Below are 129,081 nucleotides of genomic sequence, written 5' to 3'. Positions count from 1 at the left end.
CCCCAAGAAATTAGGACCATCCACAATTTGCAGTTTTAGGCGCTCCCTCAAAACACATTTGTTCAGAGCGGCCTATCACGTCCACTAATCTAAGTAATTTTATGTTTGTGTGTGTGTGTGTAGCCCATTCACTACTTCCATCTATCCCCCATCCCCTGAAGATGGCTGGACCATCATTGTAAATACACACCTGTACTTTATCTCCCCCACCTCATTGTAGATTGTAAGCTCTCACGAGCAGGGTCATCTTATTTTACTTTAATGATTGTATTGTTAACGCTGTTACTTATGACTTGTGTTTGAAACTGTTAAACTGGAAAATGCTGTGGAATAAGTTGGCGCTCTATAAAATTAAAGATGATGATTATTATTCTGTATGGAGCATTATGTGAAGGTCATCCTGTATGGTGCAGTACTACAGGTACTGAAACCTGCGGACCCTCAATCACCTGAATCCCCTCTGCTGTATGGTATTGTAGAATTTACAATAGATATCACTCATGTAATGTAAGAAGTGAAATCTTTGGCTTTGTACTATATCTATATTTAATATCATGAATCGTGGAATGTGTTAAAGGGCCCACTGAAACTTTGCCCTGGGCCCATGAAAACCTTAATTCGGTCCTGTGTGTTGTCTGTGCATGTGTGTTTGTTTATGCATGTGTGTCTATGTACGTGTTTATGAATGTGTGTGTGTGTGTGCCTCTATGTGTGTATGGGGCCTCTCTGACCTTTCTTGGCGCCTGCGCACTGCAGTACTTTGCTCTGTCCTCAACAGGGCAGATAAGTACACCTGCGCAGGAGCGCAATGCCGAGCAGACTGTGTGGATGATGCAGAAACGCGTCATCCACATGAACCAAGAAGGAGAACGGCATCGCAAGAAGATGGGAGGCGCCAGACCAAGAAGAGCGACACCCCTCAGACCGCACCACCCCGCAGGTGAGTATAATAAGTTATTTTTCATTTCTAGGTCGGGTTGGGGACAGATATACAGCATTATAGAATGCTGTACATCAGCCCTGAAAGGTGGTGGCATTACCTCATATTAACCAAACATGGTGACAAGTTCCCTAAGTATTGCAATTGCAAGAGGAGTTTGATCTTAGCTCAAAAGACTTCTACAAATACCTCCAGTTACACCATGAGTTTAATATAGTTAATTAGTAAATTAAATAACTCATCTGGGGTAATATCTCTGCTATATAGATCTTTATTAACCTTAGTGATAAGTAAATATCTTGTACATAGTAAGGAGAGATGGGAGGCTGAGATTGGTCTAATAGAAGAAGGACAATGGATAGAGATATTGGAAAGTATCCCCCAGTTGTCTCATAGGGAAGAGCATAGACTAGAGCTACGTGGAAGATATCCAGACAACTGAGGTGGGTAAAGTAGCTATGGAGTGTGCTGTACTTATCGAGAAAATTAATAGCATAACATTGGTTGGATACTAAGAGCCCCACAAAAAAGGAATATATTAAAAAAAATAAACTGGTTTCTAAATATTGATAAAGAAGTATATAAGGAAAGAGGTGTCATTAATAAATTTGAACAACTTTGGGCACCGTAGATTGAAGAGTCAGGGCTAGCTTCTAGTGAGACAGACTGGGCTTGATCTAATAAGGAGGATCCCTTGAGATTGGATGCATATTTATCTCATGACCATGAGCAATAGAAAGGACTACTGTATACTGTCAGGACTTCCAAAGAGAGATGTTGTCTTTCCATGTACTATCATTAAGGTGATGACTGTCTGATTTTCCTTTTCTCTTCCCACCATTCCCCTCCCTTCTTTGTTTTTTTTTTAAAATCTATATCATTCTGATTACATATTATGCTTGATATCAAAATTTGTTGGAAAATTTCAATAAAGATACTTAATTTAAAAAAAACCTGTACATACGCTCACTAATCAGATTTTGATTTGGGCATCGTTAAAATGAAAAAAATATACTGGTCCTACCTACAGACAAGTTTATTTTACAGGTTTCTGGAGAAAGCTACAATGTCAGTCATTCAAGGGTTAATACTCTGGAATACAGAGGGACTGTCTAGCCAGAGAAGCATCAGAAATAAATAACTGTGGTAACTATAGCAACTGTGGTGATGTCATAAACACATACCTCTTCTGCACAAAAGATTCTAGAACCACAGATCATTCAGCCATAGGAGGCACCGTACTTGATGTGTCTGGAGACCTGGAGCTTCATCATTCCACAATGGGAGGAAGGGGACATCCACCTAGCCAGCCAGATCAGCCATACCACCTAGCCAGCCAGATCAGCCATACCGCTTAGCCAGCCAGATCAGCCTATCCATAGCGATCAATGGGGTGCCAGATGTTGCAGCCAGATCTCCCTCACGTCCGGTACTGGCCGCCTTCACCTTTCTGTGTACGGCCTGGAGAGGTCGCATTAGGCTTCTCCATACGGCGCTCACACAGGGCACCATCTTTGACCTCCATTACTATCGGTTTTCTGCTGATGTAATGTGTAACCTGTGTGACTATATGATGTCACTGCGATCATATCTATGGTGGATGTATATTATGTCTCACTGTAAATGTGATACAATGTACAAATTCTGGTACAATTTGCTGTTTCATGTTGGCAATATCCTTCTAAGCCCAAGGGAAGGGCAGTCCTCCAGCCATGGTTCCCTAGAGGTTTCCACCACAGGGGGTTTTTCCTCTCCTGAGTGCTGAAGGATGATTCTTCGTGAGTCGGAGGTTTTCCAGTGTTCAGTGTCTTTTCCATAATAATTGGCTGATTCTAAATTGCAAACACTGAATTAAATAATAATGTGATTTGTAATAAAATTCACATATTTAACATCCAATAAAGTGTTTTGTGCGTTTCTTTCACAATCTTGGCTTGGTGGGATTTTTTTGGGGAATCAGGATCTGACATCTATGCTCAAGCCATGAAGAAAGATATTGAGTCGGTGCATCTTTAACCCTGTGCTAGAAGACAGGGCGGAGCAGAGATGACAAGCATTACTGCAAAAGTCGCAGAAGTTCACACTCATCCTTAGGGTCAGATGATGGGAGAGATTTATGAATAGTGTTGGAAGGTGTATGAATGTAAAAATAAGCAGGCTATTGAAGTATACCAAAATAAAAAAAAATGTTTAAAAATATAAAAGTTCAAATCGCCCCCCTTTTTGTCCCAATCAAAACAAAACAATAAAAAAAACCCCTACACATATTTGGTATTCAGAATCACCCAATCAATAAAAAAAAGAATTAACCTGATCGCTAAACAGCGTAGCGAGAAAAAAAATCAAAATGCCAAAATTACGTTTTTTTGGTCATCGCAATAACGGGTGGTCAAAAGAACATATCTGCACAAAAGTGGTATAATTAAATTAAAAACGACAGCTCGGATCGCAAAAAATAAGCCCTCATCCGACCCCATATCACGAAAAATGGAGACACTACCAGTATCGTAAAATTGCGCAATTTATTATTTTTTTTAGAAAACTTTGGAAATTTTTTTTTACCACTTCGATAAAAGAGAACCTAGACATGGTGTCTATGAACTCCTAATGACCTGGAGAATCATAATGGCAGGTCAATTTTAGCATTTAGTGAACCTAGCAAAAAAGCCAAACAAAAAACAAGTGCAAGTGTGGGATTGCACTTTTTTGCAATTTCATCGCACTTGGAATTTTTTTTTCCTGATTTCTAGTACAGCACATGGTAAAACCAATGGTATCGTTCAAAAGTACAACTCGTCCCGCAAAAAATAAGCCCTCACATGGCCAAATTGACGGAAAAATAAAAAAGTTATGGCTCTGGAAAGAAGGGCAGCGAAAAACAAAAAAAAGCTCCGACGGTTAATCTCTCTCTTGAGGCCAGAGTGTTCTTAGCCTCCTGACAAGACAGAGACAACAGAAGATGAATTTATTTACAATACAGAGGAATGGCGATAACGTGAATAATCGATGACGGACCAACAGCTGGGACCTGCACGGATTGGCAGAGCGAGGAACTTTCATCTCCATTAGCATGGAATGGCAGTGAGCATTCTGGACCGCTGCTCCATTCATTAGCCGGACTTTTTCCAGCAGGCACATAGAGAATGAAAGAAGTGGTTGTCAGTAGTGAGGAGCGAGTATACTTGTTGCTTGGGTTTTCCCGAGCATGCTCCTATGGTCTCCGAGTATTTGTTTGTGCTCGGAGATTTAGTTTTTGTCAACGCAGCTGCATGATTTGCAGCTGCTAGACAGCTTGAATACATGTGGGGATTCCCTAGCAACAAGGCAACCCCACATGTACTTAGGCTGGCTCGCAGCCGTAAATCATGCAGCTGCCATCGACAAAAACTACAGTAAATCTCCGAACACTAACAAATACTTGGAGACCACCCAAGCATGCTCAGGAAAACCCGAGCAACGAGTATACTCGCTCATCGCTAGTTGTCAGAGATAAAAGTCCCCCCATTCTGCCAATCCGCTTTCCAGTACATTATATGAAATGGATGGTGTAATTCAAAAGTACAAGTTGTCCTGCAAAAAGCAAGTCCTCATATGTCTATGGTTATAAAAAATTAAAAAAATAAGTTCGGCTCTTGGAAGAAGGGGAGGAAAAAATTAAAAACGCAAAAAAGTAAAATTGTCCGATTAAAAAGGGGTTAATTATTCTTTTGTACAATGACGTGTGCATCAGGTCGTTGACTTGCTGCATGACCCACCTTCTCTTAAGGGTCAGTTCATGGACAGAAGTCCTGATATTTTCCTATAGAATTTGCTGGTATAATTCAGAATTCCTTGTTTCAATGAAGGCGGCCGTGCTGGCCCTCATGTGTCAGAACAGGCTCAGGACAGGATGTTGCCACCGCCCTGCTTCACAGATGGCAGGAGCTGTTAATTCTGTAATGCAGCATTTTCCTTTCTCCAAAAAACGCTAACAATTTAAACCAACAAATTCAATTTTGGTCTCATCTGTCCACAAAACATTGTCCCCAAGTCACATCTGAAGTCAGCCACAGTTTAGGAGATGCGGTCGGACCCCGAATGAAGTCTCCAATGTCCAGGGGCTGCCATATTTGAGGTGTGTAAGTGTCTTACTCACACTCATACACACAAGCAAATGAAAACTGCAGCCCCAGCCGCTATAGAAAAAATAAACTTTTAAACCATTGCATTTAATTTTGTATAAAAAAAATTGATTACATAATGCAAAAATATAGAATGCCGGTACCACCCTGATTTATAACTTCAGCAAAACAACAAATTGTACAGTTCAGCTACAAACGTCATTGTTATTATCAGTGTTGCCCGCTGGAGTAGGAGCAGAAATACCTACAGCTTGCCTGGCTTCTGCTGTGCAACAATTGTTCATGCTCTGATTTTGCTTTAAGGCTTTCACACAAAATTGCTTGCAGGATGCGTTTTTTCTCCATTGACTAACATTAGCGACGCTTTGCCACACGTCGCAACTGTCGTGCGACGGTTGCGTTGTGGCGGACCAATGGCAGCAAAAAACGTTACATGTAACGCTTTTTGCTGCGTTGTGTCCGCCATTTCCGACCGCGCATATGCGGCCGGAACTCCGCCCCACCTCCCCGCAACTCACAATGGGGCAGCGGATGCGCTGGAAAAATGCATCCGCTGCCCCCGTTGTGCGGCGCTTGCAAAGTATGCGTCGGTACGTCGGGCCGATACAGCACGACTGCCCCGTACCGACGCTAGTGTGAAAGTAGCCTAAGATGAACAGCCATGTTGCGACCTGTTGTGTGTTGCTTGTGATGTGCTTTGAATCCTTGGCAGGCGTGTTTGCTTGCAATTTGCTACAGAAAATCCAAAGCATTTGGAAACATCTATGACTCTGTGTCTTATGTTGCGACCTTATGACGCGTAGGGACTTCCGGGGCATGGATATGACCTGAAGTCCTGGGCTGTAATGAAGAGGACAGTGATGCTTACACTACAACGGAAAGAAGAGGCCCGGACAGTGTGGAAGGAGCAGCAGGGCAGCCAGAGAGATCGGTAATGAGGTGGTTGTTTTTTCTACTGACCTTGTTCTAACTTATGCAGAAAGTGTGTTGGCACATGTTCTACCACCATCGACGTGTGCCGTGTTGCGCTGCTTCGAGTACTCCATGAACATGGCAACGGCTGATGACGCCATCATCAGAGTTACTATATCGCTTCTATGCTTCCTTGAAAAAAAAAAAAAAAAGCTTCAGGCGGTAATGGATGAGGTGGTGGCACAGGAGGAAGAACAAGGACCACTCACACCATTATCAGGCCAGTTGTCCACACATGGCTCGGTGAGTGGGGTCCTGTACCGAACGCCGGGGGACAGTTTTGAGGATGATGAGGAAAGTGTTCACAGAAGGGTTGCACTCAAGGCAGCTCATGAGCATCACGATCGTGGCTGGTGGAATATGGAGGACCTAGGCCACCCCCCCCCTCCCATCGGGGACAGTTGGTCTTTGCCTCTGAGCAGCATGGCACACATGAGGCTGCGCTACAACTGCCGTGTTGCCCGGATTATTACCAGTGCTGATTATTGGGTAGCCACCCTGCTAAATCCCCACTACAAGGACAAGGTACCACCTTTACTTCTGTCACTGAAGCAGGATCATAAAATGTGGGAATAAAAGTGCATGTAGGTAGACGCAGTACTGATGGCTTTTGCACCTGACAGCGGGGGCTCAGTGGAAGCAGAGGAGGCACCACCTCGGAAGGGAGGGTTAGCACAGCCAAAATGTGGAAAACCTTCCTCAGCACACCACAACATCCGGCACCACCATCAAATACGGTCCGTATTAGCAGGACGCAACATTTCAACAACAGTGTGGAAGAGTATGTGTCCACACATCTCCATGTACTGAGTGATGAGTCTGCCCCATTTAACTTTTGGGTTTACAAATTGGACACATGGCCTAAGCTTGCCCTTTATGCCTTGGAGTTGCTGGCCTGCCCGGTGGCATGTGTGTTTAGCACAGCAGTGGGTGTGATCTCAGATAGACGCATTCACCTGTCCACAGCCAAGGGGGAAGTTAACATTCATTAAAATGAAGCAGGAGTGGATCCAACAGGACTTGTCCATACCTTTGACTGACTAGAGACGTAGACCAGCCACACCTAGCTGTTACTAGACTACATTGCACAGCTTGTTAATTCTATTTGCCATTCCCTATGTTTTATGGCCCCCACTACAAAAAAAAAAATCAAGGCAAAAGACAGGCTTAAATACCACATTCAACTTGAAAATGCAGTGCTGCAGTGTAAAGGATAGGGGAGGAACAAAGCCGCAGCCTGAGCCTCTGAACCGACTCAGACTCCCTGTACCCCAACGCAGCAGAGAGACTGAGCAGCCAACAGGGAAGAAACACACAACCGTGACATACGTGTGTGACCGTACAGCTCAACTTCCATTGTCGTGACGGCGTATTTCACCACTCTGGTAACACTTTACATTGATAAGATGAACAGTAGAAATTAAAAACACAGGAGCCATAACATTTTAATCATCTTATGTCAACTTACAAGCGTTTTTAGTTTCCTTTATTTTACAAAAATAAATATACAATCTGTCAGGATTTAATACATAGATGTACAAGACCATGATGTACTTGCAGTTCAATGAAACGCCCAGCTGTGGAGATGGAGAGAAACTATGTCCAACTCATATACCGAGATATAAAGCCAGTGTCTGCAGGACAGGTGATTTTTCACTTTCAGGGTCGTGAATTTACAAAGAGAGAATATGCTTTGTGGTTGTCCAAACTTAGTATTGTGCCAAAGATGAGGAGTCACTGCGAACCAAAAAAAAAAAAAAAAACAAGAAGCAGAAATGTGAGATACACAAGAGTGACTTACATAATCCTGGCCTGTGGTCACTTCTCTTATAAAATACAGCTCTGGCAAAAATTAAGAGACCACTGCAAAATGTTCAGTTTGTCTGATTTTTCGCTTTATAGGTATATTTTTGAGTAAATTGTTAATTTTTAATTTATTCTATAAACTTCTGACATGTCTCCGAATTTCCAAGCAATAAATTTTGCATTTTTCTCTGAAAAAGGGAAAAGGTCACAATTGTAAAAAAAACAAAAAAAAACAAAAACACATCCAGGGCTTTCAGACCTCAAATAATGCAAAGAAAACAAGTTCATAATACTTTAGAAACAACAATACTTATGTTTTAACTCAGGAAGAGTTCAGAGGTCAATATTTTGTGGAATAACCATGATTTTTAGTCACAGCTTTCATGCGTCTTGGCATGCTTTCCACACGTCTTTCACACCGCTTCTGGCACAAAAATGTAAGTAGTTCTTTTGTTTGATGGCTTGTGACTATCCATCATACTCTTGATTACATTCCAGAGGTTTTCAACGGGGTTCAGGTCTGGAGATTGGGCTGCCCATGACAGGGTTTTGATGTGGCGGTCTCTTAAATTTTGGCAGAGCTGTATATTCAAGGCATGGATTTTGGTGATCTCAGCATCAACAGAGTATCCCAAAGAATGACAAATTTTACAGGAGGTTGGTACAGTGTATACAATATTGTTTTAACCCTTTAAACATTTAACCATGGACCATAGCCAGGAACGAGTCTAGACCGGCTTTTCCCAGGGCCCAGATAAGGCCAGGAGACAGGGCTGGACTAGTCTGATCTCCAGCTACGGCAGGGGTGTCAAACTGCATTCCTCGAGGGCCGCAAACAGGTCATGTTTTCAGGATTTCCTTGTACTGCACAGGTGATAATTTAATCACCAACTCATTATTTGTGTAGGTGATTAAATTATCACCTGTGTAGTACAAGGAAATCCTGAAAACATGACCTGTTTGCGGCCCTCAAGGAATGCAGTTTGACACCCCTGAGCTACGGTATCCTTTCAAGAATATTATTTCTAAAATGCCAGAGTTTATTAGAAAATAATACATATGGCTGTAATTGGGCAACCAGGCTGCAATTCATGCCGTCCACTGTTCAGGCTTCATGTTTCAACTGACAGGATCCCTTTAATAATCACCAATATGCCCTCTTATTGTAGCTTTGACAGTAATGTCATTCGCGCATCATTAGGCCACGTTCCCCTGTAGAGAAAAATAAATAGTTTTTTTCCCCTCTGTATTTTTGTTCAGAAAATTTGCTGCATATAAAGAGGTTGTTCATACATGGGGAAATTGTTGACAAAAGCGGCAGTTTATAGGATCTTAAAGGGAACCTGTCACCCCGAAAATCGCGGGTGAGGTAAGCCCACCGGCATCAGGGGCTTATCTACAGCATTCTGTAATGCTGTAGATAAGCCCCTGATGTTACCTGAAAGAGGAGAAAAAGACGTTATATTATACTCACCCAGGGGCGGTCCCGCTGCGGTCTGGTCAGATGGGCGTCTCCGGTCCGCTGCGGCGCCTCCTATCTTCTTTCCATGACGTCCTCTTCTGATCTTCAGCCACGGCTCCGGCGCAGGCGTACTTTGCTCTGCCCTGTTGAGGGCAGAGGATAGTACTGCAGTGCGCAGGCGCCGGGCCTCTGACCTTTCCGGCGCCTGCGCACTGCAGTACTGTCCTCTGCCCTCAACAGGGCAGAGCAAAGTACGCCTGCGCCGGAGCCGTGGCTGAAGATCAGAAGAGGACGTCATGGAAAGAAGATAGGAGGCGCCGCAGCGGACCGGAGACGCCCATCTGACCAGACCGCAGCGGGACCGCCCCTGGGTGAGTATAATATAACGTCTTTTTCTCCTCTTTCAGGTAACATCAGGGGCTTATCTACAGCATTACAGAATGCTGTAGATAAGCCCCTGATGCTGGTGGGCTTACCTCACCCGCGATTTTCGGGGTGACAGGTTCCCTTTAATGCGGTGTAATGCACACACCATTAGGATTTGGCTCTGCTTGCCAATTTTGGCGGACTTCATATGACAGCAAGAATGCAATGTATAACATTCTAATGTGTTGTGGCAGAGATCCTGTGACGACTGCTGGAATCGGCGAGGAAAGCTGAATCTTAATGGTGTGTGAATTGCACACCGTTAGGATTCATAAAGCTGCAGCGTTTGCTGAAAATTTCAACAGGGACGGACAACACCAGTGTAATTACAGTTGATGAGTTTTCATTAAAACTCATACCTACCATGCTTTTAAAAGACACTGGTCAACTCTGTGTTATTTCTATATAGGCTTATCTGGGGGGAAAAAAGAACATTGCTTTTTTATGTGCAGAATCCCCGAGGTTCTGGACTAAAAAGATGCGGTGTCAAATCCTCAACAAAAATGCATAAAAAAAATATATGGAAAAACGTATCAAAACAATAGTCCGAGCAGATTACTAAAGGAGTATTCTGCTGCAACAGACAGGCAGAAAAAACGCAGAAATTTTACACATGGGAACATAATCTTACACCGTTCTTCCCATTGTAATGGCCCATAACTCTAATCTCAGCTATTCAACACCTTGATTGCTACTGTCAATGTCTTGATCGGTTCACAGGGCACTCTGAGGATGTAGTCTGGGAATAAGAAACGCCATATAATTTAGAAGGACCCAAGGACTGTCCTAACACATAGTGTGCCCTAGCAAGAGGCTGTTCCGAATGTCTGTTGTGCGATAATTCCCATTAAAAGTCATAGAAAGTGTAATTAACCATGCAATTAGTGCACATTAGCCAGAGTGAGAAGTCAGGCTCACTTTCTGTTAGATTAAGTGGGAAGCTGCGGCAAAGAATTGTTTCTTCTGCAGTTTCCACGCACATCTTTTACACTTTAACTTAAATGGGTGACATGTCATACTTCCTTTCTTATGTATTGGTCTCTATAGAGGAAATACTGATACTGTCTGCAGATCAAATGCATGTCAAACGTCATATAGGTATAATAGAGAAGCAAACGAAGTTCAGAGTAGGAAAGCCATTCCTGGCAGGCAAAATACATGCTTGCAAGTCATGGGTAGAAGTTCCAGCACCTGTAGTGCTGGCAGAATGCTGTTGAAGAGGAATGGCCAACTCAAAAAGAGTACATGGCAAGCTACATACCCTGTGACAGTAGCTTCGTGTATTAGGCTGAAATGTACACCAGAAGCAGTTTAAACTTCAGGCTGATCAAGGCAGAAACCAAGTTGGCTGCGTTCTGAAAGGGGTAGTCATTCATTTAGGGTACAGTGTGTTCTCCCATGGAACCAGGGCGTGGCGTACTAACCTCATACACAACGACTGTACACGGTGATCCACACCCAGTGGACATCCAGTTAGAATCCAGGATCCCATGCTATTTTTTGAGGTATGTTTTTTTCTTCAAAGCAAATGATTTCATCCCCAACTTTAATCTCCACGTCTTGATCCAGACTCAGACCACACTCCACCCCGGTTTTCACAGTCGGTACATCGTTCTTGTGGTGCTTCAGGGAAGTTAGTGATCCTGTAGAGGACAATATCACAGGAACAGTGGATCATTTACCATCTGGAGTAACGTAATGCACAAGCTGTGTAAGGCTACGTTCACAGTAGCGTTGTGCGGTGCAGCGTCGGCGACGCAACGCATAACGCATGCAAAAACGCATGCACAACGCAGTGTTTTGCGACGCATGCGTTCATTTTTGCATGATTTTTGGCGCAGAAAAAAACCTGCATCATGCAGCATCCTCTGCGCCGACAGTTGCGCCAAAATGACGCATGCGTCACAAAACGCAAGGCAACGCATGTCCATGCGCCCCCCATGTTAAATATAGGGGCGCATGACGCATGTGTCGCTGCGGCTGCGCCCGTCGCTGCGGCTGCGCCCGACGCTGTCCCGCACAACGCTAATGTGAACGTAGCCTAAGTCTCACCTTCCCAGAGAACAGAGCTGTTCCGGACTAACTTAAACTTCAGCTTCTTCTCTAGAAAGCCCTTCTGCACCCTGCAGCCGGCCACCTGGACCGTCTTCTTCCCTACAGTGACATCGAACAGAGCCAGAACAGAAGCCTCACCTGGAGGAGAAGAAAGACTCTAATGGCAGCATCAAGTAATAGAAAAAAACAAACCTTAGAACGTCATTTCTAATTTTATAGGGGTTGTCAACTTTTATCTTTATTTTAAAACATGTATTTGGGACATATTTTTTCCGGACTTAACTAATATACATGCTCTCCTGTTCTCAATATGGCTCCTGATAGAAGAGCATATGACCAGACCTGTCCATCAGTCCGCCAACCAAAAAATACCACACATGCGAAAGACTGGAGAAGACTGATGGACCGATCTGGCCACATACTTTTTGGGCTGTGCATGTTGTCTATACACAAGATGGGAGGAAAATTGGGGTACGTCTTATAGTCCGAATGTAGTTTACTTGGGGGGGGGGGGGGAGGGGGTAGTGGCAGCGGTGTACCAGGGTCACGGTCATCGTTGCAGGAATCCGGCAGCGGGGCGACGCTGTGAGCCCTAGGCTTGGAGGACGGGATGTCCCAGAAGTGTTTTTCAAGAAAATGTTAGCGGTGCCAGTCAGGAGCATAATCCCCACTTTGCACATTGCTTTCCTGGCGGAGAGCTTCAAGAAAATGGCCACCAGAGGTGGCACATGGGCAGATTTAGATCTCAATCTGGGCATGAGCACCCCATCTACCAAGCAGTATCGCCCCACTAGAGCCGCAGCCGGCTACCTGCAGCGACGACCCTGCCTCCTGTAACCCCGTGACACCGCTGACGCCCCCACCTCACGGGAAAGCTAAATTTGGACTTAAAGACGGACCCCCATTTGACAGATTAACTTTTTTTCCCAATTTTCCTCTTCAATATTTGGTCCGATGCACCTTATAGTCCGCAAAATATGGTCGCTTTCCATGGGCAGGTGCAAAACAGTCATTTCTGGGTCTTGCTCTGCCCAGTTTATTTTGAGGTCTGGATGCAAATGTTCAATGTCTTTTTACTTATCTAGGTCAGGAATGAATACTAGAGGGGGAACAAAAAATAAGGGCGCATGTGTGAATCCAAACCACATACCTTTTACGACCTCTTCTGACAATTCCGGTAATGTGTTACTGATTTCTTCTTTCAGATCATCAAAGAGGTGGTAGATGACCTTGTGAAGTCGGATGGAGACTTCACTCTTGGCTGCAATTTGCTGCACGGATTTATTGGCATTAACATTGAATCCATAAATAGAAGCTTGTGCCAAGGAGACATAATGGAATCAGTGAGTTTTGATCATTCACACAATAAGATTTATACAATAACTTATAGCTGCAATCCATAAAAAAACATGGATGCAGTAAGATCAGGTCTGAACAAAGTTTTCTTACCGTTGAAAGTTTCTGCAAGGGCAACGTCACTGTCACTGATGTCCCCAATGCCAAAATGGACCAAATCCAGCTCACATTCATCTGCATCATATGTGTCCAACACACCGAGTATAGCTTCAACTGACCCATCCACATCACCTGAACGGAAAAAAGTAATGAAGTAAATGAGGTTTGCGACTTCCCAACTGCTGAAAGACACCGTCATTCTAATTTGTATTTAATAAATCAGTAGTGCACAGGAAAATAAACTATGCAATGCATCATCACAGGAATCTGCTGCTTTCTCTGCCAGAACTGATCTTTCATTCCTAATTTACAGGTAAAATCTGTATTCAGTGAGGACAGACTTTTCCCATGATGGAGATGGCAGTTGGTGCCGATAAGATTCTATGTGGAGCAGAAGGCAGAGGGGGAGGGAGGAGCTAAAGGTAGAGCTCCTCCCTTTTCCTATTTACATAGAATCTTAGCAGTACCAGCTGCCATCTATCTCAGTAATGTGAAAAGTTGACTTCAATGAATACTGATTTTACCTGTGAAGTGATAATTTTGAGAATGAAAGCCATTTCTCTGATTAGATATATTACTAAGTTTCTCATTTTCATCTGTTCTATTGATTTATAAAATAAAGATTAAATATACAGTTACTCTTTAACCCCTTCACCCCCAAACCTGTTTTCACCTTCATGACCAGGCCAAATTTTACAATTCTGACCAGGGTCACTTTATGCGGTAATAACTCTGGAACGCTTCAACAGATCCCACCAATTCTGACACTGTTTTTGAAAGACATGTTGTACTTCATGACAGTGGTAACATTTGTTCAATACAACTTTCAGTTTATTTGTGAAAAAAAAGTGGAAATTTGGCGAAAATTTGGCACCGTTATACTGATTAAAATGACACCTGGGTGATCCAGGTAAGGTGTTTCTGTACCTGTGCTGCTGATGAAAATTCCAGGATATGGAGAAGTTCTTGAAGAGATTCGGAATCAGCAATTAAGCGAGTTCACTTCTAAGGTGTTCCTGGATTCCCAAAAAGGGACAACAATTTTTTTTCGGTCTATCTTGCAAATGTGCAACTACATCAGGTGAAAGTAATATTCCCTTATTTTGATCACATTTTGGTTTACTAGGTAAGGCTGGTTTCACATTGGCGTTTTTTGGGGTGCGTTTTTGCGGTAAAAAACGCAAAAAAAACGCATGTAAACGCTGCGTTTTTTTGACGCATGCGTTTTTGCATGTGGTGAAAAAAACGCGGCGTTTTGACGCGTTTACATGCATTTTTATATGCGTTTGCGTTTTTTAAATGCATGCTGAGAAATGTGTGACAGCTGCCAATCATCAAAAAAAAGTAAAAAACCCACTATAAACAGAAACAGTTAGGGTTAGGGGTAGGGTTAGGATACCTTAGGGTTAGGATCCCTTAGGGTTAGGGGTAGGGTTAGGGTTAGGTTCCCTTTATCACCTTTATGTTGGGGGGTGGCATATCAGTGTGTTTTCTGTTTTTTTTAATAAAAAAACGCATGCGTTTTTTACCGCAAAAACGCATGCACCAAAAAACGCATGCGTCCCCATTGACTCCAATGTATTTTTTGACCCCCCAAAAAACGCATGCGTTTTTTTTTGGTCCAAAAAACGCTTCTAAAAATACTACAAGTAGCATTTCAGAAAATGAACGCATGCAGTAAAAAAACGCATGCGTCAAAAAACGCGACCAAACGCGTACACAAAAAAACGCATGCGTTTTCAATGTTAAAGATAGGAAAAAAAAACGCATGCGTTTTTTTGAAAAAAAACGCTGCAGACAAAAACGCAAGTGTGAAACCACCCTTAGACCCCATTTTGCACTTTTTTAGGCTCCCCAGCATCTCGACTACATAAAATGATACATTTGTTGATGAAATAAATCTTGTGGTTCTTTAACACCTTTCTGACATGTGGTGTAATACTACACACGTTGGACTCCCCCTTTCCCCCATGCCGCAGCCCGCACCTTTCCGGGCACATGACAGCTGACATGTGCCCACAAGAGCTGCGGGTCAAATTGCGATCCACTTGCGGCTGTTAACTAGTTAAATGCTGTTGTCAATCTCTGACAGCGGCATTTAACTCGCCCTTACAGGAAGAGTGTCACTAATCCCGCCCATCGGTGAGGAAGCGTGTCACTAATCCCGTCCATCAGTGACCCAGTCACACGATGATAGGTCACGACTGGTCGGCATGACAACCAGAGGTCTGCAGCAAACCACTATGGGAAAATCCCTTATGGGAATTTATCTTCAAGTGTAGTGATTATTTTGACTCCATGGATGTTTTCCAGAAACAAGCAGTAGCGGATGTTGCTGAGTGAAAAACAGGATTTTTGGTTGCTTACCATAAAATCTATTTCTCGGAGCCTTCATTGGGGGACACAGGAACCATGGGGTGTATGCTGCTGCCACTAAAAGGCTGACACTATGCACAAAAAAAAAAGTTAGCTCCTCCTCTGCAGTGTACATCCCACCGACTGGCATTATGCACTTCAGTTAGTGAGAAAGCAGTAGGAGAAAAACAATAAGGTTGAAACATAACCACAAACATGAGAACTGTAAATGTGAGAACAGTCACAGAACACTAGACACTGAATAACATGGGAGATTGATGTGTCCCCCAATGAAGGCTCCGAGAAACAGATTTTACGGTAAGCAACCAAAAATCCTGTTTTCTCTATCGCCTCTCATTTGGGGACACAGGAACGTCCCAAAGCAGTCCCTGGGGTGCGAAAAACAGACTTCCACCACTGCCGCCTGCAAGATCCTTCGGCCTAGGCTGGCGTCCGCCGAAGCGTAGGTATCGACCTTGTAAAATTTGGTGAACGTGTGGATGGAAGACCATGTTGCCGCTTTGCAAAGCTGAAAGGCGGAAGCCCTGTGGTGCACCGCCCAGGAGGCGCCGACTGCCCGGGTAGAGTGAGCCTTGATCCCAGGAGGTGGCAATCTGTTCTTGACCCGGTAAGCCTCCGATCGAAATTGCCGTTCTGATCCAGTGAGCAATGGTCGCCTTGGAAGCCGGCAGGCCTCTACGAGTTCCTTCAGGAATGACGAAAAGGGAATGCGTCTTTCGGAAAACGGTCGTTCTAGCCAAGTGGATCCTCACCACCCTGACGAGGTCCAGCTTGTTCAACGATCGCTCCAGAGGATGAGTCGGAGCCGGACAAAAGGAAGGTAGTACGATGTCCTCGTTGAGGTGGAAGGTGGAAACCACCTTAGGAAGGAGAGAAGGCGGGGGCCGGAGGACCACCTTGTCCTGGTGGAGAACCAAGGAGGTCGGCAAGAAAGGGCCGCCAACTCGGAAACGCGGCGGATAGAAGTGATGGCCACAAGAAAGGCTACCTTCCAAGATAGAACTGACAGGGAAACCTCCCTGAGAGGCTCAAAGGGGGAACCCCTCAGAACCTCCAGCCCAAGATTCAAATCCCATGAATCCACAGGGGCCCTGTACGGAGGGATAGCATGGGCTACTCCCTGCAGGAAGGTCTGACCTGTGTCCGAGAAGATCTGAAAAGGATGGAGAGCGCAGAAACCTAGCCCTTTAGGGAACTAAGAGCAAGGCCCGAATCCAGTCCTGCCTGAAGGAAAGCCAGAATGGAAGGAACGGAAAAGGACATAGGAGAAATGTGGTTAGACTCGCACCAACGGAAAATAGAATTATTCTTACCGTTAATTCGGTTTCTAGGAACCTTCCACGACGGCATATGGAGGTTGTCTCTTTGCCCTAATGGGGAACAGGAAACACAAGAGAGGTTAAAAGCACCTCCCATTCACCAGTGACTTATAACAGAAACCATAGCACCGGTTTACCTTCTGAGTCCCAGAATTAATCCAGGAAATATAGAGGGTGGGAAATTAGTGCCGTCGTGGAAGGTTCCTAGAAACCGAATTAACGGTAAGAATAATTCTATTTTCTCTAGTCACCTTCCACGACGGCATATGGAGGAATACCAACTAATTGGCACTAGGGAGGGACAACGGCCTGAAGAACCTTGCGGCCGAAGACTAAATCTCTGTTGGATAATACATCCAACCTATAATGTTTGGAGAAGGTATGGAGTGACGACCACGTAGCTGCCCTGCAGATCTGCTCTGGAGATGCGCCTGCTCTCTCTGCCCAGGAGACCGACGTAGATCTAGTTGAATGGGCCTGATTCCTACTGGAGGTAGTTTATTTTGAGCAAGGTAAGCTTCTGTTATGGCTTTTTTAATCCATGTAGAGATGGTACTCTTGGCTACCTTCTTCCCCTTATTTTGTCCTGAAGAGTGGACAAAAAGGTTGTGATCAACTCTAAGAGCACTGGTTTGATCCAAATAATGTAGCAGGATACGTCTAACATCGAGAGTATTAAATTTTCTTTCCTCAGAGTTTGCAGGATTATTGCAAAAAGTTGGTAACACTATCTCTTGAGAACGATGAAATTCAGAGACCACTTTTGGGAGGAAAGAAGGATCAAGACGGAGTACTATTGAGTCCTCTCTAACCAGTAGATAAGGTTCTCTTATTGATAAGGCCTGTAATTCACCCACTCTTCTAGCTGAAGTTATAGCTACCAAGAAAACAGTCTTGTAGGCGAGATTTTGTGGGGAACAGGTAGACAAAGGTTCGAACGGTGGACCTGTAAGGCCTTGAAGCACAATATTGAGATCCCATGGAGGAACTATAACTTGCTTCCTAGGGTTCATTCTGTTTGCTGAGGTCATGAACCTTTTAATCCAGCGATGTCCTGCTAGATCTTGATCAAAGATGGAACTAAGCGCAGAGACCTGGACCTTCAGAGTACTGGGTTTCAGACCAATTTCTAGGCCTCTTTGTAAAAAGTCCAATATCTTAGGTATATCTGGCCTGAGAGGGTCTGGAGGGTTAGGCAGACAAAAAGATGAAAATTTTTTCCAGATTTTATTATAAATAGCATTTGTTACCGGTTTTCTGGATTTTTGTAGAGTAGCTATAACAGGGTTTGATAGCCCTTTCGCTCTCAGCACGCTTCAGAAACCACGCTGCTAAATTCCACCTCTGAGGATCCGAGTGAAGAACTGGGCCCTGGGAAAGGAGATTGGCCTTCATCGGTAACATTATTGGTCCGTCCACCTGAAGTTGAATAATCAGGTTGAACCAACTTCTCTTGGGCCAAAATGGAGCAACCAAAATAGTTGGAGTCTTTTCTATCCGAATCTTCCGTAGCACGTTTGCAAGAATCGGAATGGGCGGAAAAGCGTACACCAGATGAAATTGCCAATCTTGAACCAAGGCATCTATTGCTCTGGGATTTCCTCTTGGATCCAGGGAAAAAAATATTTCTACTTTCGCGTTCTGGTGAGAAGCAAAGAGGTCGACCTCCGGGAGACCCCATCTGTTTACCAGTAAGTTGAAAGTTTGCCGATCCAGACTCCATTCGCCTGGGTGAATATCCTGTCGGCTCAAATAATCTGCCTGAAAATTGGCAGTACCTTTTAGGTGAGTTGCCGTCAGGGACAGTAGGTGTTTCTCGGCCCAGGCAAAGATTCGAGCAGAGATATTTTTTAGACTGGTGAATCTTGTACTGTCCTGATGCCTGATGTGAGCCACCGTGGTCATGTTGTCCGAGTATATCTGGACATGTTGTCCAGAGAGTTGATGATTTGTTGCAAGGAGAGCTTCTTCCACAGCCTTGAGTTCTCAGAAGTTTGACGATCTCTCTCTGATTGACGGGTCCCAAAGACCCTGATAAGGAACATGATTTATCATGGCTCCCCAGCCTCTCTTGCTGGCATCTGTTTTGATCGTGGTTAACGGGAATTGAATCCAACTCACACCCTTGCGAAGGTTTTCGGACTTCATCCACCACGTTAAGGATGCTTTCACTCGACCTGGAGTGTGAATCCTCTTGTTTAAAGAGCCAGGACGACCATCCCAATTGTCTAGCAAATGAGTCTGGAGAATTCTTGAGTGGGCTTGAGCCCAAGCCACCGACTGAATGCAGGCTGTCATGGAGCCTAATAGCGACATTCCTTCCCAGAGTGTGGGAGATCTCATCTCCTTGTATTTCTTGACCTTTACTACTAATGGTAGTCTGTGGTCTTCTGGAAGGAAGGACATCTGTTTTTCCGAGTCCAGAATTACTCCCAAAAACTTTCTGGTTTTTGAGGGTTGAAGCTGGGATTTCTTTATGTTCGGTATCCAACCCAGAGACTTCAATATCTCTAATGTGGTTGATACATGAGATACCAGGGTCATTTTGGTGGCAGCCACTATCAGCAGATCGTCCAGATAAGGCACTATACAAACCCCTTGTCTCCGAATGAATGACACGGCTTCCGCCATTACTTTGGAGAACACTCTCGGAGCTGATGAGATGCCGAAGGGAAGGACTCCAAACTGATAGTGCTCCACCTGATGATTCCCCTGAATCGCAAACCTGAGATATTTTGTGCGTCTCGGGTGAATAGGGATATGAAAATACGCATCTTTCAGGTCGATTGTCGCCATAAAGGCATGCTGATGTATTAAAGGAATGGCTGATTTTACAGACTCCATCTTGAATCTTCGATATTTTACATGTTGATTCAGACCTTTTAGATTTATGATGATACGTACTTCCCCTGATGGTTTTGGTACCATGAAAAAACGGGAATAATGTCCCTGACCCCATTCTGACTGTGGAACTGGGGAGATCACATTTGATCTTAAAAGGTCTCTGAGACCCAGTGTTAGCAGTTTGTGATCCCTCATTGAGGGGGTGGTAATCTTTAGACCCTGAGGGGGGGGAGAAGTTAACTCGATCAATAGGCCCTCCTTGATAACATTGAGGACCCAGTGGGAGCTGGTGATGTTTTCCCACTGATCCACATAATTTGAGAGTCTTCCCCCCACCGGGTCGGAGTCATTGTTTATCTTGCTGAAATGACTGTTGCTGTTGTTGTTGAGGGACGAAGATATTTTTCCCTCTGCCTTTAGCATAGCTCCACCTGCCGGTCTTGCCTTTACCCCTCGGCTGAGAGGGCTGAGACAGTGGGGCACGAAAAAAACGTTTTCTTGGTTGTTTTTGCTCTGGGAGTGCCTTTTTCTTGTCGGTCGCTTTATCCAAAATGTCGTCTAAAGCTGGACCAAACACATAGTCTCCCTTAAAGGGGATGGCACATAACTTGGCCTTAGACGTGATGTCACCACTCCATAATTTAAGCCAGAGGGCTCTTCTGGCAGAGTTAGAGAGCACTAAAGATCTGGCAGCAATTCTAACGGATTCCAGAGAAGCATCCGCCAGAAACCCAGTAGCCTTATGTAAGATAGGGAGGGAATCCAACATCTCACTTCTGGAGGTACCCTGAGAAATGTGCGATTCTAATTTCTCCAGCCAGCAGGAAAGGGTCCTCGCTACACAGGTAGAGGCAATATTAGCCTTGAGAACAGAAGAAGAAGACTCCCAGGTTTTCTTCAGGAGACTCTCAATCTTCCTGTCCATAGGGTCTTTTAACTGAGACGCATCCTCAAAGGGGAGTGCTGTTCTTTTGGCGACTCTGGCCACCTGCACATCCACCTTGGGAATGTCAAGTTGAACAAGGTCGCCTTCTATAGGAAATCTATGTTTCAACTCGGAAGACATACTAAAGCGCTTCTCAGGGAGTTCCCACTCTTGCTCAATCATATTAAGCACATTTGCATGAACGGGGAATCCTGCCTTTTTCTCCGATCTGAGCCCACGAAACATATGATCCTGTATGGACTGTGGTACAGGTTCCTCTTCAAGCCCCATGGTGTTACGAACAGCAGACACACCAGGTCCTCAATATAATCCGAGGAGAAGAGGTATTTCCTGACCTCAGCCTTAGGGGATGCTGGATCTTCCCAGCCAGCAGATGAAGAAAAAGAGTGGTCTGAATCCGAATCCGATTCTACGACCTGAATCTTCCTCTTCTTAGCTGGGGAATGTGGTGGCGGAGGTGGGGGTGGAGGAGTGAAGGCTGCTAAGGAAGATTGTACCTCCTGTTTAACAAGAGAGCGTATCTCATCTAGAAGAGATGGTTGCTCTGCTTTATCTATCCTGTCAGTGCATGGCTGGCAGAGTTTTTTATCCCAGGTAGGAGGGAGCTTTGCAGAACAGACCGGACACTTCTTCCTAATAGTAGCTCTAGGGGCAGACTTTTCTCCCTGAAACAGAGAGGGAGAGAAGAATGAGGAGCTACCCCTAAGAAAAAACTACCTCCCGGATCCATACCCTGCATACTCACAGTAGCAGGGGCAGTGCTGGGCTCTGCAGATGCAGGGCACAAAGAACCATCCATACTGAAGAGATTATAGTCTTACCTCTGTGGTGGTTCAGCAGGCTTTTATGGAGTAACTCTCCTAGCATCTGCTTCCAGCGGTAGAATTTCCCCTCCTCCTCCTCCAGGGTCCACGTGTGGGACGCCATTGCACCGACACCGCCGCCGGCGAAACCCGGAAGAGCCGGCTTCAGGGTGATACGAAAACCGGAAGTGACGCGCGCGCGACCGCTGACGTCATTTCCGGAACGCCGACCAAGCAGCATGGAGGGAGGAAGCCGGGAAGCTACGGAGAGGATCCCGGCTGGGGATCCCGGCCTGCTTTACCCTCACGGGGGCGCAGGAAGGCCGGGAAGGGTCCCGAGGTACCTGCCAAGCAGAACGACGGGAGCAGCCCACGGAGAGGCACAATGCGACCCCAGCTGCCCGGCTGAAATACAGGTAAGACCTGGAAAAAATGACTGTAGCCACCGGCCACTACAGCATATGGAACCTCTCCCTGTCCCATGGGGAACAGGAAAGACACTGGTGAATGGGAGGTGGGAGGTGCTTTTAACCTCTCTTGTGTTTCCTGTTCCCCATTAGGGCAAAGAGACAACCTCCATATGCCGTCATGGAAGGTGACTAGAGAAATAAGCCTTCCAGGTACGATAATAGATCCTGGAAGACGAAGGCTTCCTAGCCTGGATCACAGTGTGAATCACCCGATCCGAAAGGCCGGACGCTCTTAGAACTGCGGTCTCAACAGCCACACCGTTAAACTGAGCGACCGAGAATTCGGGTGGCAGATCGGACCCTGAGACAGCAGATCGGGTCTGTCTGGAAGCCGCCAGGGGGCGTCTGCGAGAAAGTTGACGATCTCCGCCAACCAAGATCTCCTGGGCCAATCCGGGGCAATCAGAATGACCGCCACCCCTTCCGCCTTGATCTTTTTCAACTGCTTGGGAAGCAGGGGAAGGGGTGGAAATAGAAAGGGGAGCAGGAACTGCGACCAAGGAATGGCCAGAGCGTCGATGCCCAATGCGAGAGGATCGCGAGACCTGGAGACAAACCGAAGGACCCTTCTGTTGATTCGGGACGCCGTAAGATCCACATCCAGAGTCCCCCATCGAAGAAAAATCTAAAGGAAGACCTCCTGATGCAAGGACCATTCCCCTACCACGAGGCCCTCGTGGCTGAGAAAGTCGTCGGCCAAATTGTCCACGCCGGTGATATGCACCGCGGATATCACCGGAAACGTTGCCTCTGCCCATAGGAGGATCTTGGATACCTCGGCCAAGGGGCTCAGAGTTCCCCCTTGATAGTTGACATATGCCACCGCCGTGGCATTGTCCGTCTGGATTCGAATTGGCAGACCCCTGAGGATCCTTTCCCAGTGGAGAAGAGACAGAAAAATGGCCCGAATCTCGAGGACATTGATCGGCAGAGAGGACTCCTGCGCCGACCAACGACCCCAAACAGTCAATTGAAGAAACACCGCACCCCAGCCGAGCAGGCTGGCATCCGTCGCCACCACCCTCCAGGGAATGGAAGGAAGGACCTGCCCCGGGAGATGAGAGGGGACGCCAGCCACCAGCTGAGGGACCGTTTAACCCGGGGAGGAAGTCGAATCGGACGATCCAGGGAGAAGACAGACCTGTCCCACTGAGACAGGATGGCCTGCTGAAGAGGTTGAGAGTGAAATTGGGTGAAGGGAATCGCTTCTAATGTCACTACCATCCTCCCCAGAACCTTCATGGCCGATCGGAAGGAGGGAAGCCGAGGACCCTGGAGCAAGCGAACTTCCCGACGAAGGATGGATCTCTTATCTTCGGGAAGGAAGACTTTGGTCTGACGAGTGTCGAAGAGCATGCCCAGAAAAACGAGGAGCTGAGACGGAATGAGACAGGATTTTTTTTTTCCTGTTGACAATCCACCCGAAACGGGCTAGAGTGTCGAGCACGATGGACAGGCTCTCGTGGGCCTGAGAAAAGGACGGAGCCTTGATAAAAATGTCGTTGAGGTACAGAAAAAGGTACCAGGCCCCTGACCCTCAAGATGGCCATCAGCGCTGGCATGATCTTCGTGAAAACCCTGGGAGCGGTTGCGAGACCGAACGGCAGGGCGACAAACTGAAAATGGTCCTGATGTACTGCAAAAAAGCAGGAATCTGTGATGTCCTGGGAAAATCGGAACATGGAGGTAGGCGTCCTGGATGTCTATGGAGCACAGCAATTCCTGAGGCTCCATGGAAGCAATTACTGAAAGACGGGATTCCATCCTGAAGTGTCTCAGAAAAACTCTCTTGTTCAGCAATTTGAGATCCAGAATGGGACGAACTTTGCCGCCTTTTTTCGGTACCACAAAAAGATTTGAATAGAAACCTGTGAACTATTCTTGTTCTAGGACAGGAACGATTACTCCAGATTTGAGGAGAAAAGTGATGGCTGCGAAGAAACCCGGAACTAGAGCGGGGTCTCTTGGAGGTCAGGATTCGAAGAAACTATCCCAGAGTCGTGAATACAAACCTCCCTGACCCATGCGTCCTGTTATGATGAGATCCAGACGTCTCTGAACAGGAGACGGCCGCCCAGCCTGGGAAGTGGGCTGGGGTCTTGCCGTGAGTCATGCCGAGGTGGATCTTCCAGTCCTAGACCTGGAGGATCTACCTTGGGAGTAGCGAGAACGCCAGGAAGGAGTGGGTCTCAAGGATACCTTCTTCTCTTGATGTGCCGGGGGCCTCTGCTGTTGGGAAAAGGAATCTGATGCCGCGAAACGACCGAAAAAAAAAACCGGAATTGCCACCTAGGAGGAGGGCGGCGAGGTTTGGACTGGGGAAGAAGGGAACTTGTGACCCCGGAGGCGTCCTTAATGATTTGGTTCAGCTTCGAACCAAAAGAGACGTAAACCCTGAAAAGGCCAGCTGGTAAGCGACTTTTTGGAATACAAATCCGCCTGCCAGGCCTTGAGCCAAACGGTCCGACAGATGGGAACCGCATTGCTTGAAGCCTTAGCCGCACAAGACGCGGCATCCAGGGAAGCGGAGACCAGGTATTCACAAGACATGAACCATGCCGCATGAGAAATCTGGCTGGCAAGCTCAGCCAGCTGTCCGGGTGGAGCACCGCCCAGGATGCCCTGACAGAGCTGTTTGGCCCATTTGGATACTTCGCAAAGGATTCTATGATTATCATTAGAATCCTTCAGAGATGCCCCGCCAGATAGCGGAAGGACAGTGTAGGTGGACAGCCTGGAAACTGGAGGATCCACCGAGGGAGAAGCAATCCAATTAGCGGTGAGCTTCAGAGAAAAGGGATATAAAACGCCAAGACGCTTTCCTCTCTGAAAGCGTCTGGTCGGATTCTCTCTTTCTCTGGTCATGATTTCTTCCGCCTTGATCCTTTTCTACCAGGCCCCGGACCCTCTCTAATTCAGGGTGAGGAGCGAAAACCTTGGAAGGTGGTTTAGACCGTCTAAACTAAACCGCCTAGTCTGCGTAGCGGAATCGATGCCACAGGTCTGATATATCGCTCCAATGAGGTTCTGAACCATATCCCTCATCCTAGAGATTTGGTTCGAATCCAGCTCTGAAATATCCTCCGAAGGCGCATCAGAGAAAGCCTCGCCTGACTCAGGGGAGGACCGGGGGGAAGCCGCTCGCAGAGAAGGACCGTGGGCGAGATGGAACGGGAAGAGGACTCAGACCGGTGTTCCTGTCTGGACCTTTTGCGGCCTATAACAGAAGGCTCGGACGGAGCCTCCTGCGACCCGCTGACTACTGCGGGGGTCTGCAGGGGCAACCTATCAACCATGGACACAAGGATTTGAGACACCAGTGTCAGATCCGCTATGGATTGTGACAGAGAGGAAGCCCAGGCTGGAGTGGAGGCTTTGCTCTGTGGCGGAACAGCAGGAGGGTCCTGGGCGGTGGGCATAATGGGGTTGCTGCAGGTCTGACAGAGGGGAGAGGACTGACCTGAGGGAAGTCTGCAGTTCCAAGATGAACACGCAAAGTGTTTGACTAAGGCAGAAGAGGTAGAGGCAGAAGACAAGACTCTTCCCATGTTACCCCGCTAGCTTGAGAAGGACCCAGAGGAAGGGGAGTAGAAATACTCACCTAAACATTCCTCGCCGTCCGTTACTAACCTCAAACCGGTGAAGGTATCAGATGTCTAGGAAGCTGTGATGACGTCCTCGTCTCCTCCAACCGACAGGCTCTGGTGGGCGAGTGGGTGGGGGACGGAGCTAGGACCGGACTTCTGAGCACACTTGTGTGCTATGATCATGGTCCTGCTGAGGGATCTATGAGGATACCGGGTGGCAGTACACGCCATACTTATAGTCGGTATTGTGGGATTACAGGTGTGAATGTTCACCCTGTATCCCTCCAGAAGACCTGAAAGAAAACGACGCACATTGAGGCAGATAAGGGTCTAATGAAAGACCCATGTCCACCTCCTACTGACACTAAGCTAAACTGAAGCGTATAATGCCTGTCAGTAGGGTGTACACTGCAGAGGAGGAGCTAACTTTTTTTGTGCATAGTGTCAGCCTCCTAGTGGCAGCAGCATACACCCCATGGTTCCTGTGTCCCCCAATGAGAGGCCATAGAGAAATTGCAAATCTGCGATTGTAGTGACCAGTACATTGTGCCCAGCTCATGCTTCTGGAGACATGCACAATTAGGCGGGCTCTCATCACTACAGAAATGCCAAACATGTGAGCGCTATATGAGGTTTAGGCACACTGCGGGGCTCAGAAGAGAGGGGGGATTTTGGATTTGGCAGTGCAGAATTAGCTGGATTTCTTTGGGGAAGGGGGGATATATTGAGCCATTGTGCTTTTCCAGAGCCTTTGTAATAATAGTAACGTCCTATATTTCTGTTAACAGATGACAGGACCTGAGTGGGAACGTGCTATTTTTGTGGATTTGAAGCTTTTATTGGGAATATCTTTCATAACATTTGCAATCACATTTATCCTGCTCTATACGCTGAGCACTTCTAGTGGGTTTCCTATCTAAATCTCCAAAGTACGTGATTTAGATCAAACCCTCAAGGGATTCATTCACTAGAATGAGGCAGCAGAGTTACTCTGGACTCAGTCTGGCCTCTGTTCAGCAGTGTCCTTTTCATAGGTGCACAAAACTATGGCGGATGGCACTTTTTATGCACACCTAAAAAAGACGGACACTGTTGGACCATAGGCAAGACGGCGTCCACAGTGCTTCCATCTGCCTCATCACAGGGAATCTTCAGTCAATGATTCAGTCTGAATCATGTATTTCAGAGATTTACACAGAAACCGAGGTAGAAGAGCTCAGCGCAGGATAAATGTGCACCGAGCCTTACTGTGATCTTTGGAAGGCAGAATCAACAGCAGGTAAAGAATTGGTTTTATTTTGCTCGCCGTTCCTAAATGATTAGGTGACTTTATTCTTCAGGTCGGTGCAATTACAGCTATACCAGATGTATATTGGGTTTTTATGTTTGGCTGCTGTCACACACTAAAATACATTTTTTTCGGCAAAAACTAGTTTTTGCATCGCCGTGTTTAGAGAGCTATAAATTTTCCATATTTCTGCCAAAAGAGTCATGTGATGGCTTGTGTTTTTGTGGGATGAGTAGATGCTGTTATTGGTACCATTTTCAGGCACATACCGTTTTTTTGATCACTTTCTATTTCAATTTTTGGAAGGCAGAATGAACAAAAACCAGAAATTCAGGAATTGTTTTCCGTTTTTTTATACCATTCCGCTCGTGTTCATATCCCTTCATTGTAGGGCACATTCCATGTATATGTCAAACAGATGCTTCAATAAGGATGTCACCCGTCACTATAGAATCCATTGTATTAAAAAAAAAAAAAAAAAAAGTACATTTTTAACATTGACATTTTTTTGCTAGACTAAACTGCCATTTAGAGTAGCACAGTTTATTGGATTTTTTGAACTTTACTATCTAGTGAAAACATTTTCACAATGGATTTCTACGATGACGGATGCATTGTTTGTCATCAATATGAAGCATGCGCACCAGTGTATAAAGGTACCGTCACATTAAGCGACGCTGCAGCGATCTAGACAACGATGTCGATCGCTGCAGCGTCGCTCTTTGGTCGCTGGAGAGCTGTCACACAGACAGCTCTCCAGCTACCAAGAATGCCGAAGTCCCCGGGTAACCAGGGTAACCATCGGGTTACTAAGCGTAACCATCGGGCAGCACGGTGGCGCAGTGGTTAGCACAGCAGCCTTGCAGCGCTGGGGTCCTGGGTTCTAATCCCACCCAGGACAACATCTGCAAAGAGTTTGTATGTTCTCTCCGTGTTTGCGTGGGTTTCCCCCGGGTTCTCCGGTTTCCTCCCACATTCCAAAGACATACTGATAGGGATTCTAGATTGTGAGCCCCATCGGGAACAGCGATGATAATGTGTGCAAAACTGTAAAGCGCTGCGGAATATGTTAGCGCTATATAAAAATAAAGATTATTATTATTATTAGGCGCAGGGCCGCGCTTAGTAACCCAATGTTTACCCTGGTTACCATTGTAAATGTAAAAAAACAAACACTACATACTTACATTCCGGTGTCTGGTCACGTCCCTAGCCTTCAGCTTCCCGCACTGACTGAGCGCCGGCCGTAAAGCACAGCAGTGACGTCACCGCTGTGCTTTGCTTTACGGCCGGCCGGCGCTCACAGTCAGTGCGGGAAGCTGAAGGCGAGGGACGTGATCAGACACCGGAATGTAAGTATGTAGAGTTTGTTTTTTTTTTACATGTACAATGGTAACCAGGGTAAACATTGGGTTACTAAGCGCGGCCCTGCGCTTAGTAACCCGATGTTTGCCCTGGTTACCAGTGAAGACATCGCTGAATCGGCGTCACACACGCCGATTCAGCGATGTCAGCGGGAGATCCAGCGACGAAATAAAGTCCTGGACTTTCCCCAGCGACCAATGATCTCCCAGCAGGGGCCTGATCGTTGGTCGCTGTCACGCATAACGATTTAGTTAACGATATCGTTGCTACGTCACAAAAAGCAACGATATCGTTAACGATTATTAACCCCTTTACCCCCAAGGGTGGTTTGCACGTTAATGACCAGGCCAATTTTTACAATTCTGACCACTGTCCCTTTATGAGGTTATAACTCCGAAACGCTTCAACGGATCTTAGCGATTCTGAGACTGTTTTCTTGTAACATATTGTACTTCATGATTGTGCTAAAATTTCTTCGATATAACTTGCGTTTATTTGTGAAAAAAACGGAAATTTGGCGAAAATTTTGAAAATTTCACAATTTTCCAACTTTGAATTTTTATTCTGTTAAACCAGAGAGTTATGTGACACAATATAGTTAATAAATAACATTTCCCACATGTCTACTTTACATCAGCACAATTTTTGAAACAAACTTTTTTTTTTCAAGGAAGTTATAAGGGTTAAAATTTGACCAGCAATTTCTCATTTTTACAACCAAATTTACAAAACCATTTTTTTTAGGGACCACCTCACATTTGAAGTCATTTTGAAGGGTCTATATGGCAGAAAATACCCAAAAGCGACACCATTCTAAAAACTGCACCCCTCAAGGTGCTCAAAACCACATTCAAGAAGTTTATTAACCCTTCAGGTGATTCACAGCAGCAGAAGCAACATGGAAGGAAAAAATTAACATTTTACTTTTTAGTCACAAAAATGATCTTTCAGCAATAATCTTTTTAATTTCCCAAGGGTAAAAAGAGAAAATGGACCTCAAAAGTTGTTGTCCAATTTATCCTGAGTACGCTGATACCCCACATGTGAGGGGGAACCACTTTTTGGGCGCATGGCAGGGCTCAGAAGGAAAGGAGCGCCGTTTGACTTTTTCAAGCTAAATTTGGCTGGAATTGAGATCGGACGCCATGTCGCGTTTGGCGACCCCCTGATGTGCCTAAACAGTGGAAACCCCCCACAAATGACCCCATTTTGGAAACTAGACCCCCTAAGGAACTTATCTAGATGTGTCATGAGCACTTTTATCCCCCAAGTGCTTCACGAAAGTTTATAACGCCCGGGCGTGAAAAAAAAAAATCCTATTTTTTCCACAAACATGATCGTTTAGTCCCCAATTTTTTATTTTCTCAAGGGTAAAAGGAGAAATTGGACCCCAAAAGTTGTTGTCCAATTTGTCCTGAGTACGCTGATACCCCATATGTGGGGGGGGACCACTGTTTGGGCGCATGGCAGGGCTCAGAAGGAAAGGAGCGCCGTTTGACTTTTTCAAGCTAAATTTGGCTGGAATTGAGATCGGACGCCATGTCGCGTTTGGCGACCCCCTGATGTGCCTAAACAGTGGAAACCCCCCACAAATGACCCCATTTTGGAAACTAGACCCCCTAAGGAACTTATCTAGATGTGTCATGAGCACTTTTATCCCCCAAGTGCTTCACGAAAGTTTATAACGCCCGGGCGTGAAAAAAAAAATTCCTATTTTTTCCACAAACATGATCGTTTAGTCCCCAATTTTTTATTTTCTCAAGGGTAAAAGGAGAAATTGGACCCCAAAAGTTGTTGTCCAATTTGTCCTGAGTACGCTGATACCCCATATGTGGGGGGGGACCACTGTGTGGGCGCATGGCAGGGCTCAGAAGGAAAGGAGCGCCGTTTGACTTTTTCAAGCTAAATTTGGCTGGAATTGAGATCGGACGCCATGTCGCGTTTGGCGACCCCCTGATGTGCCTAAACAGTGGAAACCCCCCACAAATGACCCCATTTTGGAAACTAGACCCCCTAAGGAACTTATCTAGATGTGTCATGAGCACTTTTATCCCCCAAGTGCTTCACGAAAGTTTATAACGCCCGGGCGTGAAAAAAAAAAATCCTATTTTTTCCACAAACATGATCGTTTAGTCCCCAATTTTTTATTTTCTCAAGGGTAAAAGGAGAAATTGGACCCCAAAAGTTGTTGTCCAATTTGTCCTGAGTACGCTGATACCCCATATGTGGGGGGGGACCACTGTTTGGGCGCATGGCAGGGCTCAGAAGGAAAGGAGCGCCGTTTGACTTTTTCAAGCTAAATTTGGCTGGAATTGAGATCGGACGCCATGTCGCGTTTGGCGACCCCCTGATGTGCCTAAACAGTGGAAACCCCCCACAAATGACCCCATTTTGGAAACTAGACCCCCTAAGGAACTTATCTAGATGTGTCATGAGCACTTTTATCCCCCAAGTGCTTCACGAAAGTTTATAACGCCCGGGCGTGAAAAAAAAAATTCCTATTTTTTCCACAAACATGATCGTTTAGTCCCCAATTTTTTATTTTCTCAAGGGTAAAAGGAGAAATTGGACCCCAAAAGTTGTTGTCCAATTTGTCCTGAGTACGCTGATACCCCATATGTGGGGGGGACCACTGTTTGGGCGCATGGCAGGGCTCAGAAGGAAAGGAGCGCCGTTTGACTGTTTCAAGCTAACTTTGGCTGGAATTGAGATCGGACGCCATGTCGCGTTTGGCGACCCCCTGATGTGCCTAAACAGTGGAAACCCCCCACAAGTGACCCCATTTTGGAAACTAGACCCCCTAAGGAACTTATCTAGATGTGTCATGAGCACTTTTATCCCCCAAGTGCTTCACGAAAGTTTATAACGCCCTGGCGTGAAAAAAAAAATTCCTATTTTTTTCCACAAACATGATCGTTTAGTCCCCAATTTTTTATTTTCTCAAGGGTAAAAGGAGAAATTGGACCCCAAAAGTTGTTGTCCAATTTGTCCTGAGTACGCTGATACCCCATATGTGGGGGGGGACCACTGTTTGGGCGCATGGCAGGGCTCAGAAGGAAAGGAGCGCCGTTTGACTTTTTCAAGCTAACTTTGGCTGGAATTGAGATCGGACGCCATGTCGCGTTTGGCGACCCCCTGATGTGCCTAAACAGTGGAAACCCCCCACAAGTGACCCCATTTTGGAAACTAGACCCCCTAAGGAACTTATCTAGATGTGTCATGAGCACTTTTATCCCCCAAGTGCTTCACGAAAGTTTATAACGCCCTGGCGTGAAAAAAAAAATTCCTATTTTTTTCCACAAACATGATCGTTTAGTCCCCAATTTTTTATTTTCTCAAGGGTAAAAGGAGAAATTGGACCCCAAAAGTTGTTGTCCAGTTTGTCCTGAGTACGCTGATACCCCATATTTGGGGGGAACCACTGTTTGGGCGCATGGCAGGGCTCAGAAGGAAAGGAGCGCCGTTTGACTTTTTCAAGCTAACTTTGGCTGGAATTGAGATCGGACGCCATGTCGCGTTTGGAGAGCCCATGATGTGCCTAAACAGTGGAAACCCCCCACAAGTGACCCCATTTTGGAAACTAGACCCTCTAAGGAACTTATCTAGTTGTGTGGTGAGAATTTTGAACCCCCACGTGCTTCACTAAAGTATATAATGCCCAGGCGTGAAAATAAAAAATCCTATTTTTTCCTACAAAAATGATATTTTAGTCCCCAATTTTTAATTTTCCCAAGGGTACCAGGAGAAATTGGACCCCAAAAGTTGTTGTCCAATTTGTCCTGAGTACGCTGATACCCCATATGTGGGGAGGAACTACTGTTTGGGCACACGTTGGGGCTCGAAAGGGAAGTAGTGACGTTTTGGAATGCAGACTTTGATGGAATGTTCTGCTGGCATCATGTTCCATTTGCAGAGCCCCTGATGTGACTAAACAGTAGAAACCCCCCACAAGTGACCCCATTTTGGAAACTGTACCCCCTAAGGAACTTATCTAGTTGTGTGGTGAGAATTTTGAACCCCCACGTGCTTCACTAAACTTTATAATGCCCAGGTGTGAAAATAAAAAATCCTATTTTTTCCCACAAAAATGATATTTTAGTCCCCAATTTTTAATTTTCCCAAGGGTACCAGGAGAAATTGGACCCCCAAAGTTGTTGTCCAATTTGTCCTGAGTACGCTGATACCCCATATGTGGGGAGGAACTACTGTTTGGGCACACGTTGGGGCTCGAAAGGGAAGTAGTGACGTTTTGGAATGCAGACTTTGATGGAATGTTCTGCTGGCATCATGTTCCATTTGCAGAGCCCCTGATGTGACTAAACAGTAGAAACCCCCCACAAGTGACCCCATTTTGGAAACTGTACCCCCTAAGGAACTTATCTAGTTGTGTGGTGAGAAATTTGAACCCCCACGTGCTTCACTAAAGTTTATAATGCCCAGGCGTGAAAATAAAAAATCCTATTTTTTCCCACAAAAATGATATTTTAGTCCCCAATTTTTAATTTTCCCAAGGGTACCAGGAGAAATTGGACCCCCAAAGTTGTTGTCCAATTTGTCCTGAGTACGCTGATACCCCATATGTGGGGAGGAACTACTGTTTGGGCACACGTTGGGGCTCGAAAGGGAAGTAGTGACGTTTTGGAATGCAGACTTTGATGGAATGTTCTGCTGGCATCATGTTCCATTTGCAGAGCCCCTGATGTGACTAAACAGTAGAAACCCCCCACAAGTGACCCCATTTTGGAAACTGTACCCCCTAAGGAACTTATCTAGTTGTGTGGTGAGAAATTTGAACCCCCACGTGCTTCACTAAAGTTTATAATGCCCAGGCGTGAAAATAAAAAATCCTATTTTTTCCCACAAAAATGATATTTTAGTCCCCAATTTTTAATTTTCCCAAAGGTAACAGGAGAAATTGGACATCAAAAGTTGTTGTCCAAATTGTCCTGATTACGCTGGTACGCCATATGTGGGAAAAAACTGTTTAGGCACACGTTGGGGCTCGAAAGGGAAGTTGTGACGTTTTGGAATGCAGAAATTGTCTGCGGTCGTCATGTTCCGTTTGCAGAGCCCCTGATGTGCCTAAACAGTAAAAAAAACCCACAAGTGACATCATTTTGGAACCTAGACCCCCCCCAAGGAACTTATCTAGATGTGCCCCCTTTTTGGAACTAATGTACGCTTTCTTGTAAAGTAAATTAGTAGTGCATGGAGGTGTGGTACAATCTGAAGCAATCCTTCATACACAGGCCAGGTTTTTCGGGGCAGGTGTCGCATTGATAAATGGTGTCCTTGCGTATTCCCCTTTTGTAACACACTCGGCACCTTTTTTGCGGCTTACCTTTTCTGCCGGTTGGCGGGACCACCCCCGGAAAATGCTGGCCTGGTACGATACGAGCACCTTCAGTTCCGGAAGTACTGGGGCCCTCTCCTTCCGGAGTACCAAATATCAGGGCCTTAACCACTACCTCCTGGAACTGAAGGTACGACGTATCGGTGTGGCGTGCACATCGTAACAGCAGGAAAGCGTTGAGCATTGCCATTTGTACGATGTGGACGGCCAACTTTTTGTACCACACCTTGGCCTTTCTCAAAGCACTGTATGGTTGGAGGAGTTGATCAGAGAGATCAACCCCCCCCATGCTTTTGTTGTAGCCCAGTACACAGTCCGGTTTGCAGACCTGTGTAGAGGTACCCCGTACAGTGCTGAGGGCTCTGCCATCACCATGTATGGTGGTCAAGAGAAGGACATCCCTCTTGTCCTTGTACTTGACCACCAGCAGGTGGTCGCTACATTGGGCCTTGCTCTCACCTTTTCTGAGCATCTGCCGAAGTAGCGTCTTTGGGAGGCCTCTCTGATTTTTGCGCACAGTACCGCAGGCTGCGGTACCTCGCGCAGAGAGGGATTTGTAGAGTGGGATGCTGGTATAAAAGTTATCAGTATAGAGGTGATAACCTTTATCCAGCAGTGGGTGCACCAAATCCCACACGATCTTCCCACTCACTCCCAGGACAGGAGGACACTCAGGGGGTTCAATCCTGCTGTCCTTCCCTTCATACACTCTAAACCTGTGGATGTACCCTGAGGCACTCTCACACAGCTTGTAGAGTTTGATTCCGTACCTGGCCCTTTTGTTGGGCAGGTATTGACGGAATCCGAGCCGCCCCTTAAAATGGACCAAGGACTCATCCACGCAGATGTCCCTTTTGGGCACGTACACTTCAGAAAACTTTTTGTTGAAGTGTTCGATGACCGGCCGAACTTTGAACAGACGGTCAAAGTTGGGGTCATCTCGTGCGGGACACTGTGCATTATCGGAATAATGCAGGAATTTATGGATGGCCTCAAAACGTCTCCGAACCATGGCCATTCGGAATACTGGAGTGTTATATAAAACATCTACACTCCAATATTGCCGCATTTCTGGCTTCTTCACGATCCCCATGTGGAGGACCAGGCCCCAAAACTGCATCATTTCAACTGCGTCTACAGGAGACCAGTTGGAAAATGATGTACCGGGGTTTTGCTCCAAAAATTGACGAGCATACAAATTAGTTTGCTCCACCATGAGGTTAATAAAATCCTCAGAGAAAAAGACTTTGAAAAAGTCTGTTTCTGTGAGGCCCGTGGTGTCAAACTTGATTCCTGATTCTGCCACAAAATCAGGAATCAGTGGCTCGTAATTTTCGGGGGGCGAGGTCCATGTGGGTTCCGCAGTGGGGAGCGCTGGTTCAGGAGTGGTGGGGGCTGCCTCATCTTCTGTCCTGGGGCGTCTGCGTGGTGGTTCCGCAGGACCCGAGGAGGAAGAGGAGGAGGAGGAGGAAGAGGAGGAGGAGGAGGAAGAGGATGAAGAATCAGAAAAGTGAAGAAAAGTGGGATCCTCTCCCTCGCTATCAGTGTCGGAGGCAAGGAAAGCATATGCCTCCTCCAATGAATAGCGCTGTTGGGACGAACGGGACGAGCGGGACATTTTTGTGTGAATATGGTGATTGGGTGCACTTTATTGATAACTGTATGTGTATGTGTGGGGGGATAGTGATTTGTGCAAACTTATCTGAAAAGAAAATGCTAAAAGGAGAAGAAAAACCTGTAAAAAAAAAAAAAAAGGCAGGCACAAACTCTGATAAGAGAACTGCGTCACTTATCAAAGTTTGGCGGCTGCGGGATGTGTGTACGGAGGTTGCGCAAAAAGGCTGAAGGGAAAAAAGCGAGCGCGAGAGTTGATCGGTGAACTGCGTCACCAATCAACGCTCGGCGGCTGTTAAATGGGCGCACGGAAGGAGGTGCAAAGGGGGGTAAAAAGAGGGGGAAGGGAGATGGGGGTGGAAGTGGGGATTGGGCAGGGATCAGTGATCAAAACGTACGGTTGTAGTCAGGTGGCGCAAAAGGGGGGTGAAAAAAAAAAAAGGAAAACGGCAGGCACAAACTCTGATAAGTGAACTGCGTCACTTATCAAACTTTGGCGGCTGCGGAATGTGTGTACGGAGTTGGCGCAACGGGGGTGAGGGAAAAAAAGCGAGCGCGAGCGTTGATCGGTGAACTGCGTCACCAATCAACGTTCGGCGGCTGTTAAATGGGCGCACGGAAGGAGGTGCAAAGGGGGGTAAAAAGAGGGGGAAGGGAGATGGGGGTGGAAGTGGGGATTGGGCAGGGATCAGTGATCAAAACGTACGGTTGTAGTCAGGTGGCGCAAAAGGGGGGTGAAAAAAAAAAAAGGAAAACGGCAGGCACAAACTCTGATAAGTGAACTGCGTCACTTATCAAACTTTGGCGGCTGCGGAATGTGTGTACGGAGTTGGCGCAACGGGGGCGAGGGAAAAAAAGCGAGCGCGAGCGTTGATCGGTGAACTGCGTCACCAATCAACGCTCGGCGGCTACTAAATGTGCGCACGGAGGCGGCACAAATGGGGGTGGAGGGGGTAAAAAGAGGGGGAAGGGGGGATTGGGGTGGATGAACGGGGATTGGGGTGGATGAACGGGGATTGGGGTGGATGAACGGGGATTGGGCAGGGATCAGGGATAAAACTTACGTTTAGTTGTCTTCTTTCTTTAGCAGGGATTGTGGTGCTACAGGCTGCTGTGGCACCACAATACCCAGCACGGCAGGGAGATCCAGGCACAAAATCCAGCAGGGAGATCCAGCAGTATGACCGCTCTGTAGGAATCCTCAGCTAGAATGAGGACCCTGCAGAGCGGTCATACACAGGTCAGGCAGGTGACACAGACAGGTCACAGAGCGGTCATGCTGCTGCTGTGACCTGTCATTGGTGGGATCGACCATAACATCGATCCCACCAATCAGAGCTTTCCTGGTGACCTGGCTGTGACCTGCCTAGGATCGGATCTGTTCGCGCCATCCTAGGCAGGTCACAGCCAGGTCACCTGCAGGGCACAGAGCGGTCACAGAGTGATCGCCGCTGCGCCCTGTGATTGGCGCGATCGACGATGACATCGATCGCGCCAATCGGCTCCTGCAGGCCCTGCTGGGCCTGCACTGTGTCCTATCCTAGGATCGGTGCTATTAGAGCACCGATCCACGCAGGTTCCGGCAGGGCACAGCGCGGTAATACCGCGCGGTGCCCTGCGATTGGCGCGATCGATGCGATCGGCGATCGCGCCAATCCGGGCTGTTCTTGCCGGTGCCTGGCGTTGCCAGGCACCGGACCTAGGATCGAGTACATCGGTACTCGATCCTAGCCTGTGACCTCATTGTTTCAGCCGCTCCGATTGGCTGAAACAATGAGAATGGCTGTGATTGGCTGTTCAGAATTGAACAGCCAATCACAGCGATCGAGAGGGCGGGTGGGCGGCGACAATGCCCTGGATGCCGAGGCCATCTCCCCCCAGGTGAGATGGCGTCGGAATTTTAATGCGATCACCGCGACTTAAGTCGCGGTATCGCATTAAAGGGCAGGACGTACTATCCCGTCAAGGGTCAGATAGGCCCAGGGCACCTCGACGGGATAGTACGTCCAAGGTCACAGAGGGGTTAAGAGAGATGGTTGCCTAAAATGTGGCCTGATGCTGTGTAAAGGTAATTCCGATTCATAGGCTATGGAGGGAGAGCTGCAGAGCACTAACCTTTTATTATTATGGGGACTACTGGTCTGTCTCGTGTTGTCTTTTCTGCCGGTCTCTTGCCCATGAGCGATTTCTTTGCCCGATACAGCACAGCACTTTTCTGCTTCCAGGTCATGCCAATAAAAGTGTCCAGGTGCTTCCTGTGAGCTTCTCGGTGCTCCTTCTGTCTGACTTCAATCATTTCCAAATCCTTTTTCATTTTCTCCTGTTCCTCTATGTACGTTCTCCACTGTATGACCTCTTTGGCTCGTTGCTGGTAATTCACAAAACACAAGATTCCCATATAAAGTATTAAAATCAAGACTTCAAAGCGGCCACATTTATACAAATCTTCACCATTTCTACACATTTCTGGAGTCATTTGCTCCTTTTTTAGTAGTTTTAATATGTGCGCCTTATTCTTTGCATATTTTGCGCTACTTTTTAAGTTGTGTTTCTTTTTTAAATCTTTTCCTCGTCAACTTTTCTTATCCAGATGTTTTAGATAGATTCCTGAAATGCGACTTTTACCAAATTTTTTGGTGTATCTCACTCTAGTCCCTGGGTGGAGTAAGTTTTCTATAGCAGTTTTCTATTTGGCACATTTCTGTCACGCTTTAAAGGATTTACAACTTTAAGTGCTAAATAGTGAGGAGTGCAAAAGTGCAAGTTTGCCTAGGGTGCTCGGACAAGCTCCGCATGTTTTGTGGCTGTCACTTGAGCACCCAGGGCATGCATACTCGAGTAATGAGCACTTTCACTCATCACTAGTGCTAAAAAGTTGCAAAAACAAATTTAAAAAATATAATTTTTTATATTTTGCAACACATTTATTAACTGTATGTAACATTTTGAAATACTTGCTGCAAAAACCATCAAATACTATAAGATAAAAAAATAAAAAGTGACTTCAATTAATTGCAAATGATGAATTAATAATGCCTGTATGCAAGTGAGGAGGATATCGGGTAGATTTGGGGTGCAGCCTGTTAAGCAGGAGCCGCCTTTTATTCTTAGGTTGTAATTCTTAGTGTCAGCCTCCCAGTGGCAGCAGCGTACACCCATGGTTTCCTGTGTCCTCCAGTGAAGCCCCCGAGAAGCATCCAATCAGAGTACATTTCACTTATCAAGTGCCCTGTAAGGCTACGTTCACATTTGCGTTGTGCGCCGCTGCGTCGGCGACGCAACGCACATAAAAACACACCAAAACGCACGCAAAAACGCTGCGTTTTGCGACGCATGCGTCCTTTTTTGCCGAAATTTAGACGCAAAAAAAATGCAACTTGTTGCGTTTTCTGCGCCTGACGCTTGCGGCAAAAAAAACGCATGCGTCGCACAACGCAGCACAACGCATGTCCATGCGTCCCCCATGTTAAATATAGGGGCGCATGACGCATGCGTCGCCGCAGCGTTTCCCGACGCTGCGTCGGGAAACGCTAATGTGAACGTAGCCTTAGACATAAGACCTGTCCTGTGATTGGTAACTGCAGCTAACAAAGGCATTTTTTTCTTTTGCACACCTTCATAAATCTCATTCATTGAATAAAAGGTGTCAAACTATTGGGAATAAAATGCTTATATTAATGTGGTTCCAGTTTTGTCAAAAACAATTTTCAAACACCAGATTAATCTGATTGGCTAATTAATGAGGACTTTGAAAATTTAATAGTTCAGACAGTCTACAAAAAACCATCTACTGCTCAACAGGACCATTTATGGCCAGACAACTGATTTCCATGGGGACGGTGTAATGCGTTGTCTCTCCTGTGGGGGTGCTGCGGGAGAGTTTCTCACTTGCTGTCAGGTTCACTCTTGAACAGTGCAGGTATTCGGTTTAGAAAGGAAATCTAGATATAATTATGTCATTAAAGGGGTTGTCCATACCTAAACAGAGGACCTATCCATAGCATAGGTGACCAATATGAGATTGGTGAAGGTCGGACACTCATGAGTTGAAATCTATGAACCAATCAATTGAAAGAGCTAAACAGCAGTAGTCTGCAGCTGCCATAGAAATGTGCGGAGCAGCAATGTTCAGCCTTGTACATCGCTTATATCTGACCGCTAACTCCAGCTGATGGGTGGGACTGCAAAGTGTCGGACCGCCACTGATCCTACAGTACTGAGCAATCCCTTTATGGCTTCTGTCCATATCTATGGATCTCTGCGAACACGGCGAATTGTTGGTTACCTCCGACTCCACTTCCAAGATCTCATCTCCAGCTGACGGTAGCTCTTTCCAGCCCACTATTTCCACAGGCATGCTCGGTAGCACTTCACTCAGAGTCGTGTTGTTTTCATCTAGCATTAACCGGACTTTAGCCCAGGATTTTCCCGCCACCAATATGGCTGCTTTTTTAAGGGTTCCTCTCTGCACAATAGCTGTGGTCACCGGACTGTAAAAAAAAAAAAAAAAAAAAGAGAAAATTTAGGAATGCTACAAACGGTATTCACCAGCTGGGAGTGGGGTCTTATTGGGAATAGACGTTGGAAAAAACATGAAAATCAGTTCACTCCTGGAAGGAAAGGCAGCCACCTTGCAATGCAGCGAGGGTAGCTGCCCTGTAGGTCACTATCTGCCTCTTTATCAAGCCTTGTAACATGAGAGCCAGGTACTGATGTACAGGGTAGCTACCCCCACTAGGACGACACAGGGAGGTCTTCTTTCCTTCCAGGACAGAGCTGATGTCCAGAATATTAGATACAGTTAGGCTATGTTCATGTGCAGTGTTTTGCACATTTTTTGCAGCTTTTTTATGCAAATTAAATGTTGCTTTTTACGGTACCAGCAAAAAGGAGATTTTTGTGTACTCACCGTAAAATCCTTTTCCCCGAGCCAATCATTGGGGGACACAGGACCATGGGGTGTTATGCTGCTGCCACTAGGAGGACACTAAGTAAACACAGAAAGAATAGCTCCTCCCCTGCAGTATACACCCTCCTGCTGGCTCTCAGTGAACCAGTTCGGTAACAAAGCAGTAGGAGCTTAATAGTTAACAAGGATGAACTATGCCAAAACCAAGATAGGTCTGCCCGTTCTGGCGCCTCTGGATCCCGGCTGTCTTGGCCTGCCTCTCCATGAAGGGGAAGGCTTAAAAGAGGTCTGTGAACCTCTGTCTCCACGTTGTGCCCGGCCAGAACCGGGAGATGTGGAAGTAGAGGACCAGTTTGAGTTGTAACGAAAAAAATCGGGACCAAGCCTGTAGTTGCCGGTTCCAAAAAGGCCGAGAGGGTCTCTGTTGAGGAAGAAATTTACTCTTCCCTCCAGTGGTGTCAGAAATTAACTGGTTGAGCTTTTCGCCAAAAAGGCGACCGCTCTGATATGGGAGAGAAGTCAATGACTTTTTAGAAGTAGAATCCGCATGCCAGTCCCTGAGCCATAAGGACCTCCGGATGGTGATGGCATTGGCTGCTGCTTGAGAAGCGCAGTCAGCGGCATCCAGGGACGCGGTCACTACAAAATCTCCAGCTCTAGCTAACTGAGTAGTGAGGTCTGCTATCTCAGGGGGAAGATTGGTATCCAGTACTGCTGAAGACAAGACCTCAGCCCAGTGGGTCATAGCCTTAGCCACCCACGTAGCGACAAAAGATGGAAAGAGTGCGGCTGCTGAGGCTTCAAAGGCTGAACAAGCCATATTGTCGATCTGACGATCGGTTGGATTTTTAATAGAGGCGTCCTCCGAGGAGGATAAAACAGATTTCGTAGCCAGGCGCGATCCCGGAGGATCTATTGGGGGAGATTGTGACCAATCTTTTCTTAGATCCTGGGCAAAGGGATATTTGGACTCCATGGGCTTCTGCCCTGTGAATCGTTTATCTGGACGGATCCTGTGAGATTCAACAATTTGCTTAAACTCAGGATGATTGGCGAACACTCTGTGAGCCCGCTTGCTCCTCTTAAAGGACACAGTATGATCCGTTTTAGATAAAGGTTCCTCCTCAAGTCTCAAAGCCTTATTTACTGACTCAATTAGAGAGTCTCCTTATTGTGATGATATTCCTGATCTAGGGACGTGTCAGAATCGTCCTCTGAAACAGGTTCTCTACTAGCCCCAATGGAAGGGGAGCGAGAAATGGAGCTCTCAGAACCCGAAAACGGTTGATGGTCTGGGGATATGGCATGAGTCCTTTTCCTGGAAGAGTGAGAGCTCCTTGGCAAGGTACGACCCCTGGAGTACGAGGGGTTCTGACCATCGGAAGCGTCGTCCGTATTAGTGCCCTGGTTAGAGGAAGGGTCTCGGAACGAGTCTAATGCTTTTGCCAGGGATGTCATAGACCGGGAAAGGGAGGTAGCCCACTCAGGGGGACTAGGCTCACGGGGTTCAGTATCAGCAACAGGAGGTTCCTTAGCCGTCACCGGTTCACAAGCTGTGCATAATGCAGTATTGTGACCCCGGGGTAATGATACCTTACAGGAGGTACATGCAGCGAAAAATACAGTGTGGGTTTTCCCAGACTTTTTGTGAGGCTTTGGTTGAGATATAGTAAAGCCTGGAGGAAAGTGCTTACTAGCAGGGGAAGGGTAAAGCTATGCTTCTGGAGCTTACCTAGGTCCTGTGTCTCGAGTCCCCAGGGCAGGTCCGCAGTGTAGGCAGAGAAAAAACGCTAGTCCTGAAGGCTGTGATAGGAAACGCTGGAGCAGTGCTGCAGCATCAGGGCTGTGGGTGTGCCAAGATGGCCGCCGAGACCAGGAAGTGGGAGCTCATCACAGGGAACGAGAAGCGCCAGGAAAAGTGTGTGGGGCTAACTGCCGGTGGGCGTGGCCAAAACTCCAGCCTGTATTGAGGGAATTTTTTTTTTTTAACTTCTCTGCGGTTGCGGCCTGCAGCGGCCCGCTATTGGCGCCAACATTAGCTGCACTCCTTCGTGGGGTTGCCGCACTATGGACCACCCACGGACACAGGCTTAAGGTGCGGACCTCCCATACCCCGGGGACCAGGACCCCCCAGCGCCTCGGCCCCCGCAGTGTTCTCACAGTAGACGCGGTGGGCCGGTGCTCAATCCACCGTCACCATAGTCAGGGAGAGGGTGAAGAGCTTCTGCCGCCATGCATAATCCGCTATATCAGTGGTGATGCAGAGGGGGCCGCACGGACGCCATATATATCATGTCCGACTATGCACCTGGCTCCAGGAGAGGTAGATGGAGGGCTACTCCATGTGGTCGACTGCTATGGAGGGAGGAGATCGGAACGCGAAGGAACCGTCGCCCGTAAGGTGAGCTCAGGGCTGGCATCCAACGTTGCAGGAAAGGATACGGGAGGGACGCTCCACGTACTTGCCTGTTGATGGTTCGGGGGAGATCGGAACTTAGAAAGGATCAGTCGCCCCCATTCGCTCCGTTAAAGAAAAAATAGAATAAAAAGTAAAAAGCTAAAATAAAAACGGTGGGGTCTGAAAGCAAACCCAAGTGCCTCCTACAGACACTAAGCAAGAACTGGTTCACTGAGAGCCAGCAGGAGGGTGTATACTGCATGGGAGGAGCTATTCTTTCTGTGTTTACTTAGTGTCCTCCTAGTGGCAGCAGCATAACACCCATGGTCCTGTGTCCACCAATGAGGCGTAGGAGAAAGCTAGGAGATGTCAAATCTCAAGCACACGCTTTTTTCCCCCCGACTGAAATGGAAAACGGTTTAAAAATCTGCAGCATTCTGGTGAATAAAACTAATTTTATTATACGTGTACGGTTGATAAAGCACATATAATCTGCACCCAAAAAAAACTGCAGAAAAAAACCTGTCAAAAATGCATAACAAAATGTTGAAAAACCACGGTCCTGTGTCCCCCAATGTGGCGATGGAGAAACAGGAGTTTTGACCGCCAAGACAAAGCTTTGGCTGCAGAAAAAAGAAAAAGTCCTGCATGTGACATAGGCCTAGGAGGTTTATGAGATGGACACATTCAATGAGTTTGCCCAAGTACAAATTGCTTTAGGAAATTAGACTTTTTTGGACAGTTTTGAAGAGTTTTTTCCTGAAGTGTTTTTGCAGCATTTTGATTTGACAGTTCCTAGTTTGCAGGAGCTGCTTCAAAGAAGTGACATGAACTATTTTTTTTTTTTTAGACCAGACGTTATTCAAAACCTTAAAAAAAAATATAAAAAAAAACCTTTTTATATGCACAGCACGTGTGTGTGTGTGTGTGTATATGTGTGTTATATATATATATATGTGTGTGTGTATGTTAGGTGTGTTATGTGAGTATATGCTAATTATGGAAATTGTCTCTTCAAAGAGGAAGAGAGCTAGAACTCTAGTGCCACCTATTGGGAGGTAGCAACCCTACAAGTCAATGTTGACCCTTTAACGAGCCTTGTCACATGCCAAACCAGATCTCCACTTTGCACTGACGAGGGGCAGTACCCCAAAACACAGTGTCTGCAAATTGAGATTCTAGTTTGGCTATTATCCCAAGTCATGTGATAAGGCTCGTTAAAGGGTCAACATTGACTTGTAGGATTGCTACCTTCCAATAGGTGGCACTAGAGTTCTAGCTCTCTTCCTCTTTGAAGAGACAATTTGCATAATTAGCATATTACCCAGAGGAACATTGTGGCTTTAAGTCTCCTCATCTCAGCATGCTTAGCATGTCGATCTCCGCAAGGAGAAACAATACTTCTTGGATATGTGTGTATATAATATACACAGCAAGTCCGACGCAGGAAACATATCATATACAGACAGTGATGGTCATAAGTGGCGATATATACCCTTTCCCTTTGTCGGTGCGACATTCAATAACTGTCCCTTCCACCAAGCCCGTGGGATCAGCCTTTAACTCCAACATCTCAGATAAGGTGATTACCGCTTCAGACAGAGCCTGCAAGTTTTCTCCCTGCAAAAAGAAAAATGTACAAGTTGGATCCACTAATGTTCTGGTTCTTTCATTTTTACCATGATTCTGGGAAAGCAAATAATGAATCGCATTAAAACTATTGAGAATGGCGTTTTTTTTTTTAAATCAATTATATGTATAGTATCCACGGCAATTTTCATTTTACCCACTTATATGGCACCGTTATATCCACAGCAGGGCTTTAACGTGTACATGATAGCAAGAATGCACTTCTACCATCAGTACTGTTTTATATGTGACCAGGACACAATGTCCTGTAGGCTGCAGGTCATCACTTATCGTACTGATCACACTGGCAGCCTGCATGCCTGGCTCGTGATTCTTGGGCAGAACGTAGAACGGGGCTCAAATAGGTGCTGTGAGTACATTATAACCATAATGTATGAAGGAGAGTGTGTTTGTAAGTAAATACAAGTCTGATCCTGGAATACACCATTAAAGGGTTATCGGGCAGCACGGTGGCTCAGTGATTAGCACTGCAGCCTTGGAAACTGGAGTCCTGGGTTCAAATCCCACCACGGCCGACATCTGCCAGGAGTTTGTATGTTCTCCCCGTGTTTGCGTGGGTTTCCTCCAGGTTCTCCAGTTTCCTCCCACATTCCAAAGACATACTAATAGGGAATTTAGATTGTGGGCCCCACCCGGGACAGTGATGATAATGTATGCAAAACTGTAAAGCGCTGCGGAATATGTTGGTGCTATATAATTAACATGAATATTATTATCCTGATCTATAGAAGTTATTAATTTGACCTCGAGATTGCGGCTCTGCACAGTCTTTGTCTGAATACAACAGTGGCCAGACATATGCACCACCGTTCCACTCATTCTCTATGGGACTGCCATAGGTTCCAGGGCTTGGCAGTATCAAAGAATGAATAAAAAGGTGGTGCATTTACCCAACCATTAGTCAATTCAGACACAGCCCTGTTCTAGGGATCCATGGAGGTCCCGTCATACAGACACTCAACAATACAAAAGTTATCTCCTATCCTACAAAGAGGTGATAACGTCTAAAGATTAGAATCCTTTAAGGCCAATTAGTAAGATACTATTGAAGTACCACATATATGCGAATTTTTCAGCCCATTATTAGGCTGAAATTGCCCCTCTCGGCTTATACTTGAGTCATTGTCCCAGTGGTCAGCAGGGGAGGGAGTGCGGCGGCTGTCACATCATACTCACCTGCTCCAAGCATGGCCTCTGAACTTCCCTGCTTCTCAAATTGTCTCTGGCGCCGCAGCTCTTCCAGTGTTCAGTGGTCACTTGGTACCGCTCATTAAAGTAATGAATAAGGACGTGACTCCACTCCTATAGGCGTGAAGCGCATATTCATTACTTTAATGAGCGGTACCATGTGACTGGAAGGAGTTGCTACCCCGGGACAACGGTGAAGCAGGGAAGTGCAGAGACCGCGCCAGGAGGGTGAGTATGACGGGGGAGGGTGAGCCATGCAATATTCACCTGCCCCCGTTTCACCGCCGGGCTGTGTCTTCCGCGTCCTTTGGCTGTGACGTTCAGGTCAGAAGGCGCGATGATGTGGTTAGTGTGCGCCCTATTCCTGAACAGTCACTGCAGAGACGAAAGACACAGCGTCGCGCGGCGGTGGAACGGGGACAGGTGAATATCGCAAGTTCCGGGGGCCTGAGCCAGCAGCGACACTGGCACCTGGCCCCCATAGTGCAGCGACGAGAGGCGAGTATGTAATTTTTTTTTTTTTTTTTATTGCAGCAGCATATGGGGCATATTATTCTATGGAGCATCTCATGGGGCCATCAACCTTTATGGAGCATTATATGGGGCATATTATTCTGTAAACTTGATGTTCAATTTGTCCTGAGTACACTGATACCCCATATGTGGGGGGGGGGGGGGGGGGAGGGGTGGACAACCGTTAGGGCGCACGTCGGAGCTCGGAAGGGAAGGAAAACTGTTTGGAATGCAGACTTAGATGGAATGGTCGGCAGGCGTCACATTGCGTTTGCAGAGCCCCTGATGTACCTGAACTGTAGAAACCCCCAGAAGTGAGCCCATATTGGAAACTAAACCCCCAAGGAACATATCTAGATGTGTTGTGAGAACTTTGAACCCCCAAGTGTTTCACTACAGTTTTTAAAGCAGAGCCGTGAAAATAAAAAATCTTTTTCTTTTCCCACACAAATTATTTTTTAGCCCCCAGTTTTGTATTTTCCCAAGGGTAACCGAAGAAATTGGACCCCAAAAGTTGTTATCCAATTTGTCCTGAGTACGCTGATACCCCATATGTCAGCTGACACCGGCCACACTCCCCCCATGAGCGTGGCTGATCGCATTAGACGTACTATCCAGTCGGTGGTCATATGGGCCCATACCACTTCGACGGGATAGTATGTCAGAAAGTGGTTAAGGAGCATTATATGGGGTGTATTTTGTATGCAGCATTTTATGGGGCTCATCATGAACTTTATGGAGCATATTTTAATATGGAGCATCTTATGGGGCCATTATTAACCTTTATGCAGCATTATATGGGGCATATTTTTTGTATGGAGCATCTTATGGGGCCCATCATAAACTGTATGGAGCATTATATGGGGCTCCTGATTCAATATGGATATTCAAAAACACTTAACCTATTGATGTCTCAATTAATTTTTATTTTATTGGTATCTATTTTTATTTTTGAAATTTACCTTTGGCTGCTGCATTTCCCACCCTAGGCTTATACTCGAGTCATTAAGTTTTCCCAGTTTTTTGTGGCAAAATTAGGGGCCTTGGCCACTCAAATATATATGGTAGATAATGCTTGCATTTGTTGTAAAATAAGTGAAGCTACACATAAAGCCTCGTACTATTTAAATAGATTAATACGTATATGTAAGGTTTTGTACAGACATTACCTTTAATGCAGAAATGTTAATGGCTTGGACATCTCCCCCAAAATCTTCACATACTATATTATGAGACAGGAGCTCCATTTTTACCCTCTCTGGATCGGCATCCGCTTTGTCACATTTATTTATAGCCAGAATGATGGGGACTGTGGTATAGGTGAAGAAAGAAAAAAAAAAAAAAAAAGTCAAAAAATGAATAAGGCCTTAAAAATGATCATAGCATAAGTGAGTGTTGTCTGGCTTATTTTTTTATTCCATTGTCTTCTTCTGGATAAAAGAACAAATGCTTCTGTACTTATCCACTGTTGCTTTAGCACCAGCTCTACACTGCTGCCTCCAGTCTTTGTTGACATGGCTGCAGTGATGATATCATGTCAGCATCACGTGACTCCTGCAGCCTATCATTTGGCTCAGTGGTGATGCCAATGTAGACGCACCAGATCGCTGTGCCCAGTGATCTCCCAGAGAATCTGCCTCCAGAGATTATTTTACATGAAGGGGAAGTTACCATTGTGATGTCTAATGGCCGCTCTCTGCTCCTGATCTCACTGCAGAGCTGTGTGTGATTATACCTGACATCTGCAGGATCCTCTCAGCTTCAGCTTCCAGCTCACAGGCAGACAGGGTCACAATACAGCAGAGCTATATAAAAATGTGTCTGTAAGACGACAAAGATCAGTTCTCCTGTTCTGTGTTAGTTACTTGTCTCACACTGGTAACTCTCCCTTCATGTATAATAATACAGATTCTCATGCAAATCAATGTCTGGTCCATAGTCCTGGAACAGCTCATTTACATATTAAAAAAAAACATGGATTCTCTTGAAAAAGATATCAGGCAACATATCAAGGTATCATCATGCAGCCTCCTATGATCTACATGCCCATATAGACAGGTTCCCTTTGATTATAAGCCCCAACGTCTTTTTAATAAGAAAAGCACCAAGCGCTTTTTAATACTAATTTGGGGAGGGAAATTTTTTATTATTTTACAACTGGAACTTAACAAGTCTTTCCTATACTGATTTCTAAATCTCCTTTATGTTATCAATGTCCATTGGGTCTTTTAAAAGTTCATGGATAGAAAGAAGTTATGTAATTACATATAAATAAGATCAGAGTAAAAGGTGTCCCTGTTGCAAACTGAACCATCCTGATTTTTGTAGGCTTTCATTAGAGAGGCGCCATCCATTCTACTTTCAGGGGTTTTCTGTGATTTTAGTAAATGAATGCATGAAACACCAGACAATGTGATTACATAATAGAAATAACTATAGCTAATTTTTCGCTTTGGTGGTCCCTGCTGTGCGTGCAGCTGGTCAAGTGCTGGACATCATTCATGTGACTGATGCAGCCAATCATTGCCTGCAGCGGAGACACTAGCATTTACACCTTGTGGTACCCCTGAACAAGACACTCCGACACATCAATAAATGTACCTTTCTTCATTGCAACTAAGGAGGGTCATGGTCTTTCCTACGTTACAAGGATTTTACAAGGGATGATATGAAGTTGTGATCCTGAGTCTTGTATTGTTGTCCATACACTCTAGATCGCATTTGCTTATTCAGCAGCTGGTTGATATTGAGAATTGCTGTTGCTTACAGGTAACAAGAGCGGAATGGAGATAAATATGACATTCTCCAGCCAGAGCTTAAGAAACCGAGGTAAGAGGCTGAATCTTCACAACTTTATATTATGGCATGGGAATTAGTCATACAAGTTATACTGATTCACCTCTGGCATTCTTGGCATGTTGGATGGACTCGATGGTTTGCTTCATCACTCCATCGTCTGCTGCCACCACCAGTATAACAATATCAGTCACGTGAGCGCCTCTCTCCCGCATGGCTGAAAACGCTGCGTGTCCTGGAGTGTCCAGAAAAGTGATCCTGTCCCCTGAAGCCAAATTTACTAGCAAATAAAAATGGAAAATTAGTTACATACAAGTAAAAGAAACATTCAGCTATGTAAAAAGAGTATTTTTAAACTACCTATTCAGGCAATTCCCCAGGCACAGCCCCACTGTTATCCATAGGTGGCAACTTGTTCCTATTATAGGGGTTCCCTATACACAGGATAACAGGATTTTTGGTTGCTTACCGTAAAATCTGTTTCTCGGAGCCTTCATTGGGGGACACAGGAACCATGGGTGTATGCTGCTGCCACTAGGAGGCTGACACTATGCAAATAAAAAAAAGTTAGCTCCTCCTCTGCAGTGTACACCCTACCGTAGGATATTCAGTTAGTGAGAAAGCAGTAGGAGAAGCAACATGTAAAAGAGAAAGAATAATATAATAAGAATAATAAACTTTATCTATATAGCGCCAACAAATTCCACGGCGCTCCACAGATTAACAGTTTCAAACACTCAAAGAGTGTTCAAAGAACTCAAACGTAAACAGTAAACAGAGCTGATCAACTTGGGAGGGTGCTGTGTCCCCCAATGAAGGCTCCAAGAAACAGATTTTACGGTAAGCAACCAAAAATCCTGTTTTCTCTATCGCCTTTCATTGGGGGACACAGGAACCATGGGACGTCCCAAAGCAGTCCCTGGGGTGGGAAAAACAGACTTCCATCAGGTCCGAGGACTCACCACTGCCGCCTGCAGGATCCTTCTGCCCAGGCTGGAGTCCGCCGTAGTTCGGCGAAACGTGTGGATGGAAGACCAGGTTGCCGCTTTGCAAAGCCGTCGGCAAAAGCCCCGTGACGTACCGCACTGGAAGCGCCGACTGCCCGGGTAGAGTGAGCCTTATCTCAGGAGAGGGCACTCTTGTTCTTGACCCGGTAAGCTTCCAAAGTTGCCGTTCTGATAGAGCGAGCAATGGCCTCTACGCACGCCATCAGGGATGGCGAAAAGAGAATCCATCTTTCGGAAAGCGGCTGTGCTAGCCAGGGAGATCCTCACTGCCCTGACGAGGCCCAGCCTGTTCAACGATCACTCCAGAGGATGAGTTGGAGCTGGACAAAGGAAAGGTAGAACGATGTTCTCGTTGAGGTGGAAAGATGAAAACCACCTCAAGAAAGGAAGGAAGGCGGAGGCCTGGGACCACCTTGTCCTGGTGGAAAATCAAGAAAGGAGGTCGGCAAGAAATGGCCGCCAACTCGAAAACACGGCGGATCGAAGAGATGCACCTGAGAAAAGCCACCTTCCGAGATAGAACTGACAGGGAAAACTCCCTGAGAGGCTCAAAGGGGGAACCCCTAAGAACAAGCAACACAACCTTTAAATCCCATGAATCCACAGAGGCCCTGTACGGAGGGACAGTGTGGGCTACTCCTTGAAGGAAGGTCGTAACCCGTGGCTGAGAAGATAACGCCTTCTTAAAGGGAAGAAGAGCGCAGGAACCTGGCCCTTTAGGGAACTGAGAGCGAAGCCCGAATCCAGTCCTGCCTGAAGGAAAACCAAATGGAAGGCAGGGGAAAAGGACATAGGAGAAAAGCGGTTGGGCTCGCATCAACGAAAGTATGCCCTCCAGGTAGGATAGTAAATCCTGAAAGAAGACAAAGGCTTCCCAGCCTGGATTATAGAGTGGCTCATCTGGGCCGAAAGGCCGGACGCTCTTAGAACTGTGGAGTCCACAGCCACACCGTTAAAGTGAGCGACCGATAATTCGGGTGGCAGATCGGACCCTGAGACAGCAGATCGGGTCCGTTTGGAAGGCACCAGGGGTGTCCGCGAGAAGATTGACGATGTCTGCAGACCAAGACCTCCTGGGCCAATCCAGGACGATCAGAATGACCGGCACCCATCCCGCCTTGATCTTTTTCGACAGCTTGGAAAGCAAGGGAAGGCGTGGGAACCGATAGGGGAGCACGAACTGCGACCAAGGAATGGCCAGAGTGACAACACCACTGTGAGAGGATCACGGGACCCTGGGCCGACCCGAGGGACCTTCCTGTTCAATCGGGACGCCATGAGGTCCACCTCTGGAGTCCCCCATCGAAGGGCAATCTGATAGGAAACCTCCTGAAGTACCCTTCCCCTGCAGCGAGGCCCTCGCGGCCGAGGAAGTCAGCGGCCTAAAAGTCCATGCCGGGGACATGCACTGCGGAGCTCACCAGGACCGTTGCCTCTGTCCAAAGGAGGATCCTGGAATCTCGGCCGAGGCCAGGGAACGTGAGTCCACCCCTGGTGGTAGACATATGCCACTGCTGTGTCATTGTCTGTCTGGATTCGAATTGGCAGGCTGCTGAGAATCCTTACCCAGTGAAGGAAAGACAGAAAGATGATCCGGAACTCGAGGACATTGATCGGCCAAGAGGACTCCTGCGCCGACCAACAACCCTGAAAGAACAGGAAACAAAGCCCCGCGCCTCCGCCGAGCGGGCTGGCGTCCATCGTCACCACCTGCCAGGGAACTGGAAGGAAGGATATGCTGTGAAGGATCTACTCTGGGATAAGAGAAGTGACCTCGGCCACCAGTCGAGGAACCGTTTGACCCGGGAGAAAGCCGGATCGGACGATGCAGGGAAAAGACAGACCTGTCCCCCTGTGATAGAATAGCCTGCTGAAGAAGTCTTGAATGAAACGGGCGAAAGGAAAATTGCTTCCGATGTTGCAACCAACCTCCTTAGGGCCTTCAAGGCCCGTCGGAAAGGAGGGGAGCCGAAAACCCTGGAGCAAGCGAACTTCCTGACAAAGGAGGGATATCCTGTCTTCGGGAAGGAAGACTCTGGTCCGACAAGTATCGAAGAACATGCCCGGAGATACGAGGTGCTGAACAACATGGAACTTCTTCCTGTTGACGAGCCACCCGCAACAGCTAGAATGTCGGGAAAGATGGATAGACTTTCGGGAGCCTGAAACCGAAATTCCTGAGCCTCCATGGAAGCGATTACTGAACGAGGGAATATCATCCTGAAGTGTCTCCGACGAAACTTCCTGTTCAGCAGATTGAGATCCGGACTGGGACGAACCTTGTCGTCCTCTGTCAGTACAAAAAGATTCGAAGAGAAGCCTGTGAACCGTTGAACCGTTCCAGTTCTGGGACGGGAACGATTACCCCGGATTAAGGAGGGAAAAAAATGGCTGTAAAGAAACCCGGGACTAGAGAGGGGTCTCTTGGAGGTTGGGATTCGAAGAAAACGATCCCAGGACCGTGAAATGAAGATTTTGTATCTAGAGGATACAAGTGCCCTGGCCCATGCGTCCTCTACTGAGGAGACCCAGACGTCCCTGAGGAACAGGAGATGGTTGCCCAGCCTGAGAAACGGGCTGGGGTCTAGTCGTGGGTCATGCCTAGGTGGAACTTCCAGTCCTGGAACTGGATAATCCGCCTTAGGAGTAAAAGGCACGCCAGGAAAGAGTGAGACGAAGAATACCTTCTTCTCTTAACCTGCCTGTGGCCTCTGCTGTTGCGAAGAGAAATCTGATGCCGCGAAACTACGAAAAAGGTCGAAAAGACCGAAGTAGCCGCCTAAGGGGAAGTGGGCGAGGTCTGGAGAAGAGGACTGGTGCCGCCAGTGGCGTCCTTAATAATTTGGTCCAGCTTGGAACCGAAAGGACGTGAACCTTGAAAAGGCAGGCTCGTAAGGGACTTCTTTGATGACTCTTGAGCCAAACAGTGCGACGGCTGGCAACAACATCACTGGGCGCCTGTGCGGCAGAAGACGCGACGTCCAGGGAACAAATTATTCCCCTGCGTGAGTAATCTGGGTGGCAAGTTCCGCCAGCCGGCCTGAAGGAGCTCCAGCTTGAATGCCCCAACGGAGTTGTTTAGCCCCTCAGATACAGACTTTGAAACCCAAGTGGAAGCCAAAGTCGGGCATTGGGATGATGCGGCAGTTTCGAAAGCCGACTTCACGAAGGATTCCATAATCCAATCGATGGAATCTTTCATAGCCGCCCCACCGGACAGCATAAGGACTGTGTTGGTGGCAAGTCTAGCAGCAGACGGATCCACAGGGGGAGAGGTCGTTCTCTAACGCCTCTCAATCCGGTTGGCAATGAGATCCGGAGGAAAGAGATTATGAGACTCCAAGACGCTTGTCTCTTTGAGAACGTCTGGTCGAATTCGCTCTTTCTCTGGCCAGAAGCTCCTCGAATTCAGGATGAGGAGCCAATCCCTTGGGAGGAAGTTTAGACCGTCTAAACGAAACCGCCTGATCTGCGGGTTTCGTAGAGGAATCTTTGATGCCACAGGTCTGATTGGTCACTCCAATGAGGCTTTGAACCATATCCCTCATGTTAGCGATTTGGTTCGAATCCGGCTCCAAATTATCCTCCAAAGGCGCATCAGAGAAAGCCTCGCCTGACTCCGGGGGGAAAGGCCAGGGGGAAGTCGACCACAGAGAAGGACCGTGGGGCGAAGTGGACCGAGAAGAGAACTCAGACCAGCGTTCCTGTCTGGATCTTTCGCGGCCTGTATTAGAAGTCTCGGACGGAGCTTCTTGCGACCCGCTGGCTACTACGGAAGTCTGCAGGGGCAACCGATCTAGCACGGACACAAGGGTCTGGGACACCCGTGTGAGATCCGCTACTGATAGAGACAGAGAGGAAAAATTCAGAAGGGAAGAGTATCAGTCTGCGGTGCAGAGCTACTCACGGCAGACGCTGCGGTGGGCATAAGGCAACACGCAAAGTGTTAGACTAAGGCAGAAGAGGGAGGACAAAAGCGACTTCCCTTAAGATTAGACATGGCGATGAAGAAGCCAGAAGGTTAGTACTCAGGACAGGTGATGGATGGAAAGCTGCACCTCATGATGTGGATGGTCCTCAACGCAGGGGTGCAGGCAGACAGAGCAGACTTCTGGGACACTCTACTGTCCGGGACCGGCTGCAATGCTGAGCCGCAAGGGATGAGGACGCCAGGCTATGCGCTTTGAGGAGCCAGCGCAAAGCGGTCCTGGAGCCAAAAAACCACTTCAGGGGCGAAGAAAGTGGGCGGGGCTAACCACCAGGATGGCGCTGGTGGGCGGAGCTCACCGACTTGAACCAGTCGGGCGGGAGAAAAGCCCGCCTGATGTAAGGAGGAAGTGGCGGAGTCGCGGCCGGAAGTAGGCCCCGGGAGAAGCCGGGGCCTAAATTAGAGGCCGGCGTCCACCGGTGCAAGACCGTGGCGCCGGAGCTGTGCACCGCGGGTAGGAAGCGGCGCGGCAGCCTGGGACAAAGGCATCGCGGCCGGAGAAGCGCGGCTGCAGGGGCCCGAAGCGGCCTGCAAATGCCGCCGCACTGGCAAAGATGGCAGGGGAGCCGCCGCGCTGGCACAGATGGCGCTAAGGGCGGCCGGAATCGTACGGTCGCAGGGGCCAGAAGCGGCGCGGCGGCCTGCAAATGCCGCCGCGCTGGCACAGATGGCAGGGGAGCCGCCGCGCTGGCACAGCTGGCGCTAAGGGCGGCCGGAATCGTACGGTCGCAGGGGCCAGAACAGGAGGCAGAACGGCCGCAGCTATGGAAGCGGCGCGGCAGACAGAAAAGCACGGCCGCCGCGCGGTAAAGAGATCTGTATGGGGTGGGATGGAATGGGGAAAATACTCACCTTAAATATCCCACGTCGTTACTAACCTGAAGAGGAATGAGACGTCCAGGGAGCTGATGGACGTCCTCGTCTCCGCAACCGACAGGCTCTGGTGGGCGAGTGGGTGGGGGACGGAGCCAGGACCGGACTTCTGAGCACGCTTGTGTGCTAGGATCTTGGTCCTGGTGAGGGATCTATGAGGATACGGGGTGGCAGTACACGCCGTACTCATAGTCCGCACTGTGGGACTACAGGTGTGACTGTTCACCCTGTATCCCTCCGGAAAAACCTGAAAAGAAACGACGCACATTGAGGTAGATAAGGGTCTAATGAAAGACCCGTGTCCACCTCCTACTGACACTAAGCTAAACTGAATATCCTACTTCCTGTCGGTAGGGTGTACACTGCAGAGGAGGAGCTAACTTTTTTATTTGCATAGTGTCAGCAGCATACACCCATGGTTCCTGTGTCCCCCAATGAAAGGCGATAAGAGAAAAATGGTAAATTGGTAGGAGGGGGGTATGAGTGCTGGGACCCACACAGGTCAGAAGAAGAGGGCACTTTTATCCCCATTTGAATGAAGCGGAGGTACACATGACAGACTGAAGCCCCATTAATTCCCTATGGGTATGCCAAGCTCTGCCCTATAGACAATGGAGACGTAGTCCACTTCGAAACAGGATAAAAGTGCCTGGTCAGGAAATAAAAAGTCCCAGAGGTCAGACCCCCACAATCAATGACGTCTCACATTCTGCAGCACTATGATAATTTGTTTTACTCGGAGAACCCCTCACTTGGTTTTCCCCTAATAAACTAAGGCCACCACATTTAAATGAGCTGTCTGCTACCAGGACAACCATTCTTAAACTAAATGTTCAGACCCCGATAAAATAAAGCTTATACTCTCCTGCCGTGCCGGCGCCATTCCCGCAATGTCGGCACTCGCTCTCCCCGGGACTGTGATGCGATGTTGTAACACATGACACTGGCACCCAATGAGAACTAGGATCAATGTCCCCACCTTCATAAGGACTGAACATGAAGAGCAAGCCATGGATCAGCTGCAGCTCATCCCGGACTCCCTCTTCGTGTTCAGTTTGACCGAAGGTGGGGACAGTGACGCCAGAACTGATTGGGCGCAGGTCATGTGTCATTCCACCGCATCACAGCCCTAGAACAGTGGGTGCTGACACTGCTGGAATGGAGCCGGCACGGGCGGAGAGTATAAGTATTATTTTATTTGAGGCCTAACATTTTGTTTAAGAAGTTGTTGTCCTAGTAGTGGACAACCCATTTAACATCTCATTTATAGCAATCCAGCAACCTGTATATAAGTCTCCAATCCACTATGCATATCCAAAATAAATACCTTTTATAATCCCCCAAAAGGAACAGTCCATCTGGTGGTATCGCAGTTATTGCTTCAGCGCTTCCTCTATTCATGTGGATGATACGTCCTACGTCATCCACATAGCGCACGCAATCTCACTCCTGCCTTGGTGTACCGCGCTGTCTGTGTGAGTGCAGAGCAAAGTCCTGTGATGTGCATGTGCCAAGAGAGGACAGAGAGCACCGATGACCCGACAGAAAGACAGACACCTGCACAATACACACATTACAGTACTTGGCTCTGCCCTCAACAGAAGAGAGCCAAGTAGGCCGGCACAGGAGCGAGATTGGGGGGGGGGGGGGGGTCGCTGTGTGGACAACGGGGGGTGCGTCATCTACATGAAGGACGATGGCAATTGCAGGGATAGAGGAAATGCTGAAGCAAAACCAGCGGCACCCATCTGATTGGGCCATTCCTTATTGGAGGGGGTATTATAAAAGGTTTTTTTTAGGATATGCAGAGTGGGTTGGACTTGTTAAAGATGGTGGCCTTAGTTTATACTGGGAAAATGTGGTGACAGGTTCCTTGGAGTTTGTTTCTGTGATCAGCAGTGGTGCAGGCGGCTAGCCCTGCACTGATCACACACTGAAGAAACAGCTTTGATTTCTCATTGGTGGCAAAAACCATTTAGAATGAAACTCAGCCATAACAGGATTGGTATAGCTGCAGACTGCTGTCACTACCAGGCAGACCCTTGCTGTATATCTGGATTGCTGCCTACGCAGAGTGCTGCCTTCATGCTGTACAAGTATATAGTATCAGAGCAGTACATCAGGTGAAGTGGACTTACAGATGCAATGAAGCCAAATATATAGCAATGTTGGAGAATTCCAATATCTCAGAATATTGTTAATACTGGAATAAAATACTATGACGGCAGACTCTTTAGACCATAGGTTTGAGTGATTACAGCCTAGAAATAGATATTTAACTGAGGTGGAAACAACTCTCCAAGCACGTCTCACCACTGAATGCTCCAATGTGCTGGGTGATACCACCGGCCTCCATTGCTGCAATCTGGGATTTCCTCAGCTGGTCGAGCAATGTTGTTTTCCCATGATCTACATGTCCCATGATAGTAACTACAGGGTGTCTGGGCACCAGTAGAGAAGGGTCTGCAGGAGCTCTGGAAAGGGAACAAAAATATTAATAGGTCCGAGTGGTTCATTTCAATTGCGCCTTAGGGGTGTTTCACATTGCATTTAGTACACACTAGGTGGCCTTATCGGGCCTTGTGTCCGAACCCTCGGCAAAATGGGATTTGAACGCATGCACCAACAGAGCCATAGATTATAATGGTGCTGCCAGAGCAAACGTGCACTCTGCTGTGCATAATTTTCGGGCTACTGAAGGGCGAAACTCACACGCAGTCTACACATTGGGTATTGTGCAATATTTCATCACCTGTACTGTATAACTAAGCTTTGCCCGTTGTGCACTTATTTAGGGTGGACAGAGTCTGCTGTCGTTTTGGTTATATGGTGGTTTTATTACATCACTTTCTTCAATATAAATTATTTTGTATTATCCAGGGGTGCGCTTTACTAGTGTATTTCTGTTCTCATTTGGCAACTGTACAAGACACTAAAGAAAAGACTCCAGTTGATTACAAGAATACCTTTTCACTGCATCTTTATTTTCCACGACTTTCTCTACCTTCTCCTCCGTGTACATGTACTTCATACCAGACTTCTTTATGGCTGCCTTAATCATCTCTTCGCTTAGTGCAGATGATGGTTTTAAATTGTCTACATCAAAGTCTGAGAAAATCAGAGTTTCATAGATGTTATCTGAAATAACAAAAATATTGTGTTAGGAGGACCCATGACAAATTTTGCTCCCGTGTATTACCCAAAATCAACTTACTGTTCTGTTTATAACATGAGGAGACACATACAGGTACATAGATAGGGAGAGACCAGTCAATCTAGCAGAGAGAAGCTGGCTGTTCTCACCCACGATTTTCCGCTCTCTTCCCACCTCCTTTCTAAAGGGAATGTGTCAGTGGGCTCAACACTCCTAAGATGTCTACATGTGAGAATAGGTCAAATGCAAGAAGATGGATAAAGTGATACCTTGATATCTGTGATCTGATATCTTATTACAGAGAAATCCTCACTTTTCTTAATATGTAAATGAGCTGTTACGATCTATGGGCCGGAGATAGATCTCCCTGAGAATTTGCCTCTAGAGCTACTTTTAAATGAAAGGGCGCATTACTAGTTTTGAGACATGTAGATCAGGAGAGCAGACTGTCAGTCATTACATGTCTCACACTGGTAACTCCCACTTTCATTTAAAATTTGTTCTGGAGGCAGATTCTCAGACAGATCTATTTCCTACCCATAGATCTTAACAGCTCATTTACAGATTAAGAAAAGAGTGAATTTCTCTGGAATAAGACATTGGATCACAGACATCAAGGTGTCATTTTATTCAGCTTTCTATGATTTGCCTGCTCATATAGACGCTTTGGAGGGTTGCTCCTTTTGATAGATTTCTTCTAAACAAAGCTTTCACTATAATGCTACAGCAGTTCATAATAAATTTTATGCGCATGCCCCTCTTTTACACTGCTTATAATTTGGTCACAGTGAATCACTTGACAGGTTCCCAATAAATTAATCCTGCAACGCCAAAATCCCTCATGAACAAGAGCATTGTGGACGGTCCTATTCAATGATCTGCCCTGTCAAGTGGCCATCAATGTATTATCCTGGAAATCCCTTAAATAAGTATCTTTGTAATTCAGATTCTGTCTATTATGGTGATCACAATCATATCTGGATGCAGTTAATCCGCACTCCATCATCAGCTAAATGTATTTGTTGAAAAGTCAAGAGTTAAAAACAAAAAGGAGGCACTCACCGATATCTCTACCCATGGCTTTAGCCAATTCACAAACGGTCATGTTGTGCCACACTTCTACCAGCTGCTTCTGCTCTTTCACCTTGATTGGCTTTAACTTCTCTTTTTTCTGTAATTTCTCCTATCAAATAATAATAGAAGAAAAATCTGCGTTACTGTCAAATTCTGCGTATGGTAAAAAAAATAAGATTTCCTGACACTGTAGAAAGACCTCACAGACATTATGATAATGCCTCTGCTGATCAATAAAAAAGAAAAAAATGTCTTCAGTGAAACTCTTGGCCGTCTTTTTGCCAACAGTTATTAAAGGGAATCTGTCCCCCCAAAAAATGGCCTATAAACTAAAGGTACCTTTACACTAAACGACTTACAAACGATCACGACCAGCGATACGACTTGGCCGTGATCGTTGGTAAGTCGTTCTGTGGTCGCTGTGGAGCTGTCACACAGACAGCTCTCTCCAGCGACCAACGATCAGGGGAACGACTTTGGCATCGTTGAAACTGTCTTCAACGATGCCGAAGTCCCCGGGTAACCAGGGTAAACATTAGGTTACTAAGTTCAGGGCCGCGCTTAGTAACCCGATATTTACCCTGGTTACGATTGTAAAAGTAAAAAAAAAAACACTACATACTCACATTCCGATGTCTGTCACGTCCCCCGCCGTTAGCTTCCCTGCACTGTGTCAGCGCCGGCTGTAAAGCAGAGCGGTGACGTCACCGCTGTGCTCTGCTTTACGGCCGGCGCTGACACAGTGCAGGGAAGCTGACGGCGGGGGAAGTGACAGACATCGGAATGTGAGTATATACTGTTTTTTTGTTTTTTTTTTTTACTTTTACAATGGTAACCAGGGTAAATATCGGGTTACTAAGCGCGGCCCTGCACTTAGTAACCCGATGTTTACCCTGCTTACAGGTGAACACATCGCTAGATCGGCGTCACACACGCCGATCTAGCGATGACAGCGGGGTGATCAGCGACCAAAAAAAGGTCCTGATCATTCCCCACGACCAACGATCTCCCAGCAGGGGCCTGATCGTTGGTCGTTGTCACACAAAGATATCGTTAGCGGGATCGTTAAACTGTCACAAAAAGCGTGACGTTGCAACGATATCCTTAACGATATCGTTATGTGTGAAGGTACCTTAAGGCCACCGGCATCAGGGGCTTATCTACAGCATTCTGTAATGCTGAAGATAAGCCCTCCGATGTATCCTGAAAGATAAGAAAAACAGGTTATATTATACTCACCCAGGGGCGGTCCCGCTGCGGTCCGGTCTGATGGGCGTCCTCTTCTTTTCTTCCAGCTGCGGCTCCTGCGAAGGGGTACTTTATCTGTCCTGTTGAGGGCAGAGCAAAGTACTGCAGTGCGTAGGTGCCAGGCCTCTCTGACCTTTCCCTGCCCCTGCGCACTGCAGTACTTTGAGCTGCCCTCAACGGGGCAAATAAAATACACCTGCGCCGCAGCGTGAATACAAGAGGACGTCATCGTATGAAAATGGGAGGCCCCGGACCCGGTCACCCATCAGACCGGACCGCAGCGGGACCGCCACTGGGTGAGTATAATATAACCTGTTTTTCTTATCTTTCAGGATATATTGGGGGCTTATCTACAGCATTACAAAATGCTGCAGATAAGCCCCTGATGCCAGTGGCCTTAGTTTATAGGCCATTTTTGGGGTGACAGATTCCCTTTAACTAAAGGTACCTTCACACATAGCGACGCTGCAGCGATACCGACAACGATGTCGATCGCTGCAGCGTCGCTGTTTGGTCGCTGGAGAGCTGTCACACAGACAGCTCTCCAGCGACCAACGATGCCGGTAACCAGGGTAAACATCGGGTTACTAAGCGCAGGGTTGCGCTTAGTAACCCGATGTTTACCCTGGTTACCATCGTAAAAGTAAAAAAACCAAAACACTACATACTTACCTTCCGCTGTCTGTCCCCGGCGCTGTGCTTTCCTGCACTGACTGTGAGCACAGCGGCCGGAAAGCAGAGCGGTGACGTCACCGCTGTGCTTTCCGGCTGGCCGGCGCTCACAGCCAGTGCAAAGAAGCACGGCGCCGGGGACAGACAGCGGAAGGTAAGTATGTAGTGTTTTGGTTTTTTTAACTTTTACGCTGGTAACCAGGGTAAACATCGGGTTACTAAGCGCGGCCCTGCGCTTAGTAACCCGATGTTTATCCTGGTTACCAGTGAAGACATCGCTGAATCGGCGTCACACACGCCGATTCAGCGATGTCTGCAGGAGGTCCAGCGACAAAATAAAGCGCTGGACTTTCTGCAGCGACCAACGACATCACAGCAGGATCCTGATCGCTGCTGCCTGTCAAACTGAACGATATCGCTAGCCAGGACGCTGCAACGTCACGGATCGCTAGCGATATCGTTCAGTGTGACGGTACCTTTAGGCTGCAGTCACATCTCCCAGGTCAATTTCTTTCTTTTTTTTTTATCACAGCAAATGGACTCAGAGATTCATTGTGCCAAAAATATAAATGGATGTGTGTTCAGTCCGCGAAACTCTGTGCATGTCCTACGCTCCTCCATCTTGTGTATCAGACTTGGCCATTAAAGCCTATGGGGATCAGGATAAACTGCTAAAATACGGACAAAATACTTTGTATGGCTATGTGCACACACTGTCTTTTTCAGGCAGATAGCGCCTGAAAAAGCGCAGCAAAAACATCCTATAAAATGAACATACTGCACAGCTCGTGAAAACGACACTGCTGTGCACATGTTCTGACTTATATAACTTCTTTTATCCACTTTAAAGATCAGAAACCATGAAGCTGTTAAAAGAAGTGACACGCTCATTCTTCAGAGGGCTTCTGCTGTCTGTACGGTAAAAAGTAAAAAAAAAAACGCCAGAAAAAAAGTTGGCAAAACCACGGTGAAGTTGCTTCAAGAAAACAACCACCAGCGTTTAGCTGAGTAGCTTTGCCTGGGAAAATTCATCTAAGACATCGTGTGCACGTAGCCTTCAGTTTTCGATCCTAGTTTCATCTGTTTTCTTTTTTATGGATTCATTGTTAGGATCCTGAATAGAAGTTCAGACAATTGCCTCCTTCAGTTTTTAAAAACAGATGCAAAAATACCTCCAGTACTACAAAGCAATATGGATGACAAGAGATAAATTTTACATGGCTATAACAATAGATATGGACGTGTGAATGTAGGCTGAATTCTGGGCATTCGGGACTAGTGGAAATACTGTATGGGTCAGATATGAATAGACTCATCTATAGGAAAGCCTTTTGTACCATTCTTTGCACAGTACACGAGGACTTAGAATATGCAGAAATATCAAATCTATATTTCCATGTACTAATGCAGCTGATTTCGCTATTGAAAGCTCTAAAAACAGACTCCTTTACCTATCTGGTCCATTATAAAGCTATGGATCACGTAGGTTGTGCACAAGTCACATTGTAGTTCTGACCCAAATGTACAAAGATTTTTTTTTCTGGGATTTTACAAAATCAGCCCCAGTATAAGAAATGTGATCAAATACAAATTACTAGAAGCTGGGGCTGCATGGACACTGAAATGTATCTACACAAAAATCTGCCTTACTTATTAACCTCACGGCTCTGCTGCTGCAGCCAGATCAATCTCTGTACGTGAGATTTGTATGTATGGAACGTAACCGCTGAGGCCAGTGATTGGATGCAGCAGTGAGGTAGCGGACAGACATCATCACTGCAGGACCAGAGAGGACCCGTAAGGTGCTGCAATGATGGAGAATTCCACTGGCGAGTTATTGTTATTTGTATACATGGCAGTATCTGTAGCTGCAAAGGAAAAAAAACCTTCTACAGGGTGTACTCATTTATCTTTCCCCGCTGCAGGAATCAATCTAATGCTGGGATCAGTGCTCTATGCAGTGAGGGGGATTAGTACCTTCTTGGCGGATAAGAACCTGCATTGTGCTGTGGTCATCTTCAGAAGGGGGCCTGCTTCAGGAAAACAGCAAACGGCAGCCGATGACTGAGGAAGGAACAGCACAGGTCTCCATTGTCTGGTAGATAGATTTCTGAAGCACTGGAAATGGGACTGTCGGCACACACTGTGCATCTGGACAGCCTGTTCTATCCTCTGTAAGAGTTTCCTATTCATTTTCCTACATGGGACAAAATGAGCAGCAGAAATGCAATTAAAGAAGGGTCTGAATAGTCTTGTTTCATTCACCATATTTTTCAGACTATGAGTCACAATTCTTACAGCACCACTGCAGTGGTTATTTGTTTCTTTAAAGGCAAGGCCCCTGTTCGTATACTCATCTTCCGACGGCTTCACCCTTTACCGAAGTTAAACCATAAGAGCTCAGTGCAAGTCTATGAGAATCAGAACAAGGCTCTTATAGACTTGTATCTACTCTATTTGTGACCTCATTGCTTGCTCCATGAAACACTGGAGCTGCCGGCAAGTCACTCTTCACCGGAAACCGATGCTGGAAAAGTATGAAGGCGACAGCAGGCGAGTAGGAGACGAGGGGCAGGGTAATCTCATTTAAAGAACCACTCCAGTGGTCCACAAAAAGCCCTGCTGGAGTGGTGCTTTACCAAGATAAACTCTTGTTAAGAAATGCATGCGTCTTATAGTCTGGGAGCTGCTTCCTGTGATGGAGTAACATAGTAACATAGTTAGTAAGGCCGAAAAAAGACATTTGTCCATCCAGTTCAGCCTATATTCCATCATAATAAATCCCCAGATCTACGTCCTTCTACAGAACCTAATAATTGTATGATACAATATTGTTCTGCTCCAGGAAGACATCCAGGCCTCTCTTGAACCCCTCGACTGAGTTCGCCATCACCACCTCCTCAGGCAAGCAATTCCAGATTCTCACTGCCCTAACAGTAAAGAATCCTCTTCTATGTTGGTGGAAAAACCTTCTCTCCTCCAGACGCAAAGAATGCCCCCTTGTGCCCGTCACCTTCCTTGGTATAAACAAATCCTCAGCGAGATATTTGTATTGTCCCCTTATATACTTATACATGGTTATTAGATCGCCCCTCAGTCGTCTTTTTTCGAGACTAAATAATCCTAATTTCGCTAATCTATCTAGGTATTGTAGTTCTCCCATCCCCTTTATTAATTTTGTTGCCCTCCTTTGTACTCTCTCTAGTTCCATTATATCCTTCCTGAGCACCGGTGCCCAAAACTGGACACAGTGCTCCATGTGCGGTCTAACTAGGGATTTGTACAGAGGCAGTATAATGCTCTCATCATGTGTATCCAGACCTCTTTTAATGCACCCCATGATCCTGTTTGCCTTGGCAGCTGCTGCCTGGCACTGGCTGCTTCAGGTAAGTTTATCATTAACTAGGATCCCCAAGTCCTTCTCCCTGTCAGATTTACCCAGTGGTTTCCCGTTCAGTGTGTAATGGTGATATTGATTCCTTCTTCCCATGTGTATAACCTTACATTTATCATTGTTAAACCTCATCTGCCACCTTTCAGCCCAAGTTTCCAACTTATCCAGATCCATCTGTAGCAGAATACTATCTTCTCTTGTATTAACTGCTTTACATAGTTTTGTATCATCTGCAAATATCGATATTTTACTGTGTAAACCTTCTACCAGATCATTAATGAATATGTTGAAGAGAACAGGTCCCAATACTGACCCCTGCGGTACCCCACTGGTCACAGCGACCCAGTTAGAGACTATACCATTTATAACCACCCTCTGCTTTCTATCACTAAGCCAGTTACTAACCCATTTACACACATTTTCCCCCAGACCAAGCATTCTCATTTTGTGTACCAACCTCTTGTGCGGCACGGTATCAAACGCTTTGGAAAAATCGAGATATACCACGTCCAATGACTCACCGTGGTCCAGCCTATAGCTTACCTCTTCATAAAAACTGATTAGATTGGTTTGACAGGAGCGATTTCTCATAAACCCATGCTGATATGGAGTTAAACAGTTATTCTCATTGAGATAATCCAGAATAACATCCCTCAGAAACCCTTCAAATATTTTACCAACAATAGAGGTTAGACTTACTGGCCTATAATTTCCGGGTTCACTTTTAGAGCCCTTTTTGAATATTGGCACCACATTTGCTATGCGCCAGTCCTGCGGGACAGACCCTGTCGCTATAGAGTCCCTAAAAATAAGAAATAATGGTTTATCTATTACATTACTTAGTTCTCTTAGTACTCGTGGGTGTATGCCATCCGGACCCGGAGATTTATCTATTTTGATGTTATTTAGCCGGTTTCGCACCTCTTCTTGGGTTAGATTGGTGACCCTTAATATAGGGTTTTCATTGTTTCTTGGGATTTCACCTAGCATTTCATTTTCCGCCGTGAATACCGTGGAGAAGAAGGTGTTTAATATGTTAGCTTTTTCCTCGTCATCTACAACCATTCTTTCCTCACAATTTTTTAAGGGGCCTACATTTTCAGTTTTTATTCTTTTACTATTGATATAGTTGAAGAACAGTTTGGGATTAGTTTTACTCTCCTTAGCAATGTGCTTCTCTGTTTCCTTTTTGGCAGCTTTAATTAGTTTTTTAGATAAAGTATTTTTCTCCCTATAGTTTTTTAGAGCTTCAATGGTGCAATCCTGCTTTAGTAGTGCAAATGCTTTCTTTTTACTGTTAATTGCCTGTCTTACTTCTTTGTTTAGCCACATTGGGTTTTTCCTATTTCTTGTCCTTTTATTCCCACAAGGTATAAACCGCTTACACTGCCTATTTAGGATGTTCTTAAACATTTCCCATTTAATATCTGTATTCTTATTTCTGAGGATATTGTCCCAGTCTACCAGATTAAGGGCATCTCTAAGCTGGTCAAACTTTGCCTTCCTAAAGTTCAGTGTTTTTGTGACTCCCTGACAAGTCCCCCTAGTGAAAGACAGGTGAAACTGTACAATATTGTGGTCGCTATTTCCTAGATGCCCGACCACCTGCAGATTTGTTATTCTGTCAGGTCTATTAGATAGTATTAGGTCTAAAAGTGCTGCTCCTCTGGTTGGATTCTGCACCAATTGTGAAAGATAATTTTTCTTGGTTATTAGCAGAAACCTGTTACCTTTATGGGTTTCACAGGTTTCTGTTTCCCAGTTAATATCCGGGTAGTTAAAGTCCCCCATAACCAGGACCTCATTATGGGTTGCAGCTTCATCTATCTGCTTTAGAAGTAGACTTTCCATGATTTCTGTTATATTTGGGGGTTTGTAACAGACCCCAATGAGAATTTTGTTACCATTTTTCCCTCCATGAATTTCGACCCATATGGACTCGACATCCTCATTCCCTTCGCTAATATCCTCTCTTAAAGTGGACTTTAGACAAGACTTTACATAGAGACAAACCCCTCCTCCTCTCCGATTTTTACGATCCTTTCTAAACAGACTGTAACCCTGTAAGTTAACTGCCCAGTCATAGCTTTCATCTAACCATGTCTCGGTTATTCCCACTATGTCAAAGTTACCTGTAGATATTTCTGCTTCTAGTTCTTCCATCTTGTTTGTCAGGCTTCTGGCGTTTGCGAGCATGCAGTTTAGAGGATTTTGTTTTGTTCCAATCTCCTCGCTGTGGATTGTTTTAGAAATGTTCTTACCTCCCTTCTGAGTATGTTTTCCTTGGTCTTCTTTGTTCAAGTCTAATGTTTTTCTTCCCGTCCCCTCTTCTTCTAGTTTAACGCCCTCCTGACGAGCGTAGCAAGTCTTCTGGCGAATGTGTGTTTCCCAGGTTTGTTGAGGTGTAGTCCGTCTCTGGCGAGGAGTCCATCGTACAAGTAATTCACACTGTGGTCCAGGAATCCGAATCCTTGTTGTCTGCACCATCGTCTTAGCCAGTTCGCATCAAGGATCCTGTTCCATCTCCTGGTGCCATGCCCGTCTACTGGAAGGATAGAAGAAAAAACTACCTGTGCATCCAGTTCCTTTACTTTCTTCCCCAACTCTTCAAAGTCCTTGCAGATTGTCGGTAGGTCCTTCCTTGCCGTGTCATTGGTGCCAACATGTATCAGAAGAAATGGGTGGACGTCCTTGGAGCTGAAGAGCTTTGGTATCCTATCGGTCACATCCTTGATCATCGCACCTGGAAGGCAGCATACTTCTCTTGCGGTTATGTCCGGTCTGCAGATGGCTGCTTCTGTGCCTCTCAGTAGTGAGTCTCCCACCACCACCACTCTTCGTTGCTTCTTGGCTGTACTTTTTGCTGTCACTTGTTGCTGCGTGCCCTTTTCTTTTTTGCTTGCTGGTATTGCTTCATCCTTAGGGGTGCCATCTTCATCCTCTACAAAGATTTGATATCGGTTCTTCAGTTGTGTGGTTGGTGATTTCTCCATGGTCTTCTTGCTTCTTTTGGTCACATGCTTCCACTCATCTGCTTTTGGAGGTTCTGACACTTTTTTCACCTTCTGCGACCAGTAGAGATGCTTCTGTTCTGTCTAGGAAGTCTTCATTCTCTTTGATGAGTTTCAAAGTTGCTATTCTTTCTTCCAGACCCCGCACCTTTTCTTCTAAAAGGGCCACTAGTCTACACTTCTGACAGGTGAAATTGGATTCTTCTTCTGGTCGATCTGTGAACATGTAGCACATGCTGCAGCTCACCATGTAGGTTGTCACATCTGCCATGTTGCTCCTAGATCCTGCTGACTTGCTGTGTGTTTTCCTTCTTGTGTAATCTACTCAGCCAAGCTTTCTTGCAATAATGTCCTACAGGCAAAAATTCGGCGCGCGGTTTGGTGATGCTTTCCAAGCAGCTGGTCCCGGCTGTACCCAACGATCTTCTTGCTTAGGGAGACTCTTCGCTTTTCCCAGAAGGCACCTGGAATATGCAAATTATCCTCCTCAAGCTTGAATCCCTGGTTTGGTGATGCTTTCCAAGCAGCTGGTCCCGGCTGTACCCAACGATCTTCTTGCTTAGGGAGACTCTTCGCTTTTCCCAGAAGGCACCTGGAATATGCAAATTATCCTCCTCAAGCTTGAATCCCTGGTTTGGTGATGCTTTCCAAGCAGCTGGTCCCGGCTGTACCCAACGATCTTCTTGCTTAGGGAGACTCTTCGCTTTTCCCAGAAGGCACCTGGAATATGCAAATTATCCTCCTCAAGCTTGAATCCCTGGTTTGGTGATGCTTTCCAAGCAGCTGGTCCCGGCTGTACCCAACGATCTTCTTGCTTAGGGAGACTCTTCGCTTTTCCCAGAAGGCACCTGGAATATGCAAATTATCCTCCTCAAGCTTGAATCCCTGGTTTGGTGATGCTTTCCAAGCAGCTGGTCCCGGCTGTACCCAACGATCCTCTTGCTTAGGGAGACTCTTCGCTTTTCCCAGAAGGCACCTGGAATATGCAAATTATCCTCCTCAAGCTTGAATCCCTGGTTTGGTGATGCTTTCCAAGCAGCTGGTCCCGGCTGTACCCAACGATCTTCTTGCTTAGGGAGACTCTTCGCTTTTCCCAGAAGGCACCTGGAATATGCAAATTATCCTCCTCAAGCTTGAATCCCTGGTTTGGTGATGCTTTCCAAGCAGCTGGTCCCGGCTGTACCCAACAATCTTCTTGCTTAGGGAGACTCTTCGCTTTTCCCAGAAGGCACCTGGAATATGCAAATTATCCTCCTCAAGCTTGAATCCCTGGTTTGGTGATGCTTTCCAAGCAGCTGGTCCCGGCTGTACCCAACGATCTTCTTGCTTAGGGAGACTCTTCGCTTTTCCCAGAAGGCACCTGGAATATGCAAATTATCCTCCTCAAGCTTGAATCCCTGGTAGAGCACTAACACGGCATCTTTCCTGATCACAGAGAGAACTGCTCTCTCTCTTCCTGACAATTACTGACCTGCACAGAAGCTACACGAGCTGAAGGACCTTCCACACAAGTAATTAAAGGACCTTTCAAGTCATGTGACTGATCACATGACCTGAAAGGTCCTTGTGTTAATAGTGTGGAAGTTTCTTCAGCTGCACAGCTTGTGCAGGAACTGTGAGAAATAGGAATGTATAGTGTATGTAAATGGGCATAGGTAGCAGAGCTGTGCATCTAATACACACTGCAGATAGACACTAACAATACATGTATTATTCCCTATTCTACCCTAGCACATTAGTGATAACCCCTCCACTTTGTACCACCAGGGAAGTTTAAATAACAAAATGGTTTTCCCTATCTTTTGCTGTCTAAACCTGGGGTGCGTCTTATAAACTAAAAAAATTATAGTCTAAAACACAGGGTAGTTAAATGAGGAAATGCTGCCGCAGTTTTCAGGAAGGTCCCAGATCTTAAACCAGCTGAAGAGAGACCTGAATAGGGGACAATCACGTTCACAGCGGTATCACCATCTCATACAGCGCCATCACTTTTATGTTCCACTCTACAGTTGTGGACAGAAGTTTTCAGACTTTTTCTAGACATCTCCTCTTCGCCCTGGCAGCTGGATATCGGCTCCTGGACCAAACCCTGACTGATCAATGGACCCCCCATCAATATTATATGGTGACCCAAACATACATCTAATGTGAGCGTGCGCCTTATATTTCCTGTCATTGGTCCTCTGTGACCGTCATCACCCTGGACACAGCTATGGTCACATAATGCTGTTGTGAAAGGTCCAGAATGAGGACCAAGGATTAACCTGGACTCTTCCACTGCCCCCAAGGAGCCTGCACCCTTCATCCCCCCCCCCCCCCAAGGAGCCTGCGCCCTTCATTCCCCCTCCCCCCCAAGGAGCCTGCACCCTTCATCCCCCCCCAAGGAGCCTGCACCCTTCATTCCCCTCCCCCCCAAGGAGCCTGCACCCTTCATCCCCCCCCAAGGAGCCTGCACCCTTCATTTCCCCTCCCCCCCAAGGAGCCTGCACCCTTCATCCCCCCTCCCCCCCAAGGAGCCTGCACCCTTCATCCCCTCCCCCCCCCAGGACCCTGCACCCTTCATCCCCCCTCCCCCCCAAGGAGCCTGCACCCTTCATCCCCCCTCCCCCCCAAGGAGCCTGCACCCTTCATCCCCTCCCCCCCCAGGACCCTGCACCCTTCATCCCCCCAAGGAGCCTGCACCCTTCACCCCCCCCCCCAGGTCCCTGCACACACAGCCCACTCATACAGGGGCACTAGATTTCAGACCAGTCCTTTCCCACCATCAGTGCAAAGGTAAATACACGTGACAATTACTTTAGACACCCCCTACAACATGTGACACAAAGCTCAGCGGCCAAGGGGAACTACAAGGACCAGCACGTCACCCACGGTTGATCACAGCCAGCAATGGCTTGAAGCCGCAGTGACTAAACACTAAGGAGCCGCCGTCCCATATGAACACCCGGCAGGACAAGCGTTACCTCTGTGCGGCAGAGCAGCACGCCGACCTCTGCCGCTGATCACATGACATGCGCACAGGTTACGTCACGCCAGGAAATGTGACCACTAGAGGTAAAAATGTCCTCTGAGCCGCGCTCTGTGGTAGCGTCATAGCTCCGAGGAGACCGCTGACGTAACTGCACAGGACATGTGATGGCGACGTGTGTCTCCCACAGTAACGGCAGTGCCGGCGCTGCTCTATAGGAAGTCATATCATTTTTTGGTGTGTGTTTGTGGATTAGTGATGGGCAGTCCTAGTCTTGGACGTCGGCAAAATGGCGTCTGAAACAGGAAGGTGTTTATCATCCTAATGAGCTGAATGTCTGACCGCCATCTTTGTTTTGGGTAAGTAACAAAACTTGCTGAAAAGTCAAGAAATATTATTAGCATTCTGAAGTAAAAGCATGGGAAATGCAGCAATGTCCGCCCAATGAGCTATGAGGATGTGTATATGCGCATGCACGCTGACATAATCCGGAGGGCCTTCGCAGGCCTGTACCTGCGTTTTTTTACGTGCATTTTTCAAGCTCCCCATAGAACCCTGTACAGAAAAAAAAATCACCAAAACCGCCCAGTTCAGCAGTGTCTATAGATGACGGGGCGCAGTTTTCATGAAATTACATCCACTTTGCTGGGGACAGTCAAATGCAACAGAATTTCTGTGCAAAAAAAGAAAAAAGCAGCAGAAAAAAGCAACATTTAAGGTATGTTCTCACTGGCCGTTTTTGCTGCAGTAAAACCTGATTTCTTGGCAGGAAAGAAGCTGTGGCAAAAATGCAGGTTTAGGTGCGTTTTTGTTGTCGATGTGGGCTAACTTGTGTCTCTTTGTGCATGCTAATAAAGTTGAGTTGCTGTCCGTGACTTTTCTGCAGAAAAAAAAAGCTGCAAATAATGATATCTGCGTTTTTGCAGTGTTTTTTGATCACCTATTCAAGCCAATGGGTGAAAACAGCTGCAAAAACGCTGAAAGAAGTGACATGCTCCAAAAAACGCAGCAAAGCACAAAATCCTGATGACAAAAAAAAACCCAATGTGTGTGCATGAGATTTCTGAAATCTCATAGGCTTTGCTGGTACTGTAAAAAGCAGCTGAAAATTAGCATTTAAAAAACACAGCAAAAAAACGCCCAGTGTGAACATACCCTTACTTTACATGTGAACACGGCCTAAATCTAGCAAAAAGGATGTGATTTCAAAAGAACTCTGCCCCATTGTGCATTTAAAGACGCTGCTGAACTACACAGTTTTGGTTCTTTTTTTTCTCCATAGCCTATGTGGAGCCTGAAAAAATTACTCAGTTGTGTTTTTCTGTACTATAAAAATAAATAATTAAAAATGCTGCTTCAAATCTGCGCCAAATACTCATCAAAAGGAAAAAGCATAAAAAAAATTGGAGAAGATTGTTATTACAGACACCTGCAGATAAAAAGCAGCGATTATGCTAGGTATGAATTTGGCTTCAGTGTTACATTTTTAATCAATTTTTATCGGTTTAATGCAGAAAAGAAACAAACAATCCTGCCATCTTTGAATGCCATTTACCAATCACCATAAATAATGTGTTCACTGTACTGTAGCGGTTGTTACGATTACAAGGACACCAAATATGATGTTATTTGCTGAATTACGCTGTGTGCAGAATTATTAGGCAAGTTGTATTTTAGAGGATTATTTTTATTTTTGATCAACAACTATGTTCTCAATCAACCCAAAAGACTCAAATATCAAAGCTTAATATTTTTGGAAGTTTGAGTGTTTTTTTTTTTTTTAGATTTGACAATCTTAGGAGGATATCTGTTTGTGCAGGTAACTATTAATTCTGCACAGTATTAGGCAACTAAATAAAAACCAAATATATTCCCATCTCACTTGTTTATTTTCACCAGGTAAACCAATATCACTGCACAAAATTTAGAAATAAACATTTCTGACATGCAAAAACAAAACAAAACAAAAAAAATAGTGACCAATATAGCCACCTTTCTATATGATGACACTCAGCAGCCTTCCATAGATTCTGTCAGTTGCTTGACCTGTTTACGACCAACATTGCATGCAGCAGCCACCACAGCCTCCAGACACTGTTCCGAGAGGTGGACTGTTTTCCCTCCCTGTAGATCTCACATTTTATGAGGGACCACATGTTTTCTATGGGGCTCAGATCAGGTGAACAAGTGCGCCATGTCATTATTTTTTCTTCTTTGAGACCTCTACTGGCCAGTCACGCTGTGGAGTAGTTGGAGGCATGTGATGGAGCATTGTCCTGCATGAAAATCATGTTTTTCTAGAACGATACCGACTTCTTCCTGTACCACTGCTTGAAGAAGTTGTCTTTCAGAAACTGGCAGTAGTTCTGGGAGTTGAGCTTCACTCCATCCTCAACCCGAAAAGGTCCCACAAGTTCATCTTTGATGACACCAGCCCATACCAGTACCCCACCTCCACCTTGCTGGCGTCTGAGTCGGAGTGGAGCTCTCTGCCCGTTACTGATCCAGCCTCTGGCCCATCAAGAGTCGCTCTCATTTCATCAGTCCATAAAACCTTTGAAAAGTCAGTCTTAAGATATTTCTTGGCCCAGTCTTGACGTTTTATCTTATGTTTCTTGTTCAAAGGTGGTCGTTTTTCCACCTTCCTTACCTTGGCCATGTCCCTGAGTATCGCACACCTTGTGCTTTTTGATACTCCAGTAACGTTGCAGCTCTGAAATATGGCAAAACTGGTGGCAAATGGCATCTTGGCAGCTTCACGCTTGATTTTCCTCAATTCATGGGCAGTTATTTTGCGCCTTTTTTACCCAACACGCTTCTTGCGACCCTGTTGGCTATTTGCCATGAAACTCTTGATTGTTCGGTGATCACGCTTCAAAAGTTTGGCAATTTCAAGACTGCTGCATCCCTCTGCAACACATCTCACAATTTTGAACTTTTCAGAGCCCGTCAAATCTCTCTTCTGACCCATTTTGCCAAAGGAAAGAAAGTTGCCTAATAATTAAGCACACCTTATATAGGGTTTTGATGTCATTAGACAACACCCCTCCTCATTACAGAGGGGGTCTACCTGCTATTTGAACCCTGAGTCTCTGCCTTCCACTGCTAGTCAATTAGTTTTTGCTACGTGACTTGTGCTCTTGTCCTTGCTTGTGGTTGTGTCCTCCTGTTTTCTGACCTCGGTGTGAATTTGGACCATTCTCTTGTTTTACGATTCTGTTCCTGATGTGACCTCTTGGCTCTGACCCTGCTTGGCGACCTTTCCTGCCTCAGATTTGATTCTCAGGACAGCAGCGATTCTGTGGACTCTGTTGCAAGACCAGGTTTAGGAGCAGTGGCCAAGGTTCCTCTGGAATCTGATAGATGGAGTGGCTTGTGCCAAGTCTGTCCTAGGTAGCCTTTTTGTGTCTGTGGCCTCTGACAGTTGTGACAAATCTTACCGGTTTTGTAGTAATTCCTCATACCAGAAGTCAATCTTTGAAGCCAAATACAAACCGGCCTGGGCGTGCATTGGAGGCGTGGCGGTACACTGTATTTTATCAAGCTTCTTTAATCAACCCACCCCCAATACACTTTGTAACTAATTTGCATGTGGCTTCAAAGTTGTATTTCTCAGCGCTGGAACATCAGATTCCTATAAGTAAATATCATTTTTATTTTTGTATTAGGATTTATACAGCCATACCACTAATTTAACCTCCTGACTGGTTCCCTTGAAAACTTGACAAAGAAGGCAGTCATATCACAGAGGCCCATTATTGTTATTATTATTACTTGCTAGATATGTTGGTCATTTTCATTTATATGCCATCTTTTGGTTGGCTTACTGTAGACTAATAATTTGCACAACATTTTTACATGCCCTTTTCTTTAGGCCATGTGTAAGGAAGTAGACAAGATGATTATAGTTAGTGTCTGAGTATCAGCGGGCAAACACCATCATCTGCTGGTCAAAGGATACACCTAAATAAAATGGGAGTGGTTGGTGATATCAGCTTCCTGTTTGTGGCACATTAGTATATGGGAGGGGGAAAACTTTTCAAGATGGGTGGTGACCATTACGGCCATTTTGGATCCAATTTTATTTTTTTCAATGGGAAGAGGGTCATGTGACACATCAGACTTATTGAGAATTTCACAAGAAAAACAATGGTGTGCTTGGTTTTAACGTAACTTTATGCTTTCACGAGTTATTTACAAGTTTCTCTTTGCTTACAGCCATTGACATGTCGCAGAGGTTAACACGCGAGGAGCGGATAGAAATTGTGTTGATGTCTGGTGAACGCAGTATTCGGGTCATTGCAGCAGATTTCAATGCAAGACACCCTGTGCAAGAAAGCTGTCACCATTCCCATGTTATTTAGGTGTATCCATATAAATGTCCCACCCAAAAAAGTTTGCCTCATCACTGAACATAATGTTCCGTGTAAACTGAGGGTCCTGTTCCAATTTTTGTTTTGCCCATTCTGCAAATTCAGCGCACCAATCTGGGTCATCCATATTGAGATGTTGCAGCAGCTGGATTTTGTAAGGTGCCATTTGTGAGTAGCTAATATCCGCCGAAGGGATGTTCAACTGATGCCAGATCGGTGCACTGAATCTGCAGAATGGGCAAAACAAAAATGTGGGTCCAATAAAGTCCACTTATATTTTTGCTAAAACCTGGAGTGCTGCCTTACATTTTTTTGGTCCCTGTATATTTGGCAAGTATATGGATTAGTTGCTTGGAGGCCTGTACACCCATTTATTTGTATGTGCTGTTCCATTTTTTATATATATATATATATATATATATATATATATATATATATATATATATATATATATATATATATATATATATTTTTTTTTTTTTTCATTCTAGTGTTAGTTAAATAAACAGTGTTGGTTAAATACTACTGTCTCCTCATTGTCTGCGCTGTTGCATCCAAGTAACCTGCTTACATATACCTGTTTTTTTAGTAGATATTGAATCATGAATTGTTCATTTTAGTTTTGACTACTTATTCATGAGTTTGCCACTAGAGGGCACTGCCATTCTGTATTAAGCCCACTTAAGGTGAGACCATATGTGTTACTTGTGGGTTTCGTGTTTTCCAAGAATCAATAAGAAGGGTGGATCTTGCCTAAATTCCTGCAGACAGAGATCATATTTATAAAAAATAAAGCTGTGATTTTTTTTTTTTTTACTGACAGCAATTTTAGAAAATAGCTCAAATTGTTTGTGCAATTGCTAACTGTAATAAACTGGAATAAATTCACCTAACGGAGAACTGATAAAACACATCTGGACCATTTATGCCCTATTGAAAGCAGAAAAAAACCTTCCCATGTGATCTCATCCAGTGGTTTTTGGATTAGAGAGCGACGCACATTATTTTTTATTCAGTGCTCACTTTTAAAGGGATGGTCCTGGACTTTTATATTGATGGCCTAACCTTGGGATAGATAATTGATATCTGATCGGTGGGGGTGCGACACCAAATCAGATCAAATCGAATCAATAGGGGACGGATGTGCAATACCTGGCTGTGGCCGCTATGCGGCTACCAGAGCTGCCCGATCCTTCTCTCACCTGACAACTGATATCAGTGGAGAGCTTGGACGCTACAATATGCATTATTAGATTGTCAGCTGTTTGGAGAGTTCGTCTGATTGTCATCTAACGTGTATGGCCGCCGCTGGATCCATCTGTTGGTTGGAGATCTGTGCGTGTAAACTCAGCTATACCCAAAGTTACATCAGATCCTCTCCGTTTTTGGTGATTCATCCTGTTTTCTGGTCCATTTCCTATCAAAATCTGCTCTTTGAAAGAGATATCTAAAGCCCCTTTTATTCGTTCCCATTGATTGACAATCACCCGATGAAGGAGCAAAACGATTGTTAGAGTGGTGATGTTATTTTTATGCATAAAATCATTGTTATTGGTATCACATATTATTAAGAGATAAGCTGCCGATTAACATGACGCTGTATGGGGACAGGACAATCTCATTACCGATCATTGTGTCCCCATCATTCTTCTTCCTCCGGTAAATAGGTTATCAAACAATGTGTTTATTGTCGATGCGCCTTTGTTTCTGGCCTGAGATCGGCCAGTGTAATGGGGCCATAAATAATAATTCATAGAGAAGTAATCATTACCCGAGGTTCTTAGTCTGTAATGCCTTGGATTGGAGAGAAATGCCGTTTTAAACAGTTTTTCCTGCAGTGTTTCCAGGCTAATCTACAATCACGCCGAGGTGAGAGATCAGGATGGCTGGTAAGAAGCTCAGTGTGACACATGACGGTTGTACCGTACGTGCTAAATTTGCATCAAAGTATAAGTTAAGCAGGAAAAATGACTCTAGCTGTGTGTTTATTTGTAATTGTGCTGTTTATTAATTTTTTAATCATTTGTACTCTTCTTTTCCGTACAATATTGTCTATTAAACCCAGGTTTTCCTGGAGATGTGGATCATGGTGGCCATCGGCAGCCCTTGCTGAAATTACATTCTTCTTAAGGTGACAGTCTGGGTCACAAAAAAAACACAAAATCATAATAAATGCTCAATATTAAAATGAAATAATTGGGTTTTCCTTTTTAATTTTTCTTATCCAGTCCTCTGAATCCAAGTCCGTTGTTCATTTCTGTAAAATGGCTGTGAGTCGGCCCAAGAACAGGGGCCATGTCTCAGATTACCAAAGCATGCAATATAGAGAGTTTTCTGGAAGCTGGAAACTATTAACTCAATGAAGAGAAGTCTGTGACACATGGAAGCCACATAATAAAATAGTAAAAGGACGACATTGGGGGGTTTCCTTCTTGCATTGTGCGTTTCTTGTGAAAAGTGTACTGTGAGCCGCAAAGGTTCCCTTGAATAAATTTGTCTTATAAAACGGTGAGATTATGAAAGAAGACATTTAAAGAGATGGTGCACCATCAAAAAATTTTGCCCACATGTCCTGCCCATTTACATAGGGCACATCGTGATCTAAAGCATTTTATTCCAACATAGTGTTTAGGACCCCCTTCATCCCACCATTGTCTGCAGCATTGCCCAGGAATGAAAGGAGGTACAGGAATGGGGAGAGTGAGTTTATTTGGCTTTTCCAGGACTTCAAAAGAGCTCCCATTTTGTGGGGGTCTCATGGACATTCCTGGAGAGTTGTCAAACATGTGACAGTCAGAAAAAGCCAGATGCCTCACTAACACTAAGGCTGGGTTCATATTGCGTTAATAGCAGCACGTTAACAGGCTGCTGTTAACACAAGTGCCGTTATGGCAGCACGCTAGCGCAGATAGAGCATCTGCTAGCTCTATCTGTGCTAGCGGTGACGGACCCGGAAACGCTGCAGCCCGCGCCTCTGGGTCCGTCACTCAATGACGGCACATGGCTAGCGCACGGCCATTGTGGGCGTACGCTAGCGATGCGTCCGACATTGCATTCAATGGCGGCGTTAACGGACTACGTTACACCGCGTTATGCCGCGGTGTAACGTAGTCCGTCTAACGGACGCGCCCAACGCAATGTGAACCTAGCGTTAGTCAGGTGCAATCTGCAGCCATTGCCTTTCCCAGTAGTCAAAGACGCCAATCCCACTTGTACAATAGTCACAGCAGCCCCTGACACTCTTCGCTTCCATTCCAATTGTACTGTACATGCCCATTTTCAAGTTTATTACTAAAAGAGTTTTCCCAAGATTAAACGTTATCTCCTATCCATATAATATGGGAAAAGTTACCGATTACTTGGATTTCCCCTCTAGGACCCATATTAAACCCAGGATCAGGACTCTGCCGAATACAGCGACAGTCACACATCAGCACCTCTGCTCCATTCATTGGCTATGGGATTGCTGGATAAAGTCGAGTACAACGCTCAGCTACTTCCTACGGTTCCATAGACAATAAACAGAATGCAGGTGCGCATGGTCATCTATGGCTTTAGATTGGGCTCTGGAAAAACTTCCTTATTATAAATACAATTCTTGGTTGATGTAAAAATGTTTTATGTATTAGTATTTATTAATTTAGTATTTTACTGTATTTATTTATTGAATTTATTTTCTTCCTTCATGGTGTCCAGAACTTTTTTGTTAGGCGTCTCTGTGGCTGCAGGTTCTACAGTGACGCTGAATTGAACTCTTTTCACACTGCAGTGTATGATAGAGGACTCTGTGAAGACAATTTTACCACGAATGCTTTCAAATGTTATATGTCGACCCTATTACGCCACAATAAATATAAATAAAAATAACACTAGTGGCGTCACATGAAGCTCACGGGCCGCAATGCAAAAGCTCCAACAGGGCCCTCACTTATTGCAAGTCTTTAATAGCATTGGTCCTTTTATATAGGCTAAAGAGACGTTTGCCTCCCCTGCGCCCATTGTAGTTATGCCCCTGACAATATGTATCTACTTGAAAATCTGGAATATTGCAGCAGATTTTTCCATTCGGTAGTATAATAACCCAATAGAGACCGTAAGGATATTCTCTTGGCCTCCATCACATTTAGCAAATAAACTCTGCCCTCACCTCATTTTGACTTTTTTTTTTTTTACAGGATTCCTCGTGGGACTTTTCAACAGTACCATTTAGAAAACAAATGTCACAAAGTTGATTCTGTTTCTGGCCATAACTGTGTATTAGGCCAGTCTCACACGTCCAGATAATTCCGGTACCGGAAAAAATCGGTACCGGAATTATAAGTGTCCGTGTGCCCCTACGTTTCTGTGGCACATCAGTGTGGCACATGTGCGGCACACGTGTGCCGCCCATGTGCCCACTGAGTACCACAAGCACCGTGCTGGGTACCACACGTACCAGCATCTGGTGCTGAAGCCCCATTCATATCTTCCCTGCAGCAGCGTTTGCTGTAGAGAAGATATGAATAATTGTGTTTAAAATAAAGATCTATGTGCCCCCCGCCCTCCCACCCCCTGTGCGCCGCCTCCCCCCCCCCCCCGCTGTTCTGAAAATACTCACCCGGCTCGCTCCCTCGCCGGCGCTGCTTCCTGTTCTGGCCGCATCTTCTCCTGTATGCGGTCACGTGGGGCCGCTCATTTACAGTAATGAATATGCGGCTCCACCCCTATGGGAGATGGAGCCGCATATTCATGACTGTAATCGGCGGCACCACGTGATAGATCTTTATTTTAAACACAATTATTCATATCTTCTCTACAGCAAACGCTGCTGCAGGGAAGATATGAATGGCGGCTTCAGCACCAGTGGGGGGGCCAGCGCATAATGTAGCGCTGTCTCCTGCACGGCACACGGACTGCACACGGACAACGTCCGTGTGCGGTACGTGTTTTACATGGATCCATTGACTTTAATGGGTCCGTGTAATACGTGCTCTCCCATGAACAATGACATGTCTCCGTGTTTGGCACACGGAGACACGGTCCGCAAAAAATCAATGACATCTGAACAGATGCATTGATTTTAATGTGTCTACGTGTGTCAGTGGCTCCGGTACGTGAGGAAACTGTCACCTCACGTACCGGAGCCACTGACGTGTGAAACCGGCCTTAACTGGAGGAGTAATGTTTCTCCTTGCAGAGAGTGACATGTCAAGCCTGACATGCCGAGGTGAGGAGACTTTTAAGCCGCAATGCTCCTCTGGTAAATATGCAAACTATCTCTTCAGAGAGGAAGAGGACTAGAACTCTAGTGCAATCCTTTTAGGATTGCTACTTCCTATATGTGGCGCTAGAGTTCTAGTCCTCCTCTCTGAAGAGACAATTTGTATATTAGCTGACACATTAAACACCTAGTTGTGATCTGACTCTATACAAACTTTCAAAAATATTCTTAATTTCAGCATCTGTTTCACAGATTAATGTAAAACAGGTTGCATGGGGGCCGTTATTTCACAGAAATAGATTAATAAATATTTCTTTAAAAAAAATCCTGATAAATATAATCCAGATGGTTTCTCAGAAACATGGAATAGTTTTGCTCAGTCACTCGGCACTTTGTGTTCAGACAGCTTTTGTCCTGTTACGACCCTTGTTAGAAAGTGTTTTTAGTTCTTTTGGAAGTGTGGATTAGTTTAATTAACACTCTAATTTTCCTTAGTGGCCACTTTTCCTGTTAAAATGCTTGTCTGCGTCCACCCTGTTGGCCTAGTAGAGCAGTGCTCTAGATTTGTTCATGGCTTATAACTAGAGATGAGCGAATATTTCAATATTCGTTTCGGATTACGATCGCCGTATTTGCAATATTCGCCTAATGTAGCCGAACGCCATTGGAGTCAATGGGAGTAAAGATGAGCGAATATGTTCAGAAACGATCATCAAACATAAATTCGGCACAAATGGGTTTCAAATATGGCACATTTGGATTCGTCGATAGTTTTCCGAACACTTTCACTCATCTCTACTTATAACTTTTTGGAATTTTTATTTATTCCTGTTTATGGAAGTTCTCACTATATGGCTACTATAAGATAAAAAATGGACTAAGTGTCTCCTATAGTTTACAATAAGTTGTCCGTCCCTGTTCACTATTGTATTACAATACTGTATATATGGCGGAAATGATTACACCTGAAAATTATAGCTGTACATCTACTATATGATTGTCTAAGGGTCACTTCCGTCTGTCTGTCTTTCTTTCTGTCACGGATATTAATTGGTCATGGCCTCTGTCTGTCATGGAATCCAAGTCGCTGATTGGTCGTGGCAAAACGACCACGCCACGACCATTGCCTCGACCAATCAGCGACGGGTGCAGTCCGGCGGCAACATGGCCGCTCCTTCCTCCCCGCAGTCAGTGCCCGCTCCGTACTCCCCTCCAGTCAGCGCTCACACAGGGTTAATGGCAGCGCTAATGGACCGCGCCTATGCAGCCTCAATAGTAAAAAGCTCTAATGCTAAAATTAATAAAAAAAATAAAAAATCATCATATACTCACATTCCGGTACCTTTCCCGCTCCTCGCGACACTCCGGTAACCGCTCCATGCAAGCGGCAGGTTCCGGTGGCAAGGATGGTATGCGACAAGGACCTGCCATGACGTCACGGTCATGTGACCGCAACGTCATCACAGGTCCTGCGAGAAAGACCTGCCATGACGTCACGGTCATGTGACTGCGACGTCATCACAGGTCCTGCGCCCATACCAACCCTGGGAACAGCAGCTGCCGCGTGCACCGCACACAGGGCCAGGACTTCAACGGGGGGTGAGTATATGTTTATTTTTTATTTTAAGTCTGTATACTACATGGCTCTGTGCTGTATACTCCGTCACTGGGCAATATACTACGTGGCTGGGCAATATACTACGTGACTGGGCAATATACTATGTGGCTGGGCAATATACTACGTGACTGGGCAATATACTACGTGGCTGGGCAATATACTACGTGGCTGGGCAATATACTACGTGACTGGGCAATATACTACGTGACTGGGCAATATACTACAAGGGCTGTGCAATATACTACGTGACTGGGCAATATACTACGTGACTGGGCAATGTACTACGTGGCTGGGCAATATACTACATGACTGGCCAATATACTACGTGGCTGGGCAATATACTACGTGACTGGCCAATATACTACGTGACTGGGCAATATACTACAAGGGCTGTGCAATATACTACGTGACTGGGCAATATACTACGTGACTGGCCAATATACTACGTGACTGGGCAATATACTACATGACTGGCCAATATACTACGTGGCTGGGCAATATACTATGTGATTGGGCAATATACTACAAGGGCTGTGCAATATACTACGTGACTGGGCAATATACTACGTGACTGGCCAATATACTACGTGACTGGGCAATATACTACGTGGCTGGCCAATATACTACGTGACTGGGCAATATACTACGTGACTGGCCAATATACTACGTGACTGGGCAATATACTACGTGACTGGCCAATATACTACGTGACTGGGCAATATACTACGTGACTGGGCAATATACTACGTGGCTGGGCAATATACTACGTGGCTGGGCAATATACTACGTCGCTGGGCAATATACTACGTGGCTGGGCAATATACTACGTGACTGGGCAATATACTACGTGGCTGGGCATTATACTACGTGACTGGGCAATATACTACGTGGCTGGGCAATATACTACGTGGCTTGGTAATATACTTCGTGGCTGGGCAATATACTACGTGGCTGGGCAATATACTACGTGGACATGCATATTCTAGAATATCCGATGCGTTAGAATCGGGCCACCATCTAGTTATAGGCATAAAAAGGGCTTAAATTTCTTAAGATCATAACAGTGTTTTGATGTTCTAAAAATTAAAGATCTGCTTTAAAGTGTATCCGTCATTTTAATTTTTATTTCATAAATGAACAGTACATATAAGAAACTTTATGATATATCTTATCAGAGAAATTAGCTTTTTTTCCCTCCAACTGGATTTATTTTTTATTCACTATCAATGGGTAAAATCTGTATTCAGTGAAGACAGATTTTTCTATTATCTAGATAGGAGATAACAGTTGGTGATTATAAAAGTCTATGGAGAAGATGTAGGAGCTGGAGGCCGACACAGACATTCTACTGAAAGTTCTTTTGAAACGACAGGTCTAGTTCTCCATATAATCTTATGAGCACCAACTGTCATCTCCTATATCAGTAGTGGAAGGGACACATAAGACATAATTTACCTGTGAACTGAATATTTTGGGAAGGAATAATCAGTCCTGAAGTAAATAGAAGCGTATTTTTCTAACAAAATAAATTACAACATTTCTAATATTCACAAAAACTATTAATTTATGGAGAAAAAAAATCCCCAATAAAAAAATATAATCTCCTTAAGGATCACTGTAAATTATTAGCTGCAAAGGTTACATTTCGGTCTGGAGAGAACAGGAAGTAGAAAGACGAGCTTTACTCCCTGTTTCGTCCAGATTGACATGTGACCACTGTCAATCACTGTCAACACTGGCACATTTTGAGATTGCCTGTAGCGGTTACTTGCCTATCCTGACCAAACACTAAGACTGGCATGGGACTTGGACAGTTGGACGTTGGAACAAAAGTGATGAGGATGAGGTAGGTTGAGTATTATTTATTTAAAAGAAATGTTTTAACCTCGTAGTGACCAAGCTAATTTTGACCTTAATGACCAGGCCAAATTTTAGAAGTCTGACCAGGGTCACTTTATATGGTAGTAACTTTGGAACACTTCAATGAATCCCAGTTTTTTCGTGACATATTGTACTTCATGATAGTGTTTTAATTTGTGTTGTATAACTTGAGTTTATTTGTGAAAATATAACAATTTTGGCAAAAATGTTGAAAAAATCGCAATTTTCAAAATTTCAATCTTTATATCCTTAAGTTCTTCAGTGGTAGTTAGTCATGCTGTTCAAAATACCGTATTTTCCGGCGTATAAGATGACTTTTTAACCCCTGAAAATCATCTCAAAAGTTGGGGGTCATCTTATACGCCGGGTACGGCGTGTGCAGGGAGCGATCCTGGATGGTTCCCAGGGTCTGAAGAAGAGGAGACTCTGAAGAAGTGTGGACGAAACGCGCGTCGGGGTGGAGGGATCGGACACTCTTCATACTGCGCAGTAAGTTTAATCATTTTACGCTATGTCTCCCTTGTGGCTTCGGCTTGCAGCAAGCACCTTGTATAATTGATGGGAGTTATGCTATGAAGCTAATAGTGCGGCGGGAGCTCGGAGTTTTACTTCTATAAGTTTGAATACTAAGTTTACCAGCCTCTTTCACAGACTTAATGTCACTTGCGAGGCTTGTGGAAACTATTATAGGATTCAGCTGATGGTATTGAATGATTTATATTTATGTCCATTGCTATTTGCGCATCTATGTATTATTAGTATACTGTCTGTCCCTCACGTCTGAGATATTGAGGTTTTTGTATGTATTTTGTAGTTTTCTTTTTGTATTTAATAAAAGATTGATGTTATATGTCAATTTGTGCTTTCTGTGTTACTGCTCTTGTGAGCTTTGAGTGATACAGACGGATATATTGATATTTGGCAATTGCACAAGTATATAATTTTTGGATCATTGAGTTGATTTAAATGTTTAAATATTGTAAGAGAAAAAAAGTGCAAGAATCAGTCAGTAAATTCTCCATGAATGGCGACTTTTCTAAAGTAAATTATAAATGACAGAAAAACTCTAAATGAACATGAAGAAATACAGGTGCTTCTCACAAAATTAGAATAAATAATAATAATAATAATATCAAAAAGTTAATTTATTTCAGTTCTTCAATACAAAAAGTGAAACATATATAGAGACAAACAGAGTGATCTATTTCAAGTGTTTATTTCTGTTAATTCTGATGATTATGTCTAACAACTGCGAAACATGCGGGCGAGGGCTCGAGCATTTCACCTGCGATACTCTGTGCACATCCGAGCACCTGATGCAAACTCGAGTAGCAGGCACTTGCGTTCAACATGCATAGTCTTTAGGGTGTTATTAATTATAGTGGGACCCCACGTCATTTTTCTGGAGGGTCCCCCATTTTAATAGCCACTAAAGGCTAAGTATATAGCTGTGAGCTGATATTAATAGCCCGGGAAGCTCCATTAGTATTACACCCTTCCCAGGCTATAAACATCTGCCCCCAGCCATCGGCTTTCCCTCTGCTGGTTAAGAAAATTACCAGCCAACGCCATTTTTTTCAGAAAAATCTTGTAAGGCCTCTTTTCCACTTGCGAGAAAAACGGACGAGTGCAATCCGATAAAAAATCAGATTGTACTCGGACCAATGTTATTCAATAGGTGTCTTTTCATTTGCGATTTTTTTCTCAGCCGAAATCGGACTGAGAAAAAAATCGCAGCATGCTGCGTATTGCTGCGATTCTCAGATGAGACTCGCCAATGCAAGTCAATGGGTGCGAGAAAAAAAAACGCGCAGCACTCGCACCATGCGAGTGCTGTCCGATTTTTACGCACCGGTGTCCTTTGAAAAGCCGGCAGTTCAGCTCAGTGTATAGTAAAATCACACTGACAGGTTAGAATAGAATAGATATATACACATAGAATAGGTATATATACATATATATATATGTCAGTGAGACACCTATATATATTTATATTTAATGCAGCGCTAGATAGCTTAAAAGCTGGTAATTCAATTGCCGGCTTTTGCTATCTCCTTCACAAACCTGACAGGATATGAGACATGGTTTACATACAGTAAACCATCTCATATTCATTCTTTTATTACATATTCCTCTTTAGTAATGTAAGAAGTGTCTTTCAGTCAAATTTGGTGTTTCTAGCTATTAAATTAAAGGGTTAAATCCCGGAAAAAATTGGCGTGGGCTCCCGCGCAATTTTCTCCACCAGAGTGGTAAAGCCAGTGACTGAGGGCAGATATTAATAGCCTGGAGAGGGTCCATTGTTATTGCCCCCCCCCCCCCCCTGGCTAAAAACATCTGCCCCCAGCCACCCCAGAAAAGGCACATCTGGAAGATGCGCCTATTCTGGCACTTGGCCACTCTCTTCCCATTCCCGTGTAGCGGTGGGATATGGGGTAATGAAGGGTTAATGTCACCTTGCTATTGTAAGGTGACATTAAGCCAGGTAAATAATGGAACTGTACTAATTGTATTTGTATATATCTATCTATTCTATATGTATTTACAATATGTAATCCATCATAGAATACTATGCTGTCGGCTCCTGCTGTGATTTCACTGTACACAGCTGCTGAATTGCCAGTTTTTCTTCTATCTGTCTATGTAATATATACATACATATATGCGTGTGTCACTGACATCTATATATTTATGTATTCTATGTGTATATATCTATTCTATTCTAACCTGTCAGTGTGATTTTACTGTACATGGCAGCTAAATTGCTGGCTTTTCAAAGGATCTAGAGGTGTGGTTTCACAGGAAGTAGGTTTTTTTTTCTCTGGGGTTACTCAACTTTATTAGGATGCACAAAGAGACAAAAGATAGCCCCAAAAGCGCATTGAAAAAACGTACTAAAACCGCGAAACAAAAACACACCAAAACATGCATTTTTACCGCAGTTTCTTTTCTGCCAAGAAATCAGGTTTTGCTGAAGAAAAAAAAAACGCAACACCTAGTGTGAACTTATCCTATAGAAGTTTGATCTTTCATTGTAGTCTTGTCTGTGATGATAATGAGACTACTGAAAAGCCATGTGTACAGATCATGAAATGTCATTCTATATTAGTAGGATTAGTTGCCAAGGTGAAAAGCGACTACTGAGATAATTTCAGAATTACTTTTAAATATAGAAAGTAACTTCAAAAACATAGCGAGTTTTTCAAACATATACTTAATATTAAAACATGATGAAGCAATATGTCATTTTCTGACAATACATTTCCATTAAACAAAGCCTTGCACATATAGAGTGAAAGAAAAAGTTGTTTTCAGCATATAACGTCACCCGTCATAGACAGACAAGATAATAAAGGAAGATTGATGACTAATGGTGATATTAGGACAAAGGAAGGAAGGAGATTTCCAGATCTTCTCAGTGGATCTAATGGATAGAACGAAGAGTGCTATTTCTCACAACATAAGTAGTCAGAAGTAGTTTTGTTATATAATCAATGCATCCCTTCAGCGTTAACAAGTAGAGATGAAGTCTTGATTATAATGATCAGAAAGCCTCTCTGAGGCTGTTGCGACCATCTTGAAGACATAAAGCTCTTTTATAAGAAGCCAACATGAAAAGGCAAAAGCTCGAGACAGCTGCACAATCAAGAAAATGAGAGTGCGGTACAGGAATCAAAGTGTTGAAAATTACATAAGTAAACCAGAATGGAACGAATCTGATACGAGGTTAAGAGCAGGACATAAAAATTTTGATCTAGATTTTTTTTTATCTACTTAACAAAATGTTCATACATTTTCTTCATGGCCTGCAGACTGAGAAAGTATTTCCCCCTGAAATAAAAAAAAATGGAAATATAGAAGACTGAGTTGTAGTATTAATAGTTTTTCTCTCACTTTTATATAGAGCCTAAAATCCGTATATATCTGATTTGTTATTAAGACTTGCATCTTCCTTCCATCTCCCACTTCTTTGCTTGTGTTGGTGTAAATAACAAAAGACTGACTCTCACTTCCAAACAGAAAGTCCACCAGCCGACAATGATTTATGGGTACATAGGGACCTACCTACCCATAAATGTAGACTTCAGCCTAGGAGAGGATTCACATTAGGCAAGTTCCCAGCAACCAGAGATCGCCTTGTTGTTGGCTGCTGGGCACACATGAATTAGCCAAATTATGAACTAAGAATCTCCATTTTTTCTTATCTAGCACAGTATTGCAATTCAAATTTCATATATTTCATGTTTACATGCTATAGCTCTACAGAGTGCTACTTTGTGTTGGTGTAAACACTTAGTTTTAAATTCCTGGGCCACAATTTATAGACTTTCCATTGACCTTTACATCACTTTGCTAATCCTCCGAGGAGCAGCTCCTAAACGGTTTGTCTGGTCACAGCATGTTATTTATTATCTATCACTAACGGGTGGATTAAGGGTAGACAGGGTCCCGGGCTGTTAAGACACTGTGGGCCCCCCGGTCATGTTACGGGGTCATGTGATGGGGTCATATGACAGGGTCATGCAACGGGGTCATCATATACCTGAACCAGATTATTCCAGAAAAATAGTTGCTGTGTGAAACTATAACCTGTCAAACATCCATTGATCTAGTCAATTTACCCTTAAGTTAGGAAGGAAAAAAACAAAAAAAAAACAATACTATCATCATAAGTGCCAGTATTCACAGGAGATCTGTACTTAGTATGCAGTGTCTGTATAGAGGTTATACAGTGATCACCGGTGACATTATACACAGGACCTCTGTATATAATATACAGTGTATAGTGTCAGTGTATAGGTAACACTGACCAGTGACATCTCTAGGTGAAGTCCATCTTTCATCCAGCACAGACCGCCATCACTTCACTCAGCCAGGACTCGTCTCTGCAGGAAATAACACAGTTATCTCAAGCTCCGCTTGCAGAACACATTACTTATTTTTTCCCAACTTCTACATTACACCACATGAAGAAAGAGGCAGCATAGTGTCACTCTACACAGTAACAGGACCGCCCCCCATTTAAAACAGTGTCCTCAAAAAATAAAATAAATACATCACTGCAGTAATAATATTCCTTAATTAGCCCCTATGGTAATAATATTCCCCATCTGGCCCCCGTGTGTCTCATTCCTGGCTCCCGCCATATGTTCTCGCATCCTGCCCTCATGAGTATCCATTCTGCCCCCATGAGTATCCATCCTGCCCCATCAGTCTCCATCGTATCCATCCTGCCCCATGATCCTGCATGATCTGTCTCCAATCCTGCCCCATGTCTTTCATTCTGCACTGTGTCTCCAATCCTGCCCCATCTGTCTCCAGTCCTGCCCGCAGTGTGTCCAGCATCTCTGCCCCAGTGTCCAGCATCTCTGCCCCCAATGTCCAGCATCTCTGCCCCCAATGTGCCCAGCATCTCTGCCTCCAGTGTCCAGCATCTCTGCCCCAGTGTCCAGCATCTCTGGCCCTCAGTGTCCAGCATCTCTGCCCCCAATGTGCCCAGCATCTCTGCCTCCAGTGTCCAGCATCTCTGCCCCAGTGTCCAGCATCTCTGGCCCTCAGTGTCCAGCATCTCTGCCCCCAATGTGTTCAGCATCCTGCCCCGAGTGTATCCAGCATCTCTGCCCCCAATGTCCAGCATCTCTGCCCCCAATGTCCAGCATCTCTGCCCCAATGTATCCAGCATCCTACCCCCAGTGTGTCCAGTATCTCTGCCCTCAGTGTCCAGCATCTCTGCCCCCAATGTATCCAGCATCCTACCCCCAGTGTGTCCAGCATCTCTGCCCCCAGTGTCTCCAGCAATCTGCCCCAATGTCTCCAGCATATTGCCCCCAGTGTGTCCAGCATTCTGCCCCAGTGTGTCCAGCATATTGCCCCCAGTGTGTCCAGCATATTGCCCCCAGTGTGTCCAGCATATTGCCTCTAGTGTCCAGCATTCTGGCCCGGGCCCCCCGGATTGCTGTTCGCAATAAAAAACAAACAAACGAGTCCTCACCTGTCCGCGCTCCTTCGGCGATGCTCCCTCCAGCAGCGCGCACTCGCCGGCGACTGACAATGACATCAGACGCCGGCGACGTGCTCGCTGCGAGTGACGTCAGCTGCCAGCCTCCAATTGGCTGGCGGCTGTTAATTACCTAGCAGAGAGTTACAGAACTGCTGAATGGTTGGCAGAAGTCCATCATCATCTCCAGGAAACAGTCAGGAAGAGATTCAGCAAAAATGCTAAATTCATATGTCAACCCCTTCACGCCGCAGCCCTTTTTCATTTTTGCGTTTCTGTTCCCTTCTTTTCAGAACCATAACTTTTTTATTTTTCTGTCAATTTGGCCATGTGAGGACTTGTTTTTTGCGGGACCAGTTGTACTTTTAAACTACACTATTGGTTTTACCATATTTTGTACTGAAAATCGGGAAAAAAATTCCAAGTGAGGTGAAATTGCATAATAAATGCAATTCCACAACTGCTTTTTGGATTTTTTTTTTACCATGTTCACTAAATGCTAAAACTGATCTGCCATTATGATTCTCCAGGTCATTACGAGTTCATAGATGCCAAACATGGCTAAGTTCTTTTTTATTTAAGCGGTGAAAAAAAAAATCCAAACTTTGGTAAAAAAAAGCATAATTTTCCAAAACCCGTAGCGTATTCATTTTTCGTGACCTGGGGCTGGGCGAGGGCTTATTTTTCTCATGCCGAGTTGACGTTTTTAATTATACCATTTTGGTTTGGATACGATCTTTTAATTGCCTGTTATTGCATTTTAATGGTGCAACATTGCAATCCGGCAATGACAACCGTAGAGGTCTGTTGGAGACCTCTAGTTGTCATGCCGACCCATCAGTGACCCACGATCACGTAACCGGGGTCACCAATGGGCGGGATTTCCGATGTGCTTCCGGTAAGCGCGAGTTAAATGCCGCTGTCAGAGATTTACAGCAGCATTTAACAGGTTAACAGCCTCTGGTGGATCACGATTCCCCCCACGGCTGTTAGAGGCACATGTCAGCGATTCAAAACTAAATTCACATGGGAAACTATGGATTTCACTGGATAGTCCCTTTAAATATAATAAGGCTCATATAGACCAACCAGACCGTATTGACTAAACTGGTTTCTAAATTGTAACAATGTACAAATGGAGGATAATAGATAAAGAGGTTAGATTTCCTGCCAGTACTTACTTTTTGGCTGGAGACTGATGTACGTGGCAAAGCTTCCAGTTGAGTTATATCTGTAGGATCAATGCTCCAAAGGTCAATTTGATATCATAATGTCAGCCAGGAATGGTTAATTAGGGTTATAATGTTGAAATCATCTGCACTGTAGGGATGACAGAAAACAGCTGTCTGAAGTCAAGGCTTCTACACTGTGTTATTATGTCTTCCAATTACCGTATATTGAAGTCTGTTACATTCATTAATATTCATCCAACTAAAAAGTCACCAAGGCCAAGAGAGTTTGGTAATAAAGCAGAGGCTATTCGTTTCTAATTATGAGCTGACTTGGAAGGAAAATGAGATTCACATACCTGTAAGTCACAAAACAATATACTAATATTTCACTTTTTACTCCACTCACAGTAGACAGGTGTATTAAATGGAAGTAGCAATTAGGACTGTGCCAAGGTCGGCTTAAATGTGCTTCATATCGACATTTCTTATTATTTTGACATTTTACTTAGCATAATTAGCTGCAAGTTTTCTTTTGCTTCTAGAGTTGATAACAGAATAAATGAAAGTTATTTTGACTCAGCTTTTTTTTGCCATTTTTCCTCCCAATATTCACATTATAAACATGGCTTTAGTATTGTTGCCTTATGCTTTCCGCATGGATACATGATATTTTAATGATGTTCTCAGGTTTAAAGGAACACTTGACTGCGCAATAATAGGTAAAAATTTGAAGAGTGAACAAACACAGAATTAGTTTTATGCATGAGAAATTATTAATTATTCAAATTAGAGAAGTAAAATCTTAAAAGGATTTTCTACCATAGACTCTATTGGGAACCTGGGACATAATGTCATAATGAACCGGCAGAACGCAAAAGCTTTTATTATATGCTGATAATGGTGTCTTTCAACCCTGCTTCTCAGAATTAGCTTCTTATCTAAAATCATGAATTCCTTTTAATTGTCATCTGAAGTAGATATAAGGTATCTGTATTAGGCTGGGTTCTGACAAAGAAATTAAAAATTGTACATTTTTCATCCAGAGGCAAACGGATGATTTTTCACCTTTTTTAGTCTTTTTTTTTTAATGTCACCAGTATGTCCAATTTTCACATCTGTATGTGAATTGGATTCATGCATCAAAAATAAAAAAAATACAAGATCAAACACCATCAAAAATAAAAAAAATACAAGATCAAACACAGTTTCTTTTGTTATTAATTGCAGTGAATGCATTAAAAACTGAAGCGATGTGGTTGATGTTCGTATGGCATTCATTTTTATTCACCCATTGAGTTTAAATGAGTTCTATCTGAAAAATTGATCAGATTAGTCAGGGCCGGGACAAAATATTTTGCTGCTCTAGGCAGATGAAGCCAATCGCACCCCCCCACTGCAAAGCAAAGGGATGGGTCAGAGACTAAAGTAACAGGACCCCTGATGTACCTCCTTCTCCCACTTCGATGGGTTAGGTATCAAACTCTGATGACCACTTCCCCTAGAATTATTACTTTAGGGATGTGACTTAACACGGAGAGCAATTTCAAAGTTAGATACAGAATCAATCATTTTTTGCTGACCATTTACACAATACAGATTAAAAGGTAAAAAAAATTGTGATCTTCATCCCTGACGTCATATATTTTAAATGTAGAACCCAAGGATATTTCTGGAAACTGATAAAGCGTAACTATAATCGGGGTCATTTGGTTTAACCCCTTCCCGACCTTTGACGCATACGCTGCGTCATGAAAGTCGGTGCCATTCCGACCCATGACGCAGCATATGCGTCATGGAAAGATCGCGTCCCTGCAGGCCGGGTGAAAGGGTTAACTCCCATTTCACCCGATCTGCAGGGACAGGGGGAGTGGTAGTTTAGCCCAGGGGGGGTGGCTTCACCCCCTCGTGGCTACGATCGCTCTGATTGGCTGTTGAAAGTGAAACTGCCAATCAGAGCGATTTGTAATATTTCACCTAAAAAAATGGTGAAATATTACAATCCAGCCATGGCCGATGCTGCAATATCATCGGCCATGGCTGGAAACACTTATGTGCACCCACCCCACCCCTCCGATCGCCCCCCCAGCCCTCCGATCTGTGGTCCGCTCCCCTCCGTCCTGTGCTCCGCTCCCCCGTCCTCCTGTCCGCTTCCCCGTGCACCAATCACACCCCCCGCGCTCCAATCAAACCCCCCCGCACTCCGATCCCCCCCCCGCACACAGCGACCCCCCCCCGTGCTCCGATCCACCCCCCCCGCACAGCGATCCCTCACCCCGTGCTCCAATCCTTCCCCGTGCTCCAATCCTCCCTCCCGTGTTCCGATCCACCCCCCCCATGCTCCGATCCACCCCCCCGTGCTCCGACGCCCCCCCCGTGCCCTGATCTCCCCCCCCTTATACTTACCTGGCCGCCCGAGGTCCGTCCGTCTTCTTTCCTGGGCGCCGCCATCTTCCAAAATGGCGGGCGCATGTGCAGTGCGCCCGCCGAATCTGCCGGCCGGCAGATTCGTTCCAGAGTGAATTTTGATCACTGAGATATAACTTATCTCAGTGATCAAAATAAAAAAAATAGTAAATGACCCCCCCCCCCCCTTTGTCACCCCCATAGATAGGGACAATAAAAAAAATAAAGAATTTTTTTTTTTTCCACTAAGGTTGGGGTAAGAACTAGGGGTAGGGTTAGGGGTAGGGTTAGGGGTAGGGTTAGGGTTAGGGGTAGGGTTAGGGCTAGGGTTAGGGTTAGGGGTAGGGTTAGGGGTAGGGTTAGGGCTAGGGTTAGGGCTAGGGTTAGGGTTTCGGTATGTGCACACGTATTCTGGTCCTATGCGGATTTTTCCGCAGCGGATTTGAAAAATCCACAGTGCTAAACCGCTGCCGATTTATCGTGGATTTACCGCGGTTTTTCTGCGCATTTCACTGCGGTTTTACAACTGCGATTTTCTATTGGAGCAGTTGTAAAACCGCTGCGGAATCCGCAGAAAGAAGTGACATGCTGCGGAATGTAAACCGCTGCGTTTCCGTGCAGTTTTTCCGCAGCATGTGTACAGCGATTTTTGGTTCCCATAGGTTCACATTGAACTGTAAACTCATGGGAAACTGCTGCGGATCCGCAGCGTTTTCCGCAGCGTGTGCACATACCTTTAGAATTAGGCTATGTGCACACGGTGCGGATTGGCCGCTGCGGATCCGCAGCAGTGTTCCATCAGGTTTACAGTACCATGTAAACATATGGAAAACCAAATCCGCTGTGCCCATGGTGCAGAAAATACCGCGCGGGAACGCTGCGTTGTATTTTCCGCAGCATGCCAATTCTTTGTGCGGATTCCGCAGCGTTTTACACCTGTTCCTCAATAGGAATCCACAGGTGAAATCCGCACAAAAAACACTGGAAATCCACGGTAAATCCACAGGTAAAACGCAGTGCCTTTTACCCGCGGATTTTTCAAAAATGATGCTGAAAAATCTCATACGAATCCGCAACGTTGGCACATAGCCTTAGAGTTGGGTTGGAATTAGGGTTGTGGTTAGGGTTAGGGGTGTGTTGGGGTTAGGGTTGTGGTTAGGGGTGTGTTGGGGTTAGGGTTGTGATTAGGGTTACGGCTACAGTTGGGATAAGGGTTAGGGGTGTGTTGGAGGTAGAATTGAGGGGTTTCCACTGTTTAGGCACTTCAGGGGGTCTCCAAACGCAACATGGCGCCACCATTGATTCCAGCCAATCTTGTATTCAAAAATTCAAATGGTGCTCCCTCACTTCCGAACCCCGACGTGTGCCCAAACAGTGGTTTACCCCCACATATGGGGTACCAGCATACTCAGGACAAACTGCGCAACAATTACTGGGGTCCAATATCTGCTGTTACCCTTGAGAAAATAAAAAATTGCTTGCTAAAACATCATTTTTGAGGAAAGAAAAATGATTTTTTATTTTCACGGCTCTGCGTTGTAAACGTCTGTGAAGCACTTGGGGGTTCAAAGTGCTCACCACATATCTAGATAAGTTCCTTGGGGGGTCTAGTTTCCAAAATGGGGTCACTTGTGGGGGGTTTCTACTGTTTAGGCACACCAGGGGCTCTGCAAACGCAATGTGACGCCCGCAGACCATTCCATCAAAGTCTGCATTTCAAAAGTCACTACTTCCCTTCTGAGCCCCCACGTGTGCCCAAACAGTGGTTTACCCCCACACATGGGGTATCAGCGTACTCAGGAGAAACTGGACAACAACTTTTGTGGTCCAATTTCTCCTGTAACCCTTGGGAAAATAAAAAATTCTGGGCTAAAAAATTATTTTTGAGGAAAGAAAACGTATTTATTATTTTCACGGCTCTGCGTTATAAACTTCTGTAAAGCACTTGGGGGTTGAAAGTGCTCACCACACATCTAGATAAGTTCCTTTGGGGGTCTAGTTTCCAAAATGGGGTCACTTGTGGGGAGTTTCTACTGTTTAGGCACACCAGGGGCTCTGCAAACGCAATGTGACGCCCGCAGACCATTCCATCAAAGTCTGCATTTCAAAAAAGTCACTACTTCCCTTCTGAGCCCCCACGTGTGCCCAAACAGTGGTTTACCCCCACACATGGGGTATCAGCGTACTCAGGAGAAACTGGACAACAACTTTTGTGGTCCAATTTCTCCTGTAACCCTTGGGAAAATAAAAAAATTCTGGGCTAAAAAATTATTTTTGAGGAAAGAAAACGTATTTATTATTTTCACTGCTCTGTGTTATGAACTTCTGTGAAGCACTTGGGGGTTCAAAGTGCTCACCTCACATCTAGATAAGTTCCTTTCGGGGTCTAGTTTCCAAAATGGGGTCACTTGTGGGGGGTTTCTACTGTTTAGCCACATCAGGGGCTCTGCAAACGCAACGTGACGCCCACAGAGCATTCCATCAAAGTCTGCATTTCAAAACGTCACTACTTCACTTCCGAGCCCCAGCATGTGCCTAAACAGTGGTTTACCCCCACATATCGGGTATCAGCGTACTCAGGAGAAACTGGACAACAACTTTTGGGGTCAAATTTCTCCTGTTACCCTTGGGAAAATAAAAAATTGCGGGCTAAAATTCATTTTTGAGAAAATAATTTTTTTTTTTTATTTTCATGGCTCTGCGTTATAAACTTCTGTGAAGCACTTGAGGGTTCAAAGTCCTCACTACACATCTAGATTAGTTCCTTTGGGGGTCTAGTTTCCAAAATGGGGTAATTTGTGGGGGATCTCCAATGTTTAGGCACACAGGGGCTCTCCAAACGCGACATGGTGTCCGCTAATGATTGGAGATAATTTTCCATTTAAAAAGCCAAATGGCGTGCCTTCCCTTCTGAGCCCTGCCGTGCGCCCAAACAGTGGTTTACCCCCACATATGGGGTATCTGCATACTCAGGACAAACTGGACAACAACATTTGTGGTCCAATTTCTCCTATTACCATTGGCAAAATAGGAAATTCCAGGCTAAAAAATCATTTTTGAGAAAAGAAAAATTATTTTTTATTTTCATGGCTCTGCATTATAAACTTCTGTGAAGCACCTGGGGGTTTAAAGTGCTCAGTATGCATCTAGATAAGTTCCTTGGGGGGTCTAGTTTCCAAAATGGGGTCACTTGTGGGGGAGCTCCATTGCATAGGCACACAGGGGCTCTCCAAATGCGACATGGTGTCCGCTAACAATTGGAGCTAATTTTCCATTCAAAAAGTTAAAAGGCGCGCCTTCCCTTCCGAGCCCTGCCGTGTGCCCAAACAGTGGTTTACCCCCACATATGAGGTATCGGCGTACTCGGGAGAAATTGCTCAACAAATTTTAGGATCCATTTTATCCTATTGCCCATGTGAAAATGAAAAAATTGAGGCGAAAATAAATTTTTTGTGAAAAAAAAGTACTTTTTCATTTTTACGGATCAATTTGTGAAGCACCTGAGGGTTTAAAGGGCTCACTATGCATCTAGATAAGTTCCTTGGGGGGTCCAGTTTCCAAAATGGGGTCACTTGTGGGGGAGCTCCAATGTTTAAGCACACAGGGTCTCTCCAAACGCGACATGGTGTCCGCTAACGATGGAGATAATTTTTCATTCAAAAAGTCAAATGGCGCTCCTTCCCTTCCGAGCCTTACGATGTGCCCAAACAGTGGTTTACCCCCACATGTGAAGTATCGGTGTACTCAGGAGAAATTGCCAAACAAATTTTAGGATCCATTTTATCCTGTTGTCCATGTGAAAATGAAAAAATTGAGGCTAAAAGAATTTTTTTGTGAAAAAAAAGTACTTTTTCATTTTTACGGATCAATTTGTGAAGCACCTGGGGGTTTAAAGGGCTCACTATGCATCTAGATAAGTTCCTTGGGGCGTCTAGTTTCCAAAATGGGGTCACTTGTGGGGGAGCTCCAATTTTTAGGCACACGGGGGCTCTCCAAATGTGACATGGTGTCCGCTAAAGAGTGCAGCCAATTTTTCATTCAAAAAGTCAAATGGCGCTCCTTCCCTTCCAAGCCCTGCCGTGCGCCCAAACAGTGGTTTACCCCCACATATGAGGTATCAGCGTACTCAGGACAAATTGGACAACAACTTACGTGGTTCAGTTTCTCCTTTTACCATTGGGAAAATAAAAAAATTGTTGCTGAAAAATCATTTTTGTGACTAAAAAGTTAAATGTTCATTTTTTCCTTCCATGTTGCTTCTGCTGCTGTGAAGCACCTGAAGGGTTAATAAACTTCTTGAATGTGGTTTTGTGCACCTTGAGGGGTGCAGTTTTTAGAATGGTGTCACTTTTGGGTATTTTCAGCCATATAGACCCGTCAAACTGACTTCAAATGTGAGGTGGTCCCTAAAAAAAATGGTTTTGTAAATTTCGTTGTAAAAATGAGAAATCGCTGGTCAAATTTTAACCCTTATAACTTCCTAGCAAAAAAAAATTTTGTTTCCAAAATTGTGCTGATGTAAAGTAGACGTGTGGGAAATGTTATTTATTAACTATTTTGTGTCACATAACTCTCTGGTTTAACAGAATAAAAATTCAAATTGTGAAAATTGCGAAATTTTCAAAATTTTCGCCAAATTTCCGTTTTTATCACAAATAAACACAGAATTTATTGACCTAAATTTACCACTAACATGAAGCCCAATATGTCACGAAAAAACAGTCTCAGAACCGCTAGGATCCATTGAAGCGTTCCTGAGTTATTACCTCATGAAGGGACACTGGTCAGAATTGCAAAAAACGGCAAGGTCTTTAAGGTCAAAATAGGCTGGGTCATGAAGGGGTTAAATTAAGGTATCCAGCATTTGGCAGATACCCTAATGGCAAATAAACAGACCCACATTATAGATAAAGGGACATGTCTGATAGTTTTTGCGTTCGTCATGCGACAAATACAGCTTGCACAAAACTGATGGTGGTTCTGGTGATGTAGTCATGTATAGATGGTGGTTCTGGAGACGTATTACCGTTCTTGTGATAAATTCATGTAGTGATAGGTTCCTTCCTCCCCTGGCAGGAACGCTGACTCACTCATCACCGCGGCTCTATCCCGCATTTCCTCCTCCTGCTGCTCAGGGTCTGCACACATCTTGCAGATCCCTGGGCACTGTGCTTGGGATGTGCGCGCACTCCTTCCTTCTTAAAGGGACAGCGTGCACCATCCTAAAGTGTCTCCAGCCAATGGCTGGGAGACACTTATTATTTAAGGCACTTCCACCTTTTGAGAGGTGCCTAAGCAACGTGTTCATTCTGCCTTTTTGTGTGTTTTCTATTTCTCAGGTACCTGCCAGTCACTGTCTGTACTTGTCTTCCCGTACCTGCTGTGTGCTACTGTCTTCCAGCTGTGCCTGCCATCAGCTGCCTGCCGGTATATCAGCCATACCCGCGAGCACCAGCCTGCATATGCCAGTGCCTGTCTGTATAAGAGCCATACCAGCCTGCACCTGATAGTGCCTGCCTGTATACCAGCCCGCACCTGTTAGTTCCTGCCTGTAGACCAGCGTAACAGCCTTCACCTTCCAGTGCCTGCTTGTATACCAGTCATCTGCCAGTGTCTGTATACCAGCCATCCCCACCAGCACCTGCCATTCCTGTGTTCCTGCTGTGCCTGCCTGTACTAGCTGAACTTTCCTTCTGGGTCATTCCAGCTTCCTGCCCTTTGGAGAGTCAGCTTCCATGTGTCCAAGATCCATCCTGGTGTAGCACTTGGTGTCCTTCTGAACCAAGTCTAACACCACCATCAGGGGCTCTAGTGAAGAGTCAGGTGTTCACCTAGTTATGTCCCTCCAGGCTCTCCTCAATCCACATCCACGGCAGAGTGGTTTTAACACTCCCGTTACACTGTATTCATGTAGTGATGATAATTCTGGTGATATATTCATTACCAAAACCAACATCAGTGCATGAATATGAAGACAAAATCATCATCAGTACATAATTACAGCACTAGAGCCATTAATAGTACAGGAATATGACACCAGAAACATCATCAGTAAATATGTCATCAAAACCACCATCAATACATGAATACGTCACCAGAACCACTATAAGTATATAAATACGTCAGTAGAACCACAATTAGTACATGAATACATCACTAGATCTACCATTAGTACATGAATACATCAACAGACCCACCATCAGTACATGACTATGTCACCAGAACCACCATCAGGAAATTAATTCATCAACAGAACTTCCATCAGTATATGAATACATTACCAGAACCACCATAATTACATGAATACATGACCAGAGCCAAAAGTACTTGAATACAAGAACCAAGCTTAGTACAACGATCAATTGGCATATCAAGTCAGCCCCCATAAACAATTGTATCGCATGAACCTACAACCTTACAACTCCCAGTATGTCCTTAACAATGGTAAAGAGATACTGGGAGTTATTATTAACAGCCATCATGTAGTACTGATGAGAATTAGTCAGTATCACAAATAAATATTTATATCCAGGTAACTTATAGATGGCATCTTCTCTGGAGTCATCGCTTTCTTTTCATCTACATCTTGTCTGGATGCCATGATGACTTCTCACAGCTAGTCTCTACAGACCTCCCTCTTCTCCAGTCTTTTGTACACATCCCCACACAGTGCCCTTAAAAATAAGAGTGCTATTAAAATGCCCTCTGAATAAAAATATCTGTTCATACTATGACCTAAATAAGCCTACTATGGTATATGACCTCTACACTGACTACCATTATCAGCTATAACCGCCATACCATCCGCCCTTATGAACCACGGCCTATACCGTGTGTGTCTTCTCACTAATTTTCTATATCTCAACACTGTCCCCCCGCTAAGCTAAACCCTCTCCATATTGTGCCTCCATTTCATGCTGTCCCCTCTCTATGTCCTCACAGTGCCCACCATGCTGCCCTCTTCAAACTGTAACCATTCCTCACACTCAGTGGCGTAACTACAAAGTGAGGGGCCCCGATGCGAACTTTCAAATGGCCCCCCCCGCGCCAAAATATTTCCCACCGAAATTCACATTTTCCCTATTCATTTTGCACACTATAGTTGTGTTGCAATGTTGTGTAGTCTGACCTACTACTGCCCTGTACTCGCTGAGAAAAATGATTTTATAACTAACATGTCCCTATAGTAATATGTGCGTCATTTCCAGACCTGTGCAGTGTGGGGGTGTATTGGGTGTACTGGTTGGCTCCGGAGCGTGCGCACTGCACATTCTGACACTGGCAAGTACACGCAATACTCCCCTTACAGTGCACATGCTGGGCTCTGCCCACAGCCGTGTACAGCCCGTACACACACGGCTTCGCTCCGAGAACCCGTACACACACGGCTCCGCTCCGTACACCTTGTACACACGCGGCTCCGCTCCGTACACCTCGTACACACGTGGCTCTGCTCCGTACACCTTGTACACACGCGGCTCCGCTCCATACACCTTGTACACACGCGGCTCCGATCCCTACACCTTGTACACACGGCTTCGCTCCGAGAACTCCGTACACCTTGTACACACGCGGCTCCGCTCTCTACACCTTGTACACACGCGGCTCCGCTCCCTACACCTTGTACACACGCGGCTCCGCTCCATACACCTTGTACACACGCGGCTCCGCTCTTTACACCTTGTACACACGCGGCTCCGCTCTTTACACCTTGTACACACGCGGCTCCGCTCTTTACACCTCGTACACACACGGCTCCGCTCCATACACCTCTTAAACACGCAGCTCCGCTCCGTACACCTCTTAAACACGCAGCTCCGCTCCGTACACCCCATACATACACGAATCCGCTCACCTCTTTCACCCACGGCTCAGCTTTGTAGACCTCGTACACACCTGACTCCGCTCCGTACACCTTGCTCCACTACACACATACGCGGCTCCGATCTTTACACCTTGTACACACACGGCTCTGTTACATAAACTTCCCCTCATTCAGCACCATGACAATCAAGCACAGCAGAGTCCTGCACACACTGAGGCCACTGATTATGTGACCCCTGACTCCTCCCCTCCTGTGACCTCATCACAGGTCCTGTGCGCATAGAACAGGTAGGTGTGTGTGTGTGTCAGGTGTAAGCAGCACATCACTCACCAGCTAATGCCTGCCATCTCTCCAGCTTCAGTCAGTGACACGCACAGCCCTTCTGCTAGGTCACATGTCCTTCACGGACACGCCCACTCGCCGCACACTGCTGAAAGTCTGGGGAAGCTGTGGGCGTGGCCAGCAGGATGCGTGCGTGACTTGTCTCCTTTCCCTGCTACTTGTTTGCTGGACTGGGCGGGCCCTGAAAACACTGTGGGCCCCGTCGCAGTCGCGACCCCTGCGACCGCAGTTGTTACGCCCCTGCTCACACTGTTCCCCTACACAGTATGATGGTCATCACAGCTGCCACTTGGTACGAGCCACCTATATACGTCAAACCGTATGATATTCACCACAGCCCCCTATCCATAGGATAGGAGTAAGGTGTCGGGCGGCCGCAGGCGTTCAGTAATTTTTTTCAAAGTGCGCCTATCCGTGGAAATCACTTTATTATATGGTTTATCTAAATCTAAGATAGAAACAAAATGAGCATATACCCTGCTGTACATATGTAAGTAAATTGTAATAGTACATTTAAATAACATAGGGTACTTAGTAAACACTGTTTTTTTTTAATCAAAAACGCATAAAAATGGCCACAGTGTGAACATGCTCTTATACGTTGCATGTACAGTATACCAACTTGTGCTCCGGCTCATTTTTTTGGTTTTACTTTACTGTTGATCTCTATGGGATCTAATTTTTTTTTTACACACCATAGACTTTAATAGGCAAGTCCCATCTACAATATGGAAGAGAATAGTGAACGCTGCAATTTCTTTTCACTCGAACATTTGATCCGTGTAAAAAAAATAAAAAGCATTCGCATTGTCGTTAGCCCTGGTGCTGTGTGGATGAGATCAGTTTTTTTACGGACAGTATTTGGATTGAAAATATAAGAATCAGGGATACTTTTCTGGTAAAAGTCAGACATGATATTCTGTAAGTAAGATCAATTAATTACTATTATGAAGTAGCAGAAGAAATTAAAAATAATCAATAATTAATATTATTAATAGTAATTGGAGGCTTCTATATTTTTTTTTTTAGGAAGAAACATAATCTCCTTGCTGGGGGCCGGGGGAATTATTTTTGATTCTGCCAAATTCTTTTAGCTTTTTAGATTGCTTCTCATAAAATGTCACATTTCTATTTAAAGCAATTTTTAGCTTTCTTTAATCCTAATTTAAAGGAAATCTTAGACTGCTGAGATTTGTGCCTATCCATCAGCGCAGCGAAGCGTTACTGCTGTGCGGAGGAAACACTGAATGTATTAATCTGCGGATAACATTACATATTAAAGAGGCACAGTGTTAGGACGTGTCCCCCGCTCCTGGTGTAGAGTTTCTTATTTTTCAGCAGGGATGCTGCATAACTTATGCCACACGTCGCTGTGTTGCGTAGTGTGAACTTTAATGACCCACAGGAAACTAGAGGCGCAGTTACGCTCCTAGAGAGATGAACACACAAAAGATCAATGTTGCTTCTATTTTTCTAAAACGACACGATGAAAAGCTTTGGTGTTTGTTCACTTTTTAGCCAAGTAAAAGAAAAAGGAACAAAGAAGCAATTTAGATTATAATTACAGAATGTTCAAGTAATTTGTCAAGATTGTGTCGTAAAGTCCTGTCTATAGGATGCTGTCTTTTCATATTCATACAGAATACAAGTGGGCCTATGAAGCCCACCACCCAGCGGGACTGCATGTACCACAATAAGATGAGTCGTGTCTATTCTCAACAACAAAGATCATTTACCGCTAAATAATTGTCTGATCGGCTTCCTCATAGTGAGCGAAAACAATGGTTTATCTAATTAGGAAGACGTTTTCGTTGGTATCAGGTTTTCTAGCGGTAGGAAACTTCATCTTGCATCTCTCAAGTCTCTAAACACATTATGTGACATTTAGCTGAACCTGCCAATTACAGCAGGTCTGTCCGTCCATCTACTGTGTAAGGGAGACTGCCAGCCTTTCCCTGGCAGATGATGAGTACAACACCCAATGAAAGAAAAAAACAGGGCACAGATTTCTGTATGAAAAGAATGGTAACAGCAAAACCTTCAAAGGCGTAAGGCAGTATGCTCTCCTTATGAGGATGCGCTAACTGAAATGAAGATCCTTGAAGTGGTTTTTATTCTACAACAAGTTTCAATGCCGGACTGGCGTCTTTCTCAAGATTTAAAATGAACTATATCAGTTGGCACAGTTGGTTTTTAGACTTAAGAAAGAGGCAAGTGCAGCATGGAAACACATTGTGGAATTAAGACACTTCTTTATATTATGTGATCAAGGACCTTCAATTGAGTTAGCGCAGCCCAAGCTGTGATTTGTCTTTTTCTTCAAGCACCCTAGTAGAGTTTTTCCTCCCAGCCACGGGGCAGCCACAACCATTATTGGGCTTTCAGAGGAGCTGTGCCAACACAACTCACTCAGGTGAGCACATTTCCCTATCCTGGTATGCATGGCCTCCTCATCCCTATCCTAGTATGCATGGCCCCCTCATCCCTGTCCTGGTATGCATGGCCCCGTCATCCCTGTCCTGGTATGCATGGCCCCCTCATCCCTATCCTGTTATGCATGGCTCCTCATCCCTATTCTGGTATGCATGCCCCCTCATCCCTATCCTGGTATGCATGGCTCCTCATCCCTATCCTGGTATGCATGGCTCCTCATCCCTATCCTGGTATGCATGGCCTCCTCATCCCGATCCTGGTATGCATGCCCCCTCATCCCTATCCTGGTATGCATGGCTCCTCATCCCTATTCTGGTATGCATGGCCCCCTCATCCCCATCTTGGTATGCATGGCCCCCATCGGAAAAGCATAAAAAAACCATCTTAGGCTACGTTCACATTTGCGTTCTGCCAGGCTGCGTCGGGCGCAGCCGCGGCAACGCATGCGTCATGCACCCCTATATTTAACATGGGGGCGCATGGACATGCGTTGCATTGCGTTTTGAGAAGCATGCGTCTTTTTTGGCGCACGCGTCAGGGCGCAGAGGACGCAGCAAGTTGCATTTTTTTTGCGTCCAAAATCATGCCAAAAAAGGACGCATGTGTCGCAAAACAATGCGTTTTGGTTTGCGTTGTGTGTTGCGTCGCCAACGCAGCACCGCACAACGCAAATGTGAACGTAGCCTTACTTACCGTCCCTGCACTTCCTCGCAGTGTCTTGTTCCTATGCCAGCAGCTGCAGCGGACGGGCGGTCACGTGTGCCTGCTGTAAAGGAAATGAATATTCATATAATTTTAAGTAGATTGCACACGTGATCGCCCGGCCACTGCAGGAATATTGTGGTTTATTATATATTTGTTGCAGGAGACGTTGGCTTCGGTGGATTAGGCATTCGGTGAGTATAGTTTAATTAAGATTCATTAAAGGAGTCTGTGTCATTATTTCAAATAAAGGAGTTTACTCTGGGTGTCTGTGTTTTTATACAATATCACTATGGGGATAGTAATGAATAGCTGTCTTAAAGACACCTCTCCATTACTAACCTGTGGGCTTGATGTCACCTGACATTACAAGGGTGACATCAACCCCACAAACATGAACCCTACTTGCCACCACTACAGGGCGAATGGGAAGAGCGAGGCTAAGCACCAGATTTTTACATCTTATAGTTGCACCTTTTCTGGGATGGCTGGGAGCTGATGTTTTTAGTCTGGGAGGGGCCAATATCCATGGCCCCTTCTTAGGCTATTAATATCAGCCCGCAGCTGTCTGCCTAGCCTTTGCTGGTTAGATGTTATATTTATTTTTTTCTTTAAAATTAACAGTTGCTGTCTGGTTACAGCCTATGTATGCTCGTTCTGTTAAGGCTCCTACATAGGCTGGTGACAATGTGTGTTTGTGTTTACTTATCGGCTTAGTAATGAGGTTTGCAGACACCTTTTCATTACTAAAGGTACCTTCACACATAACGATATTGTTAACGATATCGTTGCTATTTGTGACGTAGCAACGATATCGTTAATGAAATCGTTATGTGTGACAGCGACCAACGATCAGGCCCCTGCTGGGAGATCGTTGGTCGCTGAATAAAGTCCAGAACTTTATTTCGTCGCTGGATCTCCCGTGGACATCGCTGGATCGGCGTGTGTGACACCGATCCAGCGATGTCTTCACTGGTAACCAGGGTAAACATCGGGTAACTAAGCGCAGGGCCGCGCTTAGTAACCCGATGTTTACCCTGGTTACCATGCTAAAAGTAAAAAAAACAAACACTAGATACTTACCTACCGCTGTCTGTCCTCCAGCGCTGTGCTCTGCTCTCCTCCTGTACTGGCTGTGAGCCGGAAAGCAGAGCGGTGACGTCACCGCTCTGCTTTCCGGCTCACAGACAGTACAGGAGGAGAGCAGAGAAGCAGAGCGCACCGCTGGAGGACAGACGGCTGTAGGTAAGTATGTAGTGTTTTTTTTTTTTTACTTTTAGCATGGTAACCAGGGTAAACATCGGGTTACTAAGCGCGGCCCTGCGCTTAGTTACCCGATGTTTACCCTGGTTACCGGCATCGTTGGTCGCTGGAGAGCGGTCTGTGTGACAGCTCTCCAGCGACCAAACAGCGACGCTGCAGCGATCCGGATCGTTGTCGTTATCGCTGCAGCGTCGCTTAATGTGAAGGGGCCTTAAGTCTACGGCTAAGTGTCAATGACAGCTGCTGACACCAAGCCCTGATCCCATTACACTAATGCCACTGCATTAGCATGAAAACGTGGTATTGAACCAAGAAATCACATCACAAAACTTTTTTTGAAAATATCTTCATTTAGTTCAAAAAAGCCTTCATTGCTGTACAAAAACATGGCAAAACGCACCAAAAACGTAGCAAAAACTCACATTTTTGCCGCAGTGTTTTTGCTGCAAAGAGATGCAGAAACCTTGCAGAAATTTCTACAAGCAACTACTCAATGTGCGCACATACCCTGAATGCTGATCAACTTGTTACACTATATAATGCTTGTTACTTCTTGTTCTTTCTGCCTTAAAAATCTGCCAGTGTAAAAGTAAAGTTATGTCAAATAACATTACAGCTACAAACATTATAGGCTGAACTGGATGGACAAATGTCTTTTTTCGGCCTTACTAACTATGTTACTATGTTACTATATTATGTCAGAATTGGGATTCATGATGCAATAATTTATTTTCTAACAGTATACTTGCTGTCTCATGTAAATTTTAAGAATAAGCTGCCATGTGTGTATACATGAGTAATAGCAATGTCTGACCATTTTTATTATTATTATTATTATTAATATTATTATTTATTATTATAGCGCCATTTATTCCATGGCGCTTTACATGTGAGAAGGGGTATACATAATAAAAACAGGTACAATAATCTTGAACAATACAAGTCACAACTGGTACAGGAGAAGGGACCCTGCCCGCGAGGGCTCACAATCTACAAGGGATGGGTGAGGATACAGTAGGTGAGGATAGAGCTGGTCGTGCAGTGGTTTGGTTGATCGGTGGTTACTGCAGGTTGTAGGCTTGTCGGAAGAGGTAGGTCTTCAGGTTCTTTTTGAAGGTTTCGATGGTAGGCGAGAGTCTGATATGTTGTGGTAGAGAGTTCCAGAGTAGGGGTGATGCGCGGGAGAAATCTTGTATGCGATTGTAGGAAGAGGAGATAAGAGGGGAGTAGAGAAGGAGATCTTGTGAGGATCGGAGGTTGCGTGCAGGAAAGTACCGGGAGACGAGGTCACAGATGTATGGAGGAGACAGGTTGTGCATGGCTTTGTACGTCATGGTTAAGGTTTTGTACTGGAATCTCTGGGCAATGGGGAGCCAGTGAAGGGATTGACAGAGGGGAGAGGCCGGGGAATAGCGGGGGACAGGTGGATTAGTCGGGCAGCTGACTCTGAGCTAGTGGTAGGATACTAGCTGCCATCATTTCTTCCATACACAGCACACACACACACACAGAGGGACTGCTGCTCTGTGACACGGAGACAGAGGCAGCAGCAGCAGTATGGAGGACATTATGCAGCAGTACCGAGCTGTGTTGGGATGTGAATTGGCTGAAATCTGCAGTTCGATCTGCCTGTGTCTCCTTGGTCTCTCACTGTGCTGAGTAATACTCACTTCCCCTTATGCCTTCCCTCTTCATAGATATTAATATGCTCTGTAGCTTGACACCTTGTAGTTCTGATAGTCCGTCTTGCTATGACCAAGAAAAACTTGAGCTTCAAAGTTGATCGTGAGCTTAAGAGGTATTTGTCCCTTGTATAAGGCAATATTTGGTGACCACGTGTTGGTAATATGTGGTCTGGTCTTAGTGTGTTGGTAATGTCCCTTGTATGTAGTGTTATTCGGTCACTTTGTGGGGGTATATGTGGTCCGGCCATGGTGTGGTGGTATTTGTCACTTGCATGTGGTATTATTTGGTTACCATGTGGTGGTAATATGTAGTCCAATCATGGTGGAGTGGTAATTGTCCCTTGTGTGTGGTATTTTGGTCTTTGTATAGTAGATTGAGTTATGTATGGAGGTCACTTGTTCTCTCTGATAACAATAAAGAGAAGATTCTTTATTTCAATTAGAGATTATATACTTGGAAGTTTAACCCCTCCCTGTCCTGTGACTGTTGTACAGTAGCAGACATGCACTTACAGGGATACTCTGGTGAAAACAATTAAACTTCCCTTCACAGGATAAGTGATAATTTGTTGATTGGTGGGGGTCAGACTGCTGGGATTTGGGCTATTGGCAGAATGTGGAACTTTTAATCCCAATAGATTGGAGCGACACGTATGACCTGGCCACTGATCCATTTATTCCCTAAGTGGCTGCTCGCTACTCTTGGCTTTTTCTGGAAGCCCCAAGGAGGATAAATGGAGTGATGGTCAGACATCTCACCTACTGCTCCTTTTTAAAATGTGAATAAAATTGCCCTGTCAGGGATAAAAGTTTCTCATTCTTCTGATTGGTTAAGTTTCCCATAGTCGGATTCTACTGATCAATAACTTATCACCTACCTAATCTGTGGATCAAAAATACCTTGTTTTCAAGAATGAACCACCTTAATGCAAAACTACCATAATTGTACATCCCAGTTATGGTGGTGCACAGTAGATGCAGGAGTCTCCTGTGTTGTACAGTCAATGCTCCACTATAATGGGATAACGGCAAACAGGTATTTGCATATAGATGTAGGGTGGGCCTCTAGGGTCAATTCCCACTGTGGGCCCCAGACACCCTGTCCGACCCTACATACCATCTACCAAAATATTATTCCATACCGAGTACACCCCTACATGTCAGCAGGATTCCCTCATGGCAGTGGCCTTTTTTAGCATGGTTAGCATGGTAATACGCCCTACCATACTGCAAAGGAATGTCCAGGAATGATTTAACGTACACAACAGAGTTTGACTTTGCCTCCAAATTCAAACTTAGTTTAATTGAGTGTCTGTGAGAGGTGCTGGGAAAACAAGTAAAATCAATGGTGGCCCCGTCACAGATTAAGAATCCTGATAACATATATGCGACCTATATGCTTATGGTTATGGGGCTTTAATGTTGTGGATGGCAGTAGTAGATGTATGTATTGGTCATGTTTTATGTTATTTTTTTATATTTGTATGCCATTTATATATTCATGGTTAAATGAACTGGAAAAAAATAGGATTTTTTCATGCCCTATAATTGTCTTTACGTCACTTACCTGTAATTGTAGTACCACAAGTAACCAGCATGTGGCGCTCTTAATCTTTGCACTCGCTGTCATTGTACACTATAGCTAACAGGGTGTTCCCCCGAATAGGATATGCTTATCTCCAGGAACAAATGTTTTTGTTAAAGGGTGAAACAAAAATCTGTACAAGATCAGTGAAGAAATGTACACAATAAGGACAAAGGTGGCAGCACAGAAGTGTGTAATAGCTGGGAAGGGAAGGAAAGAATAATTCAGGTGTACAGTATATTTGACAATCGGCTATGTACTAACTGGATGGGCGATCATTGCTGGAGTTTAAGACTCTTTATGAATACCTTATAGAGTCAAGTTCATGCACCAACTTCTTTCCTGCTGTATTTATGCATGTACTTGTATAATGTATTCTGGGTCATTTCTCCAGGGATTCAGGTTCGAAAATTAGATTTATCTGATTTATCTTAAGCTGTGGGACAAATGAAGGTTACTGTGATTGTACTGATCTTATTTTGCAGATCTCAGTAAATGGTGCTAAGTGTTGATGCTACTGTTCTGACCTATATACATGTATTATCTTTATTATTCATTTTCATGATAATGTATGTAAAGCACTGGGGAATAAGAAAGCTAACTATATAAGCAAAGCATAATAATTAAATAAATAAATGAATACATTTTTCGTAGTGCAATTTGTCTATAAAAATTATGGCTGTCCAGAATAAAAAGACATAAGAGATGACCTCTCCTTTACATAGAAATGCTAAGGCGCAAAAATGTCTTCATCATCCAGGAACTGCCTAAAAAACCTGGCTACCTGAAGCCACACATTGTCCTGCATCGGGAACAACCCACGTCGCCTGGCAAAATGGCTCACACACTGGTGTTAAATATTGGTTATAGGCATAGTGCTGTTGCGATGAGTAATCATACAGGTGTTCATTAAAAAACGGCATTAGGAGGCTGACAAAGTAAATTTAGGGGTAGACTGTGCTGGATTTAACATTGATGGGCAATCCTTAGGGATCGGTAGGGTGCGACACCTGGCACCTATGCTAATCAGCTGTTCCAGATGTCGGCAGTGACTGGAACTGGTCAGTTATGAATCTGCACAGCTCCATCGACTGAATAGTGGCCGCGACCAGGTGCTGAATATCTGCTCCCTATTCAAATTAAAGGGACTGTCCACTACTGGGACAACCTCTTCTCGATCTAACTTTTTGGCCCCGATAAACTAAAACTGCTTATAAAAGCCTATACTCACCTCCCTTGTCGGCGCCGTTAACAGAGGTGTTGGCATTCGCATTCGCGGCGCTCCCATGTGGTTGCTATGACGCATTAGACCAGCGCCCAATCAGCGCTGGCGTCAGTGTCACCGCCTTTAAATAAATTGAATAGGAAGAGCAAGTCAGGGCTTCAGCTGAACCCTGGGACCGAAAGTGCCTACACCCCTGGGACCGAAAGTGCCAGCCCGGGAGGTAAACATAGGTTTTTTAATTTTATTTGGGCCTAACATTTAGATCAAGAAGGGGTTGTCCTAGTAGTGGACAACCCCTTTAAAAGGGACTGGATGTGCAGTACCCATCCGCTGCCACTGTTCTGTCGATGGAGCTGTGTAGCTCCATAACTGAGCAGTTCTGGCTGCTGACTTCAGTAACAGCTGATCGGTGGGAATGTAGGGTGTCGCACCCTAGATATTGCTGACCTATCCTAAGGGTACGCCATCAGTGTTAAAATCCCAATCCTTTTAATAGTAGACATGCTATTCATGACAGTAAACTCAACCTATTTCTCTCTTGTTGTTGTGAAACTCCATTTCCTAACATTTTATTTGTGATTGATGATGATGATGATGATGATGAAGTCACGGTATCGAAATGCTGGATATCAGATCTTGGCGTTATATTGGTCATAACTCAAAAATGTCACGTTGAACCCCATTTTCTAGCTTTTCAGTTGAAAGCTACCATAAGTCTGCAGCGACATTACTGTCATTTCTAAGACAGTCCTAAACGGAGGATCCACAAAGAGAGTGGAAGGTGGGCAACGACAATAGGACTCTCAAGACTGTAAAGACTGAGAGACTCTGTGACCTGTAATAGCCCCATAGCTACTCATAATGGCTGCTGGAATTAGCTACTTCCTAATGGAAGGTAAGCATTACAGGCTGACATTGAAAGGAAAGCACAACACACTCTGATTATTCAGCATTATTCATTGTACATCGGCTTTAAGACAAAAACATGATCATGAAAGAAGCAGGTTAAATAGCCTGACCAGTTATTTTATGTTACTGATTGTAATGATTAAAATGAATTACTAATTGTATTGTTTTCTACTAGATTCGTTCCCTCTATGCCTTTTGTACAGTAAAATTGCAAAAGCAATCTTTGCTTCTCCTGTGTAGAAGCTCATTCCTGCGGCATTCTGCTGCTGACTGGTGGCAAATCCAGCTGCTGCCTCTGACTCAAATGATCCATGATGTTAAGTAGCTGAAATGGAAGAAAATACAATTATCTTTGGCCAAGGAGCGTTTTGCAAATGCAAAGGAGATTAGGCAACCCGCACGCTTTAAATGGGCATTACTTACATTTCAACCCCTTATGCAGCACCACAGACGCTTCTATGGTTCCAGCTAGTACTGGAAGTGATGGCATTACAGCCATTACCTGACCACTGCAGCCACTTCCTCACCTCAGTGGTCACAAATGTAATATTCAGTTTTGACTATGGTGTTTGGCTGTCAGGCGCCAATTCCAAGGTGCTGCTAAAGCTTTACACGTCATATACAGGTGCTTCTCACAAAATTAGAATATCATCAAAAAGTTAATTTATTTCAGTTCTTCAATACAAAAAGGAAAACTCCTATATTATATATAGGGTGGGCCATTTATATGGACACACCTAAATAAAATGGCCATTTTGAAGTCGGCCATTTTGGATCCAACTTTTTTCCAATGGGAAGAGAGTCATGTGACACATCAAACTTATTGAGAATTTCACAAGAAAACTATTGCTTTTCTTGTGAAATTCTCAATAAGTTTGATGTGTCACATGACCCTCTTCCCATTGGAAAAAATAAAGTTGGATTCAAAATGGCCACCATGGTCACCACCCATCTTCAAAAGTTTTCCCCTTCCCATTTACTAATGTGCCACAAACAGGAAGTTGATATCACCAACCATTCCCATTTTATTTGGGTGTATCCATATACATGGCCCACCCTGTAGAGTCACTACTAACAGAGTGATCTATTTCAAGTGTTTATTTCTGTTAATGTTGATGATTATGGCTTACAGGCAATGAAAGCCCAAAAGTTATTATCTCAGTAAATTAGAATACTTTATAACACCAGCTTGAAAAATGATTTTAAAATCCAAAATGTTGGCCTACTGAAATGTATGTTCAGTAAATGCACTCAATACTTGCTCGAGGCTCGTTTTGCATCAATTACTGCATCAATGCTGTGTGGCATGGAGGCAGCCTGTGGCACTGCTGAGGTGTCATGGAAGTCGAGGATGCTTTGATAGCAGCCATCAGCTCGTCTGCATTGTTGGGTCTAGTGTCTCTTATCTTCCTCTTGACAATACTTCATAGATTCTCTATGAGGTTAAGGTCAGGCGAGTTTGCTGGCCAATCAAGCACAGTGATACTGTTGTTTTTACAACAGGTATTGGTACTTTTGGCAGTGTGGACAGGTGCCAAGTCCTGCTGGGGGATGAAATTTCCCTCTCCAAAAAGCTTGTCAGCAGAGGGAAGCATGAAGTGCTCTAACATTTCCTGGTAGACGGTTGTGCTGACTTTGGTCTTAATAAAGCACAGTGGACCTACACCAGCAGATGACATGGCTCCTCAAACATCACTGATTGTGGAAACTGCACACTAGACCTCAATCAGCTTGGATTGTGGCCTCTCCACTCGTCTTACAGACTCTGGGACCTGGATTTCCAAATGAAATGCAAAATTTAGTTTCATCTGAAAACAACACCTTGGACCACTGAGCAACAGTCCAGTTCTTTTTCTCCTTGGCCCAGGTAAGAGGCTTCTGGCGTTGTCTATTCGTCATGAGTGGCTTGACACAAGGAACGAGACACTTGTAGCCCATGTCCTGGATGCGCCTGTGTGTGATGGCTCTTGAAGCAATGACTCCAGCAGCAGTCCACTCCTTATGAATCTCCCCCAAATTTTTCAATGGCCTTTTCTTAACAATCCTTTCAAGCCTGCCGTTATTCCGGTTGTTTGTGCGCCTTTTTCTACCACACTTTTTCCTTCCACTCATCTTTCCATTAATATGCTTGGATACAGCACTCTGTGAACAGCCAGCTTTTTTAGCAATGACCTTTTGTGGCTTACCCTCCTTGTGGAGTGTGTCAATAACTGCCTTCTGGACATCTGTCAAGTCAGCAGTCTTCCCCATGATTGTGGAGCCTACTGAAACAGACTAAGGGACCTTTTTAGGTGCTTAAGAAGCCTATGCAGGTGTTTTTGTTAATCATTCTAATTTAGGCTAGGTTCACATTGCGTTAATGGGACCGCGCTAACGAACAGCGTTGCACGGCGAAATTAACGCCGTGCAACGCGTCCGTTAGCGCAGCAATGGGAACGCGCATCGCTAGCGCGTGCCATTTTTGGCACGCGCTAGCGATGTGCCGGTGTTTTGTGACGCACCTCGCCGCGTTCCCGTTAAACGCGACCCCGAAAAAGACATTGCGTTAGCGCAATCTGCTAGCGCTTAGCGCTAAACGGATTGCCCTATCACAGTCTGAACCTAGCCTTACTGAGATAATGACTTTTGGATTTCACCATTAACAGAAATAAACACGTGAAATAGATCACTCTGTAATGACTCTATATCATATATGAGTTTCAATTTCTGTACTGAAGAAATGAAATAAATTAACTTTTGGATGATATTCTAATTTTGTGAGAATCACCTGTATATAAGGTATGTTCACACTAAGATTTTTTTTTTTTTGCAACGGACCCTCTCCTAAATCCTCCTCAAGAACTGCTATAAAATTTCTTTGAAAACTTTTCCAATTCAATTCTTTTGAAAATCCACGTTGCTTTTTTTCTGAAGAGGTTTTGAAAAAGATCTGGTGGAAAAAAAGTGCATTTCACTTCATTGAGATATAACCTGAAAGAAACTTTTCCAAACTTAGCATTGTCAAAAAAGTTGCTGAAACCCTTCCAAAACTCTTCAAAGATTGATTCAAGAAAAGAAAAACTCCTCCATAATTTGCTCAAAAAGGAGAGTTTTCTGAAACAGTTTCTGCTTGAAGAACTCATAGTTTTTGAATGCTTTAAAACATTCTGTGTGCACATAGTTGTACTTCCCTGGAAGCTGAAAGAAAAGCATCAATATCAGCCCTTATAGGTTTATTTACATACAGTAGGCCCTGACTCATCATTTGGGATTTTTTCCATTTTATTTTTTCATATTGTCTCGCTTGTCAAAATGGGCACACTATGCTTCATGAATTAGTGTATATTCAAAGGTGCTTACCGTACTTTTTAGCTATTCATAGCTAATATTTACAGCTTTTCATACGCATTAATATACATATGTTGCTATTTCTGTGAAGCTTATATAGAATAAAAAGGCTATACATGGAACTTGTTACCTTGAAAGTTAAAAACTGGCTCATTTTTTTCTGCACAAATCATGAATTCTCTGAATAATATATGTGTTTCTTCTTTTTTGAAAAACTAAATAAATGACTGATACTTCCATTGTGTTAAGCCTCCTTCACACGTCCGTGTGTCATCTGTTGTTTTTAAGGAACCCACACAAACTCATTATAACCTATGGGGCTGCTCACATGTCTGTGTTTTTACAAGGACTATGTGTCCTGTATGATGGCCGCCGGATGGGTCCTTGAGGAGAGATATGTGACATCGTTGTTATTAGCTGCGGTGATGTGAGCGTGGAAGCATGCTCCAGCACATATAGTGCTGAGACAGTTATTAGGCCATTCCAGGGCCAGGTTTTGTGAGCAGCCATAAGAGATGGGTGGGAGTGACTGCTCACATATCCCAACCCCAGGGGTGTGGTTTGGCAGATAAGATGAAGACTGAGTGTCTCATTCAGTGTCTGGATCTGGAGGTGCGTGCATCGGCTGTGTGGTGGTCTGTTACCTAAAGAACCGGACACTATCCTGAGTGGGCAGACCCGCTATATGTTGTATGGACTTTTTACTTTATATGTTCACTTTGTGCTGGAAAAGACTGTTCTTTTGTTTTGCTCTCCTGAGAAGTTTATGCAGTTTAAATAAACCTGCCTGGACATTTCAGCAATACCACTTCCCGTGCCTACCTCAACTGCAGCCGAATGAGTGCAAACCTCTACAGCTCGTATAAACCACATGAAGTCATGTCCCTTCTTTTCCCAGCAGCAGGGATGACAAGGGCAAATACCAGTTCTATGGGTCTGTGAAAAACTGATGCCATCAGTGCGCTCTCTGTGTTTAACATTGCAAAGTATAGGAGAAGCTTTGCAATATATTTATTTCTTTATCCGTGAAAAACACTGGTGACCACTGGGATTCTGCCTGGAACCAGACAGAAGCCCACTGACACATGTGTTGTGAGTTCTGTTTTTGGGCTCCCTCTGGTGGTTACTGATGGTACTGGGTGATTTGTGTTCTGCTGTCTCTGGTGTCCACCTGTTCTATTAGGATTTGGGAGTTTCCTATTTAACCGGGCTTTCTTGTCATTTCCCCGCCAGCTATCAAGGTTATCAGAGTGTTTTGTTACCTCAGCTTCTGGCTTCAGTAATCTTCAGGACAAGCTAAGTTTTTGATTTTCTTGTTCCACGTTTTGATTTATTTTTGTCTTGTCCAGCTTGCATATAATTGTTTCTTTGCTGCTGGTTGCTCTAGCGGGCTGTAATTGCTCCTCATGTTCCATGAGTTGGAACATGAGTTCAAGTAATTACAGGATGGTTTTTTGAAGGGTTTTTTGCTGACCGCGCAGTTTACTTTTGTATCCTCTGCTATCTAGTTTTAGCGGGCCTCATTTTGCTGAATCTGATTTCATACTGTGTATGTGCCTTCCTCTCATTTCACCGTCATTATATGTGGGGGGCTGCTATTTCTGTGGGGTATTTCTCTGGAGGCAAGAGAGGTCTGTGTTTCTTCTAATAGGGGAAGTTAGATCTTCGGCTGGTGCGAGACGTCTAGGATCAACGTAGGCACGTTCCCCGGCTATTGTTATTTGTGTGTTCAGGTTTAGGGTCGCGGTCAGCTCAGGTTCCATCACCCTAGAGCTCGTTGGTGCTTGTCCTTTTGTGATTCCCTGCCATTGGAATCATGACAGTATAGCCGGACAAAAATGTTTGGGCTGAAGTAGGAGGAAAAGTAGTCTGAGGAAGTTTTTTTTTTTTTTCTCCTCTGAGGTTGCTGCCTAGCCCTAATTGCAGCCTGGCTGATTTTTTTTTTTTTCCTCCTCTTAATCCTTGAATGGCTCTGACCTTAGCTGTTTATCATGGACATCCAGAGTTTAGCTTCCAGCTTGAATAATCTTGCTGCTAAGGTTCAAAATATACAAGATTTTGTTGTACATGCTCCTATGTCTGAACCTAGAATTCCTATTCCAGAGTTCTTTGCTGGAGATAGATCTAGTTTTCTGAATTTTAGGAACAATTGCAAGCTGTTCCTTTCTTTGAAATCTCGCTCTTCTGGAGACCCTGCTCAGCAGGTTAAGATTATTATATCTTTCCTGCGGGGTGACCCTCAAAATTGGGCATTTGCATTGGCACCAGGGGATCCTGCGTTGCTTAATGTGGATGCGTTTTTTCTGGCATTGGGTTTGCTCTATGAGGAACCTAACCAAGAGATTCAGGCTGAAAAAGCTTTATTAGCTCTCTCTCAGGGGCAAGATGAAGCAGAAATATATTGTCAAAAATTTCGGAAATGGTCAGTGCTTACTCAGTGGAATGAGTGCGCCCTGGCTGCAAAGTTCAGAGATGGCCTTTCTGAGGCCATTAAAGATGTTATGGTGGGGTTCCCTGCGCCTACGGGTCTGAATGAGTCTATGACTATGGCTATTCAGATTGATCGGCGTTTACGGGAGCGCAAACCTGTGCACCATTTGGCGGTGTCTTCTGAACAGGCACTTGAGACAATGCAATGTGATAGAGTTCAGTCTAGAAGTGAACCTCAAAACTATAGGCGGAAAAATGGGTTGTGCTTTTATTGTGGTGATTCAGCTCATGTTATTTCAGCATGCTCTAAACGCACAAAAAAGGTTGATAAGTCTGTTGCCATTAGTACGTTACAGTCTAAGTTCATTCTGTCTGTGACTCTGATTTGCTCATTATCATCCATTTCCGTCGATGCCTATGTAGATTCAGGCGCTGCCCTGAGTCTTATGGATTGGTCATTTGCCAAGCGATGTGGGTTTAGTCTTGAGCCTCTGGAAGTCCCTATTCCTTTGAAGGGAATTGACTCTACACCTTTAGCTATGAATAAACCTCAGTACTGGACACAAGTGACCATGCGTATGACTCCCGTTCATCAGGAGGTGATTCGCTTCCTGGTGTTGTATAATTTACATGATGTTCTAGTACTTGGTCTACCATGGTTACAAACTCATAATCCAGTCCTTGACTGGAAAACAATGTCTGTGTTAAGCTGGGGATGTCAGGGGGTTCATGATGATGCACCTCCGATTTCTATCGCTTCATCTACTCCTTCTGAGGTTCCTGTATTTTTGTCGGATTATCGGGATGTTTTTGAGGAGCCTAAGCTCAGTTCGCTTCCTCCTCACAGGGATTGCGATTGTGCTATAGATTTAATTCCTGGTAGTAAATTTCCTAAAGGTCGTTTGTTCAATCTGTCAGTGCCAGAGCATACTGCTATGCGGGATTATGTTAAGGAGTCCTTGGAAAAGGGACATATCCGTCCATCTTCGTCCCCTTTGGGAGCAGGTTTTTTTTTTCGTGGCCAAGAAAGATGGGTCCTTGAGACCTTGTATAGATTATCGTCTTTTGAATAAGATTACCGTAAAATATCAGTATCCTTTGCCTTTGTTGACTGATTTGTTTGCTCGCATTAAGGGGGCTAAATGGTTCACTAAGATTGATCTCCGGGGTGCGTATAATCTTATACGAATAAAGCAAGGTGATGAGTGGAAAACCGCATTTAAAACGCCTGAGGGCCATTTTGAGTATTTGGTAATGCCTTTCGGACTTTCTAATGCTCCTTCAGTTTTCTAGTCCTTTTATGCACGATATTTTCCGTGAATATCTGGATAAATTTATGACTGTGTATTTGGATGATATTTTGTTTTTTTCTGATGACTGGGAGTCTCATGTTCAGCAGGTCAGGAAGGTGTTTCAGGTCCTGCGGGCTAATTCCTTGTTTGTAAAGGGCTCAAAGTGTCTCTTTGGAGTCCAGAAGATTTCTTTCTTGGGGTATATTTTTTCCCCTTCTACTATTGAGATGGATCCCGTCAAGGTTCGGGCTATTTGTGACTGGACGCAGCCTGCATCTTTTAAGAGTTTGCAGAAGTTCTTGGGCTTTGCTAATTTCTATCGTCGTTTTATAACTAATTTTTCTAGTGTTGTTAAGCCTTTGACGGATTTGACTAAGAAGGGTGCTGATGTTGCTGATTGGTCTCCTGCGGCTGTGGAGGCCTTTCAGGAACTTAAACGCCGGTTTTCTTCTGCTCCTGTGTTGCGTCAGCCTGATGTTTCGCTTCCTTTCCAAGTTGAGGTTGATGCTTCCAAGATTGGAGCGGGGGCGGTTTTGTCACAGAGAAGCTCCGATTGCTCGGTGATGAAGCCATGTGCGTTCTTTTCTAGAAAATTTTCGCCCGCTGAGCGGAATTATGATGTGGGTAATCGGGAACTTTTGGCCATGAAGTGGGCATTTGAGGAGTGGCGTCATTGGCTGGAGGGTGCTAGACATCGTGTGGTGGTCTTGACTGATCACAAAAATCTGATTTACCTTGAGTCTGCCAGGCGTCTGAATCCTAGACAGGCTCGTTGGTCACTGTTTTTCTCTCGTTTCGATTTTGTGGTTTCATACCTGCCAGGTTCAAAGAATGTGAAGGCGGATGCTCTTTCTAGGAGTTTTGTGCCTGACTCCCCTGGAAATTCTGAGCCCACTGGTATCCTTAGGGATGGGGTGATTTTGTCGGCCGTCTTCCCAGACTTGCGACGTGCTTTGCAGGAGTTTCAGGCGGGTAAACCTGATCGTTGTCCGCCTGAGAGACTGTTTGTTCCGGATAGCTGGACCAGTAGAGTCATCTCTGAGGTCCATTCTTCTGCGTTGGCAGGTCATCCTGGAATATTTGGTACTAGAGACTTGGTGGCCAGGTCTTTTTGGTGGCCTTCCTTGTCTAGGGATGTGCGTTCTTTTGTGCAGTCTTGTGAGGTTTGTGCTCGGGCTAAGTCTTGCTGTTCTCGAGCCAGTGGATTGTTGTCACCTTTGCCTATCCCGAAGAGGCCTTGGACGCACATTTCCATGGACTTTATTTCGGATCTCCCTGTCTCTCAAAAAATGTCCGTCATCTGGGTTGTGTGTGACCGCTTTTCTAAAATGGTTCATCTTGTACCTTTGCCTAAGTTGCCTTCCTCCTCTGAGTTGGTCCCTCTGTTTTTCCAGAACGTGGTTCGTTTGCATGGGATTCCGGAGAACATCGTTTCTGACAGGGGATCCCAGTTTGTGTCTAGATTTTGGCAGACGTTCTGTGCTAAGATGGGCATTGATTTGTCCTTTTCGTCTGCATTCCACCCTCAGACGAATGGCCAGACGGAGCGAACTAATCAGACCTTGGAAACTTATTTGAGGTGTTTTGTTTCTGCTGATCAGGATGACTGGGTTACCTTTTTGCCGCTGGCCGAGTTTGCCCTTAATAATCGGGCTAGTTCTGCTACCTTGGTTTCTCCTTTCTTTTGTAATTCGGGGTTTCATCCTCGTTTTTCCTCTGGTCAGGTGGAGCCTTCTGATTGTCCTGGAGTGGACATGGTGGTGGATAGGTTGCATCAGATTTGGAGTCATGTGGTGGACAATTTGAAGTTGTCCCAGGAGAAGGCTCAGCAGTTTGCTAATCGCCGTCGCCGCGTGGGTCCTCGACTTCGTGTTGGGGACTTGGTGTGGTTGTCTTCTCGTTTTGTTCCTATGAAGGTCTCTTCTCCTAAGTTCAAGCCTCGGTTCATCGGTCCTTATAGGATCTTGGAAATTCTTAACCCTGTGTCGTTTCGTTTGGATCTCCCGGCATCGTTTGCTATTCATAATGTGTTCCATCGGTCGTTGTTGCGGAGGTATGAGGTACCTGTTGTTCCTTCACCTGAGCCTCCTGCTCCGGTGCTGGTGGAGGGAGAATTGAAGTATGTTGTGGAGAAGATCTTGGATTCTCGTGTTTCCAGACGGAAACTCCAATATTTGGTCAAGTGGAAGGGTTATGGTCAGGAGGATAATTCTTGGGTGGTTGCCTCTGATGTTCATGCTGATGATTTGGTCCGCGCTTTTCATAGGGCTCATCCTGGTCGCCCTGGTGGTTCTCGTGAGGGTTCGGTGACCCCTCCTCAAGGGGTGGGTACTGTTGTGAGTTCTGTTTTTGGGCTCCCTCTGGTGGTTACTGATGGTACTGGGTGATTTGTGTTCTGCTGTCTCTGGTGTCCACCTGTTCTATTAGGATTTGGGAGTTTCCTATTTAACCGGGCTTTCTTGTCATTTCCCCGCCGGCTATCAAGGTTATCAGAGTGTTTTGTTACCTCAGCTTCTGGCTTCAGTAATCTTCAGGACAAGCTAAGTTTTTGATTTTCTTGTTCCACGTTTTGATTTATTTTTGTCTTGTCCAGCTTGCATATAATTGTTTCTTTGCTGCTGGTTGCTCTAGCGGGCTGTAATTGCTCCTCATGTTCCATGAGTTGGAACATGAGTTCAAGTAATTACAGGATGGTTTTTTGAAGGGTTTTTTGCTGACCGCGCAGTTTACTTTTGTATCCTCTGCTATCTAGTTTTAGCGGGCCTCATTTTGCTGAATCTGATTTCATACTGTGTATGTGCCTTCCTCTCATTTCACCGTCATTATATGTGGGGGGCTGCTATTTCTGTGGGGTATTTCTCTGGAGGCAAGAGAGGTCTGTGTTTCTTCTAATAGGGGAAGTTAGATCTTCGGCTGGTGCGAGACGTCTAAGATCAACGTAGGCACGTTCCCCGGCTATTGTTATTTGTGTGTTCAGGTTTAGGGTCGCGGTCAGCTCAGGTTCCATCACCCTTGAGCTCGTTGGTGCTTGTCCTTTTGTGATTCCCTGCCATTGGAATCATGACACACATGCTTCTTGGTCAGGCATGTCTCTCGAGCTGCAGCATCTCCTACTGAGCACTTATAGACCGCTTTCTCTTTGGCCCCAAAACCCACTAAGGTAAAGTGTGCAGACCCTTTATATTCAGGAACGCCATCATCAATGGCACCTGAATGGAGGTGTAATATCCAAATTTGTCCCCCTGCAACTGTTCCTCTTCCAGGAATATTGTCATCTCTCTTCTTACACCTATATTGGGCATGGCTAAGCAGCTATCTGGTTTTCATTGGAGCTCCTGATGGTGGAGTCAGGCTTGAACTGCAAGTAGCCACCAGGTACCACTTTGTGGATTGGTGCCAGACTAACTCTCTAGAACTAAATGTAAAGAAAACCAAGGAGTTGGTGGTGAGTTATAGAAGGAAAAGGGAGGATTACTTACCGATCAATATTGCTGGGCAGGAGGTTGAGATTGTTGAGAGCTACAAATATATGGGGGTTCACCTTGACAGTAAACTCGATTGGAGGTGTCATACAGAAAAGGTTTACAAGAAGGGAATGAGCAGACTGTACTTTACTCAGAAGCTCAGGTCGTTCAATGTGTGCAGTAAAATGCTGGAAATGTTCTACCAGTCCGTTGTGGCAAGCGCCATTTTTTTGCTATCATTTGCAGGGGCAATAGTGTGCGAGTATCTGACGCTAATAAGCTCACCAAACTTATCAAGAAGGCAAGCGCGGTTGTTGACCTCCATCTGGACTCTTTTGAGGAGGTATTGGAGGATAGGATTCAGAAGAAGTGTAGGGCTATAATAATCAATAATACAAACCCACTATACGAGCTGTTCTTGAAGCAGAAGAGCACATTCAGCAGTCGTCTAATCCTACTAAGGTGCAAGAAGGAGAAATTCAGGAAATCGTTTGTACCTACAGCTATGAGGATGTATAATAATTTCCTAAGGGTGGTAGACAACAATGACTGATTGCTGGTGTACTAATGTCAATTAACAGTGACTTATATAGTTGAACTACCCACATTTATTTATTATGTAATGTTGGTATACTTGTGCAAATTTGTGTCCTAATATTTTATGCACAGCTGTTTATATTGCTGCTGTAAAACCGTAATTTCCCCCGGGATCAATAAAGTGTATCGTATCGTATCGTAGGTACCACTCCTAGACAGTACTGCAGCTGCTGTCACAAGGGGTCAGGATCGCAGAAACGGACATGGGCTTGGAGTCACTGGCAGGACAAGATGCAGACTTTGTTCAGACAACACAGGTTCTGGGTCATCTGGCAAAACAGATACTGACCCAGAGTCACAAGGAGGACTGAATTTGGATACTTTAACAGGCTCTGTCAGTACAGACTCTGGAACGCTTACCAGGACAGACACTGGTGCTGGTTCAAGTACTTGTGGAATGGTTTCAGGGTTCAGGTACCGTGAATGTGACTACATGGTTCAGGTATCGCGAAGGCGTCTTCAGGATTCAGGTACCGCTGGTGCGGCTTCAGGATTCAGGTACCGCCTGTGAGGCTTCAGGGTTCAGGTATTACTGGTGCGACTTCAGGATTTAGGTACCACCAGGTGCAGGTTTATGGTTTGGGAAATGCCAAGGGTGGCTACATGGTTCAGGGGCTGCCAGGTGTGACTTCAGGGTTCAGGAACCGCCAAGTGTGGCTTCAGGTTCAGGGAACATCAGGTGCAGCTTCAGGGTTTAGGGACTGCTAGGTGCGGTTTCATGGTGCAGGGTCCTCCAGGTGTGGCTTCAGGGACTGCCAGGTGTGGCTATAGGTTCAGGGACTACCATGAAACACGGCGTACAGCCACCTGACAACTCGCTAGTTGCACAGCACTGCAGAATGGAAAGCATTGCTCAGGCACCTCCCTACTGGGGAGCGTACCTTAAATGCTTGATGCCTCCCAGCTATTGGCTGGGGGCATTTTTAAAGTGCGCACGCTGTCCCTTTAGGAATTGGGGAGCGCGCACACGCACTAGGCTGCCGGGAGACCTGTGAGAGTGAGGCAGCAGAAATCAGAGCTGAGAGCAAGGACACCACCATTCAGCCAGGATGGTGAGTATATCGGCCTCCCTACCGGGAATAGGGAGAGGGGACACACAGGGAATCCAGAATCTAGTATTATCGTACACCCACCTTATTCCCCCTCTTCTTCAAGTCCACATAGTATCTACAAAGAATTGAGGCATCAATACTCTCCTCTGACTCCCACAAACTGATTCTGAGGCCCCGTTCTCTCCAGTTCACTAGAAGAAAGAATTTGTCTCTCACCTTCTTCAATCCAAGATGCTTTTCACCACCAAGACATCCTCAGGGCCGACTGAAGCGGGCGCATCCGGCTGTGATTATGTCAGCGTTACATACTGGCCTGGAGGATAGTCTCCCATAACGTGGATGGGAATACAGACGTCTTATAAAACAATGAAGGTTAGAAGGAGATGGGATGTTGGGGTCCTCTGGGGAACATCAACCCAGTGGGATGGAGAAAACTTTGCTGTGTTAGCTTTGGCAGCAGGATAGGCTTTGACTACACTCGCTTATCATGCCTCATATGTTCCGTTTCCTGTATCTGCTGCTGTTTGCTGTCTTATGGAACTTAGGTTAACCCCTGCACACCTGCAACCGTATGCCTATTTTATTGCTCTGGAGTGCCAGGCACCCGTCATGGCCACCACCCCCCATGTGAGAACAAGAAAGATCTGAGCCTCGCCCTCTGTACTTGCTCATTGCCCTCAGTGTGTCACATATTCAGTATACTCTTTTGTAATGCAAAAAATGGAAACAAGAAAAATATTCAGCTCGTCTGAGAAGAAGATAATCCACCAATGGTGCAAGGATGTGGAATTTGGGTTGGTGTCCAGGAGCTTTTTTCACCAAATTATCTTTTGTAATATAGTACATATTTCATGATGGAAAATGTAGACCTGTGTAGTTCTTCAGTATAATGTAGAATGGATTAGAAGCTCAGTCGTAGCTGGAAAATATTTTCAGAAATGTTTCTTTGATGTTGACAACTCTGCTGTGCTAAGTAATGTCAGATAGATTTCACACTGAGCTGGTTCCCAAGAGATGTCTTGCGATTATCTGTGCAGATGTTTCTTGGAAATAGTGAATTGACGTAAAATATATGTAGTGGTGGAGAAAGACGTGTGTTTTTATGTGGGGCTGTAATATTGCAACAGAGAATAACACAAAACCACAGCAAAAATCGTACAGATCTCCATCCAGTTTTGGGAGATGTAAAGATATGAGAGGTAAATAAATAGGACAGAGGTTTACTTCATGGTAGGCTAACTAAAACCATACCATAATGTAAAGATATTTTTTTCCCTACTATATTGATAACTTACCCACAGGCTATGGTCGTTCTCATCAGAGAGACTCGGATGATTATGAAAATCACACTCTGATCAGTATGATCACAAACATACTAAGTGAAGTTATGTAAATAATATCACTATACAAATACATGTGAAAGTCTACCTATACATGTTCAATAAAATCTATATATACAGTAAATAAATAACATATATGAATATTAAAAATGCACACAATACATGTGAATAAAATAAAAACATGGGGCAAGTCTGTCCCATATATATCAATTTAATATTCCCATGTCTATCGCTCATGGAGCCTGCTCCCCATAAAGCATACCCATCATTTTATCTTGTTTAGTATAAATCAAGAGAACACATGCCTATATGAAAGGTTTTTCTTCAAAGGGAGATTTGTAGTTAAAATTCTGCGCTGCCGCTAAGATGAATTTCAGGAGAGTATAGTTGATTCACAGTGGTTTTATTCAACGCGTTTCAGGGGTCTCATGCCCCCTTCATCAGGAAATACCACCTGGATGCTGCAGCCTCATTTTTCGCCATGACTTCTGATCATAAAGCCAGTATCAATCTCTCCTGATGAACCTTCTGAGGGGAAACGCGTCGAGAGCCTGTTTAGAGCTTTCCTTTCTCATCTAAGGATTGTTGTCACCATGATGCCCCGCTGCCTGCATGTTTGTTGCACACAATAGCAGATGAGTATGATTTATCTTGGAACTTTATTTACTAGTACTCTGATGTTTATCATCATATACATATACCCTTACATGTGTGGTAGTATCTATGTATCCTCATCATGCAGGCTATGACTGTGCATTCATTGGAATATTTATGAGGGGCACTGTGTGACAGTACCAATTTACATTTTGTTCGATATAGGTTTATGTTACTGTATATTTGGGGATCACTATATCTGCTAATCCCCAAACTCATGTGGTGTGAGTGACTTAAGGTACCGTCACACTGAACGATATTGTTAACGATATCGTTGCTTTTTGTGACGTAGCAACGATATCGTTAATGAAATCGTTATGTGTGACAGCGACCAACGATCAGGCCCCTGCTGGGAGATCGTTGGTCGCTGGGGAGAGTCCAGCACTTTATTTTGTCGCTGGATCTCCCGCTGACATCGCTGAATCGGCGTGTGTGACGTCGATCCAGCGATGTCTTTACTGGTAACCAGGGTAAATATCGGGTTACTAAGCGCAGGGCCGCGCTTAGTAACCCGATGTTTACCCTGGTTACCGTTGTAAATGTAAAAAAACAAACACTACATACTTACATTCCCGGTGTCTGGTCATGTCCCCCGCCGTCAGCTTCCCGCACTGACTGGTGAGCGCCGGCCGGCCGTAAAGCACGCTGTGCAGCGGTACTTTACGGTCGGCGCTCAGTCAGTGCGGTAAGCTGAAGGCGAGGGACATGACCAGACGCCGGGAATGTAAGTATGTAGTTTTTTTTTTTACATTTACAACGGTAACCAGGGTAAACATTGGGTTACTAAGCGCGGCCCTGCGCTTAGTAACCCGATGTTTACCCTGGTTACCCGGGGACTTCGGCATCGTTGGTCACTGGAGAGTTGTCTGTGTGACAGCTCTCCAGCAACCAAAACAGCGACGCTGCAGCGATCGACATCGTTGTCGGTATCGCTGCAGCGTCGCTTAGTGTTACGGTACCTTTAGGCTGATTGTACCCTCTCCTGCTTATGTATATTTACCATTTGTGATATTGTATATACCCTATATTCACAGCATTTTATACTATACAGAATTACAGGCCATCTGGCCCTCTGTTTCTGACTATCTGCTTCATAGGGTTATAACAGGAGATAGGGTCAGCCATCGCACGAGCGTGGGCACCATTCTCAAATTTTCTTAGGGTGCCAACCTCCACACCTAGGTAGGTGTCCAGACAGTAATTACACCTAGGGCTAGGTCACTCTTTTCTGCACATCGGTTGTAAGTGTGTATATCCACCCAAGAATATTTTCACTATTACTTCAATATCAAAGGTACTGTCAATAGTTTTGAGGTATTTTTCTGGGCTTACCCATCATACAGCATCATCAGAAAAAAAATGAAAATGTTATAGCCCTCAGAATAAAGCGATGCAAAAATAATTATTTTTCATATAAAATAGCTTTTATTGTATAAAAGCGCAAAAACATAAAAAATGATGTAAATGAGGTATCGCTGTAATAGTATTAACCCGAAGAATAAAACTGCTTTATCAATTTTATGAAACGCGGAACGGTATAAATGCCCCCCCAAAAGAAATTCATGAATTGCTGTTTTTTGTTCATTTTGACTCCCAAAAATCATAATAAAAGCGATCAAAAAATGTCATGTGCCCAAAAATGGTACCAATAAAAACGTCAAATTGTCCCGCAAAGAAAAAGACCTCACATGATTCTGTGGGCCAAAATATGGAAAAATTATAGCTCTCAAAATGTGGTGATGCAAAAACTATTTTTGGCAATAAAAAGCGTCTTTTAGTGCGTGACAGCTGCCAAACAAAAACCCGCTATAAAAACCCGCTATAAATAGTAAATCAAACCCCCCTTTAGCACCCCCTTAGTCAGGGAAAAATAAAAAAATGTATTTATTTCCATTTTCCCATTAGGGTTAGGGCTAAAGTTAGGGTGGGGCTAAAGTTAGGGTTAGGGTTGGGGCTAAGGTTAGGGTTAGTGTTGGTGCTAGACATAGGGTTAGGGTTTGGATTATGTTTACAGTTGGAATTAGGGTTGGGATTAGGGTTTGAGGTGTGTCAGGGATAGGGGTGTGGTTAGGAGTGTGTTGGGGTTAGGGGTGTGGTTAGGGTTGGGATTAGGGTTAGGGGCGTGTTCAAGACAGGGGTGTGGTTAGGGCTATGGTTGAGATTAGGGTTAGGGGTTTGTTAGGGTTAGCTTTAGAATTGGGGGCTTCCACTGTTTAGGCACATCAGGGGCTCTCCAAATGTGACATGGCATCCTATCTCAATTCCTGCCAATTCTGCGTTGAAAAGGTAAAACGGTGCTCCTTCCCTTCCGAGCTCAGCCGTGCACTCAAACAGTGGTTTACCCCCACATATGGAGTATCAGCGTACTCAGGATAAATTGGACAACAACTTTTGTCATCCAATTTATCATGTTACCCTTGAGAAAATAAAAATTTAGGGGCTAAAAAATCATTTTTGTGGGAAAAAATTATTTTTTATTTTCACGGCTCTGCGTTATAAACTTTAGTGAAACACTTGGGGGTTCAAAGTTCTCACAACTCATCTAGATAAGTTCCTTGGGGGGTCTAGTTTCCAAAATGGGGTCACTTGTGGGGTGTTTCTACTGTTTAGGCATATCAGCGGCTCTGCAAACGCAACATGAGGCGCGCAGACCATTCCATCAAAAACATTCAAAAACACCACTACTTCCCTTCCAAGCCCTGACGTGTGCCCAAACAGTAATTTTCTCCCACATATGGGGTATCAGTGTACTCAGGAAAAATTGGACAACAACTTTTGGGGTCCAATTTCTCCTGTTACCCTTGGCAAAATACAAAACTGGGGGCTAAAAAAATCGTTTTCCTAGAAAAAAATGATTTTGTATTTTCACAGCTCTGCGCTATAAAATTTAGTGAAACACTTGGGGGTTCAAAGTTCTCACAACACAGATAAGTTCCTTGGGGGGTATAGTTTCCAATATGGGGTCACTTTTTGGGGGTTACTACTGTTTAAGTACATAAGGGGCCCTGCAAATGTAGTGTGACGCTCACAGACCTTTCCATCTAAGTCTGCATTCCAAAATGGCACTCCTTCCCTTCCGAGCTCTGCCATGCGCCCAAACGGTGGTTCCCCCCACATATGGGGTATCCGTGTACTCAGGACAAATTGCACAACAACTTTTGGGGACCATTTTCTCCTGTCACCCTTGGGAAAATAAAAAAATAGGGGCAAAAATATTTTTTTTGTGAAAAAATATGATTTTTTATTTTTATGGCTCTACATTATAAACTTTTGTGAAGCACTTGGGGGTCCAAAGTGCTCATCACACATCTAGATAAGTTTCTTAGGGGGTATACTTTCCAAAATGGTGTCACTTGCGGGGGTTTTACACTGTTTAGGCACATCAGGGGCTCTCCAAACGCGACATGGCATCTTATCTCAATTCCAGCCAATTTTGCATTGAAAAGTCAAACGGCACTCCTTCCCTTCTGAGCTCTGCCATGTTCCCAAACAGTGATGTACCCCCACATATGGGGTAGCAGCGTACTCAGGACAAATTGCACAAAATTCAAAGTTGGAAATTGCGAAATTTTTAAAATTTTCACCAAATTTCCGTTTTTTTTCACAAATAAGCGCATCATCAAGTCATATCAAATAAATTTTATCACGAAGTACAATATGTCACGAGAATGTCAGAATCAATGGGATGCATGCAAGCGTTCCAGAGTTATTAACTCATAAAGGTACAGTGGTCAGAATTGTAAAAATTGGCCTGGTCATTAACATGCAAATCACCCTTGGGTGTTAAGGGGTTAAAATTATAGACTGTTCATGTTTTTGTCAATGGGCAAACTTACAAAATCAGCAAGTGATCAAATACTTATTTCCCTCACTATATCACATCTTTGGAACTGAGAATAAATAAAATACCAAAGAGAGTGGTACTTTTTTGCTAAAATAGATTTTATTATGAACAATAAAAATATGACAATAACAAATAAGAGATGCTGGAACCAAAAAAGAGGGACTAAACATCCATAGGACAACAGCCACCTTAATATTATGGCACAACTATATATGGTATGAAGTATGTAACATAACACCACTTAGCTAAAAAAATACAAAAGGTGCCTGTAGGGAAAGTAGGGCTACGATTAACCTGCAGTAATGCCTAATTATTTTACCTAGCACAACAGTGCTTAGCGGCCGACATTCTCTAAATAAGTAAGCTTTCCTACAGTAGTATAGTGGGCATAGAAGGAGGGTGTCAATGAAAAGTAGAGAAGA

General features: G+C 45.0%; 1 protein-coding gene across 4 annotated transcripts; it reads right to left on the bottom strand.

The window, feature by feature from the left end:
* Window positions 1-7,497: 7,497 nt before the first annotated feature.
* MTIF2 (mitochondrial translational initiation factor 2) lies at window positions 7,498-70,093 on the bottom strand. Of its 4 annotated transcripts, XR_011321915.1 has the most exons (16): window positions 70,041-70,093; window positions 62,650-62,869; window positions 58,741-58,861; window positions 57,491-57,662; window positions 56,838-56,998; window positions 48,760-48,936; window positions 47,030-47,169; window positions 44,005-44,129; window positions 39,488-39,692; window positions 37,318-37,570; window positions 13,232-13,369; window positions 12,933-13,097; window positions 11,780-11,920; window positions 11,152-11,370; window positions 10,091-10,142; window positions 7,498-9,051 (listed from the first exon to the last, which is right to left on the bottom strand). XR_011321915.1 is itself a non-coding variant. In XM_069768855.1 (15 exons), exons 1-14 carry the CDS (start codon window positions 70,088-70,090, stop codon window positions 11,201-11,203), a joined length of 2,238 nt encoding a protein of 745 aa, XP_069624956.1. In that variant the 5' UTR covers window positions 70,091-70,093; the 3' UTR covers window positions 7,498-9,051; window positions 11,152-11,200. The 4 variants fall into 4 exon arrangements, 3 of the variants coding, with proteins under 3 accessions (XP_069624956.1, XP_069624957.1, XP_069624958.1); XM_069768855.1 differs by lacking the exon at window positions 10,091-10,142; XM_069768856.1 differs by lacking the exon at window positions 10,091-10,142 and having other exon boundaries at window positions 7,498-7,770.
* Window positions 70,094-129,081: the final 58,988 nt, after the last annotated feature.

Source organism: Ranitomeya imitator, chromosome 5, assembly GCF_032444005.1.
Source record: "Ranitomeya imitator isolate aRanImi1 chromosome 5, aRanImi1.pri, whole genome shotgun sequence".
NCBI lineage: Eukaryota > Metazoa > Chordata > Amphibia > Anura > Dendrobatidae > Ranitomeya > Ranitomeya imitator.
Note: the sequence above shows the minus strand (reverse complement) of the source record. Positions and strands in the feature narration are given on the sequence as shown.

Coding starts and splice junctions, on each gene's coding strand:
- MTIF2 (XM_069768855.1), bottom strand. CDS start 70,090: ATGTCATGTGATCAGCGGCAGAGGTCGGCGTGCTGCTCTGCCGCACAG. Junction 58,862..62,649: donor GGTTCTTATCCGCCAAGAAG/GTACTAATCCCC, acceptor ATTATTTGATAG/GAGAAATTACAGAAAAAAGA. Junction 39,693..44,004: donor CGCACCGACAAAGGGAAAGG/GTATATATCGCC, acceptor TTTTTTTTACAG/TCCGGTGACCACAGCTATTG.